The sequence below is a fragment of the Dendrobates tinctorius genome, unplaced genomic scaffold (assembly GCF_039654945.1).
Source record: "Dendrobates tinctorius isolate UK_male_01 unplaced genomic scaffold, ASM3965494v1 ptg000014l, whole genome shotgun sequence".
Taxonomy (NCBI): Eukaryota; Metazoa; Chordata; class Amphibia; order Anura; family Dendrobatidae; genus Dendrobates; species Dendrobates tinctorius.
In genome coordinates this window covers 27,480,228-27,624,406 of record NW_027361682.1, presented here as the reverse complement: position 1 = coordinate 27,624,406, position 144,179 = coordinate 27,480,228, and the positions used below count along the sequence as shown (strand labels likewise).

The following is a 144,179-nucleotide window of genomic DNA, read 5'->3' as shown; positions in this document are numbered from 1 at the left end:
CAATTAATTACGGTAACTCACCCTTAATGTGATGGCTGGAGCTGCTTCTCCATCACTGGGGGCTATATATATCACAGGTGGTAGAATATACAGTACTCGGGGGATATACAGCACTTTCGGGGTAAATGCGGCAGCTGTGGGGGGATATATAGCATCGGGGGGGACAGGGATCGTCGGGGAGGCTTATAGATCACCGGGGGGACAGATCACTGAGGCGTGACACAAAGATCACAGGGGTGCACATAGCTTTGGGTGACAGATCACAGGGGGCACATGGGAACACAAACATCACTGGGGTACATAGCAGGTCGGCACATACAGTAGATAACATTGGGTAGAAAGCCGGGAGCCACAGATATCACAGGGGTGCACATAGCTGGGGGCACAGAGATCACGGGGGGCACATAGCTGGAAGGCACAGATCCCCAGGGAGGCACAGAGCTGCGGGCACGCACTCACAGAGATCGCTGACTCTCTGGCAGCATCTCCTCTTCCGGGACATGTGGACGGGAGAGCATTGGGCGCTAGTCCCGCCCACACAGACGCTAACCCCGCCCACCCAGACGACATCATCATCATCATGTGCAGGGCAGGCAGCGTTTTGTAATGAACGCTGCGTGCCCGTGCACTTGGGGGTTAAAGGGCCGGCAGCTGACAGGATACAGCAGCCGCCCGAGCATTGAGGACTCCAGGGACCTACCCGCGGGCCCCATGAAAAGCCAGAGGTTCCCCACCCCTGCTCTAGACCTCTGTGTTGTGTGCGCACCGAGCTGACATTTTTAATGATACCATTTTGGTGTAGATACAATCTTTTGATCGCCCGTTTTTGCATTGTAGTGGTGACCAAAAAAATGTAATTCTGACATTTGAATCTTTTTCTCGTTACGTTTTCTCGTCATGCCATGTGTCCGTGTGCTCCACAAATCGACAGGTACGTTTTTGTGCATCTGCACAGATCACACGGACCCATACAAGTCAATGGGTCCGTGTAAATGCGTACTGCACATGGATGGCGTCCGTGTGCCGTCCGTGTACATTTTTCAAGACATAGGGTTAAAATGGAAACAAATTGTTTTAATACTAGGCTCTGGCATGTATCTACACAGACAGCACACGGATCATAGAAGGATGGTACACCCGGACACATGTACATGGATATCTCCGTACCATTTTTCCCAGTACCGGAAATATCAGGACGTGTGAAACCGGCCTAACTGTGATTCTCAGGGTAGGAGACTAAGTAAGACATTATGGTTTAAACTTGGGAAATCACAAAAATACAAGGGTTTCCCATCCTTTTGTATCTGATTTTTTTTATTCAATAAAAACAGCAAAAACTGACGCCAAACATTTTTTTGCTGCTTTTTTTGCACTTACGCGTTACTTGGGTGAAAAAACACCGCAAAAACACTGAAAGAAGTGACAAGCTGCAGTTTTCCTATTCAGTCAGTAAAAAAACAACAACGTGTGTACATGAAATTTCTGAAAGCTCAGAGCTTTTGATGGTACTGTAAAAAGCAGCTTTTAATTTGCATTAAAAATAAATAAATAAATAAATAAAATGGAGCAAAAACACAACGTGTGAACATAGCCTTAAAGGGATTTTGCCAGCAGGTTTTTCCCAATATAACAAGTCGCCAACAATTATTAATGTATGCAGTTTATATTGTAAAATTCTGTACTAGATCAACACTAAGCAAAAAATAGACAAGGACGATAACTTCTAGGCCCATCCCTTGGCTTTCATGGCTGTCCTTGTATGTGGGCAGCACGGTGGCTCAGTGGTTAGCATTGCAGCGCTGGGGTCCCGGGGTTCAAATCCCACCAAGGACAACATCTGCAAGGAGTTTGTATGTTCTCCCCGTGTTTGCGTGGGTGTCCTCCGGGTTCTCCAGATATATCTCAATCTTATATTGCAATGTTATTTCTCCATCTTATATTAGAAGTGACTACACTAGTCCCTAGTGATTAAGGTTAGTGAATGGGTTGTCTACCTATGGCTAATAAAACATTTGCGCACATAAATGCATGTATTTTTGACAAAAAATAATGCTAGGAATTGAGTGTTAAAAATGTAGCATCCAATCCTGCTTGCGGAATGATTTAACTGAGAATCCGTCAGTGAACTCATTCTGAGAGTTTGTAAGTCTTATCTGTCTTTTTTGTTAGCTCCTCTCAGCTGATGTATGACTTCAGACCACATCAAAGGGCAACAAAGAGCTGGTAAAAGCAAATCGGTGCAAAATTTGTAATGACACCAAATTGCAAAAATGATTTTAGCTCTAAATATATGCATCTAAGTAAGGAAAAAAAATGGACAAACTCGACATTCGCTGGAGATCTAGCAAATACAGATGTGCCATTCCTTACCTTTACTTATCTTAAGAATCATAGAATCATAGAATCGTAGAGTTGGAAGGGACCTCCTGGGCCATCTGGTCCAACCCCCTGCTCAAAGCAGGATTCGCTAAATCATCCCAGTCAGATGTCTGTCCAGCCTCTGTTTGAAGACTTCCATTGAAGGAGAACTCACCACTTCTCGTGGCAGCCTGTTCCACTCATTGATCACTCTAACTGTCAAAAAGTTTTTTCTAATATCTAATCTGTGTCTCCTCCCATTCAGTTTCATCCCATTGCTTCTAGTCTTTCCTTGTGCAAATGAGAATAAAGTTGATCCTTCTACAATGTGACAGCCCTTTAGATATTTGTAGACAGCTATTAAGTCTCCTCTCAGTCTTCTCTTTTGCAAACTGAACATTCCCAAATCCTGCAACCTTTCCTCATAAGACAGGGTTTGCAGACCGGTCACCATTCTGGTCGCTCTTTTCTGAACTTGCTCCAGTTTGTTGATGTCTTTTTTAAAATGTGGTGCCCAAAACTGGACACAGTATTCCAGATTAAGATCTAGGTGAGACATCACAAAAAACGTAATTTTTCGATAATCTGCCGGGAAATGTTTTTCATATATGTTTCTATACAATAGCTGTGATGTGAATTGGGGTTCTGCTATTATGTGATGACAGTGTATTGAATTTTTATTGTGAGAAAGATAAGGGTGGAGACTTTCTTGAAAATATTTCAGGACTTCTGTCCTTAGGGGGGGCTAGGAAAATGGGACTTTCTTGTTATTTCGCATTAGGCTTGGGCTCCACCATTGTGATTCCTGCTGAGCTGACTGCCCGGTGATGTGACACAGTCATCATAGATCAATAGCCGTTACTGAGCATTACTTGGAAGCCTGAGGATTTTCTCTTCCATTCATGGGATATTATAGGTTAGGAGACTCGTGACACGAATCGATCATTTGAGCATATAATGCTATTGTGGAAGAAGACCTGAGCCTGTCTGGGCTCAAATGGAATTATTGTTCACACATTCGAGGATTGCTCTCCTGTCCTTACCGAAATATGAAAGGTATTATTGACATTATGCCATGGATAAATGAGACTGGAATATGGTTTATTACTTTAGAGCGGCAACCAAATGGTTAATATTAGGGTAGGACTCAGACATATGTTTGCATAGTGTATAGTAGTGTTATGAGCAATATAACTAATGTATAATTTAGGATGTGATAGTGTAAGGTATATTGTATAGGATAGGTAGTACAGAGATGTAGATAGTTGACTGTAGCATAGGTAGTGACGTTAGTAAGGCATAGTCAATGTTTGGGACTAGACCATAGTGGATGGGGTAAGTGTTAGGGTAAGTGACTGCTTCCAGGTAGTGAGTTCAATGTTGTAGTGCAAAGTGAGCAGAGCTGCTTAATGAGTGATCCATAGTGAGAGGAGACTAAATACGAGGGATAATGTGATCCAGAAGAAAAGTGACTGACGAGATAGAGTGGACTTCCGGAGATTGGTCCTAGGAGAGGATACCGAGTAAAGAACCCTTGAGTTATTAACGCAGAAGGTAATGGGCCTATACAGGACTGAGTACGCAAGACTGGTGCGTATCACGAGTGGAAGCGTTCTAGGGCACCAGTAGTGGAAGAAAAAGGCGCGGAACCGTAGCGCAAGTAAGGAGACTTTCTGATCAGGACTGTAGTGTTACAGCTGGATTGTGACGAAGTAGAGAGAAACAGTGTGCCTCACTAGCCCTGGAGTAGACTACAGTGGAAAAATACTGTGTGGACAATGCTGTATGTTCTAAAGGAAACGTCTATAAGACTTTGTACCCGCTATCCCTTGTATATAACCCTTACCAAATTACCCTTCAGTAAAGACTCCATTTTTGAATGGTGGTGTCCCGATTGAACTGAGCAACATCTTGCCCTGGTAAACCTGCAACAATGGTTACATGGGGCCTGCATGGGTGTAAGGCCTTCACAGCACAAGTCCACAGAGCCAGTCCGGACCCACACTTTCATGTAATGCGGCGGGGCGCTGGAGAGGAGTGCCTCGCCCATGGCTACCGCCCATCGCCTCTTTACAGAGGGGTTGGGTAAGAGAAGGAGCACTTTGCTGAGAGTCCATGGATTTAAGTTGAGCTGGACACCTCAGTACTTAGCTCTCATGGTCCCCAATTGGCTTCTTGTAAAAGAAATTTGGATGAAGGCTCTTTATGGACAAGTAGATGTTATATCCTTATCTGTGCTCGCTCCCTATGCTTCAGCTTCTGTCACCAGCCATTGCCGCACCTTTGCTGTAACTGCGCCCCCAGCACTGACTGACAGCTCACTCAGCATAAGGCTGTCAGTCAGAGCCGGTTACAGCCACCGCTCTAGATACACTGAGTGGTAATGGATCCCCCGCCGACACCTCCCCCATGACTGGAACTCGAACACTACCAGGTGAAATAACGTTCATTTCCTCTTAGTAGCGGCCGTCTAAGTGCCGGCACCGGGCAGGATCATACTGCTATTAACCTGCAGATAAACCCAATAGCTACAGGTTATTAGTGTTTCTTTCAGGTGACAGGTTCCGTGTAAGCCTTAATCACTTTTGTGGTACCGACAGAAGCTGCGAGGACTGAAGATGTGGGATCAGAAGAATGAAGAAAGTTTCAGTCTCTTCTCCCTGCCTCCATCATCAATTGATTTGGGACGCCCTGTTTCAGGAGGGGTGATTGAAGCTCCCGGGAAGTGACTGCAGTCATCCTACAGTGGCACCTTATTTGGGACTTCCCTTAAGCAAAACATCACAGGAAGTAAAGTAAAAGAAAGATTACTAATGATTAGCTATATAGGGAGAACGGGAGGGAATTGTAAAAAAAACCCAACAAATTATAAAAGTGATTAGGGGTTAAAAATGAATCTTTAGGCTATGTGCACACGGTGCGGATCCTCCCGCGGATTTTTCCGTGTGGATTTTACTAAATCCGCAGTTCAAATGACCTGCATTTTTCCTGCGGATTTCTTCCTTTTTTTTGTGGTTTTACAGCAGTTTTCCACTTGCGGATTTGTAGAATGGAGCAGGTGGAAAACTGCAGCAAAACCGCACAAAAGAAGTGACATGCTGCTTTTTTTCTTCCGCACAAAAACCGCACTGAAAAATCTGCAGCATGTGCATAGCGGGATTTTTTTACATAGGCTATAATGGTACTGTACATCACCTGCAAATCCGCTGCGGATCTGCAGTAGAAACCGCACCGTGTGCACAGGGCCTTATAAAGGGCATTATATGTAGCAAACAAACCCCTTTAAGACCTCCTTACAGGACCTGACTATTTATGAGTCATTGCTGCCTTTCTTTACAGCGTTTTGTGTGATCTAATGATTGTTAAACAGTTTAGACTAATTATAGTTTTCATTTCCCTCAGGTTTTTAATTTAATTACTTGATTAATATAATTAAAGGAAATGTCTCTGGCTTTTAATTTTAGTTACATTCATTAGGTGTAAAGGCCCCGTCACACATAGCGATCTCGCTAGCGAGATCGCTGCTGAGTCACAATTTTTGTGACACAAGAGATCACTGTGTGTGACAGCGATCAGCGACCGGCCCCCCTGCCGGTATCACTGATCGCTACAGGAAAGCCCTGGCCTTTTTTTGGTCGCTGGTCTCCCGCTGGCCAGCACGCATCGCTGCGTGTGACAGGCGGGAGACCAGGGATCAGCTGGTAACTAACGTACACATCGGGTATCCAAGGGACGTGCGTCACTTAGATACCCAATGTGTACGTTAGTTACCAGCTTCCTGCATCAGCGCGCTGGTTACTAACGTGCACAGCGACGCCGGGCGCTCGGCATCGCTGTGCTGATCGCTGGTGAAGCTGTCTGTGTGACAGATCACCAGCGATCACATAGCGACTCACCATCGTTGTCAGGGTCGCTGGTGAGTCTCTATGTGTGACTCCAGCCTAAGGCAGAAAAATGATTATTACTATTTTCTTTCTATTTACTTTCCTGGGGGGTGACCATTTTGGAGTCGCACACTTCCTTCCTGTATTCTCTGTATTGGCAGTCAGGGCCGGATTAAGGTTGGTGGGGGCCCCTGGGCAGAAAATCTGGTGGGGGCCCCCATATCATTAACATTTTAGCCATAACAGTAGAGCGCGAACTGTAGCACTTAGATGTACAATCTAATCTTATCCTCTTGTTCTGCCACATTTCCACCACCACCATCATTGCATTCTCACCCACCACCCCATCATTGCCCTCTCGACCATCACCCCATCATTGTCTTCTCCCCATCACTGCCTTCTCCATCACCCCATCACTGCTTTCTCCCCATCACTCCCATCATTGCCTGCTCCATCACCCCATCACTCCCATCATTGTCTGCTCCATCACCCCCATCATTGCCTGCTCCATCACGCCATCACTCCCATCATTGCCTTCTCCATCACCCCATCACTGCATTCTCCATCACCCCATCACTGCCTTCCCCCATCACTCCCATCATTGCCTGCTCCATCACTCCCATCATTGCCTGCTCCATCACCCCATCATTGCCTGCTCCATCACCCCATCATTGCCTGCTCCATCACCCCCATCATTGTCTGCTCCATCACCCCATCATTGTCTGCTCCATCACCCCATAATTGCCTGCTCCATCACCCCATCACTCCCATCATTGCCTTCTCCATCACCCCATCACTGCATTCTCCATCACCCCATCACTGCCTTCCCCCATCACTCCCATCATTGCCTGCTCCATCACCCCCATCATTGTCTGCTCCATCACCCCATCACTGCCTGCTCCATCACCCCATCACTGCCTGCTCCATCACCCCCATCACTGCCTGCTCCATCACCCCCATCATTGCCTGCTCCATCACCCCATAACTCCCATCATTGTCTGCTCCATCACCCCATCACTGCCTGCTCCATCACTCCCATAATTGTCTGCTCCATCACCCCATCATTGCCTGCTCCATCACCCCCATCACTCCCCTCATTGCCTGCTCCATCACCCCATCACTGCCTTCTCCATCACCCCCATCATTGTCTGCTCCATCACCCCATCACTGCCTGCTCCATCACCCCCATCATTGCCTGCTCCATCACCCCATCACTGCCTTCTCCATCACCCCATCATTGTCTGCTCCATCACCCCATCACTGCCTGCTCCATCACCCCATCACTGCCTGCTCCATCACCCGGCCCCATCACTGCCTGCTCCATCACCCCCATCATTGCCTGCTCCTTCACCCCATCACTGCCTTCTAGACCATCACTCCCATGTCCCATCACTGCCTCTGCCTGCTCCATCATACACACAGATATACACACACACAGACACAGACATACATACATACATACATACACTGATACACACATACATACACACACAAGACACCACCTCTCTCCTCTCACCTGTCCTCCGCAGCATCGCCAGCGCTTCCTCCCTCACACAGCAGCGGCCGCTGAATGATGACGTGTGAAAACAGGAAGCGCGGCCTCCGGGCAGGAAGCAGGACGGACCCTTGCCGGCCGCTCCGTTCCTGCTATTCACTGACGGCGTCTAATATTTATCCTCGCGCTGCGTTGGCGGTCGCTGCCCAGTGGTGGGGGCCCCCTTAGAAGCTCTTGTGGTGGGGGCCCCGGGGCTGAAGCCCCGCCTGCCCCTCCTATAATCCGGCCCTGTTGGCAGTGATCCAGAATATACAGTATGTGCTTTATGGCAGCTGCAATTCTGAATGATCAGTGTTTGTACCGTCCCCAAAGACTATGGGGGGCTACATACAGAACATTATCAGTATACATAGTGTGACAAAATCTGCCTTATCAAGTCCTCCAACCAGAGGCGTATCTAGGCTTTCTGGCACCCGGGGCAAGAATTTGGTTCAGCGCCCCCCCCCCAAGTACATATGCGACTTGCACACTTAGCCATGTACCCACGAGCTGCTCCTCCTAATGCTCTCAATGTTCAGTAAAAAACTGAGAGAAGCAGGAAGAGAAGCTCGTTGTCACATGACCAAGTATGAAAATCGCATATGAGTGAAGTGTCCATGTGATGACTACTGGAACTTGCAGAGCTGAGTCCTGACATTGCAGCTTCTGAATTCTCACAACTAATGCACTGCACACTTTTAGGATTCTCACTTGCCGATGTACAGTCATGTCAGCACAAGTATGTGATTTATATACCTCTGGCCACATTCCGACTAGATGTGCCCGGCCTCGCTCTGTTCATTTTCATTGAGTGAGGCCACACATGTCTAGTCAGCATGTGACCACGTGTATGTAAATTACCGGCATGAGAGAATCCTGACAGCGTGCAGTGAGCACTGTGAGAATTCAGAAGTCTGCAGTCACATAGAATGACAGCAGACTCAGCACAAACCTGGACAACCCCTTTAATGTTCCTAATATAAATAAAACCATGAGAATAAGTCAGTGTCACAAATAACATTTACATCCAGGTACCTTATATATGACGTCGTCTCTGCAGTCATTCTTCTTTTCTTCTTCTTGTCCTGACCCCATGATGAGTTTTCTCATCCACATCTCGTCTCTGCAGACGTCCATCTTCTCCGGTCTTCTGCAGCAAATCTCCACACGACGCCCTTAAAAATAGAAGTGTCATTATAATGACCCGAATTAAAAATAACTGCAATATACTGTCGCCTCACACTATTCCCCTCCCTCCTCATACTGTCTCCTCTAACATCCCCTCTGTTCACCATACTGTCTCCTTATATATTTACCCCCTCACTCTCTATACTGCCTGCTCACACATACCCCCGACTCCCCATACTGTGTCTGCACACATCCCATCACCCTCACTCCCTATACTGTGTCCACTTACATTAACCCGTTCGCTCCCCATACTGTCTGCACCCATCATACTATTTCCTCATACATACTCTTCATTTTGTGTCCTCAAATCTCCCCACACATTAAATCACCCCCATCCCCACTCCAAATCCCCCCACACATTAACCCAATCCCCACTCATTAACCCCCATCACCACTCCAAATCCCCCCCACATTAACCCAATCCCCACTCATTAACCCCCATCACCACTCCAAATCCCCCCACACATTAACCCAATCCCCACTCATTAACCCCCATCACCACTCCAAATCCCCCCCCACATTAACCCAATCCCCACTCATTAACCCCCATCACCACTCCAAATCCCCCCCACATTAACCCAATCCCCACTCATTAACCCCCATCACCACTCCAAATCCCCCCCCACAGTAACCCAATCCCCACTCATTAACCCCCATCACCACTCCAAATCCCCCCACGCATTAAATCCCCCCATCCCCACTCCAAATACCCCCACACATTAACCCCATCCCCACACATTAACCCTTATTCCCACTCATTAACCCCCACACACATTAACCCCCATCCCCACTCATTGATGCCCCCACACATTAACCCCCATCCATTAACCCCCCACACATTAACCCTTATTCCCACTCATTAACCCCCACACACATTAACCCCCATCCCCACTCATTGATGCCCCCACAAATTAACCCCCATCCATTAACCCCCCACACATTAACCCTTATTCCCACTCATTAACCCCCACACACATTAACCCCCATCCCCACTCATTGATGCCCCCACACATTAACCCCCATCCCCATTCATTAACGCCCCCACACATTAACCCCCATCCCCTCTACAAATCCCCCCCATCTCCACTCATTAACTCCCCCTCATCTCCCATCTTCGGTGGTTCTTCAGCTCCACAGAGGAGCACACTTACCACCAGGATTCTCACATGACATGATCACGCTGCTGACGTCGCTCTGACCCGGCGGTCAGAGCTTCAATTGTACTGGCGTCTGTATAGACGCCAAGTACAATTGCTGCCTGGGAGCCGGCGCGGCCTCCTTCTCTGTGCCGGCTGTCACAGAGAACCGCCGACTCCCAGGCCAGGGGGGCGGCAGAACGCAGCCGCCAGGGAGGACACTGCGGACCGCTGCATTAGGCGGCCCGACTGCGCCCCCCTGCTGGCTGCGCCCGGGGCGAATGCCCCGGCTGCCCCCCCCCTAGATACGCCGCTGCCTCCAACAATAAAATAAATCTGCCATCTGTCATTACATCCCCCCACCCACTAATGAGGATAAGACGACTCTGATCATCTTGTCCCAGTCTACACACCAAAGCTGAAACGACACCTGATTTCATTTATATGGATTGGATAGTCAGTCACATATGAAATGAAAAAAAGAAAAACATTTTAAATGTGTAATTTAGGTAACTTTCAAGTTAATCAAATAAAAAAAAAATGTTTTTCATAATATTTTAATCTCTCACAAAAATACTACAAGGAGAAATGTGATATGCGCATACTGATTTTAATTTAGATGATTTAGGAATATCCACAGGAGGTTTCTAGTTATTAGGAAGTTGAATACATCATAGAAAAATAAAATGACACTTTGTTTTTATTAGCAAAATCTAATTCCTCTGAGAAAAGGACATAAAAATAAAAAATAACACTTTGGGAAGCCCTTATTCTTTAAAGTGTCCCCAACAATAAGATTGTGTAACACTGCTAGGATAATCGGTGATGGAGGAACCTGAGCTCCTCTCAGTTGATTGATGACCACGTTAAAGTTCAGCTTATTTCTAAAGGTGGTCTGTGGTCATAAATGAGGAACTCAGAAACAGGCAGGTAAAAGAGTTATGAGAATGAGCTCACTGATGGAATTTCAGTTAACTCATTCTACAGCCAGCAATCTACAGGGAAACCTGTAAAAGCCAAAGCACTGCAACATTTTAATGAAACCCATTTGCCCAGAATGTATGCATTTAGGTAATTGATGTGTCAATATTCCTCTATTATGGATGTGCCCTGTCCCTACTTCAGACTTTGCAGGAATCTTAAACAATTGAAACGTAGAAAGACTGTAATCCTGGACCACCCCATCTCTGAATGACTAAATCACAATGTCGTTTCCATGGAGACGGGTTGTTCTGCTACTCTTCTAATAAGGAAGGCAAGAATTTAAAGATATTTACAACTGCCTCAGGGGAAACAGAAATGAACATGGGGAGATGCAGGAGCAGCTTGTAAAACTTTAACATAAAAGCTTTAACACTTTAGGAGGTTCCCGAGGCCTCCATAGATTTGCAGGAGTGGTGGTCCATGTCCCAATATCTGGATCATATAATCCTAAGAACCCTAAAAATGAGTCATTGCACTACCTCCCAATATCCCTGCTTTCTTCTGGGGTCACATACACTATTGTCCCCGCTGGTTGCGAATCGACTTGTAGGACCCGGTCCATCAGCCACATCACCAATCTATAATTCACTGGATGGGAGCCTTGGAACCCACCTCCTTCCTCCAAGCATCTGTGGCTATGCTTTTGATTAGCCGGCCTGGCAAGATGTCTTCATCGCGCCATGATGCACATGTGACGTTGAGCGAAGCTGGATAATCAAAAAAAGAGCCATGGATGATCCATTCTCAGGACTCCCATCTGATGGCCGCAGATTACTAACGTGGCTGATGGACCTGGTCCTGTGAATCGATTCACACTCACTCTAGTTGGAACCCTCTTATCTCTACCTTTGTAATCACTATTGCCTTGCTATTGGATACAGGATTATTTTTCAGTAGCAAAGCCAGTCCCCTTCTCTGTCTATGCATGAGTCATGACAGAAAGTGGCTGGCTTTAGATTTCCATACGCATTTGCTTGGCCGATAGCCATCTCTACCGACTCATATTGGCAGAGTTCTTCTATATTCTCTGCCTCTAGGATAGCAATTTTATCTGCAGGCTGAAATCAGACATATCCAACCTATGTCTTCCCTGATTATTAGCCAGCCGGTACCCCAATACACATTAGAGTGTGGGCAGTCTGGGGTCAGTTGAAGGTCCTAGTCGCCACTATCTTGTGCTCCTCTGAAGCTCAACTATGTGTTGAGCTTAAAGGGGTATTTCAATTTCCAAGACCCTAACAAAATATGTAGTAGGTGTACTAATAATAATATTAGCAAATACATCCAATTAGAAATGTAGTTTAGTTCTTCTGATTCGCTATGTCGCTTACCTTATGTGCAGGACATTGCAGTAGCTCAAGTATCCATTGCTATAACCACTCATATAGTGACAGTTAATTAGCTGTTAGCAGTTGTATCAATGGATCCCTAATGCCCTGTAAATGGGGTAAGTGAGATAGCGAATCAGAAGAACTATAGTACATTTCTAATTGGAGGTATTTTCTAATATTATTATTACACCTACTACAGAATGAGATAGGAATCCCCCTTTAACCCCTTCATGACCCATGACGCCTACGTAGGCGTCATGAAAAGTCGTGCCCAAACGACCCATGACGCCCCCATAGGCGTCATGCTATAAATAGCGCTCCTGCGGGTCGGGTGACCGGGGTCACTGAAATGTCACCCGACCCGCAGATACAGGACAACATGCAGTTAAGCCCGGGGGGGTGGCTTTGCACCCACTTGGTTAGGATCGCTCTGATTGGCTGTTAAAAGTGAAACAGCCAATCAGAGCGATAGTAATATTTCATCAATGAAAATTGATGAAATATTACAATCCAGCCATGGGCCGCTGCCGTCACGATCTACTCCCCCTCCCCTTCCCTCCTGTCCCCCCCACTGTCCGATGTCCCCCTCACCCTCCCCGGTACCTCCTATGTCCCGCTTTCCCTCCTGCATGGGCGCCGCCATCTTGGAAAATGGCGGGCGCATGCGCAGTGCGCCCGCTGGAATATGCCGGCCGGGAGATTCATTCATTTATTTTGATCACTGTGATAAACTCTCACAGTGATCAAAATAAAAAAAGTAAATCACCGCCCCCTTATCACCCCCATAGGCAGGCACATGTAATAAAATAAAGAAAATATTTTTATTTTTCAATTAGGGCTAGGGTTAGGGCTAGGGTTAGGGATAGGGCTAGGGCTAGGGTTAGGGTTAGAAATAGGGTTAGGGTTGGTATTAGGGTTAGGGTTGGAATTAGGGTTAGGAATAGGTTTAGGGGTGGGTTGGGGTTGGGATTAGGGAAAGACTTGTGGTAAGGGTTAGGGGTGTATTGGGGTTAGGGTTGTGGTTAGGGTTATGATTAGGGTTAGGGGTGTGTTGGGGTTAGGATTGGAGCTAGAATTGAGGGGTTTCCACTGTTTAGGCACATCAGGGGTTCTCCAAACGCGACATGCAGCCACCATTTATTCCAGCCAATTTTGCGTTCAAAAAGTCAAACCGTGCTCCCTCCATTCCGAGCCCCGACGTGTGCCCAAACAGTGGTTTACCCCCACATATGGGGTATCAGCGTACTCAGGAAAAATTGCACAACAACTTTGCAGGTCTAATTTCTCCTGTTACCCTTGGGAAAATAAAAAATAGGGGGCTAAATAAATTATTTTTGTGGAAAAAAAAATGATTTTTTATTTTCACGCCTGGGCGTTATAAAATTCTGTGAAGCACTTGGGGGTTCAAAGTGCTCACCACACATCTAGATAAGTTCCTTGGGCGGTCTAATTTCCAAAATGGGGTTACTTGTGGGGGGTTTCCACTGTTTAGGCACATCAGGGGCTCTGCAAACGTAACATGACACCCACAGACCATTCCATCAAGTCGGCATTTCAAAACGTCACTACTTCCCTTCCGAGCCCTGACGTGTGCCCAAACAGTGGTTTACCCCCACATATGGGGTACCATCGTACTCAAGACAAACTGGACAACAACTTTTGGGGTCGAATTTTTCCTATTACCCTTGTTAAAATAAAATATTGTGGGCTAAATAATCATTTTTTGAGGAAAAAATATTTTTTATTTTCATGGCTCTGCGTTATAAACTGCTGTGAAGCACTTGGGGGTTCAAAATGCTCACCACACATCTAGATAAGTTCCTTGGGGGGTCTAGTTTCCAAAATGGGGTCATTTGTGAGGGAGCTCCAAAGCTTAGGGGTCACTTGTTGGGGGTTCCCCCCCACATATGGGGTACCAGCGTACTCAGGACAAACTGGACAACAACTTTTGGAGTCTATTTTATCCTGTTACCATTGTGAAAATAAAAATTAGCGGGCTAAAAAATCATGCTCACTATGCATCTAGATAAGTTCCTTAGGGGGTCTAGTTTCCAAAATGGGGTCATTTGTGGTGGAGCTCCAAAGCTTAGGCACACAGGGGCTCTCCAAACACGACATGGTGTCCGCTAACGATTGGAGCTAATTTTCCATTCAAAAAGTCAAATGGCGCTCCTTTCCTTCTGAGCCCTGCCTTGCGACCAAACAGTGGTTCCCCCCCCCACATATGGGGTACCAGCATACTCCGGACAAACTGGACAACAACTTTTGTGGTCCAAATTATCCTGTTTCCCTTGGGAAAATAAAAATGAGCTTGCTAAAATATAATTTTTGAGGAAAAAAATGATTTTTTATTTTCGCTGCTTTGTGTTATAATCTTCTGTGAAGCACTTGGGGGTTCAAAGTGCTCACCACACGTCTAGATAAGTTCCTTCGGGGGTCTAGTTTCCAAAATGGGGTCACTTGTGGAAGGAGCTCCAATGTTTAGGCACACAGGAACTCTCCAAACTCGACATGGCAACCGCTAAATATTCCAGCATATTTTCCATTCAAAAAGTCAAATGGTGCTCCTTCCATTCTGAGCCCTGCTGTGCGCCCAAACAGTGGTTTATGACCACATATGAGGTATCGATGTACTCAGGAGAAATTGCCCAACAAATTTTAGGTTTCATTTTACCCTGTGACCCACGTGAAAATGAAAAAAACTGAGGCTAAGGCTAAGTGCACACGTACCGGAACTCTCGCGGAAATTACCGTGAGAATTCCGGAATTCCAGTCCGCGGGAAAATCGCATTTTAAATTCCCGCTATTTTCCCGCGGAAAAACTAGCATTTTGCAAACGTATTTAGCTTGCAAAATGCTAGCGTTCTCCAAGCGATCTGGAGCATCGCTGGGAGAACTGATTGACAGATTGGTCACACTCGTCAAACATAGTGTTTGACGAGTGTGACCAACTTTTTACTACTGAGGCCGCCTATGCAGCATCAGTAGTAAAAGATAAAATGTAAAAAAAATAAAAAATGGTGTTATTCTTACCCTCCGACGTCCCGCGCAGCCGTTCCCAGTAATCCTTTGCGAAAATGCCCGCGATGGCGTCTGTTCTCGCGGGATCGCGATGTCTCGCGGTCATTCGCGATGACGTCGCGCGAATGACCGCGAGACTTCGCGATCCCGCGAGAACGGACGCCATCGCGGGCATTTTCGCAAAGGACTACTGGGAACGGGAGCATGAAGAGAAGCGGGAAGACTGCGCTGGACGTCGGAGCGTGAGAATAACAATATTTTTTATTTTTAAATTCTATTTTTTACAGGGGTATGGTACCCAAAGCCCGGAGGACAGTCTCCTCTCCTCCGGACCGTGGGTACCATCCGCAATTGTTCTGCTTACTTTTCGCATGTTGTGCACAGCCACATGCGGGAAGTAAGCGGAACAATGCATTCCTATGGGTGCGGGATCGCCGCGATTCCGCAAATTAATGAGCATGCTGCGGTTTTTACCGCGAAGCGATTCCGCCGCGGTAAAAACCGCAGCATTAGCACAGCATTGCGGAATCCCATAGGAATGCATGGAATGCTTATTTTTCGCGTTTTTGCGGCAAAATCGCGCGGTTAAAACAGCCGCGGAAACGCGAAAAAAACGCCACGTGTGAACTCAGCCTAAGGCTGTGTGCCCACGATGCGATTTTTAAGCGTTTTTGCCGCGATTTTCGGTGCGAAAATGTTTAAAAATCGTGTACAGAACGCCCCCCATGCATTCCTATGGCATTCCGCACATGCTGTGCTAATGCTGCGCTTTTTTCCGCGGCGGAAACGCATCGCGGAAAAAAAAATTGCAGCATGGTCATTCTTTTGTGCGGAATCGCAAAGAATTGCCGCGAATTCCGCACCCATAGGAATGCATGATAATCACTTACTTCCCACATGTGGCTATGCCCACCTTGCGGGAAGTTAAGCGTCTCATGTGCGGTTGGTACCCACAGTGTGGAGGAGAGGAGACTGTCCTCCAGGCCCTGGGTACCATACCCCTGTAAAAAAAAGAATAAAAAATAAAAAATAGGGGTATATTTACCTTCCGTCATCCCGAGCTGCCATCCCGGGCCACAGCGTTCCCAGTAATGCCTTGCGGCAAGGTCCTGTGATGATGTGGTCTCGCGAGATCGCTATAGTAACGCGAGACCAACGTCATCACAGGTCTCGCAAGGCATTACTGGGAATGCTGTGGCCCGGGATGGCAGCGTGAGACGTCGGAAGGTAAATATACCCCGATATTTTATTTTTTTATCATTTTTAACATTTTATCTTTTACTATTGATGCTGCATAGGCAGCCTCAATAGTAAAAAGCTGCTCACACTTGTCAAACACTATGTTTGACGAGTGTGACCAACCTGTCAATCACTTTCCAAGCGATGCTTCAAATCGCTTGGAAAGTGCTTGAGAAAATCGCGGCAAAATCGCGAACAGAATCGCGGTGAAATCGCGCGGAAAAAACTGCGCGATTTCTGGGAAGGAGTCCGGTTTTCAGTGTGCGTTTTAACACGCAACGTGGGCACATAGCCTAAAAGAAAATTTTTGTGAAAAAAGTACTTTTTTTTACGGATCAATTTATGAAGCACCTTGGAGTTCAAAGTGTTCACTATGCATCTAGATAAGTTCCTTGGAGGGTCTAGTTTCCAAAATGGGGTCACTTGTGGGGGAGCTCCAATGTTTAGGCACACAGGGACTCTCCAAACGCGACATGGTGTCCGCTAAATATTCCAGCATGTTTTCCATTAAAAAAGTCAAATGGTGCTCCTTCCATTCTGAGCTCTGTCGCGCGCCCAAACAGTGGTTTATGACCACATATGAGGTATCGGTGTACTCAGGAGAAATTGCCCAACAAATTTTAGGATCCATTTTATCCTGTTACCCATGTGAAAATGAAAATATTGATGCTATAAGAAAATTTTGTTGGAAAAATTAAAATGTCCATTTTTTTCCTTCCATGTTCCTTTAGACCATGGGTCCTCAAACTACGGCCCGCAGGCCACATGCGGCCCGCGAAGGACTTTTGTCTGGCCCCTGGCCAGGCCGACATTAAACGGCACTGATTACAGGGCCGACGGGCCCTGTAATCGCGGGCGGAACGAGGCGCCGAGGAAAGGCGTTGCGCAGCCCTCAGTATGCAGCAGAGACCACACAGGCGACGTGATTATCATCACGCCGCCTGCGCGGCCTGATGACGTCACGCCGCCTGTGCCTGTGCTGGAAGAAGACGGAGATGAGCGGGCACCTCTTCAGAGCAGCAGGGGACATAGGTGAATACTGTTTTTTTTTCTTTTTAACTCCGGGTCCTATTGGGGACCTGTGCTGCATAATGGGAACCTGTGCTGCCTTTTGGGGACCTGCGCTACGTATTGGGGACATGTTCCTGCCTATTTGGGACCTATGCTACCTTTTGGGGACCTGTGCTACGTATTGGGGACATGTTCCTGCCTATTTGGGACCTGTGCTACCTACTGGGGACCTGTGCTACCTTTTGGGGACCTGTGCTACATATTGGGGACATGTTCCTGCCTATTTGGGACCTGTGCTGCCTACTGGGGACCTGTGCTACCTTTTGGGGACCTGTGCTACATATTGGGGACATGTTCCTGCCTATTTGGGACCTGTGCTGCCTACTGGGGACCTGTGCTACCTTTTGGGGACCTGTGCTACGTATTGGGGGCATGTTCCTGCCTATTTGGGACCTGTGCTACCTACTGGGGACCTGTGCTACCTTTTGGGGACCTGTGCTACGTATTGGGGACATGTTCCTACCTATTTGGGACCTGTGCTACCTTTTGGGGACATGTTACAATACGTATTGGGGACATGTTCCTGCCTATTTGGGACCTGTGCTGCCTACTGGGGACCTGTGCTACGTATTGGGGACATGTTCCTGCCTATTTGGGACCTGTGCTGCCTACTGGGGACCTGTGCTACCTTTTGGGGACCTGTGCTACATATTGGGGACATGTTCCTGCCTATTTGGGACCTGTGCTGCCTACTGGGGACCTGTGCTACCTTTTGGGGACCTGTGCTACGTATTGGGGACATGTTCCTGCCTATTTGGGACCTGTGCTGCCTACTGGGGACCTGTGCCACCTTGTGGGGACCTGTGCTACCTATTGGGGATATGTTCCTGCCTATTTGGGACCTGTGCTGCCTACTGGGGACCTGTGCTACCTTTTGGGGACCTGTGCTATGTATTAAGGACATGTTCCTGCCTATTTGAGACCTGTGCTACCTACTGGGGACATTTACCTGCCTATTGGGGACCTGTGCTACCTGTTGGGGACATTTACCTGCCTATTAGGGACCTGTGCTACCTATTGGGGACCTGTACCTGCCTATTGGGGACCTGTGCTGCCTATTGGGTACCTCTACCTGCCTATTGGGGACCTGTACCTGCCTATTGGGGACCTGTGCTGCCTATTGGCGACCTGTGCTGCCTATTAGCGTCCTGTGCTGCCTATTGGCGACCTGTGCTGCCTATTGGGGAACTGTGCTGCCTTTTGGGGACCTGTGCTACATATTGAGCACATTTTCCTGCCTATTGGGGACCTGTGCTGCCTATTGGGGACCTGTGCTACCTATTGGGGACATTTACCTGCCTATTAGGGACCTGTGCTGCCTATTGAGGATCTGTGCTGCCTATTGGGGACTGTGTTGCCTATTGGGGACTGTGCTGCCTATTGGGGAACTGTGCTGCCTTTTGGGGAACTGTGCTAGATATTGAGCACATTTTCCAGCCTATTGGGGACCTGTGCTGCCTATTGGGGACATTTACCTGCCTATTAGGGACCTGTGCTGCTTATTGGGGACATTTTCATGCCTTTTAGGGACCAATGCTGCCTATTTGGGATTCTTGCGCCACACTAGTCTGAGCCTGTGGTAAAAGTGGAGTTCCACCAATATGGGCACTGGTGAGGCTGCATTGATGTGCACTGATCAGGCCACATCGATGGGCACTGATCAGGCCGCATTGATGGGCACTGATCAGGCTGCATTGCTGGGCGCTGATCAGGCCGCATTGCTGGGCACTGATCAGGCCGCATTGATGGGCTCTGATCAGGCTGCATTGCTGGGCGCTGATCAAGCCGCATTGATGGACAGTGATCAGGCCGCATTGATGGACCTATTTTGTTTTATTATTTCTAAATAAGATATGTGCTGTGTGCATATGAATTTGGTCCTAATTTTTTTTAAACTATATTCCGGCCCTCCAGTGGTCCGAGGGACCGTGATCTGGCCCCCTGTTTAAAAAGTTTGAGGACCCCTGCTTTAGACCCTGTGAAGCACCTGAAGGGTTAATAATCTTCTTGAATGTAGTTTTGAGCAGCTTGAGGGGTGCAGTTTTTAGAATGGTGTCACTTTTGGGTATTTTCTGCCATATAAACCCCTCAAAGTGACTTCAAATGTGTGGTGGTCCCTAAAAAAAAGGTTTTGTAAATTTTGTTGTAAAAATGAGAAATCGCTTTCAACTTTTAACCCTTATAACGTCCTAACAAAAAAAAATTTGTTTCCAAAATTGCGCTGATGTAAAGTAGACATGTGGGAAATGTTATTTATTAACTATTTTGTGTCACCTAACTCTCTGGTTTAACAGAATAAAAATTAAAAATTTGAAAATTGCGAAATTTTCAAAATTTTTGCCAAATTTCTGTTTTTTTCACAAATAAACACAAAAATTATTTACCTAAATTTACCACTATCATGAAGCCCAATATGTCACGAAAAAACAATATCAGAATCGCTAGGATGCGTTGAAGCGTTCCTGAGTTATTACCTCATAAAGGGACACTGGTCAGAAATGCAAAAAATGGCCAGGTCATTAAGGTCAAAATAGGCTGGGTCATGAAGGGGTTAAATGGAGATAGCAGTACAGTTGTGTGAAAAGGTGTTTGTCCCCTTCCTGATTTCCTATTCTTTTGCATGATTGCCACACTTAAATCTTTCAGATCATCAAACAAATTTAAACATTAGGCAAAGATAACACAAGTAAACACAAAATACAGTTTTTAAATGAAGGTCTTTATTATTAAGGGAAAAAGAAATCCAAACCTACAGGGCTCTGTGTGAAAAACATAAATAAACTGTAGTTTACCACATTTAAGGGAAGCTGAGTTCAAATTCCCTAGGCACAGCCAGGCCTGATTACTGCCTTACCTGTTCTCAATCAAGAAATCCCTTAACTAGGACCTGCCTGACAAAGTGAAGGAGACCAATAGTCCTCAAAAGCTAGGCATCATGCCGCTATCCAAAGAAATTCTGGAACAAATGACAAACTAAGTAATTGAGATCAGTCTGCAAAAGGTTATGAAGCCATATCTAAAGCTTTGGGACTCCAGCGAATCACAGTGAGAGCCATTATCCACAAATGGTGAAAACATGGAACAGTGGTGAACCATCCCAGGAGTGGCCGGCTGACCAAAATTATCCAAAGAGCGCAGCGAAGACTCATCCAAGAGGTTACAAAAGACGCCACAACAGCATCCAAAGAACTGCAGGCCTCACTTGCCTCAGTTAAGGTCAATGTTCATGACTCCACTATAAGAAAGAATCTGGGCAAAAATGGCCTGCGTGGCAGAGTTCCAAGACGAAAATCACTGCTGAACAATAAGAACATCAAAACTTGTCTTAGTTTTGCCAGAAAACATGTTGATGATCCCCAAGACTTTTGAGTTAAGACTCTGAGGACTGACGAGACAAAAGTTGAACTTTTTGGATGGTGTATGTCCCATTACATGTGGCGTAGAAATAATGCAGCATTTCAGACAAGGAACATCATACCAACAGTAAAAATAAAGAAAAAATTAGAGCCGTGTATCTAATCCTATCATGTGTGATACAGTCTGCTGAGCCCTGTCTCTAATCCTATCCTGTGTGATACTGTCTGCTGAGCCGTGTATCTAATCCTATCCTGTGTGTTATTGTTTGCTGAGCCGTGTATCTAATCCTATCCTGTGTGATACAGTCTGCTGAGCTCTGTATCTAATCCTATCCTGTGTGATACTGTCTGCTGAGCTGTGTATCTAATCCTATCCTGTGTGATACTCTCTGCTGAGCCGTGTATCTAATCCTATCCTGTGTGATACTGTCTGCTGAGCTGTGTATCTAATCCTCTCCTGTGTGATGCTGTCTGCTGAGCTGTGTATCTAATCCTATCCTGTGTGTTATTGTCTGCTGAGCTGTGTATCTAATCCTATCCTATGTGATACTGTCTGCTGAGCTCTGTATCTAATACTATCCTGTGTGATACTGTCTGCTGAGCTGTGTATCTAATCCTATCCTGTGTGTTATTGTCTGCTGAGCTGTGTATCTAATCCTATCCTGTGTGATACTGTCTGCTGATCTCTGTATCTAATACTATCCTGTGTGATACTGTCTGCTGACCTGTGTATCTAATCCTATCCTGTGTGATACAGTCTGCTGAGCCATATATCTAAACCTCTCCTGTGTGATACTGTCTGCTGAGCTGTGTATCTAATCCCATCCTGTGTGATAAAGTCTGCTGAGCCATATATCTAATCCTCTCCTGTGTGATAGTCTGCTGAGCCGTGTATCTAATCCTATCCTGTGTGATACTGTGTGCTCAGCTGTGTATCTAATCCTATCCTGTGTGATACTGTCTGCTGAGCCGTGTACCTAATCCTATCCTGTGTGAGGCGTTAAAAATCAAAAGGCAAATCAGATGGAATGAGTGGAATTCTTGGAATGAAAATGTCCTCTTCTTCGACACATCCTGTTGCTGAGCCATATATCTAATCCTATCCTGTGTGATACTGTCTGCTGAGTCACAATCCTATCCTGTGTTACTGACTGCTGAGCTGTGTATCTAATCCTATCCTGTGTGATACTGGGCTGTGTATCTAATCCTATCCTGTGTGATACAGTCTGCTGAGCCGTGTAATCTACCCCCTTGGACGAAGCTGTGGCGAAACGCGCGTCGGGGATAACACTATACAAGGTTGTATGTTTCCTCAAATGCACTCTGTACTTTCATGTACCTGCTTATCAGTGTGGGGTTTACAAGGTGACTGTTTTTACAACATGCCCAATCTTTAGTGAGGATAGCCATTGCTCACATTAGTCAGACTGAGACTAATTACTGACTACTAACATGTGAAATAGCTGCTTTTTTACCTTTGGGAACGCCTGTGTCTACATATCATGTATCTTGCCAACTTTGTGGCTTAACTGCTTTTGACTAGCACATGGTAGATGGTGAGTTAGCTACAATGGTTTGGGTAAAATGTTAAGTTAGGACAGTCACACATTAAGTATTATATATAGTGTATGTATTATTACTATTACTTTCATCCTGATTATTGCATACTGAGGACTTAATATGTACTTTGCAGGATATGCTGTAGGGGTAGTCACCATTTAGGCATTTATGGTTTTGATCTCCCTGCTGTGTACATTTTTCCATATAAGGATTAATATTTGCATACTTCCTTGTTTGGTGTATGGATTGGCATCTTCTTTTATATGCTTTTTATTGGTTTGTTCCCAATGGTTTAATAAAATTGTAATTTTATGGCTGAACTTCTTTGTCTGGTCTGATGCATTTGAGTTTGAAGTGCCATTATCAGTAGGCCTTCTTTTTTGGATGTATTATAAGAATGGCTGCTGGCAGGAAGAGAAGCCCTGAACCTTGACCCGGATGTGAAAGGCATGTACAAGAATTAATTAGCTGCAGGCTGCCATACAGAAAAAAGGACAGCAGGTGGCAGCAGAGCAAATGCAGGACTAGATTATACACAGCATGGAAAATAACACAATCTATGAAACCATATAAGCATAACTTTAGATAGAACAGAACACTCTCTGTCTGAAATTCCATAAGGGATTTCACTGTATTAATGGTTTTTAAAAAAAAATAAAGTTCAATAACCTAGAAAACAAACACAAATATGCATGCAATGCAATAATAACTTCAAAACGAGGTAGATGACAGACAGTTCCTGAGTCAATCCAAAGATACCCATCTTCGGATCGGAGGAGCCACACTAGGCCAAACTACCTCTGACCCAACGGTAATCCAATGGACGAAGTACTAGGGCAGTATTCTGTTCATGGTTCATCCTACCGGAATGTCCTCAATTGGTAGTGATTTATAGCAGACGTGCCAACCGTGACAACCTTTGTCTCCAGGAGAGTTGTGATAAGATCTCACAATGTGGACTAACCTTGCTATAGTCTTGACAAGTTTCATCCAATTGGAGAAGCGTTCGAAGCACTGGCAACTGAGGCTGGAGGTTGGTTTAGTGTTTGTGGCCAAAGCACTGACCTCGGAGCGGACTTCTGGATCGCCATCCGGATCCTGAAGACTTCCTGGACACGTTCACCTCCTTTCTGATCCAACAGCAACTTAGGACCTGAAAGCCAAGAAGAGTTAGCAAAGGACCTTATAGACATAGGTCTAGTGGCATGGTCAGCTGGATTAAGTTCAGATGGGATATAGTGCCATTGTTCAGGCTTGGAAGACCTCCTTATTCTCTCGATGCGGTTACTGACATACACGTAGAAGCGCCTTGTTTGGTTGTAGATGTAACCTAAGACAACCTTACTGTCACTGTAGTACCTATGTTCGTGTCCAGCTCATGCTGTATAAAGTCTGCGAGTTCTACTGCAAGCACGGTCGCACGGAGTTCAAGCCTGGGAATAGTGTGGTCAGGCTTGGGAGACAATTTAGCTTTGCCGAAAACGAACCCAACGTGATCTTGATTGTCGGGTCCCGTCACCTTCAAGTAGGCAACAGCTGCAATGGCTTCTGTGGATGCGTCTGAGAACACATGGAGTTCCTTCCTAGTGCTAGCAGCAAGTGAGGTTCTGGCGTAGTATCTCGGTATGTGGATCTCAACCAAGGCACACAGACTGCTTTCAGGTTTCCCAGTTTGGTTCTTTATCAGGAGGGAGTGGGGCATCCCAGTCCTTGACGGTTTCGTAAAGCTGTCTTAGAAGGGATTTACCTTGTATGGTAATTGGTGCAATGAATCCCAGTGGGTCATGTAAGCATAAGCTATTCACCACTGACAGGACACCATGTTTAGTGAATGGTTTGTCTGCACAGTTGATTTGGAAACTGAAGGTGTCGAATGACAGGTTCCACCTCAAGCCGAAGCTTCTCTGCACAGGTGGACAGTCTGGTCCCAGGTCTATGTCCTTGAATCCTGGTGCGTGGTCACTTGACTCAAAGGCTCTCATGACAGCTGGGCTGTTTGAAGTAATTTTGTGCAATCTAAGCTTGGCTCGGTACAGCATTCCTTGGGTCCTGTTGAGTAGGTCGATCGCTGCTTCTTCTGTGGGTAGAGATTTTAGTCCATCATCTACATAGAAGTCTTTCTCTACAAAGTCTCTGGCGTCTTTTCCATATTCGGACTCTCCTTCTTGAGCGGTTCTCTGCAGGCCATAGGTTGCCACTGCGGGGGAAGGGCTGTTCCCGAATACGTACACCCTCACGCGATACTCCACCATCTCTTTGCTGGGGTCATTGTCCTTATACCACAGGAACCTGAGGAAATTCCTATGGTCCTCTCTGACTATGAAACAGTGGAACATCTGTTCAATGTCGGCAGTGATGGCAATGGGCTCTTTCCGGAACCTCATCAACACTCCTACTAGGTTGTTTGTAAGATTAAGACCCGTGAGGAGGACATCGTTGAGAGATACGCCTTGATGTTTGGCGCTTAAATCAAAGGCAACGCTAATTTGCTTAGGTTTCCATGGGTGATATACTCTGAATGAGGGTAGGTACCAGCACTCCTCATTTTCCTTTAAGGGAGGCGCTGGCTCCGCATGGTTATTCCGGAATATCTTGCTCATAAAGGTGACAATGTGTTCTTTCATCTCTGGTTTGTTGCTAAGTGTACGCTGGAGGGACTTGAATCTGGACAAGGCTTGTTCACGATTGTTCGGGAGTCTTACCCTGGTAGCTCAGAAGGGTAGGGGAAAAACCCAGTGATTAGTCTTGTCCTTAAGGAACTCATTGTCCATTATCCTGACAAATTCCTTGTCTTCCATTGACGGGGATACTGTGTTGTCATCCTTAGTTGTATGAAACACCGATCTTCCCAAGTCGACTGCATAGGGAGAAGGAATGACATCAGGCGGCTGTACGGGATCTGGAGGCTTCTCTTTCACCTCATAGTGATGAGGGCATGGTTTGCAGAAAGTAGTTTGTCCATCTCGGCGTATGTAGGTCTTAAAGGATTCGACTCTTGTTCGGTCCAAGCACACATTTCCTATGATTACCCACCCCAAGTCTAGTCTCTGTGCGTAGGGGGCATAGTTAGGACCATTGCACTGTTGGCAGACCTTATGTATCCTTAAATTGTCTCTGCCGAGCAGAAGTAGGATTTCAGCATCTGTGTCCATAGGTGGGATAACGCTGACTAGGTGCCTTAGGTGTGGTTGGTGGAACGCAGCTTCTGGGGTAGGAATCTCATCCCTTTGGCTGGGTATTTGATCGCATTCGATTAGTGTAGGTAGTGGTATTTCTACACCTCCATTGACAGGAGAAGCAATGAAACCTTTTGCCCTCCTGCCGCTAGTCTCTATGCGACCTGAGCAAGTATTCAGAGTATAGGGCATTGCTGGTCTCTTGATTCCAAAGGCTTCAAAGAACTTAGGTCCAGCTAGGGATCGAATGCTCTGATCGTCAATGATGGCATACATTTTTACTGCCTTCTCTGTTTGCCCTTCTGGATAAACTCTGATTAGGCATATCCTGGCACAGCATTTATCACTTTGGCTCTCCCCACATACCTCTGAGCATGAGCAGGAGACAGCCGTGGTAGACTTGGCGTTATTCTGTGGCTCCCCGCCATGGCTTGTAGCTGGACTAGAGGTAACTGTGACTGCTGGTTGGCTGGTGGCTGAGGTTGGATGCAAAGCTGATGGGTGTTTGTCACTATGACACTCTTCACACTTAATGGCAGATTTGCAGTCCTTGGCCATGTGTTCTAATGAGGCGCAGCACTTGAAACACACCCCAAGTTCACTGAGGATCTTCTTGCGCTTCTGGATGGTTTTGGACCTGAAACCTGTACATTTGTTCAATGAGTGTGGTTTTTTGTGAATGGGACACTCACGATTGAAAGACTTATCTCTCGACGGAATAGTGTACTGCTTATCGGCAGTTACTGCAGGTGGTGGCAGGTTAGTCTTTCAGACACTTACACTATTTCTCAAGTCCTTGTGTGGCGCCCCTGAGGCTCAGTCGCCACAGAGGTACTGCACCTTCTCCTAAGGTGTGGTGCCCCACCATCCAGGTAAGTTGGAGGCTCCTGACCACGCTCCAACACTCGCACCCCACACAATAGAGTAGTTCAGCAAAACCACATTGCGGCTCCTTGCTTAGAGAGAGGCAGAGCACCTTTGGTGGTTCCCTGCTTGGAACACTAGACATGCTGGGAGGTGGGTGGAGTTCAGAATATATATATATATATATATATATATATACACTCACTGGCCACTTTATTAGGTACACCTGTCCAACTGTGTGTTAAGACTTAATTTCTAATCAGCCAATCACATGGCGGCAACTCAGTGCATTTAGGCATGTAGACATGGTCAAGACAATCTCCTGCAGTTCAAACCGAGCATCAGTATGGGGAAGAAAGGTGATTTGAGTGCCTTTGAACGTGGCATGATTGTTGGTGCCAGAAGGGCTGGTCTGAGAATTTCAGAAACTGCTGATCTACTGGGATTTTCACGCACAACCATCTCTAGGGTTTACAGAGAATGGTCCGAAAAAGAAAAAAAATCCAGTGAGCGGCAGTTCTGTGGCCGGAAATGCCATGTTGATGCCAGAGGTCAGAGGAGAATGGGCAGACTGGTTCGAGCTGATAGAAAGGCAACAGTGACTCAAATTGCCACCCGTTACAACCAAGGTAGGCAGAAGAGCATCTCTGAACGCACAGTGCGTCGAACTTTGAGGCAGATGGGCTACAGCAGCAGAAGACCACACTGGGTACCACTTCTCTCAGCTAAGAACAGGAAACTGAGGCTACAATTTGCACAAGCTCATCGAAATTGGACAGTAGAAGATTGGAAAAACGTTGCCTGGTCTGATGAGTCTCGATTTCTGCTGCGACATTCGGATGGTAGGGTCAGAATTTGGCGTAAACAACATGAAAGCATGGATCCATCCTGCCTTGTATCAACGGTTCAGGCTGGTGGTGGTGGTGTCATGGTGTGGGGAATTTTTTCTGGGCACTCTTTGGGCCCCTTGGTACCAATTGAGCATCGTTGCAACGCCACAGCCTACCTGAGTATTGTTGCTGACCATGTCCATCCCTTTATGACCACAATGTACCCAACATCTGATGGCTACTTTCAGCAGGATAATGCGCCATGTCATAAAGCACGAATCATCTCAGATTGGTTTCTTGAACATGACAATGAGTTTACTGTACTCAAATGGCCTCCTCAGTCACCAGATCTCAATCCAATAGAGCATCTTTGGGATGTGGTGGAACGGGAGATTCGCATCAGGGATGTGCAGCCGACAAATCTGCGCCAACTGTGTGATGCCATCATGTCAATATGGTCCAAAATCTCTGAGGAATGCTTCCAGCACCTTGTTGAATCTCTGCCACGAAGAATTGAGGCAGTTCTGAAGGCAAAAGGGGGTCCAACCCCTTACTAGCATGGTGTACCTAATAAAGTGGCCAGTGAGTGTATATATATATATAAGCGCAGTGGCGGATTATAATGAGGTCAATTTGGGCAGTTGCCCCGGGCCCAGTGGGGTTAAGGGGCCCACAGCCCAGGCCAGTAAATTGCCCCATTATAATCCGCCACCGCGCAGGGCCGGATTATAGGCAGGGCAGGCGGGGCTTCAGCCCCGGGGCCCCCACCACATTCCTGCTGGCTGCTGCAATGGCACTCCATCTTCTCCCCACCTAAAAGTGAGTGACCGTGGGGGCGGCATTATGTGCTCTGCTACCAGCAGCATCTACAAGTAGCGTGAACGCTGATGCTGCTGGTAGCGTGCAAAGGCTTGTGATGAGATCACAGGAGGGAAGGTGTCAGGGCCCCCGATCATGTGACCCCTGTCTCCTCCCCTCCTGTGACCTCATCACAGGTCCTGTGCGCACAGCACAGAGCACTGAGAGCAGCCATGTATGTGGAGTGCGGCTCTGCGGGTGGAGGTAGGTGCTGGAGCTGGAGGCCCCATTATTCTCTATGTGGAGTGCGGCTCTGCGGCTGGAGGTCAGTGCTGGAGGCTCCATTATTCTCTATGTGGAGTGCGGGTGGAGGTCGGTGCTGGAGGCCCCATTATTCTCTATGTGGAGTGCGGCTCTGCGGGTGGAGGTCAGTGCTGGAGGCTCCATTATTCTCTATGTGGAGTGCGGGTAGAGGTCGGTGCTGGAGGCCCCATTATTCTCTATGTGGAGTGTGGCTCTGCGGGTGGAGGTCGGTGCTGGAGGCCCCATTATTCTCTATGTGGAGTGCGGGTGGAGGTCAGTGCTGGAGGCTCCATTATTCTCTATGTGGAGTGCGGGTGGAGGTCGGTGCTGGAGGCCCCATTATTCTCTATGTGGAGTGCGGCTCTGCGGGTGGAGGTAGGTGCTGGAGGCCCCATTATTCTCTATGTGGAGTGCGGGTGGAGGTCGGTGCTGGAGGCTCCATTATTCTCTATGTGGAGTGTGGCTCTGCGGGTGGAGGTCGGTGCTGGAGGCTCCATTATTCTCTATGTGGAGTGCGGGTGGAGGTCGGTGCTGGAGGCTCCATTATTCTCTATGTGGAGTGCGGCTCTGCGGCTGGAGGTCGGTGCTGGAGGCTCCATTATTCTCTATGTGGAGTGCGGGTGGAGGTCGGTGCTGGAGGCCCCATTATTCTCTATGTGGAGTGCGGCTCTGCGGGTGGAGGTCAGTGCTGGAGGCTCCATTATTCTCTATGTGGAGTGCGGGTAGAGGTCGGTGCTGGAGGCCCCATTATTCTCTATGTGGAGTGTGGCTCTGCGGGTGGAGGTCGGTGCTGGAGGCCCCATTATTCTCTATGTGGAGTGCGGGTGGAGGTCAGTGCTGGAGGCTCCATTATTCTCTATGTGGAGTGCGGGTGGAGGTCGGTGCTGGAGGCCCCATTATTCTCTATGTGGAGTGCGGCTCTGCGGGTGGAGGTAGGTGCTGGAGGCCCCATTATTCTCTATGTGGAGTGCGGGTGGAGGTCGGTGCTGGAGGCTCCATTATTCTCTATGTGGAGTGTGGCTCTGCGGGTGGAGGTCGGTGCTGGAGGCTCCATTATTCTCTATGTGGAGTGCGGCTCTGCGGGTGGAGGTCGGTGCTGGAGGCCCCATTATTCTCTATGTGGAGTGCGGCTCTGCGGGTGGAGGTCGGTGCTGGAGGCTCCATTATTCTCTATGTGGAGTGCGGCTCTGCGGGTGGAGGTCGGTGCTGGAGGCTCCATTATTCTCTATGTGGAGTGCGGCTCTGCGGGTGGAGGTCGGTGCTGGAGGCTCCATTATTCTCTATGTGGAGTCGGCTCTGCGGGTGGAGGTCGGTGCTGGAGGCTCCATTATTCTCTATGTGGAGTGCGGCTCTGCGGGTGGAGGTCGGTGCTGGAGGCTCCATTATTCTCTATGTGGAGTGCGGCTCTGCGGGTGGAGGTCGGTGCTGGAGGCCCCATTATTCTCTATGTAGAGTGTGGCTCTGCAGGTGGAGGTCAGTGCTGGAGGCCCCATTATTCTCTATGTGGAGTGTGGCTCTGCGGGTGGAGGTCAGTGCTGGAGGCTCCATTATTCTCTATGTGGAGTGCGGGTGGAGGTCGGTGCTGGAGGCCCCATTATTCTCTATGTGGAGTGCGGCTCTGCGGGTGGAGGTCGGTGCTGGAGGCCCCATTATTCTCTATGTGGAGTGTGGCTCTGTGGGTGGAGGTCAGTGCTGGAGGCTCCATTATTCTCTATGTGGAGTGTGGCTCTGCGGGTGGAGGTCGGTGCTGGAGGCTCCATTATTCTCTATGTGGAGTGCGGCTCTGCGGGTGGAGGTCAGTGCTGGAGGCTCCATTATTCTCTATGTGGAGTGCGGGTGGAGGTCAGTGCTGGAGGCCCCATTATTCTCTATGTGGAGTGTGGCTCTGCGGGTGGAGGTCAGTGCTGGAGGCTCCATTATTCTCTATGTGGAGTGCGGGTGGAGGTCGGTGCTGGAGGCCCCATTATTCTCTATGTGGAGTGTGGCTCTGCGGGTGGAGGTCGGTGCTGGAGGCTCCATTATTCTCTATGTGGAGTGCGGCTCTGCGGGTGGAGGTCAGTGCTGGAGGCTCCATTATTCTCTATGTGGAGTGCGGGTGGAGGTCGGTGCTGGAGGCTCCATTATTCTCTATGTGGAGTGCGGGTCAGTGCTGGAGGCTCCATTATTCTCTATGTGGAGTGCGGGTGGAGGTCAGTGCTGGAGGCCCCATTATTCTCTATGTGGAGTGTGGCTCTGCGGGTGGAGGTCAGTGCTGGAGGCTCCATTATTCTCTATGTGGAGTGCGGGTGGAGGTCGGTGCTGGAGGCCCCATTATTCTCTATGTGGAGTGCGGCTCTGCGGGTGGAGGTCGGTGCTGGAGGCTCCATTATTCTCTATGTGGAGTGCGGCTCTGCGGGTGGAGGTCGGTGCTGGAGGCTCCATTATTCTCTATGTGGAGTGTGGCTCTGCGGGTGGAGGTCGGTGCTGGAGGCTCCATTATTCTCTATGTGGAGTGCGGCTCTGCGGGTGGAGGTTGGTGCTGGAGGCTCCATTATTCTCTATGTGGAGTGCGGCTCTGCGGGTGGAGGTAGGTGCTGGAGGCCCCATTATTCTCTATGTGGAGTGCGGGTGGAGGTCGGTGCTGGAGGCTCCATTATTCTCTATGTGGAGTGCGGGTGGAGGTCAGTGCTGGAGGCCCCATTATTCTCTATGTGGAGTGCGGGTGGAGGTCGGTGCTGGAGGCCCCATTATTCTCTATGTGGAGTGCGGGTGGAGGTCGGTGCTGGAGGCTCCATTATTCTCTATGTGGAGTGCGGGTGGAGGTCGGTGCTGGAGGCCCCATTATTCTCTATGTGGAGTGTGGCTCTGCGGGTGGAGGTCGGTGCTGGAGGCTCCATTATTCTCTATGTGGAGTGCGGCTCTGCGGGTGGAGGTCAGTGCTGGAGGCTCCATTATTCTCTATGTGGAGTGCGGGTGGAGGTCAGTGCTGGAGGCTCCATTATTCTCTATGTGGAGTGCGGGTGGAGGTCAGTGCTGGAGGCCCCATTATTCTCTATGTGGAGTGTGGCTCTGCGGGTGGAGGTCAGTGCTGGAGGCTCCATTATTCTCTATGTGGAGTGCGGGTGGAGGTCGGTGCTGGAGGCCCCATTATTCTCTATGTGGAGTGCGGCTCTGCGGGTGGAGGTCGGTGCTGGAGGCTCCATTATTCTCTATGTGGAGTGCGGCTCTGCGGGTGGAGGTCGGTGCTGGAGGCTCCATTATTCTCTATGTGGAGTGTGGCTCTGCGGGTGGAGGTCGGTGCTGGAGGCTCCATTATTCTCTATGTGGAGTGCGGCTCTGCGGGTGGAGGTCGGTGCTGGAGGCTCCATTATTCTCTATGTGGAGTGCGGCTCTGCGGGTGGAGGTAGGTGCTGGAGGCCCCATTATTCTCTATGTGGAGTGCGGGTGGAGGTCGGTGCTGGAGGCTCCATTATTCTCTATGTGGAGTGCGGGTGGAGGTCAGTGCTGGAGGCCCCATTATTCTCTATGTGGAGTGCGGGTGGAGGTCGGTGCTGGAGGCCCCATTATTCTCTATGTGGAGTGCGGGTGGAGGTCGGTGCTGGAGGCTCCATTATTCTCTATGTGGAGTGCGGGTGGAGGTCGGTGCTGGAGGCCCCATTATTCTCTATGTGGAGTGCGGGTGGAGGTCAGTGCTGGAGGCTCCATTATTCTCTATGTGGAGTGCGGGTGGAGGTCGGTGCTGGAGGCTCCATTATTCTCTATGTGGAGTGCGGCTCTGCGGGTGGAGGTCGGTGCTGGAGGCTCCATTATTCTCTATGTGGAGTGCAGCTCTGCGGGTGGAGGCTCCATTATTCTCTATGTGGAGTGCGGCTCTGCGGGTGGAGGTCGGTGCTGGAGGCCCCATTCTCTATGTAGAGTGTGGCTCTGCAGGTGGAGGTCGGTGCTGGAGGCCCCATTATTCTCTATGTAGAGTGTGGCTCTACGATTCGTGACCCCCGTCACGTGACGAGGGGGGCCCACAGAGTCTGAACTGCCCCGGGCCCTGGCTACCCTTAATCCACCCCTGTATAAGCGGGATGGTTTAGGATTACAGGTCAGTCTGACAAGAGGTCAGTGAGAGAGAAAGCCACTCGGGAGGAGTGGGGATCCCTGGAAGAGGGATGGAGGAAGGAGTGCTGCAGTTGCCTCAGTGATCTGAGCCAGCTGGCACGGGAAAGGAAAGAAGGCGAAAGACATTGAACTGAAGCCTGAGCTTCCATAGAAGGGAAAAGACAGTACGGAACATAGGAGTAAAAGGGAACATAAAGCATGTGGGTTAGAGGAAGAACCCTGCCTAGAAGTTCTAAGCGCAAGGCCGGGGCCCTGTCCCCGAGGTTGTATGGACATTAATGGTTCTGCAGCAGACACCGGTGGAGTAGTGGGCTGTAAATGCACTACTCCCATCTAAGACTTGAGGGCACAACAGCAACATGGATAGAGAGCCGGGACTTAGGAGTAGAGAGTCCCCAAAGCAGGCTACACCTGTCTGTTGTGCAAGTAGAGTTCTTGGGAACATCTGTCAGGAGGAACTCCAGTGTAACACAGCACTAGGAGATCTTCACACTTAAAGGCGCTATAGCGGAAACGTTCAGGAAAGGCACATAAGTTGGCGGAATGTGGAAGGGAGCATTCCATCTTGCCTGGAGGTTGACTGAGTCCCTGACCAGGAGGACACGGCACAGAAGCGGGCACTACAGACTGTGAGTAAAGCTTTGGAACTACATGCCCTGGTTTTTTCCATTCCTTCCTGCGTCCGTCCGCCTGGCACTGCTACATCCCCTGCGCCGGACACTACATCATCTAAGTGTCTCCACATCTACACTGCCCTGGGACAACAGCCCCGCCTGCGGAGGGCTATACCATCCTCGCTGCACCACACCATCTGTCCCAGAGGATCTGTCTGCAGCGTCGGCTTAACACCTCCCTTGCCGAACACCACAGGTGGCGTCACAAACTATTCATTTAACAACATTCAAACCATTCACATCTTCCTATTACTTGGGCGCCCAGGCCACGGTCCAGGTTACTGCCACTGTGACACATCCCACTGATACCGGCCCGGTACCGAGTACCCCCGCAGCCCTGGGAGGGCGACCCAACTTGGCGTCACGAACAGGATGACGAGACCCGATGCCATCGGGTTCTGTGCGCCTAGGATATGTTGGAGTTAAAACTTTTGAGAATGTGCAGAAGACCCAATTTAATAGACTGTGAAATGAACCTTAAAAATGGCCGTTGGCGTGGAGAAGAAGGGCGTGACGAGATGGGAGGTCCTAGGAAAAGACCGCGAACAGTCTTGGGCCTTCCCTGCCTGAATTACTATGTGACAGCAACATGGCCCACCCCCCGCGGGGTTCGTATACTGGCTTGGTATGGAGGCGCTGGAAGAAGACGCCGCCCCAAGAAGGAGGGGCAGAAGCCAGTGGCGGGAAAGGGGCCGAGAGAGGAGGAAGAACGCCAGAACGCCATCTTGGAGAGAGAGGGAAGGAGGCCAGCAGAATGCGGGGAAGTGGATCTCTCCGGCGCCATGGCTGAAGGCTCCAACCCCGTAGCGGAGATGAACCATCAGCAGCTGGAGGACGAGATCGCTCGGCTGACCCAATGTTTGCGGCTGAGGCAGGAGGCCTTGTGGAGGCTGAACTGGCAGCACACCCAGGAGGGGCCTACATCTGCGGTGACTGCCGCCGCTACACCGGAGCTTCCCCAGGCAGATTCAGTGGAGCCTGCCGCCGCCGTCGCTTCGCCGGCAGCATCTGAAGCCCCTTTGCTGCCGCCACAAGAAGAATTATATGAAGCCCCGGGAGCTGAAGCGGAGGAGAAGGAGCTCCCGCCTGGACCTGACGCAGCCACGCAGGTCCCACCAGAGGCCTCTGCGGACCCGGAGCCACCACCCGATGCCGCCGGCCCACTTTCACCGGAGCAGAGACCATGCCGCCAGGAGGCCCCAGGTACATCTGATGTCCCGACACCTGGGAAGGCCCTGGGGTGCACCACGGTCACAGCGGCTGGCCAGGTCGTGCTAGATCTGGTCTGGGACCGGGATACCAGTCCCCGGAGGGAACACCGGAACCCCTGAAGGTGGCGCCGCAGTACCAAACCAGTCTGGATCAGTCCCGGGAGGAGCGGGAGGATGATGAGAACTGGGCTAGTTGTCAAGCCACCATCCGGCAACTGGCAGCTGAACACTGGGAGAGGGAACAGCACCGGCAAGCGGTACTAGACCCAGATCTGGACCGGAAAGAGCGAGTCCGTGCCGGTCATTATGGTCCCAAAGATGCGGCAGGTTGGGGCCACGTCCTAAACGTGAACCATGAGAGTGGTTTTGGCTTTATTCATGACCCTAGCCGAATCTCCGATCTGTTTTTCAATCGGAGAAACGTGGAACCTCACTTAAGGAAAGGACACCCTGCCAGGAACCTGAGCCCGGGAGACCATGTGACCTTCACCAGACATGAAGGTCTTCGAGGCTGGTATGTCATGAATATCAGGCGAATCCCCGAGGATCTCATCCAGACCTGCAGGCATAGACCACCTACTGCCCCCATGTGCCAAGACGTACCAAAGGTACAGAAAGCCACAGGTGTCACCCCACTGGAAGAAGAGTACCTAAAGACTGCCCGTGCGCTCCTTTCATCTGGTAGCAGTTCCCAATCAGCAGCTTCCAGAACCCCAGGAGGGGATCAGCACTAGTAACCTACACTAACTCTCATTACCCAGGAGGGTTTATTTGCACCGTTGTGGCTTTTGTTCTATTTTTGACCATCATGGTTTTGTTTTGTTTTTCAGAGTTGTCCTGTTTATTGGCAGCCTTTACATTTGAACTGAGCGATCATGAACTTGGAGTGATCCAAAAACTGTGTTTGTAAATAGTTGCACCTCTTTAGGTGCCCTCTCTTGGTTTTACATATAGATACTTTGTGAAGTTTACATTTACTTCATTTGTAGCATGACTCCAATCAAAGGACACTGCAAGAGATCCCGGCTGGGAGCGGTATCCAGCACTTACAAGAATTATTGAAAAGCTTTAATGTGAAGTATTTGATGATGTGTTTTATAAGAGTATTGGTAACTAGGAAATGGCTTTTATATAGAATTAGAAAAGTTTTGATACAGAGATGAGAGATTCGAATAAAGAATTGAAAATGTATATGGTGCATCACGGTTATCACTCAGAGTTGAGAGAAAGTAGAAAATGTGCACTAGAGAGAGAAAAGAATTGTGTTGATGAAGAATACTGAAGTGATAGAGAGTAACAGATAATAGCACTTTGAATGAAATATTATATGGAAAAATTGCACTTTGACTTAGAATTTTAGATAGTTAATTAATAACTGTTTGCAACGTTCAAGAATGAGTGCCTCTCACATTGGAAAGTTTAGTATAAGAAATGTTTATTCAGCATTGCAAAAATTTGTATCTTCCTGTACTGTCATCTTTGTTTACCTTGCAGCCCGCGGACGTGCTGTGTTTAACAGGGGGGGTATGTGGCGCCCCTGAGGCTCAGTCGCCACAGAGGTACTGCACATTCTCCTAAGGTGTGGTGTCCCACCATCCAGGTAAGTTGGAGGCTCCTGACCACGCTCCAACACTCGCACCCCACACAATAGAGTAGTTCAGCAAAACCACCTTGCGGCTCCTTGCTTAGAAAGAGGCAGAGCACCTTTGGTGGTTCCCTGCCTGGAACACTAGATGTGATGGGAGGTGGGTGGAGTTTAGAATATATATATGAGCGGGATGGTTTAGGATTACAGGTCAGTCTGACAGGAGGTCAGTGAGAGAGGAAGCTACTCAGGAGGAGTGGGGATCCCTGGAAGAGGGATGGAGGAAGGAGTGCTGCAGCTGCCTCAGTGATCTGAGCCAGCTGGCACGGGAAAGGAAAGAAGGAGAAAGACATTGAACTGAAGCCTGAGCTTCCATAGAAGGGAAAAGACAAGTACGGAACGTAGGAGTAAATGGGAACATAGAGGACGTGGGTTAGAGGAAGAACCCTGCCTAGAAGTTCTAAGCGCAAGGCCGGGGCCCGGTCCCCGAGGTTGTAAGGACACTAATGGTTCTGCAGCAGACACCGGTGGAGTAGTGGGCGGTAAATGCACTACTCCCATCTAAGACTTGAGGGCACAACAGCAACATGGATAGAGAGCCGGGACTTAGGAGTAGAGAGTCCCCGAAGCAGGCTACAGCTGTCTACCGTGCAAGTAGAGTTCTTGGGAACATCTGTCAGGAGGAACTCCAGTGTAACACAGTACTAGGAGATCTTCACACTTAAAGGCGCTATAGAGGAGACATTCAGGAAAGGCACATAAGTTGGCGGAGTGTGGAAGGGAGCATTCCATCTTGCCTGGAGGTTGACTGAGTCCCTGACCCGGAGGACACGGCACAGAAGCGAGCACTACAGACTGTGAGTAAAGCTTTGGAACTACATGCCCTGGTGCCTTCCATTCCTTCCTGTGTCCGTCCGCCTGGCACTGCTACATCCCCTGCGCCGGACACTACACCATCTAAGTGTCTCCACATCTACACTGCCCTGGGACAACAGCCCTGCCTGCAGAGGGCTATACCATCCTCGCTGTACCACACCATCTGTCCCAGAGGATCTGTCTGCAGCATCGGCTTAACACCTCCCTTGCCGAACACCACAGGTGGCGTCACAAACTATTCATTTAACAACATTCAAACCATTCACATCTTCCTATTACTTGGGCATCCAGGGCCACGGTCCGGTTCACTGCCACTGTGACACATCCCACTGATATCGGCCCGGTACCGAGTACCCCCGCAGCCCTGGGAGGGTGACCCACTTGTGTCTATGTGTGACGCTTTCATACCTTGATGACTGTGTTGCTGGAGCTGTAGTGTAAGACTCCAGGAAGTCTAGGCTAGGGTCATTCCTCATTTGGGCCTGTTCATCGACAAACTTGCAAAACTGATTGAACGGAGGAAAGGTGACATCATGTGACCTTTTGTACCTGGAGACGCACACTGCCCACTTCTCTTGCAGACTATGCGTCAGCTTTGAGACGATTAGGTTCACCCCATGGGCAGTGTCCAGGTAGCATAATCCAGACAGACGAGGGTCTCTTTTTGCGAGTTCCAGCTCCATAAGCAGATCGCTTAAGTCCAGAAGCTTGTGGGCTTCCTTAAGGTTGATCCTTGGAACGTTCTGCAGTCTCTTGAATAGGGACTTTTCTATGGCTTCAGCGCTGCCATAGGTTCTTTCGAGTCTCAGCCAGGCAGCAGCGAGACCTGCTTCAGCTTGCCCCACGTAGACGGTCCGAAGACTTTTGATGCGGTTTGTGGAGTCAGGACCCAACCATTTAACCATGAGGTCGAGCTCCTGTCCTGCAGATAGGTTGATGTCAGCAATGGCGGCCTTGAAGGTTGCTTTCCAGGCTCGGTGGTTCTCTGCACAGTCATCAAACTTTGAGAGGCTGGTGCTGATTAGATCTTTTTCACCATAAACCTGGCAATCTCGGACATGTCTGATCCTTCACTCCTTGTTAACGTGTTAGCTTGTGGTTCCCCTTGGGCGTATAAGCTGTGTGGCGTGCAATGGTGAATTGTTCCTGGGTAGAATGATATTGCTGCAGGGTTGAGCTGTGGTTTAACCTCTGGAGATTTCGATGACTGCGGCTTGAACTGTGGAGATGGACTGGAGTGCGTCTTGTGGTCATCTTGTGATGATTGCTGCTCCTTAGGGGACACATTATAGCATTGGTCTTGGGTCTCTGCAGATGCTGTGGGTAACACTGGCACCGTAAGTTGGGCTGACTTGGACGTTTCCACATTGTTGGGTTGAACGTCGCTGGAGAAGGTGTGTGCTGCAGATATCTGTTTCTGCAAGTAATCACTGGTACGGACGGCTGGGTCCGCTTCTTCCAGTGGTGGTAGGCAAATCGGGTCGAGGTTTTGATTCAATGCTTGCTCGAGTATTTTCACTTCGGCTAGCGTGATTTCTTCTTTGCTTGAGCCTCTGCTTTCTTGGCTTCTGCCTGTGCTTCAGCTTTCTTGGCTTCTGCCTCCGCTTCTACTTTCCTGGCTTCTGCCTCTGCTTTCTTTTCTGTGTAGGAATGTCTAAGTTTGGATCGCTCTGCGTTTAAACAGGCCTCTAGGATTCTGTCGCTGAGGGCTGAAGTTCTTGAGCAGGATGATTTGTATGACCGAGAAGAGTGTCTGGATGAGCCTGACCTGTGAGATCTTGATTCTTGCAGATGAGCAATACGGAGCTCCGCTTTATCTATGGCATCTTGCACAGCGGCGTTCCTTTCTCTGTCTGTGGAATCTGCTTTGCTTAACTCTGATGAGGCTTCATCAATATTAGAGTCTTTTAGGAAGGCAACGTACCTTGCGGACAGTCTCTTGTATCTTCCGTGGGCCATGTCTAGCCATTTCATAGTGTCCTGTAGACTCGCTGCATCATTTTTGTGGCGTTGGATGCTTGACATGAGGGAGGTAACTCATTCCCATATGTCGTCCAGGTTGTCATTGAACTCATCCTTCATATTGTGATAGTTTTCGACAGCCTTTATGGTTGGTTTGACAGAGCGTTTTGGTCTGTTTGTAAAGCTGGCTCTGTTTCCCCCTCTTCGTAACAGACAGTATCGGGTTGTATTTGCTCTGTTTCAGCAGTGGGAGACAATGCAGAGTCTTTTTCGGCCATTTTGATTTAAGGTGCACTGTCTCTTTAAGAAACTGAACTTTTGAATTGGGGGCTGGAAATCGTAGCGGAGCTTAGTTAATACATCTTGACGAGATTCCCAAGGTGTTTTTGGAGAATTGTGGGGTTTTGCAGTCCGGCAATCTGCAGCGATGTTATATAATATACAGAGAGTCTCTATGCACAATGCGGTCTGGGGTGATGCTGCAGACAGTTTCTAAGCAGTCAAGCAAAAAAGGAAGCACGCTGTAGCGCCAAACCATGCAAACATGAAAAATGAATAATGAATTGCATTACTGCATTAGAAGTGTGAAAAATTGAGAAGGTTTAGCGCATAAAATGGCCAAGTTATGTGTACCTGGAAGCCACATTAAGGCATTTCTTGTTTTCCAGGTCCCTATTCTATGCCAATCCTCACTAAGACTGTAGTCACCATCTGAATGGGAACCTATGAAAAATGTGGCTTCCAGGTACACATAACTTGGCCATTTTATGCGCTAAACTTTCTCAATTTTTCATACTTCTAATGCAGTAATGCAATTCATTATTCATTTTTCATGTTTGCATGGTTTGGCGCTACAGCGTGCTTCCTTTTTTGCTTGAATGTATATGAGTTGGTGACTCTAGGTTAAGCACCTGTTCACACTATGCTTATGCTTGGATGTGACGGTCAGTTTTTGAAATTAGTTTCTTAGCAGGGCAGGGCTGCAGTATGTAGATAGGGAAATAAGGGTAATTCTGGCTGGGCTTCAAGGCAGTTCTTCGACTGTTCTGTCCCCACATGAGGTGAATGGAGGTGTAGTTGATTGGGAGAGATTCCTACCTTCCGTTTCCTCAATGCAGAGCAAAACAGGACCATTATTGCTGTTCAGCGTCCGGAGAGATGATACACACCAGGGAATGTGAAGTCCAGACTTGTTTATTTGGAAATCTGGACATACAGCATATGATTGGTAATGCAGTAGGTTCTCCAGATGTGCAGAATGTTAACAACAAGATGTGAGCAACGAAGTGTGAGCAAAGTGTGCAGCAAGGTGGTCGAAAAACTGATGCCTTTCACAGCTCGGTACAAGCGCGTCTCTCCCACAGAAAATGAAACTAAGAATGGCTGCTAGCAGAAAGAGAAGCCCTGAACCTTGACCCGGATGTGAAAGGCATGTACAAGAATTAATTAGCTGCTGGCTGCCATTCAGAAAAAAGGACAGCAGGTGGCAGCAGAGCAAATGCAGGACTAGATTATACACAGCATGGAAAATAACAAGCTATGAAACCACATAAGCGTAACTTTAGACGGAACAGCACATATACACTGCTCAAAAAATTAAAGGGAACACTTAAGCAACAGAATATAACTCCAAGTAAATCTAACCGTTTGTGCAGACACATACACATTTGTGGCCTGCTGGAGGTCATTTTGCAGGGCTCTGGCAGTGCTCCTCCTGTTCATCCTTGCACAAAGGCGGAGGTAGCGCTCCTGCTGCTGGGTTGTTGCTCTCCTACGACCCCCCTCCACATCTCCTGGTGTACTGGCCTCTGGACACTACGCTGACAGACACAGCAAACCTTCTTGCCACGGTTCGCATTGATGTGCCATCCTGGATGAGCTGCACTACCTGAGCCACTTGTGTGGGTTGTAGAGTCCGTCTCATGCTACCACGAGTGTGAAAGCACAACCAACATTCAAAAGTGACCAAAACATCAGCCAGAAAGCATTGGTACTGAGATGTGGTCCCCACCTGCAGAACCACTCCTTTATTGAGGGTGCCTTGATAGTTGCCAATAATTTCCATCTGTTGTCTATTCTATTCCATTTGCACAACAGCATGTGAAATTGATTGTCAATCAGTGTTGCATTCTAAGTGGACAGTTTGATTTCACAAAGGTTTGATTTACTTGGAGTTATATTCTGTCGTTTAAGTGTTCCCTTTATTTTTTTGAGCAGTGTGTGTATATACAGTATATAGAACAGTGACAGCAGCTCTGGGTGTAACAGGAGTATAATACACTAGATGGTGGCCTGATTCTATCGCATCGGGTATTTTAGAGTCTCTGGTAAAATAAAAAATAGTTATATACTCACCTTCCGACGGCCCCCAGACTCTGTCCCTCCTCTCACCACGCGCCCGGCATCTTCCGGTTCCAGTATTGCTTAGCGAGAAGGGCTGAAGATGACGTCACTCTTGCGAGAGCGCGACGTCATCAGCGGTGTTTCGCGTAAAGTATTACTGGGACCGGAAGATGCCGGGAGCGTGGAGAGGAGAGAAAGAGTCCAGGGGCCATCGGAAAGTGAGTAAATAACTATTTTTTATTTTAACAGAGACTCTAGAATACCCAATGCGATAGAATCGAGCCACCATCTAGTATATATATATATATATATATATATATATATTTATTTATTTATTTAAATTTCTGAATTTATTTTCTTAAATCCATACCACTTTGGTATCACTGTAATGTTAATGACCTAGAGAATCATGATTCAGAGTAACTTTTACCACAGAATGTACACCATAAAAACAAAGCACAAGAAAAATTGAAAAACTACATTTTTTCCCAATTTTACCACATTTAGAATTTTTCCTGTTTTTCAGTACACTGAATGGTAAAATGCATGGTGTCATTCACATGTACATTATGTGCTACCAAACAACAAGCCCTCATACAGCTAAATGGACAGAAAAAAATCAAGAAAGTTATTGCTCTTGGTAAATGGGGAAGGAAATAAAAGCGCAATTACAAAAATTGTCTGCGAAGGGAAGGGGTTAAAATATAATTAGGATATAAGTAAAACCTGAATAAGTTTGCTATCACCGTAATCGTACTGACCTGGAGAATCATGATGCCAGGAAATTTTTGCCACACAATGAACGCCATATAAGTAAAATAATTAAAAAAACAATGGCAGAATTGTGTTTCATTTTTTATTTTTTTTCAGTACATTATATGGTTAAGTGAATGGTGTCATTTAAAACTACAACTAATCCTGCTAATAACAAGCCCTCGTATATAGTGTGTCGATAGAGGGATGAACGAATTGATATGCTGCAAATTTGAATAACACTATATGAGGCAGTGACCCCTGTTGCAGCTAGGGGGCGCTGTGTGTGCGCATGGAGGCGTGTTGGGGCCATGGGATGGCATGGCAGTCACAGGCATATCTGTGATTATGATGGTGAGACAGTGACCGGCAAGATTGTAAATGGCCGGTATGTGTCGCAGAGGTCCTCTGCGCTGTAATCCCGAAATGTTGTTGTTGTGCTGGGACTTGTAGTTCCATGAGTTTTGCTTAGTCTATAATAGGGGGGCTTATAGAGTTAGTTGGAGAGCTGGACAGGAATAACTAACCACACATACACCGCCCACCTATGGGGGTGGCTTCAACCATATAATGCAACAGAGGTCTGGTCACATAGTCCGAGTGTATGCACCTGAATGGAGAGTGTCTAAGGTTCTGGAAGGTCTATGTGTTGGAAGGTCCCAAGTGGGGACAGACTTCCTAAAAAGTGTGTTGAATGATCCCGGGGGGATAGACATCCTGAATAGCGCATGGAGAGGCCATGTATGCAGAGTCTGTGACGGCACTGCATTGGGGGAGCTACCGTCCGTCTGAGGATCTGGAACTGTCAGGTGGCCTGGTGAGCGAGTCATTGGCCGGGATGGTGATCCCAGTTCAGCAGCTTCCCTGGGAGAGAGAGTACTGACATCGTGTGGAGAAGGAGCTCCTGGAGGGTAACTCAGAGTATGGGGAACTGTGTGCACTGACAGGGGGTCAGTTAAGGAACTGTGCGGTCACCCATGGTAAGTGAACGGAGTAAGGTCCAGCATGTTTAGAGACTGCAACCTAATGTGTGTTGGTGCCTGTTGTGTGCATACTAAAGCCGTGTACTAAGAAATGTTATGGACTATGTGTTAAGCCTGTGAAGTGTAACATGGCCTATGGTGCGGTTTATGATGCTTAAATAAACCGGATAGACTGTTGGTGTGAGAAAACCAGTCCTGTGTGCTTTAATCCTGTTGCCAAGCGAGTGTCCCCCAACACAAGCATTAAGCGCTATCTTACAACACTGATGGAAAAAACAACACAGCATTTCATTTTGGAAATTACACTCAGTATACTGAGAATGTAATGCCACGTTCACACATAGTTAGTCAGTATTTTTACATCAAAACTCGCAGGACCGGTCAGAAGGCACCGCTGTGAGCTGATATCAATATAGCCTGGGAAGCTCCATGGGTATTACACCCTTCCCAGGCTATAAACATTGGCCCCCCAGCTGTCAGCTTTCCCTCTGCTGGTTACGTAAATTGCGCTGGAGCCCAAGCCATTTTTTTCCTTAAAAATATCTTATTAATTAAATACATGCACACTAAGCTGCACACACACTGTACTAATTGTATTTGTCACAGACATCTGTATATCTGTCTATTCTATATGTGTTTACTGTATGTATCTCTTCTATTCTGTATATATATGTATACTAGCTTAAGAGCTCGGCGCTGCCCGGGCATAGTAACTAACTACGGTTAGTTATAACAAATTATAATGATTATATCTATATATATATATAGATATAATGCTGATTGAATAGCCCTGCCCACTCTGCATAGCCACATTCACTATAATATCCCACATCATCCCATCAGCCAGAGCCACCGGACTACCAATATCCCACATCATCCCGTCAAAGCCACTGGACTACTACCCCTAATATCCCACATAATCCCGTCTGCCAGAGCCACCGGAGTACTACCCCTAATATCCCACATCATCCCGTCAGCCAGAGCCACCGGACTACCAATATCCCACATCATCCCGTCAAAGCCACTGGACTACTACCCCTAATATCCCACATAATCCCGTCTGCCAGAGCCACCGGAGTACTACCCCTAATATCCCACATCATCCCGTCAGCCTGGGGTCAGAACCAGAGCGCTGAGTGGATTTGCCCTGACTTACATACCAATGATCCCTTTAATAGAAGCCTGGGGTGAGAATCAGAGCGCTGAGGGATTTACCCTAACTTCCATACCAGGGATCCCTTTAAGATGGGCCTGGGATCAGAATCAGAGCACAGAGTGGATTTGCCCTCACTTCCATACCAATGATCCCTTTAATAGAGACCTGGGGTCAGTACCAGATCATTTGAAGGCAATAGCCCTGACTTCCATACCGGGGTTCCCTTTAAAAGAGCCTGCGGTCAGAACCAGAGTGCTGAGTGGAATTGCCCTAACTTCCATACCGGTGATCCCTTTAAGAGAGGCCTGGGGTCAGAACCAAAGCGCTGGATCGATTTGCCTTGACTTCCATACCAATGATCCCTTTAAGAGAGATCTGGGGGTCAGAATCAGAGTGCTGAGGCATTTGCCCTAACTTCCATACCGGAGATCCCTTTATGAGAGGCCTGGGGTCAGTACCAAGCGCAGAGTGGATTTGCCCTCACTTCCGTACTGGGAATCCCTTTAAGAGGGGTCTGGGGTCAGAACCAGAGTGCTTAGTGGAATTGCACTGACTTACATACTAATGATCCCTTTAAGATACCCTGGGGTCAGAACCACAGAGCTGAGTGGAATGGTCCTAACTTCCATACCGGGGATCCCTTTAAGAGGGGCCTGGGGTCAAACTAAAGCGCTGGATGGATTTGCCCTGACTTCCATACCAATAATCCCTTTAAGAGGGAAGATGTGCCTATGGGATGGAGGAGGGATTCTTTTCTGTCATGTGCGCTGTGCTCCTTTCTGGGGCCAGACAATGGCTGGGAGCTTATGTTTCCAGGGATGTTAGATTTCTCCCACCATGGCAGTGTCTGCTGAAGTGTTGTGAAGTGAGAAAACTGTTGCTCATAGCAACCAATCACAGCTCAGCTTCTTTTAAACAGCTATGGTGAAATGAAAGATGCTTAGTTATTAGTTGCAAGGAAAACTGTTGCTCATAGCAACCAATCACAGCTCAGCTTCTTTTAATCAGCTCTGGTGAAATGAAAGATGCTTCCTGATTGGTTGGTGATACACACACACACATACATACATACACTGACTTTTCTATATAAAGATATACACACATCTATTCTATGTGTTTATATCTATACAGATGAATTGCTAGCTTTTCTTCTATGTAATATAAATAGATATACAGTGGGGAAAAAAAGTATTTAGTCAGTCAGCAATAGTGCAAGTTCCACCACTTAAAAAGATGAGAGGCGTCTGTAATTTACATCATAGGTAGACCTCAACTATGGGAGACAAACTGAGAAAAAAAAATCCAGAAAATCACATTGTCTGTTTTTTTTTTCCATTTTATTTGCATATTATGGTGGAAAATAAGTATTTGGTCAGAAACAAAATTTCATCTCAATACTTTGTGATATATCCTTTGTTGGCAATGACAGAGGTCAAACGTTTTCTGTAAGTCTTCACAAGGTTGCCACACACTGTTGTTGGTATGTTGGCCCATTCCTCCATGCAGATCTCCTCTAGAGCAGTGATGTTTTTGGCTTTTCGCTTGGTAACACGGACTTTCAACTCCCTCCAAAGGTTTTCTATAGGGTTGAGATCTGGAGACTGGCTAGGCCACTCCAGGACCTTGAAATGCTTCTTACGAAGCCACTCCTTCGTTGCCCTGGCGGTGTGCTTTGGATCATTGTCATGTTGAAAGACCCAGCCACGTTTCATCTTCAATGCCCTTGCTGATGGAAGGAGGTTTGCACTCAAAATCTCACGATACATGGCCCCATTCATTCTTTCATGTACCCGGATCAGTCGTCCTGGCCCCTTTGCAGAGAAACAGCCCCAAAGCATGATGTTTCCACCACCATGCTTTACAGTAGGTATGGTGTTTGATGGATGCAACTCAGTATTCTTTTTCCTCCAAACACGACAAGTTGTGTTTCTACCAAACAGTTCCAGTTTGGTTTCATCAGACCATAGGACATTCTCCCAAAACTCCTCTGGATCATCCAAATGCTCTCTAGCAAACTTCAGACGGGCCCCAACATATACAGGCTTAAGCAGTGGGACACGTCTGGCACTGCAGGATCTGAGTCCATGGTGGCGTAGTGTGTTACTTATGGTAGGCCTTGTTACATTGGTCCCAGCTCTCTGCAGTTCATTCACTAGGTCCCCCCGCGTGGTTCTGGGATTTTTGCTCACCGTTCTTGTGATCATTCTGACCCCACGGGGTGGGATTTTGCGTGGAGCACCAGATCGAGGGAGATTATCAGTGGTCTTGTATGTCTTCCATTTTCTAATTATTGCTCCCACAGTTGATTTCTTCACTCCAAGCTGGTTGGCTATTGCAGATTCAGTCTTCCCAGCCTGGTGCAGGGCTACAATTTTGTTTCTGGTGTCCTTTGACAGCTCTTTGGTCTTCACCATAGTGGAGTTTGGAGTCAGACTGTTTGAGGGTGTGCACAGGTGTCTTTTCATACTGATGACAAGTTTAAACAGGTGCCATTACTACAGGTAATGAGTGGAGGAAAGAAGAGACTCTTAAAGAAGAAGTTACAGGTCTGTGAGAGCCAGAAATCGTGATTGCTTGTTTCTGACCAAATACTTATTTTCCTCCATAATATGCAAATAAAATGAAAAAAAAACAGACAATGTTATTTTCTGGATTTTTTTTTCTCAGTTTGTCTCCCATAGTTGAGGTCTACCTATGATGTAAATTACAGACGCCTCTCATCTTTTTAAGTGGTGGAACTTGCACTATTGCTGACTGACTAAATACTTTTTTTCCCCACTGTATATGTGTGTGTCGCTGACATCTATATATCTATGTATTCTATGTGTATATATCTACTCTATCTATTCTAATTTGCCACTCTGTGGTATTACTGTATGCGACACATGAATTTTCAAAGGACACTGGTGCGTAAAATTCGGACAGCACTCGAATGGTCTGAGCTCTGTGAAATTTTGTTTCTTGCACCCATAGGCTTGCATTGGCGAGTCTCGGTGACAATCGCAGCATGCTGAGATTTTAAGCACCCACACTGAATACGCCTGAGAAAATAAACGGTGATGGGAGCTGCCCCATAGATTAACACTGGGCCGAGTGCTGAGCGATGTTTTCTTTCATAGCATTCGGTCGTATTCAACGGCAGTGTGACACCAGCCTAAACGTAGGGATCGTCAAGGAGGGATAGATAGTAATGCTGGGAACACACAGTATTAAGGAAACAATAAATACTAAGAGTATTCCCAATACTGTTTGTTACAACCTGATAAACTTGAATTGTCCACTAAATTTTTGTGTGATGAAACAAACTGGGTGTCCCCTGAGTTATGTGCGGTGGCTTCAGAAGATGGAGGCCTAGTGACAGTGGAGGCCTGCGGTCTACAAGTGAGTGTGATGCACCCCACACCTGACAGCACATTGGGAATGGGACACAATTTTCCTGTAGGCTGCTGGGGCGTTATGGAGCAGCAGCTCGTCCACAGCTACCGCCCTTTGGCACCTTACATTTGGAATACTTGGCAGGATCGAATCATGCATCAAGGAAATTTGACCGATGTGGGGAAGGTTCCTGTGAAAATAAAGATGACAACAGCAACTTGGTCCAAGATGGAGGACAATGGCGCATGAGGAAGTTCCGAGCCGCTCGTGGGCGGTGGCGGATCAGAGAAGCACGAAAATCCATCCGGCCTGGGAAAGGCCCTGTCACATTGGGACTGGGACATGATTTTCCTGTAGGGTGCCAGGGCGTTATGGAGCAGCAGCTTATCTATGGCTATTGTCCTCTGGCATGGAAAAAAGTTATAAACACTCAACGTGTGAATAATCCAACTTTTGCCATCTCACAGCTACCTACTAGACTTAAAGGCTTTATCTCCTGGTAGCATATCTAAGAAAAGTCCTTGGTAATTTGATGGCTCACTTCTGTACCTATCCACCAGTAAGGCCGAGGTCACAGGACCATAGATTCTCTCATCTGAGTGGAGCGGGTTGTTTAATTAAATGAGATTCTGATCAGAGATCGATCAGAGTATGATCATAGAGTGGTCCCATTCACTTGGATGAGGAGAAAATGTAAAGCAAAATTTTTCCATCTTCTCTACTCTAAGGCTAGTTTCACACTAGCGTTTATTCGACGCAGCGCACGGCGCCGCTAAGCCCCACCCCCTGCCGACTCCCTGCCCGCCCAATCCGGTCATCGCCGCCTACTATCGCACATGGACGCTTGCGATCTGCGCACCCTATCTTTAGCATAGGGTGCGCAGATCATGCGCTAGTAGGATTTTGGCATGTGCTGCGCACTTTTGAAGGTGCACCTGTGCGTGCCGAACGCAGCATGTTGCATTTCGGCGCGCACCTTCAAAAGTGCGCAGCGCACGGCCAGCGCATGATCTGCGCACCCTATGCTAAAGATAGGGTGCGCAGATCGCAAGCGTCCATGTGCATTAGTAGGCGGCGATGACCGGATGGGGCGGGCAGGGGGCGGGGCTTAGCGGCGTCGAATAAACGCTAGTGTGAAACTAGCCTTAGTGCGATAAAATTGGACTGCACTCAGATGTAATCCAAGTGCTATCCAATGATTTCCACGCATTCAATGACTTACTTAAGTGAGTGCGATCAGAAGCATGCCGTTTTTTTTTTCCTCGAAATGGCTTGTTCAGAGAAAAAAATTGGACGTGTGCGCTGCCCAATAGAATAACAGCGCTTATTGTGAGACAAGAATAGGAGAGTGTCTCCCCATACATGTGATTTTATAAAGGCACCAAGTTTTTTGCTTGTTTTGTTTTTGAGTGGGGGTTGGGTGGATTGTAAACTAGACCTTGTTTATCTGCACAGGTTGCACATACTGTATGTCCACTCTGAAAAGTCCCCTTGTTCATGATCCCAGGGCCTGGTATGAACAGTCATCATTATTTTTTCACAGCAATCTATTAAAATAGACTTCAATGTGGGAGCTGAAGTGCCACTTGGAGAATGCAGAAGCCAATCATCGCGATATCACTTACCGCCACCACAAAATAGCAAACTGCATTCTCCTATTCAGATGAAATGTGTTCATTATGAAGCACAAAGTGCCTTTGCTGATATTCAACTAGTTAATAACTGTGCAAAGCAGAAAGCAGAAGTGCTGTGTCCTAGTTTTGTCTAATTTTGCCCATGTCTGGTATCCCCTAATGTGCCCACCTCATTTTCTAGGTTGGTGCTACATCTTACCGGCTATTCTTTCTTGCGTATTTACCTCTGATTGTTCTCTTTCCCATCCTTCCCTACACACTCGCATCTGCCAGATCACCATTACTGAGCCCATGGCACATCTTAGAACTATCTATTCTATTATTTCTAAACACTGTTTTTCGGTGATTCCTTTGTATTCCCGTTCATACTGCACCCACACGCACAAATTATACACCATTTGAAAGGTAAACTTTTTCCCTTTTTCTTTTTCAAAAGAAAATATAGTGTGCACAAAAGAAAATTTTCATGGTCGACACGACCCAGTCAACGCGTTTCGACTGCACAAAGCTGTCGTAGTCATGACTCATGAGAAAAGCTTTACCTTTGTTACCACACCTTTGGCTCTACCGGCTTACATAGCGCCCTGTTCTTGACAACAGGGTTGCTTGACCTGACTTCACTTCTGTTCTTCGTCTCTTGCCCTTGAGAACCGCACCTTTTACTACCTCCTTTACCCGCAAGGGTGGTTTGCACGTTCATGACCGGGCCAATTTTTACAATTCTGACCACTGTCCCTTTATGAGGTAATAACTCTGAAACTCTGAAACGCTTCCTTGGATCCCGGTGATTCTGGTACTGTTTTCTCATGACATACTGTACTTCATGTTACTGGTAAAATTTCATTGATATAACTTGTGTTTATTTGTGAAAAAAAATGGAAATTTGCAATTTTCCAACTTTTAATTTTTATGCCCTTAAATCACAGACATACGGCACACAAAAAACTTAATAAGTAACATTTCCCACATGTTTACATCAGCACATTTTGGGAACCAACATTTTTTTTTGTTAGGAAGTTATAAGGGTTAAAAGTTGACCAGCGATTTCTCATTTTTACAACACCATTTTATTTTTAGGGACCATATCACATTTGAAGTCACTTTGAGGGGTCTATATGATAGAAAATACACTGCACACCTCAAGGTGCTCAAAACCAGATTCAAGAAGTTTATTAACCATTCAGGTGCTTCACAGGAATTTTTGAATGTTTAAAAAAAAATGAACATTTAACTTTTTTCACAAAAAAATACTTCAGGTTCAATTTTTTTATTTTACCAAGGGTAACAGGAGAAATTGGACTGCAAAAGTTATTGTGCAATTTGTCCTGATTACGCTGATACCTGATATGTGGGGGGAACCACTGTTTCGGCGCATGGCAGAGCTCAGAAGGGAAGGAGCGCCGTTTGACTTTTTCACACTGATATCAAATATGTGGGAGGAAACTACTGTATGGGCACACATCAGGGCTTGGAAGGGAAGTAGTGATGTTTTGGAAAGCAGACTTTGATGAAATGGTCTGCGGGTGTCATGTTGCCTTTGGAGAGCCCCTGATGTGCCAAAACAGTGGAAACCCCCCACAAATGACACCATTTTGGAAATTAGACCCCCCAAGGAACTTATCTAGATGTGTGGTGAGCACTTTGAACCCCCCAAGGGCTTCACAGAAGTTTATAACGTACAGCCATAAAATTAAAAAATCATATTTTTTCCACAAAAAATGATCTTTTCACCCCCAATTTTTATTTTCCCAAGGATAACATGACCACAAAAGTTATTGTGCAATTTGTCCTGAGTACGCTGATACCCCACATGTGGGGGTAAACCACTATTTGGGCGCATGGCAGAGCTCGGAAGGGAAGCAGTGCCATTTGACTTTTTTGGCTGGAATTGAGATCGGACGCTATGTCGCGTTTGGAAAACCCTGATGTGCCAAAACAGTGGAAACCCCCCACAAATGACACCATTTTGGAAGCTAGACCCCCCAAGGAACTTATCTAGATGTGTGGTGAGCACTTTGAACCCCCAAGTGCTTCACAGAACTTTATAACGCCCGGGCGTGAAAATAAAAAAATGTTATTTTTTCCACAAACATGATCTTTTAGTCCCCAATTTTTTTATTTTCCCAAGGGTAATAGGAGAAATTGGACCCCAAAAGTTGTTGTCCAATTTGTTCTGAGTACACTGATACCCCATATGTGGGAGAAAACTACTGTATGGGCACACGTCGGGGCTCGGAAGGGAAGTAGTGACGTTTTGGAATGCAGACTTTGATGGAATAGTCTGCATGTGTTATGTTGCCTTTGGAGTGCCACTGATGTGCCCAAACTGTGGAAACCCCCACAAGTGACCCCATTTTGGAAACTAGACACCCCAAAGAACATCTATATGTGTGGTGAGCACTTTGAACCCCCAAGTGCTTCACAGAAGTTTATAACATAGAGCCATAAAAATAAAAAATCATATTTTTTTTGCACAAAAATGATATTTTTGCCCCCAATTTTTTCTTTTCCCAATGGTAACAGAAGAAATTGGACCCCAAAAGTTGTTGTAAAATTTGTTCTGAGTAGGCTTATAACCCATATGTGGGGGTAAACCACTGTTTGGGCGCATGGCAGAGCTTGGAAGGGAAAGAGCACCATTTGACTTTTTCAACGCAGAATTGGCTGAAATTGAGATCAGCCGCCATGTTGCATAACAACCAAATGTTACGAACAAGACCAATTTAGTTGGCAATGAATCATCCAAGAGATGCAGAAACTCTCGCCCGTGGAATGGCGAGCTAAAGGAGAAGGGCGAGTGTAAGGAGGAGAACCGGGGCGTGGGCACCTGTCTTTTTCCGGGTCTGGAGCTGTTGGGGATGTCTCCTCTGTTGTCCGGGGAAAAGAGTAAGAAGCAGTCTTTGCACTCTGAAGCAGGGGGCATGACTAAGCGGACACAGCCACAGCGCACGCGGAAACAGTCAGTCTTGGCGGGAGCAGGCAGTGCGCAGCACAGAGAAAGGTGTGCTCCGTCCCTTGAGCTTCAGGACTGCGCTGGCCTGTGTTCTGGAACTCCTGCCGACAGCAGCGGGGACTACAGAGGGATAAGCGCAGTATACCCGGTAGTTAGCAGAGAGCGGGGTGCCGTGGGTGCCGCAACTGTGAGTATAGTGTTCCCTTTATTTTTTTGAGCAGTATATATCTAATATATAAAGCTCAAGTGTGTGTATGTATGTGTGTATGTCCGGCATTGGCATCCACACCGTCACAGCTACAGCCACAAAATTTGGCACAGTCACACGTCTGGACCCCGAGAGTGTCCTAGGCTATGTTGTGAGGCGAAATTTTAATCCTGCGTGTTCCAATTCACCAAACAATTTTGCCCCTATCTACATAATGGGGAAAAAGTGTGTGTGTATCAAGCCCCGCCTCTCATTATGATGTCATAATGGTTGCCATGGCGATGCTGATGTCATCATAGGTTGCGAGCCCCGCCACTCATTATGATGTCATAATGGTTGACTATGGGATGGAGGATGTGTGATGGGTATATGGTCACTGGACTATGGGATGGAGGATATGTATGACGGGTATATGGGCACGGGACTATGGGATGGAGGATATGTGATGGGTATATGGGCATGGGACTATGAGATGAAGGATGTGTGATGGGTATATGGGCACTCGACTATGGGATGACAAATATGTATGATGGGTATATGGGCATGGGACTATGGGATGGAGGATGTGTGATGTGATGTGTGATGGGTATATGGGCACTCGACTATGGGATGGAGGATATGTATGATGGGTATATGGGCACGGGCCTATGGGATCATGGATATGTATGATGGGTATATGGGCACGGGACTATGGGATGGAGGATATGTATGATGGGTATATGGGCACTCGACTATGGGATGGAGAATATGTATGATGGGTATATGGGCACGGGCCTATGGGATCATGGATATGTATGATGGGTATATGGGCACGGGACTATGGGATGGAGGATAATTATAATTTGCTATAACTAACCACAGTTAGTTACTATGCCCGGGTAGCGCCGGGCTCTTCAGCTAGTGTATATATATATATATATATATATTTATTTCATAGGCACATCTTCTTTTTACTGTTGTATTGCACTGTGCTATGTATTATTGTGCTGTGTTTGCAGTATTCCCACATATGTTAACGTCATGTGTAATATCTCTTTTATTCTGTACTGTCTTAACCTGTATAGTATGACTGTGTTTAGCTTAGGGAAAGTAAGGAGTTAAAGAAAGGGGCGGGACTTGCAGCCTCCAGGGAGCAGGAAGCTCCTGGTTCCTGGTCAGAGCCCAGGCATGTTTGCCCAGGGCAGATGCTTAGCTGCTGGGAGCCTTTCCAAACCCCAAGAGGGGAAAGGGTGCTGCCCTGGACCTTTGGGCAGCACAACGGGCACTAGGACTAAGTGCTCCGCCGAAGGGCCTTCAAGCGTCCAGATACCGGCAGATGGACGATCTCTTTTGGCCGCCGTGGCTGCTGTGGCTATGGCCGTGGATGTCATTAGGGAGAGAGCAGGAAGTTAATGTTGTGTAAGGAGGAAGACCAGGCTGCAGGTACCTGCATCATGCTGGGTCCAGAACTGCTGAGGCTGCGTCCCAAGTTGCCCGGGGGAAAGAATAGGGGACAGGCCCCGACCCAGGAAGAGGGGGCGTGACTAAGCCAGGCAGTGAGGAGAAAGCATGCGAAGAAACAGAGAGTTTCCCGCTGGCAGCAAGGGCAGAGGCAGGCGTGCGGTGCGGGGCAGAACTGCGGCAGAGCTTTTGCTTACGGGCCACTGAGCCAATGAAAGCGCTGAGCGCCCAGCTAAGCAGAGTGCAGCGCTCGCGCGGAGGAGCAAGGTCCCGATGCAGAACCCTGAGGTGCATCCCCCATTGCTGACAGACGCACAGAAGCACCCGTGTGGGACAGAGACTACTGCAGCGATCCTCACTTCAGCTGGCACATAGAGGAGCGCGTGCCAAGCATAGCCGTGCAGAGCAGCCATTCAGGTGACAGCAGCTGCTCAGAGAGACACGTGATATGAGGAACCTTGCGGAGAGCTTTACTCTTTTGCTCCGCAGCTTTTCCTGCTTTGATTACGCGGGCTTATGGACTCATCGGGCAAAACCGGTGACTGCCCGTTGCTGCCAGAAGACGGATTGTTAACTTTGTACTCCATCTGAGAACGTTACATTGGCCGTTGTCAGTACTACTACTCCCATCGGACTGAGGACTAAGGACCCCACCAGAAGCAACGATAAGTGTTGTTTAAAACTTAGACTGTCGCACTCGTTTTGCTTATTTCATTTAACCCTTGTTGTTCCAATAGCTCTTTGCTACTGCCTTTTAACTCCCTGCGAGATTACTTTAAGTATTACTGTTAAAAGAATAAATAGTATTGTTATACAGTACTGCTCTGCAATCTCTGCGTACTGCATCCATTTAACCTGCTTACAGTTGCACTTTATTCATTCCTTTTATTAAACTGTTTCTCTATTGGACTGCAGCTATGCCTGGGATCGTGTCTGTCCTGTTTATTTCTGTACGAGGTGCAGGGGTGTACACTGACTGTGGGTTAGTTGACTGGGCTGGGACCACCACCCCGGTGTTGGGACACCACTACTTGGTGTTGTCGGCAGGATGGACCTCCGCAGCCTCGCAATTGCAAGACCGCAGACAAGGACTTTTGGAAATTATGGATAAGTGACTATGGAAAAGGGAACAAAGATGGCGCTGATCGCTGCTGAAAAGATGGCGGCCATTGGTGCAAAAATCGAAGACGGGGCTGCCTGTCGTAGGCGTCAAAGAGGCATCTTGGCGCCGAAGGGAGGAGAGCCACTTCCCTTTGTGAAGAATGCCCACCCTAAATGGGTGCGGGCGAAGAAGGAGTTGTTGCCATCCCAGTCTGACCAGGAGAAACGGGAGGAGCAGCAGGAAGTGATCCCACCCACCAATGGGTGGAAACCAGATGGAGAGACGCCAATATCGGAGACCATGCAATAAGGAAGCATGTCGTTTCACGGCGGCATCGGCCGCCAAGACTGGAGGCGATCCATGGCCCGTGCTTTGGGGCCTGGTGGTCATAGGAGCTGGAGGAGCGACCCCTGTTCCGGCGGTCGAAACAACAACCCGAGGAGCACGAGGAATTGGCAATGCCCCAACGGCAGTCCGATGGAGTCCGGAAGACCCTGGAGGTGGCTCTGCAGGGGATCATGGCAGTTGCGGTCACCATCACTGGCAAGCCACACTTGAGGACTTTCACAGAGTGCGGTGGTGAGTAAAGAGTCCTTGCCCGGCCATCCCGCTACCTCATCCGCTGACCCCCTGCTTCCTGTGGCCCACCATCATCACCAGGGATGTCCCGTCTTCCAACTCCACCATCGTCCCCGGCGGCGAGGGCACCTGCATTCCTACAGGCCGCACCCACTCCTACTGAACCCCGCAGCACGTATGTGGAGTAGTCCCGGGTGCCCAAGGCTTCAGAGGCCCGATGGATCCTAGGAGTAATACTGGAGAAAAAGCGACGGGAGCGCCACATTGTCAAGGAATTGCAGCGCCCCGGCGGGGGAGCTGTGGCTAGCTGGATGTGGTCCGGTATCTCGACCAAACGCACGGATATGGGTTCATTGAGGAGCTGAAGACTGGAATGAAAGTATATGTGAATGCCAGGTACCTGACTTTAAATGGTCTTCTGCGGATTGAGGACCATGTGGCCTTTGTTAAGGAACAGGGGCCCCGAGGGCCCTATGCCGTGGCCGTGTGAATGGCCTCAGATTGGGAGACAAACCCACCGCAGGGGGCTCCGTGTGTGAAGAGGCTGGTTGCTGCGGCCGCAGTTGCTGCAGAGGTGCAAGAGAGAGTGGTGCCTCAGCGCAGTGAGGCGGCCGGAAATGTGACAGCAGAGCCGGAAGCTTCCGGAGCTGTGGGGCCGCTGCTGGAGAGGATGCGGAGTCGGATAAACAGTGGGGACTCCTCCTCTAGCAGGTCCTCGTCCCACACCTATATAGTCATGCAAGGTCCCCATGTAGCCCACTATACAAACCAGTGGCTGTGTGTCGACTGAAGCGACTCCTTTAAATTTTGTTTGGTGCCGGTTGCACCCATAAAACAACCCGGGGACAGTTCCGCGTTCCCGAGAGGTCAGAGAGCCATGTATGGGCCAAAGGACTGAGGCATGGCCCCCATGGTCAAAAAGTAAGGACTGTGTTTATTTGTTTTCCCCTCCTCCCAGTTTGTTTGCAGCCATTGGTGCATCCCTTGCTGGATCACTGGACCGGAACCACATGGGGGACTTTGTGTGCGGCTGCTACAGAAATGAATTATGTTGCCCATGGACTGAGCCCCATCCTTATCCTTGGACTAGCCCAGCTCGCCGCCATTTAAGGGCCCGTGGTCCACTGAAAGGAGGGAGGCGGAAGCTGCTGGGTTTGAACGAAACCCAACAGTGTTAAAGTACTGCGTTCATGCTATGGACTGGAAGCTCTTAAGGGGTTTGTGTTTTTAAGCCCTGAAGGATGACCGTGTTTAAGGAGGAGGGAGTGTAAGGATGGGAAGGGGGTGGAGACCTTAATTTGCCCCTCCCCCACACGGGACTTATGTGACCCTTTTTGTATGATAAGTATGTTCCTTTGTGTTAATGCATGTACTGTGAAAGATGGTACTGTTGTATTGCATTGTTCTATGTATATTTGTGCTGTGTTTTCAATGTTCCTATATGTGTTAACGTCATGTATAATATCCCTTTTATTCTATACTGTCTTAACCTGTATTATATGACTGTGTGTTTAGCTTAGGGAAAGTAAGCGATTAAAGAACGGGGTGGGACTTGCAGCCTCCAGGAAGCAGAAAGCTCCTGCTTCCTGGTCAAAGCCTGAGCAGGTTTGCCCAGGGAAGATGCTCAGCTACGGCTGGGAAACTGGCCAGACCCCAGGAGGGGAAAGGGTGCTGCCCCGGACCTTTGGGCAGCAAAACAGGCACTAGGACTATGTGAGTACCTCGCCGAAGGGACTTCAAGCATCCAGATTCCGGCATTCCGACGATCTCCTCTTTCGGCCGCCATAGTTGCTGTGGGTACAGCTGTGGACATCGTTAGGGAGAGAGCAGGAAGTTAATGTTGCAATTTATTCATCCTTTTTATTAGACTGTTTCCCTTTTGGACTGCAGCTGTGCCTGGGATTGTGTCTGTCCTGTCTATTTATGTACGAGGTGCCGGGGTTTACACTGACTGTTGCTTAGTTGACTCAGCTGGGACTACCACCCCGGGCCACCTCGTTACAGCTACATTGGCATAAATATCTCCAAAATAGCGTATTGCATGGGATCATAAATGAGTGCAACAGAAAAAGAAGCTACCTGTGTATCAAGGCCATACACACCATTGAGAGAATCATGCAGTTGCTATGGGACCCATGGAAATGGGGGCCTAGTTTTGTTATGCAAGACCTGTGCAGAAATCCACCATAAATGGGGAATTATTTGTATTTTTTGTAATTGCCACCTCTCTGTTTTTCACGTACGCCTCCCCCTCCCCATTTCCTGGTTAACATCACATAAAACAGATATGGCGACATGCAGCTTGTTATGTCTCACTACTGTAATAAACCATGTCTTTGCACTAAGCAGATGGTCTCAAAGACGTAATGGCCGGATAATCTGTAGTGCACATCTATCTGGGATAGAATCATACACTGTACTATGTCCTTTGTGGTCATTGGCACATATAGAAGAATGGGGGTCCCAGAAGAATGGGGTCCCAGAGCAAAGATGAAAACATGCCTCTTATTATGGAGCCAAGTTTTGCCATCAGGATACAAGTATTTTTTATGACCTTTTGGCCAATTTCTCACCCCATGATTACTAGCAATGCCATACATAATTAACATTAACTCCTGCACGGGTTCTGATAATGGGATAGACTAAGACTGGGACCCCATACTCCAGGGGCCCCATAGCTCTGTATGGTCAGCTTCGATTGTATGTACACCCTGGTCATGCCTTCAGTAGGTGAGAAAAAAGATTCAAGTGCAATTCTTTATAATAAACTAAATTTTAGCACTCAATGTTAGTCCGCTGCACCGAAAGCCAGCAATATACTATAATTCATTAAGAAAGGCATGGCTTCAAGAATTTTTTTATATATTCCACCATAATAATGGACTACTATAGTGCAACTGCACCTTGAGATTGTAGCTCAGTTTTGAGCTCCAGTCCTCAAAAAGAGAGCAGAAGATGGTACAAAAAAGGACATCCTGATTAGTACGAGGTTCGGTTAATTAATTCACCCTAGTAGAGAGGTATGTGATAGCTTTATCCACATATACAAATGGTCCCTAAAAATTTGAGGCAATAAATGATTCTTTTCAAGAAACCACATAGAGAACATTTAGTCACTGTGTAAGGGGATATATTATGTCCTTGCTTTTTTACTCGTTCCGGGAACGTATGCTCTGTTTGACGTAATGTTTTATTGCTGATTTGTGATGCTGTAAAATGTCCCATGTTTTATGTATTTACTGTTGCTGCTATGTACATATTTATTATTGTAAGTGTTTAGTAAGTAGGGACAGTGTAGTACACGTTTATGGCCACAAGATGGGGAACATTATAATTCTAGGTATAGCATTGTACATAGTATGGTAGGAAATTAGCATAGGAATTCACAGAGTAAATAGTTAATGTAGGAGGGGTCAGCTGCAGCTAAGAGGGAGAACTTCTTCATAGGAGTTAGACGGGCCACGGTGCCCAAACCGCCTGAACGGGCTTAAGTGCCCAGAATTATAGCACAGACTTAAGTGTCCAGAAACATAGCAGTGACCATGCAACGTTTAAGGGAGAAGCCCAGGAATCCTTGGTTACTGGACAGAATGGTGGGGAATCACAGCAGGCTTGGAACAGAAGCTTAAAGCAGAAACAGTGGCAACACGGGGCCGCAGGTGGCTCCATTATGTGGCAACTTATAGCTTGGGCATTTGCCCTCAGAACAGGGGTGAAACGACTGAGGGAACTTCCAAATGCAGTAAGTGTGGACCGAGAAAACGCTGTGTCACCACAGGAGACAGTACAGAAGGGCAGGTCTCTCACCATGTGGCAACTGACTTCGGAAACAGATGATCTTGCTTCTGGGGTGAAACAGGCAGGAGAGTGTCTATCCATGGCAGAGCTATACAGGGAGGACCCTGAGGAACCGTATGAGGCGGTCCGTCCCGGGAACGTGCTGTGTGAGTGAAAGAAGTACAGGGAAAGAGGAAGAGATGTGCAATGTGGAACATGTGATTAATGCTGTGAAATACTTGGATGTGCTGAGAAGTGAATACAGTAAAGTTGTCCTTTTGAAAGTTGAAATAGACTGTGACGCAATTCATACAAAACCGTTTGCAGATAGCCTTCAGTGGCGCAGAAGGGATCCGAATGATGCTGGACCTGAAGTCACAGGTATTCTGACTAATGGATATTGTTTTCATGTGATGGGAAGCCAGGGCCCAGATGCCCCGGTTTCCTCAGCCATGACTATGGCCCTGGCCCTCCCTCACAACTGCTTATGTGGCGCCCCTGAGGATTCAGTTGCCACAGAGGTACTGCACCTCCTCCTGAGGTGTGCTGCCCACCATCCAGGTGAGTTGGAGGCTCCTAACCACGCTCCAACACTCGCATCCCACACAAAAGAGTAGTTCAGCAAAGCCACATTGCGGCTCCCTTCTTGGAGTGTAGCAGAGCACCTTTGGTGGCTCCCTACTTGGAACACGAAACGTGCTGGGAGGTGGGTGGAGTTTAGAATACATAAAGAGCGGGAAGAGTCAGTCGGTCAGTCAGTGAGGGAGAGAGAGAGAGTCACTCGGAGAGGAGTGAAGATCCCTGGAAGAGGGATGGAGGAAGGAGTGCTGCAGCTGCCTCAGTGATCTGAGCCAGCTGGCACAGGAAAGGAAAGAAAAAGACATTAGAATGAAACCTGACCTTCCATGAGAGAGAGGGATTAGTACGGAACGAAGGAGTAAAAGGGAACACAGAGGACGTGGGTTAGAGGAAGAACCCTGCCTAGAAGCTCTAAGCGCATGGCCGGGGCCCGATCCCCGAGGTTGTATGGATACTGAAGGTCCTGCAGCAGACACCGGTGGAGTAGTGGGCTGTAAATGCACTACTCCCATCTAAAACTTGGGGGCACAACAGCAACTTGGATAGTGAGCCGGGACTCAGGAGTAAGGAGTCCCCGAAGCAGGCTACAGCTGTCTGCCGTACAAGTAGAGTTCTTGGGAACATCTGTGAGGAGGAACTCCAGTGTAACTCAGTACTTGGAGTACTTCACTTAAAGGTGCTATAGAGGAGACGTTCAGAAAGGTACATGTTGGCGGAGTGTTAGAAGGGAGCATCCTATCTTGCCTGGAGGTTGACTGAGCCCAGGACCCGGAGGACACAGCACGGAGGCAGGCATCTGTGTGAATTGCAGACTGTGAGTAAAGCTTTGGAACTACATGCCCTGGTGTCCTCCACTTATTCCCGCATCACTACACCCCGCACTACTACATCTGGGCACCGGCCTCTACACCGCCTGTGCCTCTCCTCCATTGCTACATCTACACTGCCCTGGGACTACAGCTCCACCTGTGGGGAGCTTCACAATCTTGGCTGCAACCCACCACCAGTCCCAGAGGATCTGCATGCAGCGTCGGCTTAACACCTCACTTGCCGAACACCACAGGTGGCGTCACGAACTATTCATAAACTTTATTTCATTGTTCATTCATCCCCTTTTTGCCATGGAGCCCCAAGGCCACAGGTCGGGTCACAGCTTCTGTGACAACTCCCACTGAGATCAACGGGCCTGGTACCGAGTACCCCACTAGGCCCTGGTGGGGCGCTCCATTCTGGCGTCACGAACAGGATGACGAGACCCGATGCCATCGGGTTCTGTGTGCATAGGATTTGTCAAACTTAAAACTTTTGAGAATGTGCAGAAGACCCAATTTGATAGACTGTGTAATGAATACAAAAAATGGCCGACAGCCTGGAGAAGAAGGGCGTGATCATATGGGTGGTCCTAAGAAAAGAGCGCGGACTGTCCTGGGCCTTCCCTGTCTAAACTTCTATGCCACAGCAACATGGCCCACCGCCTGAGGGGTTCATATACTGGCTTGGTATGGAGGCGCTGTTAGAAGACACCGCCCCAAGAAGGAGGGGCAGAAGCCAGTGGCAGGAAAGGGGACAAGGCAGGAAGAAGAACGCCAGAATGCCATGATGGGAGAAGAGGGAAGGAGGCCTGCGGAGCGCGGGGAGGCTGAGCTGGATCTCCCCGGCGCCAAGGCTGAAGGCTCGGACCCTGCTTCTAGGCTGAATCGCCGGCAGCTAGAGGAAGAGGTTGCCTGGATGACCCAACGTTTGCAGCTGAGGCTGGAGGCCTTGTGGAGGTTGAACTGGCAGCATGCCCAGGAGGGGCCTGCGCCAGCGGTAACGCTGTCACCGGTACCCGTTGCTGCAATACCAGAGCTTCCCCGGGCAGACGCCATGGAGCCTGCCGCCGCTGCCACACCACCGACAGCATCCGGAGTCCCTTCTCTGCCGACACCACCGGAGGAATTGTATGAGGCCCCGGGAGCCGAAGAGGAAGAAGAGGAGCTCCTGCTCCGACCTGATGCGGCCGTGCAGGTCCCACCAGAGACCCCTGCGGACCCGGAGCCGCCATTAGCTCCACCGTCGTCCCCGGTGTCCCACCGGACAGCGTCCACCACCACTATGCCTGCACCGGAGCAGAGACCGCACCGCCAGGAGGCACTAGGTATATACCCCGGCCCTCCTAATGGGTTACCCCCGAGTTCATGTTGTCAGAGGCTGGCTTGCGGGAACTCGAAATGGGGCAGTTGGAAGAGTCCGCTGGGGCACTAGACTGTCGGAAATGGGGAGGTGGAAGAGGTCCTTACTGAGAAGGGTACGGCTGGAACAGGTGCGCACGATTCGGCGTCTTCGGGGAGTGGAGGAGTCTAGGTCGCTTCGGGATAGTGACCTCGGGATCCCTTGGCTGCCGAGTCCCCATGTAGTCGCCTATCAGCGCCAGCAAGCTGCGGCATCCCTCGGTGCTAGGCCACGCACCAGAGCAACAGAGCCACCTACCCATGAGGAACAGTTTATGGGTATCGATATACATCATGGGTTCCCTTTACCACAGCTTCAAGGCCCTAGGCGGCAATCGCACCAGTTACCACCACCATGCCCTTTGGCAAGCAACCAGCAACAAGATGAAGACACCCAAAGCTTCACCCCTGGTAGCAGTTCCAGTCCAGAAACCCCAGGAAGGGACCACAATTAGTCAAAATGCTACTTTAAAATAAATCTCATTGCCCAGGAGGGTATATGCACAGTTGTGCCATTGTTCTCTATTTTTGCACCAGTTTCCTATTTTTGGTTATCATGTCCTAGTTTATTTTCCTAGAGTTGCCCTGTTTTGTTGGCAGCCTTCACACTTGAACTGTGGAGATCATGAACGTTGAATGGTCCAGAACTGTTATTGTATATAGTTTGCACCTCTTTAGGTGCTCTCTCTTCGTTTTACGTAGGACTCTCTTTTGGGACATTTCCAGACGCGATTGCCGGACCAGTGTCTATCTTTGCACTTGATAATAAAGCTCAATGTTATTCTCTGAATAAGAAGCTAGAACGTAATAGTGTATAATGAAAGTATTAATGACAGATTTTATAGAAGTATATTGAGAAAGAGACATAGTGAATGTTTTATAGAGTTTTTGAATAAAGATGTTGAGAATGTGAATGCAGAATTGAAAATTAAAGGTGACGCACCAGGTATCTACGGTTGTCGTCCTAAGTCTAGAAGAGACAGTGAAAAGTAGAAAATGTGAAAGATAATGGAAAGAGATGTGTTGCTAGAAAATGAGAATTGATATTGAGTTTGCTTATATAGCACTTTACATTAGGTAGCGTGATTTAAAAAGTTTAGACAGTTAATTTGTTTGTAACATTCAAGAAACCGTGCCTCCTATAGTAGGAAGTTTAGTATAAGAAATGTTTATTCAGCATTACCAAAATTTTGTATGTTCCTGTATTGTTAACTCTGTTTGATTTGCAGCCTGCGGACGTGCTGTGTTTAACGGGGGGGTAATGTGGCGCCCCTGAGGATTCAGTTGCCACAGAGGTACTGCACCTCCTCCTGAGGTGTGGTGCCCCACCATCCATGTGAGTTGGAGGCTCCTAACCACGCTCCAACACTCGCATCCCACACAACAGAGTAGTTCAGCAAAGCCACATTGCGGCTCCCTGCTTGGAGTGTAGCAGAGCACCTTTGGTGGCTCCTTGCTTGGAACACGAAATGTGCTGGGAGGCGGGTGGAGTTTAGAATACATAAAGAGCGGGAAGAGTCAGTCGGTCAGTCAGTGAGGGAGAGAGAGAGAGTCACTCAGAGAGGAGTGAGGATCCCTGGAAAAGGGATGGAGGAAGGAGTGCTGCAGCTGCCTCAGTGATCTGAGCCAGCTGGCACAGGAAAGGAAAGAAGGAGAAAGACATTAGACTGAAACCTGACCTTCTATGAGAGAGAGGGATTAGTACGGAACGAAGGAGTAAAAGGGAACACAGAGGACATGGGTTAGAGGAAGAACCCTGCCTAGAAGTTCTAAGCGCAAGGCCGGGGCCCGATCCTCGAGGTTGTATGGATACTGAAGGTCCTGCACCAGACACCGGTGGAGTAGTGGGCTGTAAATGCACTACTCCCATCTAAGACTTGGGGGCACAACAGCAACTTGGATAGTGAGCCAGGTCTCAGGAGTAAGGAGTCCCCGAAGCAGGCTACAGCTGTCTGCCGTACAAGTAGAGTCCTTGGGAACATCTGTCAGGAGGCACTCCAGTGTAACTCAGTACTAGGAGTACATCACTTAAAGGCGCTATAGAGGAGACGTTTAGAAAGGTACATGTTGGCGGAGTGATGGAAGGGAGCATCTTATCTTGCCTGGAGGTTGACTGAGCCCAGTACCCAGAGGACACAGCATGGAGGCAGGCATCTGTGTGAATTGCAGACTGTGAGTAAAGCTTTGGAACTACATGCCCTGGTGTCCTCCACTTATTCCTGCATCACTACACCCCGCACTACTACATCTGGGCACCGGCCTCTACACCGCCTGTGCCTCTCCTCCATTTCTACAGCTACACTGCCCTGGAACTACAGCTCCACCTGTGGGGAGCTTCACCATCTTGGCTGCAACCCACCACCAGTCCCAGAGGATCTGCATGCAGCGTCGGCCTAACACCTCACTTGCCGAACACCACAGGTGGCGTCACGAACTATTCATAAAATGTATTTAATTGTTCATTCATCCCCTTTTTGCCATGGAGCCCCAGGGCCATGGGCCGGGTCACAGTTTCCGTGACAACTCCCATTGAGATCAACGGGCCCGGTACCGAGTACCCCACTAGGCCCTGGTGGGGCGCTCCACTTACACCTGGGCCAGCAAAAAGAGCAGGATTCTTTGCCATCTGTCTGAAGGATCATTGGCATTCGTTGCAATGAATCAGAAGTTATTGATTTTATTCGGCTTCATATATTGCTTCCATTAAACAAGCATTTATCTTGTGGTTTCTCCAGCAGGAAATTGCAATTATGGAAAAGAGAGATGGAGGAGAAGACATCCATCAATCATCTGAAAAGAGATTTCCTGTTTAGACGTAAAGCATCTTTATTATAAAAAGGGCAATTTGAAGGGTGTCTTTGTGATATACTACGTTCAACGAAAATCGGCAATGTATCCTGTGGATCCAGAGATGAGTTTGGTGCAGGGGGGTAGCTATGGGGGTAAAGAGGTAGCAGTCTTAACTTATTGCTTCTCGGCCTTTTGGCTAAGATCAAGTGTAGTATCTTTCAAAAAGGCGGCTTTGGCCTCGGCGGCCCTAGTAGACCGATACAATGCACACTGGGGTTTGGCACTTGTTAGTACACTAGGTGGCTCATATAGTCATCTGGTGGAAAGCATAGCCCCAGGATCAATGCCATTGGGCCAGGGAAGATTGAAAGCCTGAAGTGTGAAGTGCCCCTGGAGTGGTAACCCTGGGGTGCCTTAACTTCCTGGGATTGGGAAAACCACTTGAGTTTCACTTTTACACAGGCACATTTTCTTTCTTCATGCACACACCCTTATTCCGGGCCTTTTGGCCTTAGGATGGGGAGTTTTTAAAGCTTCAAAATTAAGCCTCTACGTTAAAGGTGACAATTTCTTGTCTCCTTTGCATCGCCAGAGCAGAAAGCTTGATTAAAATATAAAATGCAACATTAAAAGAACCCAGAGAGAGATGCATTATTATTATCGACGGTGTTATCAGTATTTGTGATAGAGCTACAATGCAATTTTTGTCCTTTACAGAGAGTCATGTGCCTTTCCTGCTTTTCCTTATCTCTTATTGCACCTTTCAGTATTTGATTTTATGCTTGGCTTCAAAACGCAAAGTAAAGGGCTGTGTCAATATTTGCCTCACTCCTTAAAAAGCACGATTGGGAGTCGGACTGCTCAGGCGGAGTAGAGCAGGTGTTTGATGTGGAGATTGGGTTTACGCTCCCACGTGGACATCATGACAGTTTTATTAAGGCACTTTACAACATGTAGGGAAAAATTCCACCTATTTATGTCAGGACACTACTCTATAATGTTAATACACACATAGCAGAGTTGAGTTTGTATTTCGGTAGTTTAACTACTTTTATAGGATAATCAATTGGTGGTGTATAACAAATTGTCCCACTATGGGGAATTTAAAGTAGTTCTCTAGGAATCGAAAACAATAACTGAAGGAAATGTCATTAGAAATAAAATCCTAAATATATTTTATTATAAAATCACAATTGTTTTGTCTAGAGAGGTAATCACTATAGAATTATAAGGGTCATCATCTTTTTACACTGGAATGTTAGGAAAGAAGCCTGTGAGCATGTGCAGTAGCAAGGTCCACTGCTGTGACCTGGAGATATAGTGATATTGAGAAAAACAGTGTACACAGAATATTGACCAGCCTCTTCTTACCTCAGCTCCTTTGGTATCTCCAGTATTAGATCAGATAGACAGGGTGGACAGGAGTGTGAGCAGACTCTTCTTACATCAGCTCCTATGGTATCTCCAGTATTAGATCAGATAGACAGGATGGACGGCAGTGTGAGCAGTATCTTCTTACCTCAGCTTCTCTGGTATCTCCAGTATTAGATCAGACAGACATGGTGGACAACAGTGTGAGCAGTCTCTCCTTACCTCAACACATCTGGTATCTTCAGTATTAAATCAGGGTGGAAAGCAGTGAGAGCAGACTCTTCTTACCTCAGCGCTTCTTTTATCTCCAGTATTAGATCAAATAGACAGGGTGGACAGCAGAGTGAGCGGGCTCTTCTTACCTCAGCACCCCTGGTATCTCCAGTCTTGCCAACTATAAAGAAGAGTGATGAGCTTCTACCCATAGCCATTGAGGAAGTGCACTGTCAATGATGAGCTGGCAAGAGAGAGCTCTTTTGATGGTTTGTCACATTTCTTAAGAGCTGAGGGAGCTCACTGTCAGTTCACAATGAAAATGACACACTTCAGAGAGCAGGGACAACATGCTGAGCATACACCAGTACAGTGACAATTGACAAAAGGTCAGTATAGCAGAGACTAGCCCAGCCCCTTAAAAGGTAGTCCCTGATAACGACCTTTTTCAGGGTGGGGACAGCAGCTGATGGCTTCTCGTTTAAGAATCCACAGTTCACGCTCGCAGACAGAAACAAACATTGTCGTATGTAAGCAAAAAATAACACAGATAGGAAGCTAGAGTAGAAGGGGAAGGGTGGTGAAATTTTAAGTGAAGTATATTGGAAAAGTCTGTATAGATAAATGAATTACTACTGCGCTTAGAGTCACTGGTATCTATTGTCTTACTCAAATGGATTTGAAGAAAAAAAAAAAATCAAAGTCCAGATAAGCACAATAAAAGAACCAGGTTTGGACAGAAAACAACAATAAGTAACACTAAAAAAGTCATATATATCCCTTTCCCTTTGACATCTATGGTGACTGGTGTCTTTCTACTTTTGCTGCTGGAGTCCCTATATATACTTGAGCACCACTGAGGTTTTTATATTATATTGGAAAAGTGTTTAGTTTTATTTTACATTGCATAGTTAATAAATTCACTTACGTGACGGACAACTTATTTAATGATGTGAATTAAAAGGGCTGTCCACTTTGGGAATATTTTCTTTCCTACTTAAAGAGGTTGTCCACTACTTTTACATTAATAAAACTACCTTACCACTGGTCATCAATGACTTATTGGCTGGGATCCCACACCGCCACAGCTGTTGATCAGGTGTAATCGGTGTTGGCAGCTGCCGACTGGATGTACTCACTTGGAGGTGATGTACAGTAGGAGGTGGATATTCAGTACGAAGCCTCGGCCACTACCAGAAGATGGAACAGCTCTGCAAGTGAGTACGGCGACCCTTAACACCAATAACAACTGATCGGCCGGGGTGTCGGGTGTCCGAGTAGGATAAGTCATCAATGTAAAAGTAGTGGACAACTTCTTTACATGCATGCATTTGGGGATAAAAATCAGTTTTGCAATTGGTCTTCATTAAGAATTTTGCACCAATCGCCTTCTATAGCCCCTGTATTACACTGTCTATTGCTGACTGCAGAATGAGGTAACGGGGTTGATCACATTATCTTTACTTTATCAGATGTGTTCGGGACATGATTTTATGGCACTTACTATTATACATATGACAGGTTCTCCAACCGTCCAACGATGTCAGATTGCGACTTGCTTGTCATCGTACCTCTGAAGTTGCACTGCAGCCCCTTTCACTTATGCAGCGATGTAGCAGCGACACCTAGCGAGCTCTTGTCACATAATAGGTGTCATGGCCAAAGTTGCCACGTAGCCTGAGCCTAAACCTTTTCAGCACACCATGTTGTTGCTTAACCCCTTCCTGACATCCGACATACTATCCCGTCCATGGGACCCGGGCCCCTATGCCCATGGACGGGACAGTACGTCTAGCGCGATCAGCGGCGCCCACGTGGTGAGCGCCGCTGATCGCGGCCGGGTGTCAGCTGATTATCACAGCTGACACCCGTCACAATGTGTCAGGGGTGTACCGGGAGTTAAAGGGAAGCATCGGCAGGGAGGGGGCTCCCTCCATGCTTCCCTGAGCCCCCCACGGCAGCGCAATGTGCAGCGCTGCTGCGGGGGCCTCCTTTCCTCCAGGCCCCCGAATCCAAGATGGCGACTGGGGCCTTCGGGGGCCTGGAGGAAGCTGGCTTCCTCAGTGCCTGCAAAGCGCAGGCAAGAGGAAGTCTTCTTCAATGCCTGTGACAGATTGCTGATCCTGTCACAGGACAGTGATGTCCCACCTGGGACTATGTAATAAAGTAAAAAAAAAATTAAAAAAAAGTGTAAAAATAATTTAAAATAAATCGCCAAATAAATTAGTAAAAAAAAAAATATATATTCCCCAATAAATTCATTTTTTGAAAATAAAAAAAACCCAAAACAATAAAAGTACACATATTAGGTATCGCCGCGTCCGTAACGACCCACCCTATAAAACTGTCCCATTAGTTAACCCCTTTAGCGAACCCCTTAAAAAATAAAAATAAAAAACGAAGCAAAAAATAATGATTTATTATCATACCGCCAAACAAAAAGTGTAATAACGCGCGATCAAAAAGACACATATAAATATCCATGGTACCACTGAAAACGTCATCTTGTCCTGCAAAAAACGAGCCACCACACAGCATCATCAGCGAAAAATAAAAAAGATATAGCTCGCAGAATAAAGCGATGCAAAAATAATTATTTTTTAACTAAAATAGTTTTCATTGCAAAAAACCGACAAAACATAAAAAAACGACCTAAATGAGGTATCGTTGTAACCATACTGACCTGAAGAATAAAACCGCTTTATCAATTTTACCGCACGCGGAACGGTGTAAACGCACTCCCCCAAAAGAAATTCATGAAACGCTGGTTTTTGTTCATTCTGCGTCCCAAAAATCGGAATAAAAAGCGATCAAAAAATGTCACATGCCCGAAAATGGTACCAATAAAAACGTCAACTCGTCCCGCAAAAAATAAGACGTCACATGACTCGGTGGGTCAAAATACCGAAAAATTATAGCTCTCAATATGTGGTGATGCAAAAACTATTTTTACAATAAAAAGCGTCTTTTAGCGTGCGACAGCTGCCAAAAATAAAAACCACCATAAACAGTAAATCAAACCCCCCGTTATCACCCCCTTAGTTAGGGAAAAATAATAAAATTAAAAAAATGTATTTATTTCCATTTTTCCATTAGGGTTAGGGTTAGGGCTAGGGTTAGGGCTAGGGTTAGGGTTAGGGCTAGGGTTAGGGTTAGGGATAGGGCTGAGATTAGGGTTAGGGGTGTGCTGGGGTTCGGGTTGGAGTTAGAATTGGGGGTTTCCACTGTTTGGGCACATCAGGGGCTCTCCAAATGCAACATTGCGTCTGATCTCAATTCCAGCCAATTCTGAGTTGAAAAAGTCATATGGTGCTCCATCCCTTCCAAGCTCTGCCATGCGCCCAAACAGTGTTTTACCCCCACATGTAGGATATCAGCCTACTCAGGACAAATTGCAAAACAATTTTTGGGGTCCAATTTCTCCTGTTACCCTTAGGAAAATAAAAAATTGGGGGCAAAACTATCATTTTTGTGGAAAAAAATGATTTTTTTATTTTCACGTCCGAGCGTCCACACATCTAGATAAGTTCCGTGGGGGGGTCTAGTGTCCAAAATGGGGTCACTTGTGGGGAGTTTCAATAGGTTAGGTACATCAGGGGCTCTCCAAACGCACATGACACCCGCAGACCATTCCATCAAAGTCTGCATTCCAAAACGTCACTGCTTCCCTTCCGAGCCCCGACGTGTGTCCATACAGTAGTTTTCTCCCACATATGGGGTGTCAGCATACTCATGACAAATTGGACAACAACTTTTGCGGTCCAATTTCTCCTGTTACCCTTGGGAAAATGAAAAAATTGGGGACTAATTGATCATGTTTGTGGAAAAAATACGATTTTTTTATTTTCATGCCCGGGCATTATAAACTTCTGTGAAGCCCTTGGGGGTTCAAAGTGCTCACCTCACATCTAGATAAGTTGCTTAGGGGGTCTAGTTTTCAAAATGGGGTCATTTGTGGGGGGTTTCCACTGTTTAGGTACATTAGGGGCTCTCCAAAGGCAACATGACACCCGCAGACCATTCCATCAATGTCTGCATTCCAAAACGTCACTACTTCCCTTCCGAGCCCTGACGTGTGTCCATACAGTAGTTTTCTCCCACATATGGGGTGTCAGCTTACTCAGGACAAATTGGACAACAACTTTTGGGGTTCAATTTCTCCTGTTACCCTTGGGAAAATAAAAAAATTGGGGAATAATTGATCATGTTTGTGGAAAAAATACGATTTTTTTATTTTCATGCCCTGGCATTATAAACTTCTGTGAAGCCCTTGGGGGTTCAAAGTGCTCACCTCACATCTAGATAAGTTCCTTAGGGGGTCTAGTTTTCAAAATGGGGTCATTTGTGGGGGGTTTCCACTGTTTAGGTACATTAGGGGCTCTCCAAAGGCAACATGACACCCGCAGACCATTCCATCAATGTCTGCATTCCAAAACGTCACTACTTCCCTTCCGATCCCCGACGTGTGCCCATACAGTAGTTTTCTCCCACATATGGGGTATCAGCATACTCAGGACAAATTGGACAACAACTTTTGGGGTCCAATTTCTCCTGTTACCCTTGGGAAAATAAAAAAATGGTGACTAAAAGATCATGTTTGTGGAAAAAATACGAATTTTTTATTTTCACGCCCGAGCGTTATAAACTTCTGCGAAGCACTGGGGGGTTCAAAGTGCTCACCACAATAACTTTTAGGGTCCTGTTACCCTTGGAAAAATAAGAATTGAGGGTGAAAAGATCTTTTTTGTGGAAAAAATATGATTTTTTAATTGTACGGCTTTATGTTATAAACTTCTGTGAAGCCCTTGGGGGTTCAAAGTTCTCACCACACATCTAGATAAGTTCCTTAGGGGGTCTAGTTTCCAAAATGGTGTCATTTGTGGGGGGTTTCCACTGTTTTGGTACATCAGGGGTTTTCCAATCGCGACATGATGTCCGATCTCAATTCCAGCCAAAAACGTCAAATGACGCTGCTTCCCTTCCGAGCTCTGCCATGCGCCCAAATAGTGGCTTACCCCCATATGTGGGGTATCAGCATACTCAGGACAAATTGCACAATAACATTTAGGGTGCTGATACCCTTGGAAAAATAAGAATTGAGGGTGAAAAGATCATTTTTGTGGAAAAAATATGATTTTTTAATTGTACGGCTTTATGTTATAAACTTCTGTGAAGCCCTTTGGGGTTCAAAGTTCTCACCACACATCTAGACAAGTTCCTTAGGGGGTCTAGTTTCCAAAATGGTGTCATTTGTGGGGGGTTTCCACTGTTTTGGTACATCAGGGGTTTTCCAATCGCGACATGATGTCCGATCTCAATTCCAGCCAAAAACGTCAAATGACGCTGCTTCCCTTCCGAGCTCTGCCATGCGCCCAAATAGTGGCTTACCCCCATATGTGGGGTATCAGCATACTCAGGACAAATTGCACAATAACATTTAGGGTCCTGTTACCCTTGGGAAAATAAAAATTGGGGTGAAAAGATCATTTTTGTGGAAAAAATATGATTTTTTAATTGTACCGCTGTACGTTATAAACTTCTGTAAAGCCCTTGTGGGTTCAAAGTTCTCACCACATATCTAGATAAGTTCCTTGGGGGGTCTAGTTTCCAAAATGGGGTCACTTGTAGGGGGTTTCCACTGTTTAGGTACATCAGGGACTCTCCAAACATGACATGGCGTCCGATCTGAATTCCAGCCAATTTTGCATTGAAAAAGTCAAACGGCGCTCCTTCCATTCTGAGCTCTGCCATGCGCCGAAACAGTCGTTCCCCCCCACAAATCAGGTATCAGCGTACTCAGGACAAATTGCACAATAACTTTTGCAGTCCAATTTCTCCTGTTACCCTTGGTAAAATAAAAAAAACTGAACCTGAAGTATTTTTTTTGTGAAAAAAAATTAGATGTTCATTTTTTTTTAAATATTCAAAAAAATTCCTGTGACGCACCTAAAGGGTTAATAAACTTCTTGAATGTGGTTTTGAGCACCTTAAGGGGTGCAGTTTTTAGAATGGTGTCACTTTTGGGTATTTTCTATCATATAGACCCCTCAAAGTGGCTTCAAATGTGATGTGGTCCTAAAAATAAAATGGTGTTGTAAAAATGAGAAATCGCTGGTCAACTTTTAACCCTTATAACTTCCTAACAAAAAAAAATTTTGGTTCCAAAATTGTGCTGATGTAAAGTAAACATGTGGGAAATGTTAGTTATCAAGTTTTTTGTGTGCCGTATCTCTGTGATTTAAGGGCATAAAAATTCAAAGTTGGAAAATTGCGAAATTTTCAAAATTTTTGCCAAATTTCCATTTTTTTCACAAATAAACACAAGTTATTTGAATGAAATTTTACCACTAACATGAAGTACAATATGTCACGAGAAAACAATGTCAGAATCACCGGGATCCATAGAAGCGTTCCAGAGTTATGACCTCATAAAGGTACAGTGGTCAGAATTGTAAAAATTGGCCCGGTCATGAACGTGCAAACCACCCTTGGGGGTGAAGGGGTTAAGAAAGGCTCAATGTTTTGAGCCAAAACATTGCACTTTATAAGATAAATAAATGTCTTTATTGGAATGCTGAAGTGCTGACTTCCTTTCTTTTGCTGTTAACCCTATATTGCTGCAAGTTCTGAAACAACAGTTACAGCTCTTCATAGAACTTTATAAGCACCGATTGTCATCTATCTCAGTAATGAGAAAATCTGTATACACTGAAGACAAATTTTAACCGTGAATTGAGAATTTTGAGAATGAAGGATCAGTCTAAAGGGAGAGAAGCAGATTTCTCTATTAAGTCATATTACAAAGTCTCTTATTTCATGTGTACTATTGAGTTATGGAAAAAGAACATTTAAAACAACAGTTACAGTTTTAAGAATTGTCATTTCCAAAGTAAAAGAGCCAAAAAGAAGAATACATCTGTTTTTTTTAATGTTTCCACAAGCAATTTTATAATTTAAGCACTTTCTGAAAATATATAACAAAATTTAAATATGACAAATAGAGATCATTTGGAAAGTTGTATGACACATTTCTGTTAAAGTATATTTATAGTAGGCTGTGGTTTACTCCCAAAAAATTACTTAAAGGAGAGGGGAACCCAAGATCAAATATCAGGATCCATTCCTGGACAGGGGGAGTTGTTTGCCCTATATCCATTGCAAACACTGTGGTGCCTGAAGACACCGATTCATCAATTGCTCACGCCGGCCTTGATGAGGGGTCTTACTAGAGTCTGAGATCCCAGATTCATTAAGACACCTTTTAATGAATCACACACGTCTGAAAAGTGGCATGCGCTTCACCACAAATGTTACTCCGGTCAATCACTAGAGTAAAATTTCTGGTCTAACGAAAGGTAAAGCTCATCAAGAATTAGATGAGCCATGGGGTTAAGCCCTAGTTCCGCCTCCTTCTTGCCCCACCTCTGTCCACTTTGCCAGAGCTAGGCAAAACTGTTGTGAAAACGCCAAAAGTTGCACATTTTTGCTCAACACAAGGTTATGCAAAAATCTTGCTTCTCAAAATGTTGTACGACAGATTTCTGGCAAAAAGTCCAGCACAGGTTTACAGAGTCTATTCTGAAGTGTAGTGATCCAATCTCTCTATTGACCACATAGGAGACATGGGTGCTCCTTGGTTCCACCTTATTTATGGGCAACAATGCCCTATAGGTTGAATGTATAGATGTGTCCACCTTTTCCTTTTCCTATTGGCTTGACATGTATCGAGATCGGTGGCCTGAGATTTCTGGCATTGGAAAATAACATGATTTTGTGATACTCTGTTGGGAGATGTATATAAAATACATATCTATGCGTGGTCTGGGTTGTGATGCTACTTGAAGGGTTTTTCTAGCATGTCACAGATCCCTTTTTAAAATTTGGAAAGGTAAGTGTGGACACATCTGTACAAGATACCAAAAAAGTAGGATTAGATTATTTTTACAGGAATCCAATAAGTATTGTTTCTCCTTGTGGAGATTGACATGCTAAACATGCCGAGATGAGGAGACTTAAAGCCGCAATGCTCCTCCTGGAAATATGCAAATTGTCTCTTCAGAGAGGAAGAGGACTAGAACTCTAGTGCCACCTATTGGAAGTAGCAATTCTAACCGTCAATGTCAACCCTTTAACGAGTCTTGTCACATGACTTAGATTGTGGTTTGGCTTTTATCCTAAGTCATGTGATAAGGCTCAACATTGACGGTTAGAATTGCTACTTCCAATAGATGGCACTAGAATTCTAGTCCTCTTCCTCTCTGAAGAAACAATTTGCATTATTTTTACCGAATAGCGTGAAGTTTAACACCAGGATTTGTAAATGTGAGCTAGGACTCCATGCTTGCCCCAGAGATCTGTGTGTTAGCTGAAATCAATAAACAAAATTAAATTAGGTTCATTTGGTTCCTCTGAAGGTGCCAGTATCAGTAACAAAGTTGGCAAAACTGTAGAAATTCTAGGTACTCTATTAGTACTATTTATATATGTAGGCACAATATTACTTTACCCTGCAAAGGTTAATACTAGTCTTGGGTTTCGTCTTTGAATTAGGGACCAGCAGTACTGATATGTCCAGGTTACATGCCAATCCTTATGTGGGTAGAACAATCAGCAGCTCCAATCATGCTGCAAATAGCAGCCTTTTTGGTTCCCAAGACTTTCTAGTAGGGTCAGGGTAGACCACGTGGTGTGTGAAGATATGTCCAGGTACTGTGCTATGGTGGGTTATTTGTTCCACTCTGGCCTTGATAGACACTTTGGAAAATGTAAGAGATTCTTCTTTTTTATATTGTTGTCTCTTGTTTTATGAATTTTTTTTCTATTTATTATGCCAGATTTAGTCCAAAAAAATCAACTTTTTATGCTTTGCGCTTTACTCCAGAAGAAGGGCAAAGTTATTGTGCCTGAATGTAAAGTGCAGTGTGTTACTTCGTGACTATAAAGTGATTTACTACAATAAAGTAAATATTTTATGCCAAGCTAAGAGAATAAAAAAAATAATAAATAAAACCACTAATCTTCTGGTAATTGGTAGAAATGAAAATAAGCCATTAAATAAGTTGTGTTTTGTGTGTATGAGTATGTTTTATATAGATATATACAGTATACTAAGAGCTAGGCAAACATATCTGAGATAACCCGACACAACACTTTAGGCTGGTGCCTCACCTCTTTGATAAAAAAAAACGTAATAGAGTCAATGTAGAATGTTGTACAGGAAGCAGTACGGTTCATGAAAGTGCTTAATATGATTTTTCAAAAAGCTTTGTGAATACTATATGATGGTATGATGACCTGTAGTCTTGCAAAACGCTGGCAATGGGGCAGTTGTTATTGAAAATGGGACCATAACACAGCAACATTGACTGTGATAAGATATTTTTCTCTGAGTGATCAAAATCTTTAGCTGGATGTTTTCATTTTTCAAAGCAATTAGCAAATTCCTTATGTTGGTCTGGATAACTGCAGTTTTGTAAAACGTTGGCAGTTGATACTGAAAATGCAGCCATAACTTAGCAATATTGTCTTCACTTCCTTGAGATACTTTCAGCTGTTGAGCAAGATCTACAATTTCTAAAAAAGCTTAGTGAATCCCAGGTGACAACATGGTGATCCATAGTCTCACAAAACATTGGCAATGGGGCCGTTGTTATTGTAAGTGTGACGATAACCCAGAAACATTGACGTTAATGTAGGTTTGACCTCTTAAAGATACAGTTCACTATTGGGCAAGGCGGATCCTTTAATTTTTCAAAGCAAGTTATTGAATCCCATTTGGTGGTCTGTTGACCTGTAGTCTTATAAAATGTTGTCAGTTGGGAAGTTTATACTGAAGATGAAAATGCTTCCTTAACCCAGCAATATTGACATTGATGTAGGTCTTCACTTCCTAGAGGTACTTTCAATTGTGTACAAGGTCTTTAATTTTTAAAAAAAGTTAATGAATCTCATATAATGGCATGGTGACCTGTAGTCTTGTAAAATATTGGCAATTGAGTATTTTATAATGAAAATGCAACCCTAATCCACCACTATTGATGTAGATGTGGATCTTCTAGGTCTTCTCACCTCCAGGAGATATGTTCTGCTGTTGAGCAAGGTCTTAGCCAAAAATTTCAAGAGAAAGATTTTTAAGTTTGGGTTCACCAACTAAAGTCTATATCATCACACAGAAGGAATTGTTCCTCCGTATCCTACAGTACATTCATTATGTACTATAAGTTATTTAGTAACTTTGGACTCTACACACAAGATCTGGCAATGAAGTGTTTGGAGAAAGGCCATGGACTCTGGAACTGTACTGAGTGCAAACATTTACAAATTCGTCAAGTTCAAAATAAACTTGTAAACTAAGGAGCCTTCAAAGAACTTTCATCCATAAGCTGGTTCCTACACTTTCATAACCTATATATTTTTTTAGGTGAATTTGCTCATATATACAGCTTTATTTTATACTTTCACATATCCCTAGATGCTGGTTTGAAGATCACCATTAAGCAATGTGCGTTGCGTTTCAGTTGTTTCATTTAACCTGGACTTGTCTTGTTTGCTATCACTTCTGTCTGCTTCATCCATGCCACTTACCCTGGATAAGCAAAGGACGTTCTGAAAACTCTTTTTAAAGTTGTCAGATAGAAAGGCATAAAGTATGGGATTGGCACAACTGTTGGCATAACTGAGAACCACGACAAAGTCCCACATTGCTTTTAAGCCTGGAGTTGGCACTATTAAAAGAGATACCGAGGAGACGTTAAAGATGTAGAATGGAAGCCAGCAAAAGATAAAAACAGCTACCACTATAGACACCATCCTCGTAACTTTCTTTTCTGATCGTTTTCTTTTGGAGGAGCCAACTCTTATCCCAGAGGACTTCACTTTGATAATGATAAACAGATAGCAAAGGCAGATAATACTGAGAGGAATGAGAAATCCTAGGATGAAGGCATAAATTATAAAACCAGTGTACCAGGTGGTTGAATCATCTGGCCAAATAATGGTGCAGCTGCCTCTTCTTTCACTGGAAAGTTGTACCCCAGCATAATTCATGATGGGCATGATGACTAAAAGAGAGATGGTCCATACTGCAGCATTAACCATCTTAGCAGTCCTTGGTCTCCTCCATTTTGCTGACTTGATTGGGTGAACCACTGCAAGGTACCGGTCTATGCTCATAACTGTAAGGCAGAAGATACTGGTGAATTGGTTAATGCCATCCACTGTCATGACAATTCTGCAAATAACTTTGCCAAAGGGCCAATAGACCAAAGCCACCTGCATGGCCAAAAAGGGCAAGCCAAGCATAAAGAGTTCATCAGCTATAGCTAAGTTTAGGATGTAGATATTGGTGATGGTCTTCATCTTGGCATATCGGAGTATGACATAAATGACCAGTGTATTTCCACAAAGTCCTACGATGCACACCACAAAGTAAATGAAGGTAAGGATGGCATTGCTTGTCATGTCAAAGTATTGTGATGTTTCGTTTATGGATGCATTGCTTATGGTCTCCATAATGTACCCCTGAGAAACAGGAGAAAAGTACAACTCTGTGATGTTGGGTAAATCTGAATTATCCTGCTCCATTTTCTCGTTTTGTCGTTTCACAGAAAATGATGTCTGTCTATTACATACTTATGGCAGACTCTTCCGTTCTTTGTAGTCTGGTGAGCACTAAAACAAAACACATAAAAGCAAAAAAAAAATCATTAAAAGCTAGCAACTGCAAGTAGCAACGAATTGACAAATCTATTAACTACGCAAAAGCCCATGCTTCTATGACTGTATATTATTGATCTTGAACTTAAATGTATACCAGAGTTTTGCTCTATTCATATCCATAAAATGCACTAATTTCTGAGCCTCCAGCTGTCAGACTTGTGATGATATAGCTTAGTTCTAAGGGAATAAATTAAAGCTGAGTAGATCGCTTTTCTGCAACCAGGGCCATGGACCAGGTCAGTGCTCTCTGACTGTGAAGAGGAGCTGTGCGAATTTCCTTACCCCACGGGATCCCAGGCTCAGGTTATAGTTTGATTAGCTGGGCTGGCAAGAAATCATCTGCACAGGTGACGTTACACGGGGCCAGCTAATCATACATTGCATTGGAGAACCTAGACATTCAGGAAATTCACATAGCTCTTGTCCATGACCAGAGGGCGATGACCTGGATCGTTGTCTGGGGTTGTGTGAAGCGATCAACTCATCTCTAGAATAAATATAATTTTTCTTCAATTAACTGCTTTGTAAAAGCCAACAAAATTCTTCAAAGATCACCATTGATCTTGTTTCTCGAACCTTCAGTACTCACTTGGGGAAACTATAGCCAGCCATAGATTTTAGCATCACATGCTGTCCCTCGAAATGACAGAGCAGAAGATTTTAATAAGTGGCTGTCAATAAGAACATGGAAATAGGCTTTCTCCACAAGGAAAAATTCTGTGTCTTTAATGTAACCAATATTGCAGCTACCTTCTCAAAAAATGGCCCATCTGTTAAAAAGTCTGAAAATTAGCTTTCTCACAAAATAAAAGTTTCTTGCAAGTACCGTCTAGGAGAGGTGGCTACCCTACAAGTCAATGTCTGAACATTTAACAAGTCTTGCAACTTGACCAAGGAAAAAAGCTTAGGCCTCTTTCACACATCAGGTTTTCGCCGTCAGGCGTGATCCGGCGCTTTTGACAGAAACCGGATCCGGCGAAATGCAATGCCGGATCCGGTTTCCCCCCCATTGACTTGCATTTGCGCCGGATCGCGCCGGATGGCCATGCGTTTCATCCGGTTTTCGCCGGATCCGGCAATGTGTCGCGATCCGGCGTCTGGAAAAAACGGCTACTGTAACGTTTTTTGTCTCCGGCGAAAAAGCCGGACCCGCCGGATCCGGCGCGTCCGGCTTTTTCACACAATGAAAGCCTATGAGCGCCGCAATGCGCCTGATCCGGCGAAAGCCGGATCCGGTGGCCGGATCCGGTTTTTTTGGTCTGAGCATGCTCAGTAGCTCTGCCCACAAGACATATATAAAAGCAAGACAGTGGGACCCACAGCCACACCCAACATGCCACCCAAGAAAGCAACCAAGCGCAGCAGGAGAAGGCAGGAGACCACTGCAGCACCATCAGCACCACCACCACCCCAAATGGAGCAGCAAATGGAACAGCAAATGGAACATGATGAGGAGGGGAGTCCAGCAGCAGATGAGAGACGGTAATTATCAAATCCCCCATTCCTCCAAACTAGGGCCATGGAATATCAAGATATTCATTGGCCCTTTGTTTCTCTTTATTCAACAGCCGCCCAAGAGATGCAGCAGCAGCAGCAGCAGAAATGGCATCACTGGCAGCAGCAACAGCAGCAGCAATACCCACAGCCATGGAGTCTGGCCATCAAGAGGACAGCACATCTTCTTCTGGGAGCCCTCCCTCACATCGTCAGCGTTTGACGGTAAGTTTTTATTTCCAAAATCCATCATCTCTGTAATATATGTCATATTCATTGCCTTTTATTTCAAAACAGGAATCACAAGATGAAGAGGAGCTCCCAGAAGAAGAAGGAAGGGGTGGACAGACACCTGGAGTGGGCTCACAATTGGTAAGTTTTTTGCATCAAACGCAGAAACACAACATCACACTACACACAACACATAGAAAACAATGTTCTGCAGACCACACACAGCAAACAAATGCCTACATCCAAAGACATAACATTTTTTGTTTTCTTCTCTAGTCTTCCCAATCTGGTGCTCGGCCAAGAGGTCCTCGCAGTGCCTCCCAGGGTCGTCGGCGACAGCAACGCGGCGGTCACCAGCGTGTAAGTATAAATATTTTTGCTTTGTTTTTTTGCACTTTTTATTTCATTTCTTTTGTGGAGGCTAATTATGTTATTTTTGTCTTTTTCTTTAACAGCCTTCACAGCGTGCTCCCGACTCTGACGGTGAGGATGGAGGGATTGATGTGGACCGCCTCATCGATCTCGTCAGAGAAAGGGAGCCGCTCTGGAATATGGCTGACCGCCGCCACGCTGACCTTATCGTTACCCGACGACTCTGGGAGGAAATCTGTTCGCTCCTTGTGGGCCGCTGGGAGGACCTCGATGTTCGGGCCCAGTTTAAAGTGCGTAAGTATATACAGTACCGGTTGCTTGATGTAAACCAGTGTTTCCCGAACTCCAGTCCTCGTGGTCCCCACGGATCATGTGTTCAGGATTTCTATTTACTATGGAAATCCTGACAACATGACCCCTGGGGACCATGAGGACTGGAGTTTGTGAAACACTGATGTTGTATACTAACCACTCCTTTCTCGTTTCAGGGAACAGAATTGTGAATCGGTGGCGGTCTGTGAGGGATCGTTTCAAGAAGGAGTTCAATAAAGAGATGCGGGCCCCGAGTGGATCTGGAGGACGCAGGAGCAAGTACAAGTACGCACAAGCCCTGTCGTTCCTCCGGGAAACAATGCTCACCAGAAGGTAAATATTACACACCACATGTGAAAAAAAATGTTAGATGTAACTTTTTTTTTTCAGCCAGGGCCATACCATGTCAGTATTTTAATTGTTTTTTTTTCTCTTTATTCCACAGCACGGTGAGCAGCACTCGGGAGCCTGCACGATTGGACCCTTCTGAGGCGATCCCTGAGGAGACCGGCACCGAGGGACACTTCGACCGCCCCGGTACATCTGCACCTTCCCAGCCTTCCCACACATTCGACCCATCTGTCCCATCCACCAGCACAGGAGCATCGTGGCCGCCTACATTACATGAAGCTGCTGGTGAGGAGATCGCTTTCCCTTTACCCCACCCTTCTGCCCCTGCCACCTCTAGTACACCTGCGGGTACTGGGCGGCAGCGGCAGAGGGGTCAGGAAAAGAGTTATGCGCAAGAGTTCTTGCATCTGAATGCATCTTTACAGAACTGTCTAAAAGTCTTGTCAGAGCAAATCTCCGCAGGCTTTCAGCAGATCAACTCCAGCATTCTGGAGGTGAAGACACTTCTGCAAACCATGCATTCAGAAGCAAGATCTTCGCCAAACCTCACCTTTTTCAGGTCTGTTGTGGAGCGCATGGCAACACTATCTCCTACCCAGCAGATGCATGTAATGCATTCGTGCCACGGTGCTCTACAGCAGGTTACCTCCCAACCTCCACCTCCCACCACTGTAGTTCCTCCACCTGCACCCCCTCCAGCCACTTTCCATCCTCCCCCTCCTATTACATCTGCACCCCCTCCAGCCACTTTCCATCCTCCCCCTCCTATTACATACCAGCAACCTCACCAGTACCAGCAACCTCCCCAGTACCAGACATCTCCCCACTTCCAGCAACCTGCCCCGTACCAAACTCCTTCCCCATACCAAACTCCTTCCCCGTACCAAACTCCTTCCCCACACAACTTTCCATCAACATCATCTGCTCCTACAGTCCCTACCCAACCCTCCACTCCACCGCCCACCACCTCTTCTGCCTCCCACATGTCCACCCATTCTGTAGTTTTTTCCACACCTTCACCTCTAACTGTTCCTTCCCCACCACGATCCCAGTCCTCTCTCCACACACCCAGTGTCGAAGTGTCCCGCAGCCCCTCCAGCAGTATTTCCACCCCACACTACACAGATTTGTAATGTGTGTTTTTTAATAAAAATGCCCATTGGGTTTAAAACCTTTATTAAAAAAGTTTTTTGCACTTTAAAAACATTTTACAAAAAAAAAAAAAATTTTAAATAAAAGTTAAATTATCGTTTCACAATGGTTGTCTGTCATTTCATTCTGCGGCGAACTATGTTTAAAAAAAAGGTTAAATACAGGGTATTTCAAAGGTAAAAAGGTATTCAAAACCAGGTATATAACTGTGGGTAAATTTTAGCTTTTTGCCACAGTTGTGTTCCTGGTTGTGTTTGAAGCAAAGTATTTCACCTAAAAAGTTGTGTTTATTGTTGGTGATTTCCTAACAATGTACACAACTTTTGTTAAAAGGTGAAATACTTTGCATAAAACACAACCAGGTACACACCTTTGGCCTAAAGCTAAAAATAGTAAGACCATGACAAGATAGCCAACTTTGGTTGGCAAAGGTATATACTGTTGGTCCAGAAGGTACACAAGTTTGGTTAGGGAACAAATCTTTCACACTCTGTCATCCTGCCAGTGTACTCTGCCTTGAGGTGACATAAAGTATAGTGCAAAATTGTCCCTCATTACTGAAACCGTCACAGAACTTCTAGTGGTAATATTTCCAATGACAACATCCATCTTCGCCAGTAACTTGCTCTTCTCTCCAACCTGCACTTTCTTCTCTACAACCTGTCAAAGAAGGGCTGTAGGAACATGCTATATATAGTTTTCCAGTAGCCAATCCCGTTCGGAAGGCCACAAGGGTCAATTTTAAAAACCGGATCCGGCGTAATCCGTCGAAAAACGGATAGAAAAACGGATGAACCGGATGAGACGGATCCGGTTTTGTCTGTCAAGAACAAGACGGATCCGGCAGAAAACCGGATCCGGCACATCAGGTTTTACAAAACATTTGCCGGATCCGGCATTCCGGCACGACGCCGGATCGCGCCTGACGCCGAAAACCTGATGTGTGAAAGTAGCCTTAAAGGGAACCTGTCACCCCCAGGGCCTTTTTCAGTAAATGGCATGTCACACTAAGAGATATCGCTAGCAATATTGCTATAACTTGTGACGTTATAGCGATATTGCTAGCGATATCGCTACATGTGATACTTACCTACAACCCGCTCCCCCGCTGGTTATCGCTGATCGCGCGAGAACAGGCTGGACTGTTTCACGTCGTTTGCTTCCTGCGGCGCTTCCTGCTGTGACGACGAGCGACGCGTGGAGGACGCAGGATCGCCTGGTGTGACAGGTAAGTAGCGACCCCCATCCCCAGCGATGTCGCTAGTGAGATCTGCCTGTGTGGCAGCTCAGTAGCGACCACTTAGCGATGCACCAGCGATCCTGACCACGTCATATTGCTGGTCGGGATCGCTAGTACATTGCTAAGTGTGACAGTACCTCAAAAGAGCCACCTTCAGCAGCACTAAGGTTGCATTCTGTGAAGGTGGTTCTTATGGTTCTTATCCCTAGGAATGCTGAAATACTGACTAAATTGCCCGCCATACCTCTATTGTGTCCCGGAGGTATGTTTTCTCCCCCCTGTGTCAACCGCCTCAGAGCCATCAATCATCTCCCTCTTGCATCTGTGCGCCGCCTCCTGTCACACGCCTGGCGTTTGCACTCTGCCAACATTTCTCGGACATGCGCCGTGTGCGCTGCCTGGGAACTTACATCAGGAGATGATGTAAGGATATCGCGCCTGCGTGTAGCGGAGGCCACAGATCCCGCCCCGCAGTGTGTTATGATGTATTCACACTGCGGGGCTGGGAATCTGGTGTCTGCGCAATGAGGATCTATCTCTGCGCCTGAAAAGCTGATGATCTATCTATTCAGCCTGTCACCATCTCCCTCCTCCTCTTTCCTCCACCGTAATACGTTGGCACTTCAGCTCACTAAGATGCTGACGAGTGCCGACGTACTACGGTGGAGGAAAGAGGAGGAGGGAGATGGTGACAGGCTGAATAGAGAGATCATCAGCTTTTCAGTGTGAATACATCATAACACACTGTGGGGCGGAATCTGTGGCTTGATGTAAGTTCCCGGGCAGCGCGCATCGTGCATGCCCGAGTACTGTTGGCAAAGCGCAGGTGCTGGGCATGTAACAGGTTCACAGGAGGCGGCACACAGATGCAAGAGGGAGATGATTGACAGCTCTGAGGCAGTTGACACAGGGGGAGAAAACATACCTCCGGGACACAATAGAGGTATGGCGGGAAATTTATAAAAGTCAGTATTTCAGCGCTCCTAGGGATAAGAAACATAAGAGTTACCTTCACAGAATGCAACCTTAGTGCTGCTGATGGTGGCTCTTTTACTTAAAAAGGCCCTGGGAGGGTGACAAGTTCCCTTTAAACCAGAAGCTCGTCTAAAGACAGATTGTATTTTCCCCTCCAAACAGGCTGTCTTTGGATGAGTTTCTTACTTGACATTTATCCCTGATTAAATGGCTCATTAAGGCGAGGGCATTAGACTAATGTCGGACGAAACCGGCCCATATTGACGGGTTGGCTGACTGTCTCTTTAAGGAGAACCAATAATTTCCCCACTGATAAGGAACCTTGAGTCATCACTAGGGATTGTTTCCAAACCAAAGCCTCCCCCAAATATAAAAGGAAGAATCCCAAAAATCATCTCTTCTAAGTACTTTATAGAAAAGAATGCTGGTTGGCAGAATGATACCCGGATGAGAGGCCAGTAACTTTGAGGGGTTCTGTTTCTCCTTGTGGAAACCATCAGCTGTCATATGCAATTTAGCTCTCCAGAAGGAAGATAACCGTCTTTATAGTGCCGCCTATAGGTAGCTACCATGTAAGTCATTGTTTGACCCACCACAGAGCCTTGATAGGCAGTGTTCTTTCTTCTAGAGGAGAGCTAATTTGCAAATCAAGAAGAAGCATTACTGGGCCTATAAGATTCACTATTCCGGCTGGTGATCTGAATAATAAAAAACGGTACCCCCTGAGAACTAATAGACCATGCACAGCGGTTGTCATCATAAGACAACCAGTTTAATATTAGCTATGAATGCAAATGTAGAAGACATATGTTCACAAACATGCATAATAAAAGAGGTGGTGCCCTTTACAGGATTTCAGTGACTTGTTTGAGCTTTGGCAGCCTCTGTATTTATCTGATACACGTAGACATTGCAATCCAATAGTCTGATAGCTTCAGTGTAGTTATGGTATACAGAACAGAATTACAGTTTCTGACTGTTGTAAATGTGAGGGCATCACCAAAAAATGTGTCAGAACCTGGCAAGTCAAAGCATTACTCGATAGGGTAATTGACTTCAATGAGCACCAAGTAACGCTTGAATTCACCAGTGTTGACGCTGCTTTGGAATTAAATACTTTGAAAAATGTCCTCAAGGCTTAAATTTGATCACTGGTGGTCCCAGCATTTGACTTTCTGTTAAGCTCACACATTGGGTTAGCGAATTGAGAGAAAATGTCAACTTCTTGGAACTGGACCTTTAGCTAGGCAAACCAGCTGTGTATTATTTTTGTGCTACAGGTGCTTCTCCCAAAATTAGAATATCATCAAAAAGTTAATTTATTTCAGTTCTTCACTTCAAAAAGTGAAACTCATTATATACATTAGAGTCATTACAAACAGAGTGATCTCTTCCATGTGTTTATTTCTGTTAATGTTGATGATTATGGCTTACAGACAATGAAAACCCAAAAGCCATTATGTCAGCTGGCTGTTCACAGAGTGCTGTATGTATCCAAGCATATTAATGGAAAGTTGACTGGAAGGAAAAAGTGTGGTAGAAAAAGGCGCACAACCAATCGGGATAACCGCAGCCTTGAAAGGATTGTTAAGAAAAGGCCATTCAAAAATGTGGGGGAGATTTACAAGGAGAGGACTGCTGCTGGAGTCATTGCTTCATGAGCCACCACACACAGACGTATCCAGAACATGGGCTACAAGTGTCGCATTCCTTGTGTCAAGCCACTCATGACCAATAGACAACGCCAGAAGCGTCTTACCTGGGCCAAGGAGAAAAAGAACTGGACTGTTGCTCAGTGGTCCAAGGTGTTGTTGTCAGATTAAAGTAAATTTTGCATTTCATTTGGAAATCAAGGTCCCAGAGTCTGGAGGAAGAGTGGAGAGGCCACAATCCAAGCTGCTTGAGGTCTAGTGTGAAGTTTCCACAATCAGTGATGGTTTGGGGAGCCATGTCATCTGCTGGTGTAGGTCCACTGTGTTTTATCAAGATCAAAGTCAGCACAGCCGTCTACCAGGAAATTTTAGAGCACTTCATACTTCCCTGTGCCGACAAGCTTTTGGAGATGGAAATATCATTCTCCAGCAGGACTTGGCACCTGTCCACACTCCCAAAAGTACCAATACCTGGTTTATAAACAACAGTATCACCGTGCTTGATTTGCAACACAAATTAACTAAACGATTACCCAAGTATCCTCTCCTGTGTGATACTTTCTGCTGAGCTGTGTATCCAATCCTAGCGTGTGTTACTGACTGCTCAGCCGTGTATCTAATCCTATCCTGTGTGATACTGACTGCTGAGCCGTGTATCTAATCCTATTCTGTGTGATACCATCTGCTGAGCTGTGTATCTAAGCCTATTCTGTGTGATACTGTCTGTTGAGCCATATATCTAATAGACGATAACACCATAGAAATGATAAGAATAATAGGCCTTAGTTACCACAACTGTCTACAAAGAAAACTGTTGCTGATAGCAACCAATCACAGCTCATTTTTCATCGTTTAAACAGCTCTGGGACAGCGTGGCGAGTTTTGAGTGGCGACTTTTGTGTTTCGACTTTTATGTGACGAGGGTGGTGTATGTGTGGTGAGGGTGGTATATGTGTTGAAGCACGTGGTAGTGTGTGGCGCATTTTGTGTGTGTGTTCATATCCCCGTGTGTGGTGAGTATCCCATGTCAGGGCCCCACCTTAGCAACTGTATGGTATATACTCTTTGGCGCCATCGCTCTCATTCTGTAAGTCCCCCTTGTTCACATCTGGCAGCTGTCAATTTGCCTCCAACACTTTTCCTTTCACTTTTTCCCCATTATGTAGATAGAGGCAAAATTGTTTGGTGAATTGGAAAACGCGGGGCTAAAATTTTGCCTCACAACATAGCCTATGACGCTCTCGGGGTCCAGTGACTGTGCAAAATTTTGTGGCTGTAGCTATGACGGTGCAGATGACAATACACACATACACCTTTTCCCCATTATGTAGATAGGGGCAAAATTGTTTGGTGAATTGGAACGCGCGGGGTTAAAATTTCACCTCACAACATAACCTATGATGCTCTCGGGGTCCAGACGTGTGACTGTGCAAAATTTTGTGGCTGTAGTTGTGACGGTGCAGATGCCAATCCCGGACATACACACATACATACATACATACATACATACACACATTGAGCTTTATATATTAGATTGAGAGTCCTCAATGGTTGATACCTTTTAATGGCTAACTGAAAAGATAGTAACACATTGCAAGCTTTCGAGACTACGCAGGTCACTTCATCAGGCTAGACACCTGGTCTAGCCTGATGAAGAGACCTGAGTAGTCTCTAAAGCTTGCAATGTGTTACTATCTTTTCAGTTAGCCATTAAAAGGTATCAACCACTGAGGACTCTCAATTCTAAATATTATTCTATATAATATATGAGTTTCACTTTTTACATTGAAGAACTGAAATAAATATACTTTTTGATAATATTCTACTTTTGTGAGAAGCCCCTGTATGTAACCTTTTTATTGCAGGGAACATAAAATATTAGGATGCATTACACAAGCAGTGTGCTTCTATCCTGCATTGTGAGAGCTGGGCACAAATACCTGTTGAGATCACAGCTCACATCTAAGGACTCACAGGCACATGTACCCCTCAGGCTCTGCTCTAAGGATCAGCTGGATTTTTTATAAAAAGGCAGCGACTGCACTGTTGTGAGTAGGAAGTAATTATAGCATGTGAGGCAGTGCACTCACCAAACCAGACCACCCAATGGGAGTTACAACTGAGAGATCCTAAGGATGAAGTCAGGCCTGGCCGAGAAGCAAAGAATCAGAATACTGCAATGAGACTGAGTCTAGAGTGCCAAATTAGGTTGGCCTGCTGGGGGAAGAACCCCAGAAAGAAGTGGCCCTGGAGGAAACATAGATACAGATCACTCCTTAATGGCCACCAAACTGCTGTGGATTGCATCATGAAGTTCTGCTGTCACCTGCATCTGTGAGTGAAATTGCAGACTGCCTTGCTTTTGAAAAATAAAATGTGGACTCTTCTGATTGTTATAAATTGTAAGATGTATTATGTTAATTACCCTAAACATCAAGTGTAGCCACCAAGAATTATATAATCACTAGCTGAAGAGCCCGGCGCTGCCCGGGCATAGTAACTAACTGTGGTTAGTTATAGCAAATTATAATTATCCTCCTTCCCATAGTTCCGTGCCCATATACCCATCATACATATCCACCATCCCATAGGCCCGTGCCCATATACCCATCATACATATCCTCCATCCCATAGTCGAGTGCCCATATACCCATCATACATATTCTCCATCCCATAGTCCCATGCCCATATACCCATCATACATATTCGCCATCCCATAGTCGAGTGCCCATATACCCATCATACATATTCTCCATCCCATAGTCCTATGCCCATATACCCATCATACATATTCTCCATCCCATAGTCCCATGCCCATATACCCATCATACATATTCTCCATCCCATAGTCCCATGCCCATATACCCATCATACATATTCTCCATCCCATAGTCCCATGCCCATATACCCATCATACATATCCTCCATCCCATAGTCCCGTGCCCATATACCCATCATACATATTCTCCATCCCATAGTCCCATGCCCATATACCCATCATACATATTCTCCATCCCATAGTCCCGTGCCCATATACCCATCATTCATATTCTCCATCCCATAGTCCCATGCCCATATACCCATCATACATATTCTCCATCCCATGGTCCCATGCCCATATACCCATCACACATCCTTCATCTCATAGTACATATACCCATCATACATATCATCCATCCCATAGTCCCGTGCCCATATACCCGTCATACATATCCTCCATCCCATAGTCCAGTGCCCATATACCCATCACACATCATCCATCCCATAGTCCCGTGCCCATATACCTGTCATACATATCCTCCATCCCATAGTCCAGTGCCCATATACCCATCACACATCCTCCATCCCATAGTCTCGTGCCCATATACCCATCATACATATTCGCCATCCCATAGTCGAGTGCCCATATACCCATCATACATATTCTCCATCCCATAGTCCCATGCCCATATACCCATCATACATATTCTCCATCCCATAGACCCATGCCCATATACCCATCATACATATTCTCCATCCCATAGTCCCATGCCCATATACCCATCATACATATCCTCCATCCCATAGTCCCATGCCCATATACCCATCATACATATTCTCCATCCCATAGTCCCATACCCATAATACATATTCTCTATCCCATAGTCCCATGCCCATATACCCATCATACATATCCTCCATCCCATAGTCCCGTGCCCATATACCCATCATACATATCCGCCATCCCATAGTCCCGTGCCCATATACCCGTCATACATATCCTCCATCCCATAGTCCAGTGCCCATATACCCATCACACATCATCCATCCCATAGTCCCGTGCCCATATACCTGTCATACATATCCTCCATCCCATAGTCCAGTGCCCATATACCCATCACACATCCTCCATCCCATAGTCCCGTGCCCATATACCCATCATACATATTCGCCATCCCATAGTCGAGTGCCCATATACCCATCATACATATTCTCCATCCCATAGTCCCATGCCCATATACCCATCATACATATTCTCCATCCCATAGACCCATGCCCATATACCCATCATACATATTCTCCATCCCATAGTCCCATGCCCATATACCCATCATACATATCCTCCATCCCATAGTCCCATGCCCATATACCCATCATACATATTCTCCATCCCATAGTCCCATACCCATAATACATATTCTCTATCCCATAGTCCCATGCCCATATACCCATCATACATATCCTCCATCCCATAGTCCCGTGCCCATATACCCATCATACATATCCGCCATCCCATAGTCCCGTGCCCATATACCCATCATACATATCCTCCATCCCATACTCCAGTGCCCATATACCCACAATACATATCCTCCATCCCATAGTCCAGTGCCCATATACCCGTCATACATATCCGCCATCCCATAGTCCCGTGCCCATATACCCGTCATACATATCCTCCATCCCAAACTCCAGTGCCCATATACCCATCATACATATCCTCCATCCCATAGTCCAGTGCCCATATACCCATCACACATCCTCCATCCCATAGTCCCGTGCCCATATACATATCTGCCATCCCATAGTCCCGTGCCCATATACCCGTCATACATATCCTCCATCCCACAGTCCAGTGCCCATATACCCATCACACATCCTCCATCCCATAGTCAACCATTATGACATCAAAATGAGCGGCGGGGCTTGCAACCTATGATGACATCAGCGTCACCATGGCAACCATTGTGACATCATAATGAGGGGCGGGGCTTGATATGCACATACTGTTTCCCCATTATGTAGATAGGGGCATTATGACATCATAATGAGGGGCGGGGCTTGACGCGCACACACTTTTCCCCCATTATGTAGATAGGGGCAAAATTGTTTGGTGAATTGGAACGCACAGGGTTAAAATTTCGCCTCACAACATAGCTTAGGATGCTCTCGGGGTCCAGACGTGTGACTTTGCCAAATTATGTGGCTGTAGCTGCGACGGTGCGGATGCCTATGCCGGACATACACACATACACACATACATACATACATACATACACACTTTGAGCTTTATATATTAGATTGTTGTATAACCACTGTGAAAAAGTCACTGGCAAGGTTATGAAGGGGAGATATGTTTCACTGAGGCTAATGGTTTCAGGGATTTAAAACCCAGAAGTTTTCCTCCAGCACATTAATTGTTATGAGGCATTAATTAGCCATTTCGTTGAAGGTCTGGATTTTTTTGTGGACAACAATAGAGCTGGTGGGAGGTTGTCCACCTTATCTGGTCGAGGCTTAAACAGTCAGCCTCCAGAGGCAGTCAATGTTCAGTGGGGCTGGAGAGAGGAACTTCAGCATTTTTTTGTCCTGAGGAGGGAAAACTGAAACTGTGGATGTTACAGTTAGGTCCATATACAGTGGGGAAAAAAAGTATTTAGTCAGTCAGCAATAGTGCAAGTTCCACCACTTAAAAAGATGAGAGGCGTCTGTAATTTACATCATAGGTAGACCTCAACTATGGGAGACAAACTGAGAAAAAAAAATCCAGAAAATCACATTGTCTGTTTTTTTTTCCTTTTATTTGCATATTATGGTGGAAAATAAGTATTTGGTCAGAAACAAGCAATCAAGATTTCTGGCTCTCACAGACCTGTAACTTCTTCTTTAAGAGTCTCCTCTTTCCTCCACTCATTACCTGTAGTAATGGCACCTGTTTAAACTTGTTATCAGTATAAAAAGACACCTGTGCACACCCTCAAACAGTCTGACTCCAAACTCCACTATGGTGAAGACCAAAGAGCTGTCAAAGGACACCAGAAACAAAATTGTAGCCCTGCACCAGGCTGGGAAGACTGAATCTGCAATAGCCAACCAGCTTGGAGTGAAGAAATCAACTGTGGGAGCAATAATTAGAAAATGGAAGACATACAAGACCACTGATAATCTCCCTCGATCTGGTGCTCCACGCAAAATCCCACCCCGTGGGGTCAGAATGATCACAAGAACGGTGATCAAAAATCCCAGAACCATGCGGGGGGACCTAGTGAATGAACTGCAGAGAGCTGGGACCAATGTAACAAGGCCTACCATAAGTAACACACTACGCCACCATGGACTCAGATCCTGCAGTGCCAGACGTGTCCCACTGCTTAAGCCTGTACATGTCCGGGCCCGTCTGAAGTTTGCTAGAGAGCATTTGGATGATCCAGAGGAGTTTTGGGAGAATGTCCTATGGTCTGATGAAACCAAACTGGAACTGTTTGGTAGAAACACAACTTGTCGTGTTTGGAGGAAAAAGAATACTGAGTTGCATCCATCAAACACCATACCTACTGTAAAGCATAGTGGTGGGAACATCATGCTTTGGGGCTGTTTCTCTGCAAAGGGGCCAGGACGACTGATCCGGGTACATGAAAGAATGAATGGGGCCATGTATCGTGAGATTTTGAGTGCAAACCTCCTTCCATCAGCAAGGGCATTGAAGATGAAACGTGGCTGGGTCTTTCAACATGACAATGATCCAAAGCACACTGCCAGGGCAACGAAGGAGTGGCTTCGTAAGAAGCATTTCAAGGTCCTGGAGTGGCCTAGCCAGTCTCCAGATCTCAACCCTATAGAAAACCTTTGGAGGGAGTTGAAAGTCCGTGTTGCCAAGCGAAAAGCCAAAAACATCACTGCTCTAGAGGAGATCTGCATGGAGGAATGGGCCAACATACCAACAACAGTGTGTGGCAACCTTGTGAAGACTTACAGAAAACGTTTGACCTCTGTCATTGCCAACAAAGGATATATCACAAAGTATTGAGATGAAATTTTGTTTCTGACCAAATACTTATTTTCCACCATAATATGCAAATAAAATGAAAAAAAAACAGACAATGTGATTTTCTGGATTTTTTTTTCTCAGTTTGTCTCCCATAGTTGAGGTCTACCTATGATGTAAATTACAGACGCCTCTCATCTTTTTAAGTGGTGGAACTTGCACTATTGCTGACTGACTAAATACTTTTTTTCCCCACTGTATATTTGGACAGAGACAACATTTTTCTAATTTTGGTTCTAGACATTACCACAATGAATTTTAAACAAAACAATTCAGATGCAGTTGAAGTTCAGACTTTCAGCTTTCATTTGAGGGTATCCACTTTAAAATTGGATGAAGGGTTTAGGAGTTTCAGCTCCTTAACATGTGCCACCCTGTTTTTAAAAGGACCAAAAGTAATTGGCCAGATTAAATAATTGTAAATAAAATGTTCATTTCTAGTACTTGGTTGAAAACCCTTTGTTGGCAATGACTGCCTGAAGTCTTGAACTCATGGACATCACCAGACGCTGTGTTTCCTCCTTTTTGATGCTCTGCCAGGCCATCACTGTGGTGGTTTTCAGCTGCTGTTTGTTTGTGGGCCTTTCTGTCTGAAGTTTAGTCTTTAACAAGTGAAATGCATGCTCAATTGGGTTGAGATCAGGTGACTGACTTTGCCATTCAAGATTATTCCACTTCTTTGCTTTAATAAACTCCTGGGTTGCTTTGGCTTTATGTTTTGGGTCATTGTCCATCTGTAGTATGAAACGACGACCAATCAGTTTGGCTGCATTTGGCTGGATCTGAGCACACAGTATGGCTCTGAATACCTCAGAATTCATTCGGCTGCTTCTGTCCTGTGTCACATCATCAATAAACACTAGTGACCCAGTGCCACTGGCAGAAATGCATGCCCAAGCCATCACACTGCCTCCGCCGTGTTTTACAGATGATGTGGTATGCTTTGGATCATGAGCTGTACCACGCCTTCGCCATACTTTTCTTTTTCCATCATTCTGGTAGAGGTTGATCTTGGTTTCATCTGTCCAAAGAATGTTCTTCCAGAACTGTGCTGGCTTTTTAGATGTTTTTTAGCAAAGTTCAGTCTAGCCTTTTGATTCTTGATGCATATGAGTGGCTTGCACCGTGCAGTGAACCCTCTGTATTTACTTTCATGCAGTCTTCTCTTTATGGTAGATTTGGATATTGATACGCCTACCTCCTGGAGAGTGTTGCTCACTTGGTTGGCTGTTGTGAAGGGGTTTCTCTTTACCATGGAGACTATTCTGCGATCATCCACCACTGTTGTCTACCATGGGCGCCCAGGTCTTTTTGCATTGATGAGTTCACCAGTGCTTTCTTTCTTTCTCAGGATGTACCAAACTGTAGATTTTGCCACTCCTAATGTTGTAGCAATTTGTCGGATGGTTTTTTCTGTTTTTGCAGCTTAAGGATGGCTTGTTTCACCTGCATGGAGAGCTCCTTTGACCGCATGTTTCCTTCACAGCAAAACCTTCCAAATGCAAGCACCACACCTCAAATCAACTCCAGGCCTTTTATCTGCTTAATTGAGAGTGACATAACGAAGGGATTGCCCACACCTGTCCATGAAATAGCCTTGGAGTCAATTGCCCAATTACTTTTGGTCCCTTTAAAAACAGGGTGGCACATGGTAAGGAGCTGAAACTCCTAAACCCTTCATCCAATTTTAATGTGGATACCCTCAAATGAAAGCTGAAAGTCTGAACTTCAACTGCATCTGAATTGTTTTGTTTAAAATTCATTGTGGTAATGTCTAGAACCAAAATTAGAAAAATGTTGTCTCTGTCCAAATATATATGGACCAAACTGTAAGTTCTTCGGAGCGGGCAGATCCCTGCAGATGTAGAAACTGTTTACCACTTTGTCTTGTTGATCCTTCTGTTCAAAGGACTGTGTTTATTTTCACTTCATTTTGGTTTATGCTGCCTGTATAATATAGCAACGGAAGATTTAAAGAGACAGTGTTCCTGTTTCTACCTCCGTGTACCGCTGAGTGAATTGATCTACCACACCACCTAGCTCAGTGTCTCGGTATTGAAACATAACCACCAAGCATTGTATGATTATGTAACCACCAAGCTTAGTGCCTCATTATTATGGTTTAACCATCAAGCTTTATGCTTCCACCAATTATAATGATAAAGAATTATATAATCATTGTTGTATACCAAGCTCTGTGCCTCAGTATTAAGATGTAACCACCAAGAGTTGCATAATTGCTGTGTTACCACCAAGCTAGGTGCCTCCACCAAGTGTAACCTTCAAGCATTGTTTAACTGCTGTGTAACCACCAAGCTCAGTGCCTCATTATTGAAGTATAACCACCAAGAATTTTATAATTGCTATGTAACAACCAAGCTTTGTGCCTCCACCAACTGTAATGAAGAAGAGTTACTATATAATCATTGTATATACCTACCAAGCTATGTGTTTCAATATTAAGATTTAATCAGCAAGCATTGTATAATCATTGTGTTACCACCAAGCTAGGTGCCTTCACCAAGTGAAACCTCCAAACATTGTATAATTGTTGTTGTGTAACCACAAAGCTCAGTGCCTCATTATTATGGAGTAACCACCAAGTGTTGTGCAATTGTTGTTGTGTAACCACCAAGCTCAGTGTTTCAGCAGTAAAGTGTGACCACCAAGTGTTGTATTATTGTTGTTCTGTTACCACCAAACTAGATATCTCCACCAATTGTGTGCTTGGTGCCTCGGTAGTAATGTGTAACCACCAAGCTCCTTGCCAACATCTAGTGTGTAACCAACAAGTTTGCGCCTTCATTGAGAAACTGTAATCATTCTGATGATATGTTTCAAGTTGAGTATGATCCAGTTCCAGTTGAACCCTGTCTTATCAACTCTGCCCCATCCTCGTGTGGGGAGCCATGTTTGAAGTCAAGTACCGACTTACTTGCACCCCTCCAATAAAAAGGGATTATCCAAAACTTTCAACTCCTTTAAGAAGGTATTCTACCTGGCACAATTGTGTTACCAATTTTCCTTATAATAAGCTGTCATCAAAAGTTAAATCTAATCATAGAGACTTCCTCCTACTTAAGTTGATACACACCTTTGGCATTGGTTTCCATCCACCATGCCCTACTGAGGTGTCTAGATTATAAACTACAGCCACCATATAAGATATTGATATTTTTTACAATCTTTTTAATAGCGTGTCTTCACTAATATCTCTCTGACTGTCCTTGCATAACTCCATATAACATGCCACTATAATTCCTCCAGCCCCTGAGCTGCATGGAACCAGCATGACGGTAATAATGACATTGTACTCAGTAAGCAGGGGAGCAATGCATTAGTTTCACAATTCTCACGCTCGTCTGTACATTAACTAGATACCGATATTAGTCCATTTTACTACGTTATAATAACCCAGACCTGATTCGTGTCTCTCGCTACAGAGGTCTGGCAGACGCAGAAAGCAGTTGTTTCCAGCCAGCTGAAAAGACTATTGATTTTGTCTCACTCTCTCGCTCTAATAGGAAACATTTCAAACACTTCAATAAATCCTGATTGTGGTATGGATGGATCTCCGGCCACTAGTCTGCACCGTACTGGCACTTATCTTACGTATTTATTTATCAATCAAAAAATATTAAAGTGGAAACCCATGGTCCATCTTTGTGTAGATAGTTTGCGCCATTATTTATGTACAACCGTTAATACAGACGCATTAACTACAGCACATCCCGCCATATGCTGCATGTTGCCCCTTTTGGTACCTTGGCATCTCCCTGTATCAGCTCTACACTGAATGATCCATGTACATTGCTTTCTATTACCACTTCCCTACATAAGACATATGTTTAGACAATGTACAAAAAAAACTACTGTATAGTGCCCAGTTATCTAGACCGTGCAGTAAGGTTCCCAATTACCAGCACCATATGTTGGCCAAATAACATTTCCTAAATCATGCTCTACAGTACCGGCGGCATCATTATACACTACAAAAATAATATACAGCACCACAAAGAGTGTAGCTCTATATCACCACATAGTGGTAAAATAATACCACCATATGGTAACCAAATAAAAGATGTGGTCACATGCCAGATTTTCTCCGCACAACCAGGAAGTACTCTGTGTCGAACCGTTCACACAGTAAATAATCAGGAGAGGCAGTTTACCTCTCTTTCATTGGCCAGTGACTAGTTAAATCGACCACTCACCAGCTGCCCATCACCCCTGGACGAAGCTTTCCACAAGCGAAACGCGCGTCAGGTGAGGTGGGTTCCTGGTCCTGTGCACTACTGGTAATCACATTCTCTATTACTACTGTCTGCTTAGTTGTGCTTGCATGTTCTGGCTAAATTACATCTTTATTCCTTTCTGGGTATTATATATAGGCATCCAATGTGATCAATAGTGTCCACTCTGATGCTCCTGTGTACACATATATTTTTTCATATATATTTACATTTATATAATTGTGTTGTCATCATACAGATCCACAATGGAGTTTTGGAGTCCTGTGACAGTCCTTTGTTTACTATGACCCTATCTGAATGTGTTTTATATGCTAGCTCTGTGGCACTGCCATATAAACCTTAATGATTATTATTTATATATTATAGATCGTAGCCGTGTACTGTACGCCAATTACTGCCAGGCTGACCCACCCTTGTCTTTTTCTGCATTTGTCTATACAAGTAATATCAAGATTGATTCTCACAAGCTTAATACCGTCATATTGTCCTAAACACAGATACCAAATAGCCCATATATAAATTAACCTGTTATATGACATATAAATAATGTCACTATACAATTAATTTTAAAATCATTGTTCACAAGCTTTTTAAGTAAATACCGCCATATAGTGCTTAAATAATATCACTGTACACTGACAAAATCATAGCACCATATATAACCTCCATACAGTGACCAAATAATAACCATATATATAAACTAATGTAATGACAGTGATTTAAAATGTCTAAATAATACCACTATACCATTATAATTAAGATTGCTGGTGGTCACAAACTTGCTAAGTAAATGCCACCATATAGCGGTCAAATAATACCACCATACAGTGTCCAAATAACACATCCATATATAAGTTAATCTAATATCAATGATATAAAATGTCTAAATAATTGTTCTATATAATACAATTGGTGCTGGTCACAAACTTGCTAAGTAAATGCTGTCATATTGTGCTCAGATAACACCACCATAGAGGGACCAAATAACACATCCATATATAAGGTAATCTAATAAAAGTGATATAAATAATGACCCCATGCAATTCATATTAAGATTGGTTCTGGTCACAAACTTGCTAAGTTACCATAATACCGTGATATAGTGGTCAAATAATGCCACAATACAGTGACAAAATAACAGATCCATATATTAAGTAATTTTATTAATTGTGTAAGGGTATTAGTTAGATATTTTATATAACAGTTATCAGATTGGTGGGGGTGACAAACGTCTGGCGTCCTTTTTATAAGAGATGGATTAACTTTTTGGGTTGTGTAGTCGTAAACTAGAGTAAGACTATGGCAGGAAAGGAGAAAGAATGGTCAGAAACTCGACCAAGTTAAACTCAACCTTCTCCTTGAAAGGACAAGAACTGATTTTGATTTTATTGGGGACATATTATGGCAAGACCCACCTCAAGTAAGGAGGAAAGAGGGGGACGTTTGCAAAAATTACCATGAGTACGTCTTCAAGAAGACTGATGAAGACCCAAGTAGTGGGATAGAGAGGACATTCTGGAGAAGTCATGGCCATCAAGGCTTGGAACTGACCAGACGAGAAGCTGGTAATAACAATAGGCAAGTTTTTATAGTACCATGGCTAAAGACCTGGCCTGGACAAGGGGGATTATTTACCAGCAGTAATTCTCTATGTGCTGCTCTCTGCTTAGGTCTGGATCATGTCATTGGATGAAGAGCAGGACACCAGATTCACCAGCTCATCTTTCCCTGAATAATGGGACAGATCATAGGACAGAACTCTTCCTCTGTTCCTACACCTGTATTTAGTAGTCTTAGGTGATACGTAGATCTGAGGAGGGTAGTTCTTAACCCTTCACACTTTACCTAGTTTGGCATTTTCTTTCCCTGGCGTTGACCCTTTACTCAGGACCAGCAGTGGACACTGCGTCCGCACATTCCACTGAGGCACGGTGCACTTAACCCTATATGTGCACAGGTCTGACAACACTTGCCCTACTTTTTCATGACACAGAATATTTAATGATCTAGTGATCTTCAACCAAGATTATTGGTCCACCTGACCTAATAAACTTACATCAGACCTTCATCAGTTACAGAATAAAGTAAGACCAAAACGTTTTGCTTACTACTAGTGTGGACAACATTAAATTATCTGATCACTTAAGTTGAATGTTGAGTCTCTTAATATATGTTGAGTCGACCCTTTATTGTCTAACAACTTGAATATGCAGTATGTTGGCCAAATGTTCATTTGGTCCTCGGCTATTCCTCAACCTAATGTGTGTGGGCTTCTTAACTCTGCTGAAAACCTTGTTCTTTTTATTTATGGTACATGTCCAAGAAGCCGAGATATGGGAAGTTGTTTGCCAGGATCCCAATCTTCACATTAGTTGCCACCGGTGTTTTGGGTTTTTTGTGCCCTGGCAAAGATGTGGCTCCCAAAAGGCAAAAAGGCCAGGGTTCCCCAACTTCTGTCCTCAAAAGCCACCGACAGATCCTGTTTGCAGGATTTCCTTACTACTGCCTAGGTATTAATTCCGTCACTTGTTAGGAGATCCTAAAAACATGATCTGTTGGTGGCTCTTGAGGACTTGCATTGAGGAACCCTTAAAATATAAAAGAAAATCTGTGTTTTTTGTTTTTTCTCTACTTCTTAAACCTACACAATGAACATTTTGTGAGTCATGTAAGGAAATGAAGTTTCTACTGATTTTAATATCCAGCAAATTCCTAGATTTTACCTTTCTGTCCCTAATATTTGGGGCGTAACTAGAGGAAATTCCCAACTAGCTTGGTACCTGAGAAGGGATCTGTGATGTCATACCAGCTTTTCACCTACTCTTGACTTTCTCTCCATTCTTTTATTAATATTTTTTGGAATATTAGAAATGACCAATACACTCTTTCTCCAAGCCATGCTGGGACATGGTGAGATGCCAGCTGATGAGACTGGTAGAGGACAAATGAAATTCCCTTATGACAGTCTGCAAACACTTGTTGCAATCACATTGTAAGCTCTCCGCAACAAAGCATCCAAAATGTAAATCTCTGCTACAAAATATCATGACAGACTACACAGTGCCATTCTTACGGGGGATTGTTGGGGGGCAGCCAGAGGAGGGGATTCGCTGGTAAATGTTGTGTCTCGCTGACATTACTCATTGCATGCTAAAGCTAAATGCTGAAATGACCAATCCATTCTGCGCCCTGCGGTGTGCCAACTAGTCTCATTTATACAAGGGGCAAAGCAGCTCCTCGTCATTAAAGCCACTGATAAGATTAGTACTAGAAGTTGCAATTTAAGCAAACATATTGGGGAAAAAACTCACAGACCCGTAGAGCCAGGAGAGAGGTAGCACCTACTGGGTGCTGGGTGCCATGGATGAAGGGAGATGCCAACTAGTCACTGTGCCATAGCCAGGGTGCTCAGACACAGGGCTAGGGTACCCAGCGTGTGGGAAAGTCTAGTAGTTTGAAATCTGAATAAATGTTATATATACACACACACACACAGAATATATATATATATATATATATATATATGTTATATATCTTATTGCAAAATGGACATTACAAGTGTATAGGGTTATTTTGCTGAAAGTGAGCAGTCAGTAGGTCACTTACCTCTATAGGGTCATCTATGGGTTCAAGAAGCCAACACAAGGGGATTGGCTTTGTGTTAGTCCATTATCCTGAAGTTTTCCACCTGCGCTAGATCCTTGCAGAATTTTTCGGGATCTTGCACGGAATCCTCCAATGCATTTATGGGATCTGATGGAAGAACAGCTCTCGCCTGTGACTTCCCTCCAGCTGGTCACAGCTCTCCCAGTGCGTGTGCGCTCGGTCTGAAGCTCCCTCTACATCTGAGGTTGTATCCAGGAGTTAGAGGAGGACTCGCAGAATTCCTCCTGTTCACACACAGATGGTGCTCAAGCCATACAATAGCACTCAAGTCTATGGCAAGCCAGGAAGATGGAGACAGCAGCCTGTCTCTCCGCGAACACCGAACCCCCCAGTTCTGCGTCACCACTGACAGCAGTCAATCATTGTGTATCAGAAATGTATGCCATCATCTCATTCCTCTACAAGGGACTTGCAGAAAACTGCAGAAATGCTGCAGAAACGACCCAATTCACATGTATGGACAACGGCCATCGATTAAGTGTAAGGTTGTGTCTAACCTATAGATGTTTGTCATTTGTACAGTTATTATTTATTCTACTCATTTATATAGCGCCATTAATTGCACAGCGCTCTACAGACATTATCAGCACTGTCCCCATTGGGCTCACAGTATGTTTTTGGTGTTTGGGAGGAAACCGGAGGACCCGGAGGGAACCCACGCAAACGTGGGGAGAACATACAAACTCCTTGCAGATGTTGTCCTTGGTGGGAATTGAACCCAGGACTCCAGCGCTGCAAAGTGCCACTGCTTACCACTGAGCCACTATACAGTGCTAACCACTGAGCCACCATATAGTGATAACCATTGAGCCACTGTACAGTGCTATCCACTGAGCCACCATACAGTGCTTACCACTGAGCCACCATGCAGTGCTAACCACTGAGCCACTGTACAGTGCTAACTACTGAGCCACCATACAGTGCTATCCACTGAGCCACCATACCGTGCTAACCACTGAGCCACCATACAGTGCTTACCACTGAGCCACCATGCAGTGCTAACCACTGAGCCACTGTACAGTGCTAACTACTGAGCCACCATACCGTGCTAACCACTGAGCCACCATACAGTGCTAACCACTGAGCCACCGTACAGTGCTAACCACTGAGCCACCGTACAGTGCTAACCACTGAGCCACTTTACAGTGCTAACCACTGAGCCACCATATAGTGATAACCACTGAGCCACCATATAGTGATAACCATTGAGCCACTGTACAGTGCTAACCACTGAGGCACCATACAGTGCTAACCACTGAGCCATCGTGTTGACCATTTTATGCTATATGTTCTAATATCCCTGTGTTATTATGATCACAAAAGGGCACATCAGCATATCTGCATTCAAAACGGTGAAAAGACAAAATCAGCTCTGCTACATCTATACATGTTCCAGCAATCTATGGAAGCTTATTATTTCTCCGCTGCCAATTTGCATCTATTTTCCTTCAAGGGATATTCCGAACATTACATTTTTTGTTTTCCAGATAGGTGATGAGTTACAGCAGTGGCAGAGCGTGAGTTGCCAGCACCCGGGACAAGGCAAGTATTTTGTAACCCCCTAACTCGGGGACCATTATCGCTTCATGGGTCTCTTTCGCTTGTCCAGTATTGAACTATTTATCCCCCAAACACATGTATTATATTTTAATAAATTAATAGTATTTTTACAATTTTTGTTGAAATCTGACATACCGTAAATGTTGAAAATGATAAAGTGTTGTAAAAAAATATATATAATATATTTACTTGTTTTTATTATTAAACTTTATTACCCTAGTCCTTACCCTAACCCTAGTGAGTCAACAATGTCACTGCTTGATTATATTGGAACAGCAGCACACAGCCTAGTAAGTAACACATCACTGGAATCAAGCTTTCAGACCCTACATTATGCTGCTCTCAGATTATTTAACCCCTGAGATATAGCTATAACAACCTCTTCTTTTAGTAGTAAGTTAGAAGTTTTTTTTTTTTTATTCACTGACAGCAAGCAGATATTTCAATAATGGAGTAGAAGTAAAGTATAAAGCTATTTATAACTAAATACAGTACTAGATACAGGAGATTGGAGAGAGGGCAGAGGCACGTCTCTCTATATTGGGAACTAATTGAATGCCAAGCAAAAGCTTCTACATAGACCCAAATGTATCAGAGCTGACTTTGTCATGTGGCACAAGTGAAATTCTTACCAGTTAGGCCGGTTTCACATTTGCGCTTTATAGCGCTGCGACGGCCTGCACATGGCTGCCGCTAAGCCCCGCCCCCTGCCGGCTCCCTGCCCGCCCCATCCGGTCATCGCCGCCTACTAGCGCACATGGGCGCTTGCGATCTGCGCACCCTATCTTTAGCATATGGTGCGCAGATCGTGCGCTGGCCGTGCGCTAGCAGGATTTTGCCGTGCGCTGCGCACTTTTGAAGGTGCGCCTGTGTGCGCCGAACACAGCATGTTGCATTTCGGCGCGCACGGCGCACCTTCAAAAGTGCGCAGCGCACGGCAAAATCCTGCTAGTGCACGGCCAGCGCACGATCTGCGCACCCTATGCTAAAGTGCTAAAGATAGGGTGCGCAGATCGCAAGCGCCCATGTGCGCTAGTAGGCGGCGATGACCGGATGGGGCGGGCAGGGAGCTGGCAGGGGGCGGGGCTTAGCGGCGGCTGTGCGCAGGCCGTCGCAGCGCTATAAAGCGCAAATGTGAAACCGGCCTTAGTCCAACTTTTGACTTAGTAAAATGAATTCCAATGAGGCCACAACCTAAACGAAAAAGTTTTCTCCGTTTCATTCATGTAGCTAGATGGTCATCAAAATGCTCACAGCAGCACAGAGTATTTTAGGGTTAGTTGATAATTTACCTGTAAACAGCTGAGGACAGGTCTGAATGAGGTCATTGTAACAATGGCAAGTAATTATAGGGGAAGTTGCAGGGTGTCTGGCTGGCACAGGTCTCACCCCGCAGGGCGCAGGGTCTCTGGCTGGCACAGGTCTCATCCCGCAGGGCGCAGGGTCTCTGGCTGGCACAGGTCTCATCCCGCAGGGCGCAGGGTCTCTGGCTGGCACAGGTCTCACCCCGCAGGGCACAGGGTCTGTGGCTGGCACAGGTCTCACCCCGCAGAGCGCAGGGTGTCTGGCTGGCACAGGTCTCACCCCACAGAGCGCAGGGTCTCTGGCTGGCACAGGTCTCACCCCACAGGGCGCAGGGTCTCTGGCTGGCATAGGTCTCACCCCGCAGGGCGCAGGGTCTCTGGCTGGCATAGGTCTCACCCCGCAGGGCGCAGGGTCTCTGGCTGGCACAGGTCTCACCCCACAGAGCGTAGGGTCTCTGGCTGGCACAGGTCTCACCCCACAGGGCGCAGGGTCTCTGGCTGGCACAGGTCTCACCCCACAGGGCGCAGGGTCTCTGGCTGGCACAGATCTCACCCCACAAGGCGCAGGGTCTCTGGCTGGCACAGGTCTCACCCCACAGGGCACAGGGTCTCTGGCTGGCACAGGTCTCACCCCACAGGGCGCAGGGTCTCTGGCTGGCATAGGTCTCACCCCGCAGGGCATTCTTACTGAAGTCTGAAGGATCAGTGCACCGAGCGGAAGGAACTGAATGAATGACGCACATTCCCCACTCTATGATCCTGACATTCCTATTCTTTGATCTGATAAGGAAATGTCAGCAACAAATGGAAGTTTCATTTCTCCAGATGAGTGTGTTATAAACTGTACAGATCTGATGGGCAGATCCATAATCCATTATTCTATAGGAAGTGATAGAGTAAAGAGACCGGAGCATGGAAGAAAGCTAGAATGGTGGTCAATGCCGCAAATACACTGATCACAGGGTGTCCTCCTGCTGTATCCCCCAACAATCAGATATAAACTGCAGGGAGATGCCAAAACCTACATGGTAAACCCTATAATCAGCCTCATCCCAGCCAGAACAGGCAGATAACAGAGAACAGAAAACTGTACTTTGCTACAAAGGAAACACGGATAGTATTTTAAGTGTGGTCAATCTTTATCTATCTATCTATCTATCTATCTATCTATCTATCTATCCCATATCTATTTATCTATCTATAGAGAAAAATCCTGGCCAGCGCCTCCTAAGTGTGATCAGGTGCAATCTGCGATAGCTGCACTGTACAGAAAAAGAAAACTCAGCAGCGCTCTAGATAAGCCAAGATGTATGCAAACACTGGACATTGAATCTAAACTGTGTTATTACTCAGTAAGACGGACTTACAATAATGAAGGTTCTAAGCACATAAATTGGCCAATTCCATGTATGCCCGATCAACCATCGAAAGTGTTTTCTTTTTCTTTATAATGCAGCTATCGCAGCTTGCACTTGTTCACACTTACTAGATGCTTTTCAGGTTTTCCTCTATATTTTACTATTGGATGTGCCTCCAGCCTGACTCTGCACTATTCCCATTGACCAGCAGGTGATGTTCATCAGTTCTACTTACCCATTAGAATTGTAGGGTCATAGCCTGGGAGAGACATGTTTGTCCATTTAACTGTAGGCTGAGAGCTCAATAGAGGTATCTACAGTAGAATAGGACCCATCAGAGGGAGGTCACCTTGCCGTGGTTGATGGGCATACATGAATTAGCCATTTTAGGCGATAAGAATCTTCTGTGTTTGCCTATATCTTGGCTCCAATAAAGTGCTGCTGTGCTTTCTTTATCTATCTAACTATCTAGCTACAAGAAAAAATAAAGGCAGTACTCCTTTTAAAGTGGAAAAATGTGGCTTTAATTCAGACCCATATGGCAACCGACGTTTCGGCTCATACTGAGCCTTTCTCAAGCAGTGAATCAATTACAACAGTGAGTATACTGTATATAAGGATACAACAATTGCTCCAAATTATTCCATAAAGTGCAAATAACATGTTATAAAACAACTCCGCATGATTTCATTGAATATGCAGTGACTTCATGACTCTCGGCTAATCATATTCCTTGTGTGACATTTCCATATTATAGTGCGCATGCGCACTTCATCTTTCCAGATACCTCAGCGCCATATTGGAAGAGGCATACTTAACTTGAGCTCCCTGTGTGACGCTCACCATTCATCACTTCCCTTATTCCTTCCTGCGCTTGCGCGCATCACAATCATGTGTATTCCAGCACCATGTTTAATAAGGTATATTATGAGCCTCATAAATTCCGTTCTTAATTCATTAAAATAAAGCTTGATCTTAGATACCCATGCCAGTCACAAAAGACTCTCTTTATTATGGAGCCTAAGGGCTGTAACACCCTCTAACCATCCTGGTGTACCTGACGATCCCTTACTCAGGTGACCTCCTGTCACCAATGGTATCTTCGGGTGACTCCTCAGTCCGCTAAGACTAAGGTGTCTCCACCAGAGTCCATATAGATGGATGTGTGTGGGTCACCCTCCCAGGGCTGTGGGGTACTCGGTACCGGGCCGGTGTCAGTGGGATGTGTCACAGCAGCGGTGACCCGGTCCGTGGCCCTGGGCGCCCACGTAATGGTGGGATGTGATGTAGTTTAAGTGGAATGGAATAGTTCGTGACGCCACCTGTGGTGCTCGGCAAGGGATGTGTTAAGCCGACGCTGCATGCAGATCATCTGGGACTGATGGTATGGTGCAGCAAAGGTGTAAAAGCTCCCCACAGGTGAAGCTATAGTCCCAGGGCAGTGTAGCGGTGGTTGGCACGGGGATGTAGCAGTGCCGTAAGGGTAGGAAGCAGACAAGACACAGCGGGGTGCAATTTCTGTACCTTTACTGGATAACTGCAGTCCAGGGTCCTGATTACAGATGGTAACGGAGCAGGCTAGCCTGGAAGCAACTCAGGGGGCTGTGCAGTCTCCTTCCTAGCGCTTGTTTGAATGAAGTACTCCAGTACTAAGTTACTCTGAAGTTCCTCCTGTCAGATTTTCCCAACAATTCTTCTCGTACGGCAGACAGCTGTTGCTTCTCTCGGGGACTCCCTTCTCAGGAGTCCTGGCTCTCTATTCAGTTGCTGTTGTGCCCCAAGTCTTAGATGGGAGTAGGGCATTTACAGCCTCCTACTCCTCTGGTATCTGCTGTAGGACCGTTAGTATCCGTACAGCCGTGGAGACCAGGCTCCAGTTTTTGCGCTCTCACTGCGAGGGAGTTCTCCTTTCCTAGCTCAACCTTCAGCAGCTCTCTACACGTCTGCACACTTCACCCTCCGCAGACTAACTGACTACTCCTTCCTCTTGGCCCTCAGAGAGCACTCCTCTACTTAATCTTGGTTCAGAGTTCCCCCTGCTGGCCTGGAGTGGAACTGTGTTGCATGTATGGATTGACTGCGAGAGAGACCCATCATTGCCTTCAAGCCTGGCATTACCCTCCCCTGGAGGAAGGCAAAGCCACTGTGGCGACCATACTCCTGGAGGCGCCACATGTGTACAATCAAGCTCCTGTATTTTAACCCCTTCATTAACAAATATTGGCCGATGTTTGCCAAAAATACAGCACTTATCCTCCATATGTCCTTGTATCCCTTTCAGGATAGTGAAAGTGAAAGTGAAAGTGTGCACTGTGTATCTAAAAAAGAAGGATAAAGAAATTATTATACCATGTATACTGTATATAAAAGGGTTTTTTATATACAAAAACCACTTATGCCATAAAATTAACCTTCATGTAAAAAGACACTGTAATATTCCTTCAACACTGCTAGAATGAATCCAATCAACCTATAGGGTATATCCAGCTTCAGATATCCAGCTTCTTGAAATCAACATTCAACCCCATAGGCTTTAATGTGTTCAACTCATTTATCCATTTTAATTCTTTTTGTTTCAAGCTACGTTCCCTGTCTCCCCCTCTTCTCTGTACTGGCACCATGTCTATTATTCTAAAGCTCAGAGCTTTCTCTGTATGCTTCAGTTCAGCAAAATGCTCAGGGACCGGGAGATCCATCCTCTTTTTTCTAATGGTATATCGGTGGTGATTAATGCGTGTTTTAAAATCACATGTTGTTTCCCCGATATACCATAGATTACACGGGCACTGCAGCAAATATAATACATGTTAAATAGAGATAACATCCCTTTCTCTCACTTCCTGTAAAAAGGTCTGTTGTGATCTCTTTATAATGCCTACATCTGATTTAATTAGAACATCTTTTATATTTCTATTTTTTCTATAACTATCTATCATATATCTCTCTGTCTGTCTATCTATATACGAATCTATCTATCCCATATCTATCTATCTATCTATCCCATATCTATCTGTCTATCTATCTATCTATCCCATATCTATCTATCTATCTATCCCATATCTATCTATCTATCTATCTGTTACACCGCTCCGTCATACTCACCCGAGCTCCGCTCCCATGCCGCAGCCGGCCTCCGCTCCCATGCTGCAGCCTCTCTCCACCCGATGGCCACGGCAGTCACCTCTGATGGGCTCGCGGCCGACACCATCCCTGCATGCAATGCGCATGCACCATAGGCCGTGGCCGCGCCTCCCTGCTGCTTCTTGTGCTCCAGCTGTGCCCTGACCCGGAAGCACCTTCGGACCAATGGCAGACCAGACGGGGCTATATCAGGCCTCTTGCCCCTGAGGGAGGCCCCTGACCGTTGTGTTACCTTGCACACTGGGCCCTGCTTCCTCCTGTGCGCTCTGCAGCCTCTCGGTGCCGTCCTCAGTGTTTCCTGCAGCAGCCTCGCAGCCTGTCTTCCGTGTTCGCTAACAGTTATTCTCAGTCCTGCTCCAGTGTCCTGTTTCCTCCGTCTCCTGCCTCCGGTGTTCCTGTTCCATCCTGTTCCAGTCCTGCCGTCCTACACTTCAGTCCCACTGTCCTACTCCAGTCATCCTGAGCCGCCCCTCTCGGAACCGGCTACCGTGGTACTCGAACCCCTGGGCCTGCTCCTAACGGTCCCTGTATAGGGGTCAGTTCCACCTGGCAGCTCGCCCGGGGCCCCTCAGTGCCACAGTCCAGAGGGTCCACTCCTGGAGATTCCGGCTCCTGACCACCCACGCTAACACTATCGCATATCTATCTATCCCATATCTATCTATCTATCCCATATCTATCTATCTAATCCATATCTATCTATCTCATATGTATCTATCTATCTATCCCATATCTATCTCATATCTATCTATCTATCTCATATCTATCTATCTATCTCATATCTATCTATCTATCTATCCTCATATCTATCTATCTATCTATCCTCATATCTATCTATCCCATATCAATCTCATATCTATCTATCCCATATCTATCTATCTATCTACGGTATCTCATAGCTATCTATCTATCCTGATATCTATCTATCTATCCCATATCTATCTATCATCATATCTATCTATCGATCTATCTAGCTATCCAATATCTATCTATCATCATATCTATCTATCTATCATCATATCTATCTATCTATCATCATATCTATCTATCCCATATCTATCTATCTATCCCATATCTATCTATCTATCCCATATCTATGTATCTGTCATCTATCTATCCTCATATCTATCTATCTCATATCTATCTGTCCTCATATCAATCTATCCATCTCTCTATCTCTCTATCCCATATCTATCTATCATCATATCTATCTATCTATCTATCCAATATCTATCTATCTACAGTATCTATCCAATATCTTTCTATCATCATATCTATCTATCCCATATCTATCTATCTATCACATATCTATCTATCTATCTCATATCTGTCCTCATATCTATCTATCCTCATATCTATCTATCCTCATATCTATCCCATATCTATCTATCTATCCCATATCTATCTATCTATCCCATATCTATCTATCTATCTATCTATCCTCATATCTGTCTATCCCATATCTATCTATCTACCTGTCTATCTATCTATCCAATATCTATCTATTCCATATCTATCCCATATCTATGTATCTATTTTTCTATCTATCTATCCCATATGTACAGTATCTGTCTATCTCATATACAGCTCTGGCAAAAATTAAGAGACCACTTTCAAATGTTCATTGTGTCTGATTTTGCTCTTTATAGGTATATTTTTGAGTAAAATATAAATTGTTCTTTTAGTCTAGAAACTTCTGACAACATGTCTTTCGAATTTCCAAGCAATACATTTTGTATTTTTTTCTGACAATGAAAAATGGTCAAAATAAAAAAAACAGTACTTTCAGACCTCAAATAATACAAGAACGGTGTCGAGTGCTGTTCATGCGACCTTACCACTGTAACCAAAACACTGGGACCGCAGCACCGCAAAGAGCTGGTGCTGATTGATTTACTTGTTGAGCTTGTAATATAAACAATTTGCAGTCGACTTTCCTGAAAGCGGACAACCCTTTAAAATGCTAACTGAGGCCTTTAGGGTCTGAGCAGTAACTCTTGGGTGTCCGTGTTTTCTGCAATTTCTCTGAGTATTGTTCGGTCTGACCTTGTAGTGAATTTTACAGAATATTCATTCCTGGGAAGTTTATCAGCTTTCTTAAATATTTTCCACTTTAGAGTAATTTTAACGTTAAAATGATGGACTTCTGCTTTTATAGAGGTGGTCACACTTTCTGATGAACAATTAATCAAGGACATTTGATTAGCTGTTCCTGTCTGCTAGGTATCCTCTTAATTCCTATTGCTTCCATGTCCTTTGTATGTATTTATTAATGTCCAGATAGATACTTTTGAACTCACATTTCCATATCTACAGATGAAGAGGCTAAACTATGTAGTTTAATTACCCAGAGGATATTATTTTTCTACAGAGGGATTTAGAGAAATTGGAAGGATAGTACAAGAAACGGCAAATGAAATTCAGCGTGATTTAGTACTTAGAATGTGATAACAAATGTCCTAATTACATTTTAAGTGGGTGAAACTGATACAGTAATTGACTCAAGAGATATTAGTAAAAAGTAAAGTGAATTGTAGCAACTAGTGTTAGGCAGCCACTGTAAAAGGGACATGTATCATATACTCATCATTGCAAATGCACAAAATTGCATGTGTCAGGTCTCTAGCTTATAAAAAAAACATAAAAGTTAAAAGAGGGGGCTAACAATTATAAATTGCAAAATGTCTTGATATATATATACTGTATATATATATATATATATATATATATATATATCACCAAACACAATCCTATAATAGAGCACGTATTTCAGTGTCTTTATCCTGATCTAGGAGAATGAAAGTGACAACTGCTTGAAGCGCATTTCCAATCCAGAAATATGGTTGTCGCTTTTCAAGCTCATTCTTTCTCTTGCCTATCAAAAAAGCTAATCATACTATATAACACATTAGTATAATAGGATTGAAATTTTTAGAAGTGACAATTACACTCAGTGCACATTTTAGGCTCCCAGAAAATTAATTACTCCAGTTCAAGCCTATATTGTTCTTATGTACAAGAATGTAGTAACTAAATTAATGCCCTCATGTAAAAAAATATATACAAGAAAATACAGTAACTATTATAATACTGCCTCTACATACAAGAATATACCTACTATAATACTGCCCTCTATGTACAAGAATATAACTACTATAATACTGTCCCTATATACAAGAATATAACTACTATAATACTGCCCCTATATACAAGAATATAACTACTATAATGATCTTTTTATTTAAAAACTGGCAACCATATATTACAAAAATGTTACATTAAAATCTCAAAGCAATAAATAGTAAAGGAGATAAATACTGTGTTGTTACATCACTTAAACAATAGCATTAGCAAACATTGACAAATTCCGATACATGGATGTTTCTCCAGTTCACATTACCTGGGTTCCCCTTTATATCCTTATTATATACGGCCTTGAGACTTTCTAGGATCTTATACCTGACAGTATCACAGGACAGGACTTCCTTATTGATGAGCAGGCAGCACCGCTCACACCACAGATGGTAGATGGTCACCACATTTATTATATACAGAGAGCTTCTGTCATACGCCCTGAGATCAGGTTGGAATTCTCCGTACAGCAGCTGACCATACGACTGTCCCACCAGGTGCGGCAACTTTAGAGACAAGGACACAGACTCCCATACCTGCTTACTGAAGGGGCACTCTAACAGCAGATGGTCCATCGTCTCCAGTATATGGGGGCACTCTTCTCTGGGACAGGATCTGTCTGATACATTCCTGCACTTTAGATTATCTCTAACGTACATCTTACCATGGAGTGCCAGCCACGCTACGTCTCTCATATGAGGGGGAACTCTGGGATCTAGCACGTTTTTTACAGCCCATTTTACATCCAGACTCGGAGCGCCCCTCAGTTGTACCTGGACACTGAAGTGAGATGACAGGACATTCTTATACAGCTCCTTCCTACTAAGCTGCTTGACGTCATCATACAAGATCCTCCATCTGACGACCTTACTTATTATGTGGACACCATACCAAGAAACATTATTCTTTAGTCGTCCTGAGATTCTCTTGATGGGGTCCCCTACCGACCACACAGACACAAACTGCTGGATCTGGCTCTTAAACAAGACCATGGCACCTTCTCTGAATTCTTACAAAACAAAAAATTCTTCATGAGAAACAAAAGATTAAAGAAGAGCTCCGGACAAGGCATGGCGAGACCACCATCCTTATGAGGGAGATAAACAATGTTTCTCCTGACCACATTCACCCTGTTGCCCCACAAGAAGTGAAAGAAGACATTGGTAAGTCTGGGGAGCAACATATCTGGCAGCGGGAACACCACACTGATATAGAGGAACAGCGGGAGCAGGAAGGTCTTCAGCAGGCGGATCTTCTCCAGATATGTCAGCTTCCAGTGTCTCCAGCTCTGCACCTTCCGCTCACACACCACCAGCTTCTCCTCCCAGTTCACCTTCCCATCATCTACAGCACCAAACACAACTCCCAAAATCTTTATCTGATTCTGAACTGTTCTGAAGGGCAGAGAGAAGACATCACGGTCACTCCCCAGCCACAACGCCTCGCTCTTCTCCATGTTCACAGAGGAGTTAGATACTTGGGAGAAGGCTGTGATCTCCTGCTGTAGAGCCACACAGTCACCTCTAGAAGACACCACAACCGACACATCATCCGCATAGGCACAGAACTTTACCTCCTATACCATACTTTGGAGGTGGCACCTCAGCCCTGTAAAATCTCTATGATCCTGCAGTTTTCTGAGGAAAGGATCCAGACTGAAAACATACAAATATGGGCTGAGAGGACAGCCCTGCCTCACCCCTGACATGATCGCAAAGGGCTCGGCCAAGTGACCATTAATCAGCGGCAGGCTTATAGCTTCCTCATACAGAAATCGCAGCCACTGCACAAACCGCATCGGGAGGCCATACTGTAACAATACCTGATACAGGTAATCATGATAGACTCTATCAAAGGCTTTACTCTGGTCTAAGCCCACAATATACGCCCCCACATGGTGCTGCTTCATGTACGTCACGGCTTCTCTCACCAACAACGAGTCCTCTATCGTCCGACCCTTCACACCACACGTCTGGTTGGCAATGATAAGCTCACCCGCCACCTCACTCAGCCGATAATACAAGATCTTGGCCAGAATTTTATAATCCGTGTTCAGCAGAGACAATGGACGCCAGTTCTTTATATCTTTTAGATTTTCTTTTTTTGCCAAAAGGACCAGAACAGATTTATACTGGGACGGTAGAAGCTTCCCTGCAGAGAGGCAATCATTATAGACCTGCACCAGGTCTGGAGCTAATAAGTCCCTGAACTCTCTATAAAACTCGCTGGTCAGGCCGTCCAGCCCCGGGCTCTTGTTGGCCTTTAAGGAGTCAATGCTCTTCTTCACCTCCTCCTCAGTTATGGGACCGGCCATACTATCTGCCTGTGTGGGGTCTAATGTTGGTAGGGACACCCCCTTCAGATAGGCATTAATGGCTTCCTTATCAATATTAGCCCCTTTATAGAGATCTCTATAATAATCAGCAATGATGTTGTGGACTTTCTCCGGCTCTGACTGCTCCACCCCATTCTCATCCAACAAACCAGTGATTAGCTTCTTACTGACCCTGTTTTTACAGGCAATGAAAGGATCTGGGTTATGGACGCCCCAATTATCAAACTGTCCCTCCGCCTTGAGAGACTTGAGGCGATCATACTGCAGCTCCCTCATTCGCTGCTTTATATGGCTGACGCTCCGTCCATCCACCTCCTCACCACCATTCATCCTGCTATATAGCCGGCTCAGTTGCAGTCTCAGGGCAGAGTATCTCATATAATCCATATTACTATGTCTCCTGGCTGCTCGTATAATAAACTGCTTGATGTCACTTTTCATGGTCTCCCACCACTCAGCTGTGTCATCACACATACATTGGGTGGTCCTACGATCATTATAAAAAGTGGTGAAGGCCTCTCTGAACAGTGGATCTTGGATCACGGAGCTATTCACCTTCCAGTACCCCTTTCCACAGACCACAGCTTGGGCCAGATCCAGCGTCACGCTCACCATGCAATGGTCAGAGAACTCCAGAGGGCTGATCCTGTACTGAGAGCATCTCGCCTCTCTCTTTATATACACCCGGTCTATTCTGCTGCCATTACCACCCTTATGGTATGTGTATGTCTTACTGGTATGGTGGGAACCATAGGAGTCTACTAGGTGGGCCTGTTGGACTATATTATTAAGAAATGTCTCATCATATCTCAGTTTCTTGTGACTACTGGATCTATCCACATTACAAGACACATTATTAAAATCCCCACACAATATAAACACTTTAGAGGTAAAGCAATATGGCTTCATATGGTCAAACAGTTCCCTCCGCTCTTTTCTTGTCTGCGGAGCATAAATGTTTATTGCTCTATAATGGATGGAGTCCAGTACAAAGTCCAGCATCAGACAGCGGCCTGGACAGATCTCCAGGACTCTGTCCACCTGGACATCCATGGTATTAAAGAGGATTCCCACACCGTCATTCCTCTCCAGCCCGAAGGACCAGAATGATGGACCTAGTCTCCAGTCTCTCTTGGCTGCATACACATGGGCATTACATTTCAGATACGTCTCCTGTAAGAAGAAGACGTCAGATCTCTCATCAGACAATTGCTGGTAGATCGCCTGCCGCCGGCTACCAGTCCTCACACTGTTCACATTAATAGAGCTTAGTCTCAGCCGCATCCTGATCACTTAAACTTTCTGGTCTTCTTTCTCCTTCCACTGCTGTCACCTGCAGTGCCCCATCTCTTTGTGGACACGGGAGAGTCAGGATCCACCTCATCAGAGTCATTTTCTATGATGTATGAAGAACCTTGCTCCATTTGTGCCTCTTCTTCGTCTTCTTCTCCCAGTACATTGTAACGTCCTGGACTTATCACCAGCACTGGAGGCTCAGAGGTTTTCTGGACTGTTGTGATTTTCCTGGAGGAATCCACAAAGGCTTTTTTCTGGTCACAAAACCTTCGTCATCCACACTGGACACTGCGGACAATTTATCTACTTCTACAGATGTACTGGGCTGAAGCTTGGATGGTTTGGTGACAGGTTTTCTAGACACCTTAGTGACTAGTATTTTAGGTCTTAATTTAGTGGCTGAACATTGCTTAGATCTCACTTTACTGGCTGATGATGGCTTAGCTCTAGCTGGTGGTACTTTAGGTGTTTCTTCAGTGGCTGGTGGTCCTAATAGTGCAGCATCCATCGATATTATATCAGACTCTGGAGCAGGCTCGCTGTTACTGTGACTTATCACCTCATCAGTGCTGGCTTCTTGGACAACATCTGCACCTCTTGTGGTTTCTTTTCCCATAATTTCTAAGGAGGTCAGGCCATTATATTTATTATGCTCTGCATGAGGGCAATCACGAAACGTATGCCCGGGTCCTGAGCACAGGTTACAGATGACGGTTCCTGTGCATTTGTCCTTTGCATGCCCGAACTGTCCACACAATGAGCACGTGATGCGAGAGCAGTTCATGGCGAGGTGCCTGCCCCCACATCTATGGCACAGACGTGGCTGACCAGGGTAATAGCATATCCCCCTCTCTGAGCCCAGGTAGAAGGAGTGCGGCAGATGTCTGGTTACACCATTCTCCTGTAGTAGCTGGATTTTCACAGAGTATCCTCCATTCCATATTTGCTCCTCATCATAGATCTTCTGGGGATGACTTCTCACCATGCACTGCCGGCTCAACCAGTGCTGCAGATCCGCCAGAGCCACCACCTCAGACTGGAACAGGACAGTGGCCGTTATTTCCTGCGGCTTAGACAGCTGGATACAATGGAGATGATCCCAGATCTCCATCTCTAGTGTCATTATAGATGTTCCAGAACATATCCAGATCACACTGAAGCTTAAAGCTGATGTCATAGATCCTGCTGGATGGAACATGGATCAGTGCGTAGACCTCAGTTGCCTTAAACCTCAAAGTCTTTCAGAAGAACTTTTCCAATATAAATTCTGGATGGGATGTTCTCCTCTGGTCCAGTGTACTTTATCCTGACTGCATTCCTCCTCTGAGATGGAGGGTTCACTAGTCTTGTTACATTGGAGAACAGTCTCCTGAACTGATGTTGGTCAGCAGGAGGATCAGTGCTGGAGCTCTCCCCAGCCGCAGGTGGAGCAGTGCTGGAGCTCTCCCCAGCCGCAGGTGGAGCAGTGCTGGAGCTCTCCCCAGCCGCAGGTGGAGCAGTGCTGGAGCTCTCCCCAGCCGCAGGTGGAGCAGTGCTGGAGCTCTCCCCAGCCGTAGGTGGAGCAGTGCTGGAGCTCTCCCCAGCCGCAGGTGGAGCAGCGCCGGAGCTCTCCCCAGCTGCAGGTGGAGCAGCGCCGGAGCTCTCCCCAGCCGCAGGTGTAGCAGCGCCGGAGCTCTCCCCAGCCGCAGGTGGAGCAGCGCCGGAGCTCTCCCCAGCCGCAGGTGGAGCAGCGCCGGAGCTCTCAACAGCCCCATGATCACTGACACGTGTTTGTGCTGAAAAAATGCCCAGATCCACTTCTGATTGTTGCACAATGTGATCTTCATTCATTGACATGGAGGGTTCAGAGTCCATTACCACTGACGGTTCAGAGTCCATTATTATTGCAGTGTGGTCTCCATTCACTGACATGGAGGGTTCAGAGTCCATTATAATGTTTGTATCTGTTGCAGACATACATTCACTAGCACCAGTGAGCGGGGTCTCACTCACAGCACCAAGTGGAGTCTCACTCACAGCACTGAGCGGGGTCTCGCACACAGTAAAAGTACAGGGGACACTTACTTCATCACTTACAGGAGCTGAGCTCCCTTCATTGCTGTACACAGAGTCCACTGCGGTTAACCACTTGGTTGCTGACACACTTTCCTCTGCAGCGCTCCCAGCATTGTCTGCTGCCTCAGACCCCTCACATTGTGCAGCTGATATAAGTGCTGCATTTCTTACCAGACATCCTTGCCCCACACTGTGCACAATTTCAGATTTAATGTCCTTACTAATGGAGTGTTTTCTATTCTCCTTCTGGGCTCTGGCTCCTCTCTTTTTCTCCAAAGCCCAAGTTTCCTTTCTGGGCACAGAGTTCACATCTTTGTCCAGGTTTCCTTTCCGAATGTCCAGCTCTCGTCTGCAAACATCCAAGCTCTCACATTTCATCAGTTTTATCTTTGGATCAGTCTCATTCTTAATTTCATCTTGTAATTTGCTGATTTGCATTTCCAGCTTAAAAATGCTTTGCCTTGTAACTTTACCACTCAATCCAGCAACATAACAAGCAGGTTTAGAAGACTCACCAGCCACCATTTCCAGTTTTCCATTACCATCAAGTCCATGCGGCAGGCTAGGGGCTTTCCCTGGATCATCAGCCCAGCTTCCCTCCCCTCCACCTGGGTCAGAAGCCATGCCTCCGCCCTGCTGGGAGCTCACAAACACACATCTATCCTCTCCTACGTACAAGAGTAGAACTACTATAAGACTGCCCTCTATATACAAGAATATAACTTCTATAATACTGCCCTTATGGACAAGAATATAACTACTATAATACTGCTCCTATGTACAAGAATATAACTACTATAATACTGACTCATATATACAAGAATATAACTACTATAATACTGCCCCTATGTACAAGAATATCACTACTATAATACTGCCCCTATGTACAAGAATATAACTACTGTAATACTGCCCCTATATACAAGAATATAACTAGTATAATACTGCTCCCTATGTACAAGAATATAACTACTGTAATACTGCTCCTATGTACAAGAATATAATTACTATAATGCTGCCCTCTATGTACAAGAATATAACTACTATAACACTGCCCCTATATACAAGAATATAACTACTATAACGCTGCCCCTATATACAAGAATATAACTACTATAATACTGCCTCTATGTGCAAGAATATAGCTACTATAATACTGCCCCCTATGTACAAGAATATAACTACTATAATACTGCCCCTATGTACAAGAATATAACTAGTATAATACTGCACCTATGTACAAGAATATAACTACTATAATACTACTCCCTATGTACAAGAATATAACAATTATAATACTGCTCCTATGTACAAGAATATAACTACTATAATACTGCCCCCTATGTACAAGAATATAACTACTATAATACTGCCCCTATATACAAGAATATAACTAATAAACTGTAAAGCGCTGCAGAATATGTTAGCGCTATATAAAATAAAGATTATTATTTATTTATTATTACTATAATACTGCTCCCTATGTACAAGAATATAACTACTATAATACTTCTCCTATGTACACGAATATAACTACTATAATACTGACCTCCATGTACAAGAATATAACTACTATAATACTGCTCCAATATACAAGAATATAACTACTATAATACTTCTCCTATGTACAAGAATATAACTACTATAATACTGACCTCCAAGTACAAGAATATAACTACTATAATACTGCTCCTATGTACAAGAATATAACTACTATAATACTTCTCCTATGTACAAGAATATAACTACTATAATACCGACCTCCATGTACAAGAATGTAACTACTATAATACTGCTCCTATGTGCAAGAATATAACTACTATAATACTGACCCCTATGTACAAGAATATCACTACTACAATACAGCTTCTATGTACAAGAATATAACTACTATAACACTGCCTCTATGTGCAAGAATATAACTACTATAATACTGCCCCCCATATACAAGAATATAACTACTATAATACTGCCCCTATGTACAATAATATAACTACTATAATACTGCACCTATGTACAAGAATATAACTACTATAATACTGCTCCCTATGTACAAGAATATAACAATTATAATACTGCTCCTATGTACAAGAATATAACTACTATAACACTGCCCCTATATACAAGAATATAACTACTATAATACTGCTCCTATGTACAAGAATATAACTACTGTAATACTGCCCCTATATACAAGAATATAACTACTAAACTGTAAAGCACTGAGGAATATGTTAGCGCTATATAAAAATAAAGATTATTATTTATTTATTATTACTATAATACTGCTCCCTATGTACAAGAATATAACTACTATAATACTTCTCCTATGTACAAGAATATAACTACTATAATACTTCTCCTATGTACAAGAATATAACTGCTATAATACTGCTCCCATGTACAAGAATATAACTGCTATAATACTGTCCCCTAAGTACAAGAATATAACTACTATAATACTGCTCCTATGTACAAGAATATAACTACTACAATACTTCTCCTATGTACAAGAATATAACTGCTATAATACTGCTCCCTAAACACAAAAATACAAAACTAAAATGGTGTGAAAATTCTCCTGTCACAATAAAAGTGACTTCTATAGATTGTACTTTTTACTTACAGCTGATATTCATATCTATAGAAATAAGTATATTATTTGTGTAAGAGTAAAGATACCTCTCATGCAATCGTACAAGTACATATGGAAAAAGTTTCTTGTCTACATGAATATACAGTAGTATTTTGCAGGATACAGTAGTTTCATGCAGTGCTATTCAACATATAACTCAAACCACTTAACATGTATGGTAAGAAATAAATAATTAGCCACATAAAAGGTTGTACAAAATTACAGTGAGTGCAATAGTGAAATGCCATTGCAAATGCACAAATAATTGCTAGAGGGAGCAGGCATACTTGTTCTTTACATCACGTGCTCAGCGCTTACAAAGACTCTATAATAAGAGAAGCCTGGAAAAGGATACAAGTGCATAGAAAAGAAAAACAGAAACGAAATTACCCTCCATGGTTTTTTCATGCACCTCGAGATAGGCACCAACCATGAGTGTTTGCATTCCAATTACAAAGAAGAAAGCCTAGGATACAAATGTGTTTTGCACAGTAACCCTACATTGTCCCTCACTGGGCCTGCCATACGTGTAGCTGCACTGGGACTTTTCGGTCTCTAATTCAAGTTCTAAGTAAGGCCGGTTTAACATTTGCGGGTGTGCCCGCAGCGTTTCTGATGCATACATCCGCATGCGCAATGTTTCCTATCTTTTACCTTGTGGACGCAGGTACATGCGTTTGCATGCGTTCGTCTGTGTTCGCTTACGCATGCGAGTCTTCGGGGTGTGCGGCGGGGTGCAGCTAACGCAACATGTTGCAATTTTGGAGGCATCAAATTGCCGCCGCCATACGCATGTGGAAGCTTGCAAAAGGAGTGCGTCTAAACAACGCATTACAGTCTATGGGAACGCATTTGTTTGCGTGCGCAAGTATTTTTCTGAGTAAACATGTCAAGGAACTGGTTTTAGCCACCCCCCACACAAAGCTGTATAAAAAGAGGGCGTGGGCACTCGAAGTCCACGACTCTCCAGACTGTGGAAGAGATTGGAAGACTCCAGACTGTGGAAGAGATCTGTGAAGACACAGAATTTACCAAAATGTGAGTATACAAGCTAATATCTGTGTCTGTTTTTCTCCCTGCAGTCTGTAATCATTTCTGTCTCTCTCTTGCAGCATTCATCACGATCACCATCTGGCCTCAAGCCCAGAGCACATTGAACACACCGGACAGGAGTCTGAAGTGAGTACATTTGCAAGTGATTGGTAAGCATTCACTGTCACTTTACATATGTGGCAAAATCATGTATTTTCTTTTACAGAACACTTCAACAAGTGCAGAGGAGCAGGAGCAGTAGACTCAGGCCCAAGTTCCAGGGGCAAGACGGCGTGTAAGTTTTTTTTTTGTTTGTTTGTTTTTTTGACTGTTTTTTCTTTCTTTCTCTTTTTTTAATTGTTTTATCTCTCCAACATTAATGTCTTTCTTTCATTTCTAGGTTCCACAACGGGAGGAGGACTACCTGGACAACAACCTCCTGATCACATTAGTGCAGGATCGAGTTGTGTTGTGGGACACCAGGGAGCAGCAGCACTCGGACGCTGGGGTGATTCGGCGGCTGTGGAATGAGGTGGCCCGATCAATGATGGATGACTGGGACAACTCCACGCCATTTATCACAGTCTTCTACTAGGCACTGCTCCTACTAGCCAGTTTCCTACTCCACACTGATGAGGGGCAAATACCCCGAAACAGCTGTCTGTGGATGGATACCATGTTTTGGCATAGGTGGTTTCCTTCATTGGAGACTGCCCTTCCCGTGGTTGTTCCTTCCCGGTGAAAGACCTGGCTAGTCATTGCTTGCGTTGAGAAACATGTGATGGTGTCTCCGCGGCTTCTGTTTTGCATGTTTTACATATTTCCCATAAGGGATGGGGGCAGTGCTCTAGAATCACTGCGTTGAGAAACACGTGATGGTGTCTCCGCAGTGTTGGATGATGATCTCCATGAGGTCAATCATCGTCATTTATCACAGTCTTCTACTAGGCACTGCTCCTACTAGCCAGTTTCCTACTCCACACTGATGAGGGGCAAATACCCCGAAACAGCTGTCTGTGGATGGATACCATGTTTTGGCATAGGTGGTTTCCTTCATTGGAGACTGCCCTTCCCGTGGTTGTTCCTTCCCGGTGAAAGACCTGGCTAGTCATTGCTTGCGTTGAGAAACATGTGATGGTGTCTCTGCGGCTTCTGTTTTGCATGTTTTACATATTTCCCATAAGGGATGGGGCAGTGCTCTAGAATCACTGCGTTGAGAAACACGTGATGGTGTCTCCGCAGTGTTGGATGATGATCTCCATGAGGTCAATCATCGTCATTTATCACAGTCTTCTACTAGGCACTGCTCCTACTAGCCAGTTTCCTACTCCACACTGATGAGGGGCAAATACCCCGAAACAGCTGTCTGTGGATGGATACCATGTTTTGGCATAGGTGGTTTCCTTCATTGGAGACTGCCCTTCCCGTGGTTGTTCCTTCCCGGTGAAAGACCTGGCTAGTCATTGCTTGCGTTGAGAAACAAGTGATGGTGTCTCCGCGGCTTCTGTTTTGCATGTTTTACATATTTCCCATAAGGGATGGGGGCAGTGCTCTAGAATCACTGCGTTGAGAAACATGTGATGGTGTCTCCGCAGTGTTGGATGATGATCTCCATGAGGTCAATCATCGTCATTTATCACAGTCTTCTACTAGGCACTGCTCCTACTAGCCAGTTTCCTACTCCACACTGATGAGGGGCAAATACCCCGAAACAGCTGCCTGTGGATGGATACCATGTTTTAGTATAGGTGGTTTCCTTCATTGGAGACTGCCCTTCCTGTGGTTGTTCCTTCCCGGTGAAAGACCTGGCTAGTCATTGCTTGCGTTGAGAAACAAGTGATGGTGTCTCCGCGGCTTCTGTTTTGCATGTTTTACATATTTCCCATAAGGGATGGGGGCAGTGCTCTAGAATCACTGCGTTGAGAAACACGTGATGGTGTCTCCGCAGTGTTGGATGATGATCTCCATGAGGTCAATCATCGTCATTTATCAAACTCCACGCCATGAGTCTGAAAGGAATTTCATAAGAATTTCATGAGAGTTTCTCGCATCACACACAGTTGTGTGATCCCAATTCCTGGCCTAAAGTGCATTGTTTTCTCATTTTTTTCCCCCTTCACATTGTACAAAATCAGAACCCATGGCGTTCGATGAAGGATCGCTTCAACAAGGACCTGAGACAGGAGATCCAAGTTCGTAATGGTGCTGCAGCTAGGATAAGAAAATACAAGTACCACAGGATGCTGTCTCTCCTGAGGCCTGTCCTTGCTCAGAGAATGTAAGTATTTTGTGTTGTATTCCATTGTGTTATATTCCCTAATCTGAATTTTTCTATTCCACAGGAGTTGGCGCTTGTACAATTGTTATTTTTTTGGTAGTCATGTTTTTCTTTTCTTTTCACAGAAACTAAAGCAGCACCCTAGAACCTGGATTGTCCTCTGGAGCGGTCCTTCAGCGAACAGCCTCGGAGCAGTCGCAGTCATCCGCCAGCGAAGCAGCAAGTAGGCCAGCATCACAGGCTGGAGAATAGGCAGCTGGTCCATCCAGTGTTCCCCTGTCCCAGGCCTCTGCCTCTTTTTTTGTTTGGTCTTCCCGCCAGCGGCAGAAGGCCTCGAACAGGACACTCATGCCCGAGTTTATTCACTTGAGCTTGGTCTTCCAGAATAGCCTGAAGGCAGTGGGAGATAGACTGGAAAGTGGTTTGACCCATATTATTGACACACTTTTCCCAGGCAATGCCTTGACCGTCTGGAAGCCGACCTCCAGAGACCAGGACACCATTTTTTTAAAGCGATCGAGAGGGGCATGTTGGAACACCTTACGCCTGATCTCCAGCTGAATGTGATGCAGGCCTGCAATGCTGATTACATTCAGTCTATGCAGACTCGGTACTTCCAGCAGCCACAGGTGGTTAATGCAAGGATGGTGGATGTGAATGAATGCAGCAGCCAGGATATACACTCACTGGCCACTTTATTAGGTACACCATGCTAGTAACGGGTTGGACCCCCTTTTGCCTTCAGAACTGCCTCAATTCTTCGTGGCAGAGATTCAACAAGGTGCTGGAAGCATTCCTCAGAGATTTTGGACCATATTGACATGATGGCATCACACAGTTGGCGCAGATTTGTCGGCTGCACATCCCTGATGCGAATCTCCCGTTCCACCACATCCCAAAGATGCTCTATTGGATTGAGATCTGGTGACTGAGGAGGCCATTTGAGTACAGTGAACTCATTGTCATGTTCAAGAAACCAATCTGAGATGATTCGAGCTTTATGACATGGCGCATTATCCTGCTGAAAGTAGCCATCAGATGTTGGGTACATTGTGGTCATAAAGGGATGGACATGGTCAGCAACAATACTCAGGTAGGCTGTGGCGTTGCAACGATGCTCAATTGGTACCAAGGGGCCCAAAGAGTGCCAAGAAAAAATTCCCCACACCATGACACCACCACCACCAGCCTGAACCGTTGATACAAGGCAGGATGGATCCATGCTTTCATGTTGTTTACGCCAAATTCTGACCCTACCATCCGAATGTCGCAGCAGAAATCGAGACTCATCAGACCAGGCAACGTTTTTCCAATCTTCTACTGTCCAATTTCGATGAGCTTGTGCAAATTGTAGCCTCAGTTTCCTGTTCTTAGCTGAGAGGAGTGGTACCCGGTGTGGTCTTCTGCTGCTGTAGCCCATCTGCCTCAAAGTTCGACGCACTGTGCGTTCAGAGATGCTCTTCTGCCTACCTTGGTTGTAACGGGTGGCAATTTGAGTCACTGTTGCCTTTCTATCAGCTCGAACCAGTCTGCCCATTCTCCTCTGACCTCTTGCATCAACAAGGCATTTCCGGCCACAGAACTGCCGCTCACTGGATTTTTTTTCTTTTTCGGACCATTCTCTGTAAACCCTAGAGATGGTTGTGCGTGAAAATCCCAGTAGATCAGCAGTTTCTGAAATACTCAGACCAGCCCTTCTGGCACCAACAATCATGCCACGTTCAAAGGCACTCAAATCACCTTTCTTCCCCATACTGATGCTCGGTTTGAACTGCAGGAGATTGTCTTGACCATGTCTACATGCCTAAATGCACTGAGTTGCCGCCATGTGATTGGCTGATTAGAAATTAAGTCTTAACACACAGTTGGACAGGTGTACCTAATAAAGTGGCCAGTGAGTGTATATTATACAAATGCATATGGTAAATATTTGTTGTAGTCCAAATGTACTGGGAATAGATTTGTTTAATTGTCTTACCTGTCTCTTGCCCTGTCTAAATGCCATAAAATAACTACCAGGTACTTTGATAAATGTACTTAAATTAAATGTACATAAATGCTACCCATGCATAAATGCTTCCCCAGGCTATGTCTCAATATATAGGAGGCTAGCTGTAAGATCTCTCACTATTTTACCTCACTCATTAGCAATCAATCTACTAAGTTAAGACAGCAGAAGGTAATAAATGAACAAACAAATAAACAAGTATGCAGGCGTACATGATCATAAGCCTCTTTGAAAAGTGTACTTGACCTCACAGCATAAAGGGACAAGCAGAGTAAGTTGAATTAGCTATATACCATTACATATGCTTGCAAAGATGAATAGGAATGACTGGACACATGCAGGATCAATGCAGGAAATTGAATGAGCTAAATATCCCTGCATAAATGCTTCCCCAGGCTATGTCTCAATATATCTCAATGGTATATATTTTCAGATGCAACCTTCTCCATTTACCAATAACAGGAAAAAGGTTCTTTTCATCATTAATCTCCTGACTGATGAGGCTCTTGCATGACCCTCACCTTATGTGGAAAAGAATTCTGACCTCTTTAACGACTTAATTTCCTTCATCTATGGATCAAGTGTTTGATGAGCCGCATCATTGTGCTACAGCTGAAACCAAGTTGCATAATCTACGGGCGTCGATCTGTAGCTGAATATACCTACAAATTCCTCAGCTTGGTGGCAGACACCACATGGAATTTAGCTGCCCAGAGGAGTCAATTTTGATGAAGATTATAAGAGCTAGTTAAGGATGAACTTGCAAGGGTCGAGACCCCTCATAATTTAGAGGACGCTATTCATCTATGTATCCGAATTGATCAGCGACTCACTGAACAAAGTAAGGAAAGACTGCGAGTATATGGAAACACCCCTAACTACTCCTTTACTCAATCAGCCTTAAAATACCAACAGGAAATGGAAAGTGTGCCTGAACCTATGCAAATTGTTGTAATCCATAAACCTCTCTGTGCAGTAGAGAAGGAGAGGTGATGTACAGAAAATGTATGCCTCTGGACATTTTGCTATTAACTGTCCTAATAAAAAGACCATAGCTTTCACAAAAATCAAGACTGAAAGCGATTTAGACATTTTTGAACTGCCAGATCCGGTCATGCAGACCATCTTTTTAACATATTTATTAATGACCTTGTAGGGGGCATAGAGAGTAGAATTTCAATATTTGCAGATGACACTAAACTCTGCAGGGTAATTAATACAGAGGAGGACAATTTTATATTACAGGAGGATTTATGTAAACTAGAAGCTTGGGCTGATAAATGGCAAATGAGCTTTAATGGGGATAAATGTAAGGTCATGCACTTGGGTAGAACGAACAAGTTGTATAATTATGTGCTTAATTGTAAAACACTGGGCAAAACAGTCACTGAAAAAGACCTGGGTGTATGGGTGGACGACAAACTCACATTTAGTGGCCAGAGTCAAGCAGCTGCTGCAAAGGCAAATAAAATAATGGGATGCATTAAAAGAGGCATAGATGCTCATGAGGAGAACATAATTTTACCTCTATATAAGTCACTAGTGCGACCACACTTAGAATACTGTGTACAGTTCTGGTCTCCGGTGTATAAGAAAGACATAGCTGAACTGGAGCGGGTGCAGAGAAGAGCGACCAAGGTTATTAGGGAACTAGGGGGTCTGCAATACCAAGACAGGTTATTACACTTGGGGTTATTTAGTTTGGAGAATCGAAGGCTTAGGGGTGATCTTATTACAATGTATAAATATATGTGGGGACAATACAAAGACCTTTCTAATGATCTTTTTACTCTTAGACCTGTGACGGGGACAAGGGGGCATCCTCTACGTCTGGAGGAAAGAAGGTTTAAGCATACTCACAGACGCGGATTCTTTACTGTAAGAGCAGTGAGACTATGGAACTCTCTGCCATGTGATGTTGTAATGAGTAATTCACTATTAAAATTTAAGAAGGGACTGGATGCCTTTCTTGAAAAGTATAATATTACAGGGTATATACACTAGTCTCCTTAATATTGCGTTGATCCAGGGAGCTAGTCTGATTGCCGTATGTGGAGTCGGGAAGGAATTTTTTTCCCCAATGTGAAGCTTACTGTTGCCACATGGGGTTTTTTTGCCTTCCTCTGGATCAACATGTTAGGGCAAGTTAGGATAGGATATGGGTTGAACTAGATGGACTTAAAGTCTCCCTTCAACCTTAATTACTATGTTACTATGTTACTATGTATCTCATCTGTAATGTAGGATAAAGACAGAGCAATCACTATCATCTTATTTTGTCATTCCCATACAGGTCATAATTGGGAGCCAAAAAATACAATGCTCTGCCATGTTAGATTCTGGAGCAGGAGGAAATTTTATGGACTTACAATATATGCTTGATGATAGCATAGTAAGTAGGACTAAATCCATTCCAATTGATATGGAAACTGTGGATTTATCACCTTTATAATCTGGACCTGTTACTCAGGAGACAATTGAAGTTGAAATCTGTATGGAGCCGAATCATCATGAAGCTGTTAGTTTCCATCTTATTTCCTCTCCAAAATTTCCAGTTATTCTAGAAATTCCCTTGTTTTCAATCCATAATGTATCTGTCAACTGGGTATCAAGGACCATTTCCTTTCCTTCTAAGTACTGTAAGAGCCAATTGCCATGCTAATTTATCTGTTTACGAACAAATTCAAGTATCCGAGATTTCTCATCGGAATTATGATAAACTACCACCTCAGCACCAACAGTTCAATGAGGTCTGCAGTAAGAAGAAAGCTGATCAACTGCCTCCTTATCGTTCTTACGACTGTCCTATTGAATTGTTTCCTGGGGCATCCGTTCCGTTTGGGTGAATTTATAATCTTTCTAAACCGGAATTGAAAGTACTAAAGGAATAACTAGATGAAAATTTAGAGAAAAGCTTTATTCAACTTTCTTCTTCACCAGATGCTGCACCCTTGTTTTTTTGTAGAAAAGAAGAACTCAACCCTGCGGCCATGTATTGATTACAGCGAAATAAATAAGATTGTGGTTAAAAATCGCTACCCACACCCCTTAATTCCTGAGTTGCTGGAGAGACTGTGTTCTGCCAAGAATGTTACCAAACTCGATCTAAGAGGGGCTTACAATCTCATACGCATTCGCCCGGGAGATGAGTGGAAAACCGCCTTTAGAACTAGATATGGATCTTTTGAAAACCTGGATATATGTTTCGGCCTTAGCAACGCCCCTGCCACCTTTCAGCACTTAGTTATTGATGTTTTTCGAGGTTTCTTGGATTGATTTGTTGTTGTTTATCTCGATAACATACTTATATTTTCAGATACCTTGGAGGAGCATCACATGCATGCCCAGTTAGTCCTGAAACATCTACAGGAGAATCAGCTCTATATCAAACTACAAAAACGTGAATTTGAACAAACCAGGACTCAATTCCTGGGATATATAATTTCCCCAGGAGGCCTGAGCATGGATCCCAGTAAAATCAGAGCGGTAGTTGACTGACCTACTCCAATAAATCTAAAGGACGTCCAGCGCTATATAGGATTTGCAAATTTCTACTGAAAATTCATTAAAAACTTTTCAAAAATTATTTTACCAATTACCTCACTCTCAAAGAAAGCCAAAGTGTTTTACTGGTCCCCAAAGGAACAAGTAGCTCTCGACAACCCAAAGGCACTTTTTACTTTTGCACCATTACTAGTCCATCCAAACCCTGAACTGCCATTTGTTGTCGTAGTAGATGCCTCAGACTCTGCGGTGGGAGCCATTTTATCACAGCAAGTTGAAGACAAGATGCAGCTTCATCCATGTGCATTCTTTCTCATATCATGTCATCTGCGGAAAAGAATTATGACATTGGAAATAAGGAACTTTTAGCTATTAAACTCACCATCTTTGAATGGAGACATCTTTTGGAGGGGGCCAGTCATCTGGTGACTTTCCTTACTGACCTCAAAAATGTAGAATTCATCCGCACTGCTAAGAGTAACTCATACAAACCAGCGAATCCCCGCAAAGCACTGTACATGCGCTAGGGGGGATTCAGAAGTCTGCAGTCACACAGCAACTGCTGACTTAGGCCTGTTTCACACTTCCGTTTTTGACCATCAGTCAAAATCCGCCGTTTTGCAAAAAAAAAAGGATCCACCATTTTTTTTGGCAGATCCGTTTTTTTCCCCATTGATTTGCATTACCGGCGGATCTTGACAGATGGCCATCCGTTGGATCCATTTTATTGCGGATCCGTCAATTTTTTTGCGTCCGCCGACATGCCTGGACGGACCATGCAACTTTTTTTTGCTGCAGGATCCGCATTTTATAGTGCGCATGCCCGGAGGAATGAAGTCAGCTGGAACTTTAACCCTGAAATCATTTCTGGCGGACAGAAAAGATTCTCTCTCTCTCTCTCCTTCCCGGGCTGCGGTTCCTTTAAAATTCTTCATTCATCAGATCCGTCAAAAAAACGGTCCGGTGGCACCCGTTCACATCAGTTAGCAACGGATCCGCTTTCCGCCATTTTGGCGGATTTTAACTGACACAAAAAAACTGAAGTGTGAAACAGGCCTTATCGATTAAGGGAAGTAATGGAATAAACTTACAAAGCAACACATTTTTATATTGGTTTTATCCATAAACTACAAATTGATGCTCAATAGCAGACGTCTCCTTTAATTATAACTAGGATAACTTTACTAAAATGTGTTGCCATATTTGTATTTGTCTGTATCAGTAACATTAGGAAAGTGATGCTTGGCAGAGAAATGGCTCACTCCTCTCTGCACTGTGTTCGCTTGAAGAGATAATCCCCCTGAAGCGCAGATGTTAAATCGTATCTGGCACTTGGGATTTTTAGCAGGCGAACTGCTTTTCACTGATCTCTGACTGTTTCAATTTTCCATTGTGCTGGAGGATTACACACTTAGCCTGTGATATATGTTCTTGTAGGAATGGAGGGGAGCAGCAGGTTGTGTCCACAGGTCAGGATAATTCAAGCCCTGGAAAACGATTTGTATCCAGGGTCATTTTCAAGCAGATTAAACTGCTGTATTTTTTAGGTTTTAATTTTTATGGAAGTCTACTACATGGCACTGTTCAAGGAAATCACATCAAGTTTGCTCAGGAAACAACATAAAAACATAGCCAGTTCCATTGAATTACCACTTTAAAGAGGATTTGTCACCAGGTACAAAGTGGCCAGTTTTACCTCTTATTTTATTCCCATTTTTCCCCTGAATATTCTGTTTTTTATTTTTTCTAAAACTTCCATACGGTTCCAGAGATATGAGCATTTTTATTCAGTACTAATTTTTATGGTTTTTCCCAAGGAGGCGTGTCACACATAAGAATTCCATAGACACGCCCCAAGATAATGCTGTGAGCCACGCCCCTGTCATAAAGACCTTAAAAATTAGCACTCAATAAAAAGGCCCGTTTCTCTGCAACCGTATAGCGGGTTTACTAAAAACAAAAAAATGAATTCCAAGGAGAGCAGTGGTAACAAAATAAGTGTAAAACAGACCACTTTTGATCTGGTGACAGATCCTCCTTAAAGGGACAATTCATTGAAACTAGCTATGTTTTGTTGCTGATTCCTGTGCAAACCTTGTACAGTGTCCTCAAAAAGTGTAATTTAGTAGCACTCCATAAAAATGAAAACTTTCTGAAAAATAACAATTACAAATATTGTGACTAACACAAGAACATTCAGGGATCATAATTCAGAAAGGATTGTAAGACAGGCCAGGGATAAAGAATTGTAATTAAGCAGCAAATATATGTGGGAAACAGCAAAAGAATGAATCAAATAGAGTTTTACTGAAGACTATGGGGTCCCATACACAATGGTTTGGTTGATCATTCGGACAGTGGCTATGTCTCCCGACTCTCCCATACAGAGGAGAAATCTGCTGAGAACTCCTGTATTTCATGCAAAAGGCCATTCCAAGACTATTCTGGCGGCGGTTTACCTTGTTGAGAACAAAGGAAGTCTGAAATTAGAAATGCCTGATTGTTATATTCCCCAACATCATTTATTGGGATCCTCCAGACTGACAGCCAACCCCTGTCGATATTGGTGGATTCACCCGATGATAGTGTAATGTGTATGGGTCCTTAAGATTGCCAGGCAAACTTCATTTACATAGCATGACTTCCAGGGCCGCCATCAGGGCATTACAGCCCTTACACCTGTATGGGGCCCGGTGATTAGGGGGGCCCGAGCATGCTGGCAGCCCGGTCCACGCTCGGGCCCCCCTACATTTTGTTCAGACTTCTCCAGCGCTTCTTAACCCAGCCTGCCCCCTCCCCCCCGATGCAACATGGTCCAGTGCCGCCGTCACGTGACATCACACGCTGCTCTCTCTGCTCCACTTCCTCATTCCGGAGCAGAGCAGTGTGTGGTGTGCGCGCGGCTGCGCGCCATGTGGCAGGATCGGACTGGGAGCAGAAGATGGTGACTGACCGTGGACGGCGAAGTCCTGCAGCACAAGATATTGTAGAAGTAAGCAATGCTGTATCGGGTGATCCAGGCTCTAACCTGGGAGCAGCCTACAGCAGCAGCCATGCACTATGGCAGCTATGGAAGTCACAGGGAGCAGCAGCTGCAGCGGGAGAGGCGACACCTCCAGCACTGGTGAGGAGGAGAGGATGAGGCGCCTCTTCCAGACCTGTGATGGGGACGGCGACAGCTATATCTGGTATGGTGGGGTGCAAGTTTCCCACACACTTCTGAATAGTTGGCTGCAGGGGGCACTTATCCCCCTGTGAGTGCAGGAGGCTGAGAGCCCTTGTGCCCACTGCTGATACCACTCTCCAGGCCCTGGGGGCACATGGGGCTCCACTCATTCTGCCCTGGTACAGCACATGTCTCTCCTGTGCCTATGTGCTGCACACCTTTCCTGGGTACAGCAGGGGGAATCTGCTGGTAGGTTCAGTCCTCAGGGTGCTGCTCCCATTGCCCTGAGAAGTGGAGTTATTTCTAGCAATTCCTGACATTTGTGCCCATGTACTTAGAACAGTTTATGAAGGGCAGCGCTGGCACTTGAGAAATCCCGGGATGTGACATTCGGGCTCAGTCTTACAGGATTTATGGCAGATGTGACACATCTTAGTTTACCTAAGGCCATGTTCACACTGAGGTGTAAGTGCACCAGAATCTGAAGCAAAAAAAAAATCTATGGTTGACCCTGTGCTCGCTGTGGGGTCTGCGTGTGGAATACCCCATCCCAATGTGTACGGCCACCCACTGCGGTGTCCAGGAAGATTGTTCACTAGGTGACATGTCACAGGTTGAAAAAAATCGAGCGAATGACCAGCAGCGCAGATTACCCGCTGGAGATTATGGGGGCAAGTTGTGGGTAGTTCATATGGAAATCTGCTCTGTGGAGACTTAAGGCCCCGTCTCACTAAGCGACTCACCAGCGATCCCGACACCGATATCAAGGTGTCAGGATCGCTGGTAAGTCGCTATGTGATCACTGGTGAGCTGTCACACAGACAGCTTCACCAGCGATCAGCACAGCGATGCCGAGCGCCCGGCATCGCTGGCTATCGCTGTAGAAAATAGTATCAAAATAAAAAATATAGTTATTCTCACCTTCCGACGTCCCGTTCAGCCATCCTGCCTCTCTCCACGCTCCGGTCCCAGTGATCCTTTGCACGAATGACCGCGAGATGTCACGGTCTCGCAGGATAACAAAGTCTCGCTGTCATTCATGCAAAGGATCACTGGGACCGGAGCGTGGAGAGAGGCAGGATGGCTGAACGGGACATCGGAAGGTGAGAATAACTATATTTTTTATTTTTTTAATTATTTTTTTACACCTGATCGCTGGTCTCCCGCTGTCACACACAGTGATGCGTGCTGGCCAGCGGGAGACCAGCGACCAAAGAAATGTCCAGAGATTTCTTCCAGCGATACCGGCAGGGGGGCCGCTCGCTGATCGCTGTCACACATAGCGATCTCGCTGGTGAGATCGCTGTTACGTCACAAAAGTTGTGACTCAGCAGCGATCTCGCTACCGAGATTGCTTAGTGAGACGGGGCCTTAACTCTAAGGTTGGTTTATACTGAGGTGTTTTTTGCAGAAGAAAATCTTTAAAAAAACACCAGTTTTAGAGTTTGTGTTGTAAAACACTGCCAAGAACTCTCTGTGTGAACATGTCCTACGAGAGGAAAAACAATCTTTTTTTCAAGAAGAAAACTCTTCAGGAATCATTGCTTTTCGCTTGGGTTTTGTAAACCTGAAACCTCCTTTATATTAGTTTCTGCACTTAACCTGAGCTCTTTTTCAACACTTTATTCTTGCTGGTGTTTTTTCTTTTGGAGGGGGGGAGCGTCTTACTGACATTCTTTTTTTTTTTTTAAACGAAAGCGCTGACAGGCGCTTGAAAAGATTTCTTGATCTTGACGCCCTTTTAGCTTTCCCATTGACTTATCCCCAAATAACATTAATCTGTAGATATGGGGTTAATCTGCTGGTTGATATAATTCTAGCTGCCCAGTCGCTGTTCTGAATGCCCAGCTGCTGCGAGGAAATGAACTTTATTCTCCCAGGAGCTGCTGGATTTCAGTCATAGAGGGCCGTCTCTATCAGTGCTGAGACGGCTGTTCGTCAGTGTCGTGACGTGGTTACAGCTGTCGCTCAGTAATAGTATGTCCAAAGTGCTGTGCTCTATATTACAAGAAATCCCATGCCGACTGTGCTTCTGTTTGCCGCTGTGTAAACTCAGAATGTCGGTTATCTGCAGCAGAGATGCTAGTCTGTGCTGTGTAGTCTCACACATAGCCATTCATTTGATGTGGTAAATCCGCATGGTTCACTGGACACATGCGGATTTACCTGCATGATTAGAACACAGCATTTTGGATGCAGCAAAAATACTCTGCGTACAAAACGCTGCTATATCCTGATCATGGGCACATAGCCTAACCTGTGGATTAACCCCATATCTACCGACTGTTAGCATTTGGGGACATGACAGGTTCCCGCTATTGAGTATTTTCTTAGTGTAAACCATCAGAAGAATGGACAGATCTCTTATTTTAAAGGCACGGTATTTTTGAAAGCATTTAAAAGATGTTCAGAAGCCTGAATATATCTTCAGCAAGTCATTATCCCCAACATATTCATAGGACCAATGTTTTGATTGTTTTATAAGTTTTTTTTTCTGCCATTTTTGATTGAATCCCTGAAAAAGAGGTTGGACAAAGACGACATTTGTACACACCTGAATGGTTCTTTAACCCCTTAGTGACCGAGCCAATTTTTACAATTCTGACCACTGTCAATTTGTGAGACAATAACTGTTAGGCCAGGAACACACTTGTGAGTGCAATGCGAGTCTCTCGCATCAATACCCAGCACTGCCGCCGGCACTCGGGACCGGAGAGTACAGCTGCATGTATTTCTATGCAGCTGAACGCTTCGGTCCGAACCGCTGGCGGCAGTGCTGGGTATTGATGCGAGAGACTCACATTGCACTCACAAGTGTGACCCTGGCCTTAATGTGGGATGGTGAAAAGTGTAGTTTTTCCAAGAGATAGGGGTGGGGCTGTGGACAATTAGAGGGGTGGAGCGTGGGTGGAGTCTCAAGGGGGCCCCAAAAATTTTTCCAGTATGGGGCCCTGAAATTCCTGGTGGCAGCCCTGATGACTTCATATGCCCATGAGTGATATGATATGAACAGTCTTACAAATCTTTGTTTGTGACTGTTGCATTGACTTTAAAGATCACCTAATATGAATGGGTCAATTGTGAGTCAAATGATAGGAGGCTTCTTTATTGGGGGTTTTTTGGTTTAGCACTCTTATGTTCTTTCTTGTACTAGTTTCCATCTATGAATTCAGTATTTTTAGGAACCTATTTCACCTCCTTACTGTTGACTTGTTGGTAATGTTAATATTGGTAAGATGTTCCAAAAATTAGGACATTTTTACAAGATCTTCCCTCAAACATATGCTCTTTGATATCCATAGCGATCACTGAGGGACAGCAACCCTATCAGCTATGCATGTTTCATTTGGCTATCAAAATCCTGTAATAACTCAGAATATTTCCCCTAAGATCACTTGGCCAAGAGCTAGAAATTCTACTTTGGTGTCCATGTTTTTGATAGTCCTTAAAGTTTTTTTTAATTATTTCTCTGAAAATTTGCACTTCTCCAAGAGAGAGAAAAATGGCTTCCTAGGAGCAGCTATTGGAAGTAGCCACCCTATATCATGTCGACCAGTAATGATATTCGCCTGGATATTTATTCTATGCCATGTGGCAAGGTTCATTAAGGGGTCAATGTTGAGTTATAGGGTGATCCTTGAGATCTTTCTTTTTGTTGAAGGAGATCTAAATTGTTTATCTTGTTTCCAGGGAGCATTACCTGGCCTATAAGTCTCCTTACACCAACTCGGTGACTTCCACAAGTAGAAACAATACCACTTAAGTCCAACATACACCTTAGATGGCTATCGGTCAAATTATGCTTCAGCCAATCTGTTCCATCGGTGGCTATTTTGGCCATCTTTCCCATACACAGGAGCGCTCAATTATCTCAGCGCTCTAGTGTTCTCTATGAGAGAGGTGTCTACTTTTCTTTGGGAGAGCAAAATAATCAGCAGCCTGAAATCGTACATGCCAGATCTTTATCTCCTCCGACAATCATCTATCGGGGGAAGACCATACACATTAAACTATCAGCTGAACCCATCGATATCGATGTTAGTCCAATGTATATGGGGGCTTTTGACCTTAAAGGGAATCTGTCACCCCTTTTTTCAGATATCCTATAATGATATCATTCAATTGTGTGTCACATAAGGATTCTCTAAGTACTTTTGCTTCCCCCTGACCCCGCACCTTTCATGCATAAATACCTTTTTTATATCGGTTCAGATGTATGTAAACTGCCGCAGTCCAGTCCGATGGGCGGGGCTTATTCAACTGCTCCCCCCCTGTCTTGCTCTACACAAGAAGAAATGCGTAGAACAAGACGGGGGGGAGCAGGTGAATAAGTCCCGCCCAGCAGACCGGACAGCGGCAGTTTACATACATCTGAACCGATATAAAAAAGGTATTTATGCATGAAAGGTGCGGGGTCAGGGTGAAGCAAAAGTACTTAGAGAATCCTTATGTGACACACAATTGAATGATATCCTTATATGATATCTCAAAAAAGGGTGACAGATTCCCTTTAATCTATATTTTTTTGTTTTTTAGATGTTCATCATTTTGCATTGCAGCCTACAGACTTTGATCTACTCAATGATTAGGAAAAAGTTAGTCAAGTATCAATATATGTATATACTGACTTATAAAAAGCAAAAGCAATATTTTGAGTGACGACTGGCAGGCAGGGTATGAATAATTTGTAAGTCACGATTTAGACTCATGGCCCTTGGAGCTTTCTCCAGAAACTCAAAGTGGCAATCTGTTGTGAACATTTCCTTCATGTTACGTCTTGGCCGTCTGTGTAATTTATGTGGTATTATTTCAGACTCTCATAGATCACAGACTTACCCGGGCTCAGCTGTGTGCTAAACAGTCCATGAATTAGTCATAATGTTATTGTCAGGACCAGGGCAGATAAAAAAGAAGGAAATTAGCTTCTAGGGGGCTGTGGATGGGGTCATATTCAGAGACCGCCGAAAATTATTAGACATTGAATCACCATCAATCGTTGAAATCTAAGAGTCAAATGGGGTCACAGACAAAAATCACCTTGATGTGTGGGAAGATAAATCACAAAAAATTGCAAGACACCAAATTGCTTCTGCAAAAACATCAAAGCACATAGAAAATCCACCAAGAATCTGTAATTAATCGTCACTTAGCTGAAGTTGCTGAGAGTGGCTGGTGTACAGTTTACGGAGCTCCGAGACTCCGAACATTGTGTACTTCCAGCCTCTATAGGACCTATATCAGGTCAGAGTTAGTACCGGGTGTCGGACCCCCACTAATCTGATATTAAAGGGGTTGGTTGTCCAGTGAAAGTAAGTTATCTCCTATCCACAGGTGATAACTTATTGATCAGTGGGAGTATGAGAGCTCAGACTGGCACCAATCGGCAGAATCGGGAACTTTTATCCCCCTTAAAATAAAGCAGAAGTGCGTTTATGCAACCTGCGCTCTTTTCAGTCCACATGGGACTGCTGAGCGCTGCATTCTGCTTATTCCAGCAGCCCTATAGAAAATCAAAGGAGCAACAATCAGGGATCCGGCCTGCTGCTTTATTTTGTATTGGGGATAAAAGTGTCCTGTTGGGGATACAAGTTCCTCGATATGTGAGGCATACATTGATCAGAAAGTTATCACCTATCCAGTTGATAGATAACTTGTTTTCACTGGACAAAACCATTCATTACCTATTCTAATTATGAGTCATTAATATCTAAGTATGAACAAGCCCTTAAAATGAACACTACTTTAATCACCTGGTTTCCCAATCAATCAGCAATTGATGGCACATTCTAGTAATAATGTAACACTTGAAAACCCCTTTAAAGTGAAATTTGTAAGTTTGTTAGTGTACAACAAAGTGCCAGCAACATGTCCACAATGGTAAATGTCTGTGAAAATGAAATGACATATGGAGCGCCCTCACTAACCAGGGCTGTGGGGTACTCAGTACCGGGCCGGTTGATCTTCTCAACGGGGGGTTATCACGGCAGCAGTGACCCGGTCCGTGGCCCTGGGGCTCCATTGCAAAAGGGGTTGTTTCAGTGTGCTTATGGTGGTGAAAGTCTATAAGTGATGATTCGTGATGCCACCTTTGGTGTTCGGCAATGTAGATGTAAGCCGACGCTGCAGACAGATCCTCTGGGACAGATGGTGTGGTGCAGCAGTGATGTTATAGCCCTCACAGGCAGGGCTGTAGTCCCAGGGCAGTGTAGGTGAAGTGACACTTAGAGTCGTGCCGTGTCCTCCGGGTGAGGAGCTCAGCCAACTTCCAGGCAAGATGAAGTACTCCCTTCCAACGCTCCGCCAACATATGAGCCTTTTCTGAACATCTGTTCTTATAGCACCTTTGAGTGAAGTACTCACAGTACTGAGTTACACTGGAGTTCCTCCTGTCAGATGTTCCTATGAACTCTACTTGTACGGCAGACAGCTGTAGCCTGCTTCGGGGACTCCTTACTACCTAGTCCCCGCTCACTGTCGTTGCTGTTGTGCCCCCAAGTCTTGTGTGGGAATAAAGTGGTCACTACTTCTATTCCTCCGGTGTCTGCTGCAGGACCATTAGTATCCATACAACCTCGGGGACCGGACCCTGGCCTTGCGCTTAGAACTTGGGAAGGGTTCTCTCTTCCAACCCTGATCCTTAGTCCTCCTATTCTCCTTACGTTCCGTTCCATTCCTTCTTTCCAATGGATAATCAAGCTTCCTTTCTCTGTCTCTTTCCTGTGCCAGCAGACCCAGATCACTGTGGCCTGCTGCAGCACTTCCTTCTTCCATCCCCCTCCCGGGGATCTTCTCTTTCTCACTCTCTGTCCTTCTACATCCTCACTCACTGACTGAATGAAAGACTGACCGACTGACTCAACTCTTCCCGCTCTTTTATGTGAACTAAACTCCACCCACCTCCCAGCATGTTTCGTGTTCCAAGCAGGGAGCCACCAAGGGGTGCTATGCTACACTCCAAGCAGGGAGCAGGCGCTTGGCATCACTACTTTGTGGTGTGGGATGCAGGTGTTGGAGCGTGGTCAGGTGTCTCCACCTTACTTGGATAGTGGGGTACTACACCTCAGGAGGAGGTGCAGTACCTCTGTGGCGACTGAACCCTCAGGGGCGCCACACATATACATACAGTATATATATACATGTCAGAGGGGGCAAGGACGGTAGTCGCAGCCAAGGACACCGGGGCTCTGGTGTCCTGACCTCCTCCCACAGAAATACCATCAGTATCTACTGGTGTACCTGTTCTTGTTGCTGGTCCATGGTCAGAGATTCCACTGCGGTGTGATCCAGATCCTGCACACTTGTTTCGAGTGCATGAAGATGAAATAACGGACACAGATACCGGTTCTGATGCAAAATCAACGCTTTTACTTTCTTCTTCAACGGTCCCGTACACATCAGTTACATCACAGTCCACACAGCATTCCTCCTGCTCTTTCCTTTTCTTACGTTCTTTGCCCTCACATACATTACGGGGTCGTAGCGCACTTGGTGGTACCGCAGCTTCACTACTGTAGGACCTCAGTACATAGGGGATCCAGCTCATCCGCTTCACCCTGGACTTGCCAGCTTCAGCCCTATTGAGGATCTGCCACATGATGAACGTTCTGCGCCCTGCACGACTTTTGGACCAGGTTTCCTTCTCCTTTCCTGCTGCTGACGTGAGCTGTAACTTCCCCGTGTGCTTCCTGTGCTGAGATAATCTTATAAATGTGTTCCTACTGTGTAATGGCTGTGTCTCACCGTGCAGAGACATGGTCTGATCATGCCACAGCTCCTGGGCAGGGGAGGAAGCAAAATAGTATACTGGTATTACAGCAGGGGACCACAGCTGATTCTTTCCTTGAGGTAAAACGTTGTTTAAAAACAGGCAGGGAAATGTCTTACCTCCCAGAAAGAATCGGCTGTGATCCCATGCTGTAATATCTCTATATTTTTTTGCCCCACCCCCGTTCAGGAGCTGTGGTATGATCAGACCATGTCCCTGTACGGTCAGACACAGCCGTTACACAGGATACAGCAGGGGCATATTTATAAGATTATCTTAGCACAGGAACATTTTATTTAAACACATCCAATTGTGAAAATTATTATTATTCCAAGATCTATCGATTAAATGTTTTTTTGGGTGATGAGTTGTACTTTTGAACGACCCCATTGGCTTTAATATATCATGTACTGGAAAACAGGAAAAAAATTACCATGTTCACTAAATGTTAAAACTGACCTGCCATTATGATTCTCCAGGTCATTACAATTCCATAGACACCAAACATATCTAGGTTCTTTTTTATTAAAGTGGTGGAAAAAAAAATCCAAACTTTGGTAAAAAAAAAGAAAAAGTGTCATTTTCCGAGACCTGTAGTGTATCCATTTTTCGCGATCTCAGGTTGGGTGAGAGCTTATTTTTTGAGCACTGAGCTGACGTTTTTATTAATACCATTTTGGTGTAGATACGAACTTTTGACAGATCATTATTGCATTTTATTGCAATGTAGCGGCGACCAAAAGAACGTAATCGTTTAGTGATCGGATTAATTCTTTTTTTATATTGATAGACTAGCTGAAGAGCCCGGTGCTGCCCGGGCATAGTAACTAACTACGGTAAGTTATAACAAATTATAATGATTATATCTATATATATATATTGTGGTGTAGTGACCACTGTGTCTGCTGGGGGGGCGCTGTGTGGAGAGGATGAGTGGAGGATGAGAGGATGAGTGGCAGGATGCTCAATGATCGTTATGTATCCCAAGGTAGGTGTGTTGATCAGCAGAGGTACTGCTGAGCTTTTGCTACACTGTGTCAGGGAGAGCTTTCCAGGTAGCTGGTGAGACTGGCAGAACCAGCTACCTACAAATCCACCCAGGGTGTGTGTTTAAAAACGCTTATAGTAAAGACTATGTGAGTGTGCTTGTAGGACCTGTGATGAGGTCATAGCCATGTGATTCGGTGGGCGTGGCTATGGACCATATAAGGTGGCCAGGGTAGGTCACATGAGTGAATGCTTGGACTCGGTTGGTCCGTTTGGAAGGTCTTGCTGGAAGATGTGTCTGCCTTCCTGAAGTGCCTGTGTGTAATGGCTGCACATGTCTGAGAGTTCCCAGAGGAGGGAATGGACGTCTGCAGTGTGGTGAAGCAACCATGAGGTAACCCTGATGGGGTGAGATAACTGTGAGGCTAGAGAGCCTGCGTATTGGACATTGCATAAACCTGTATGACTACAGGGTTAACAGAGTGGAGCTCTGTCATGGACGCTATGCTGTTTGATATGAACTTTCTATTACTTTGAGTTTATGATGCCTGAATAAACCACATGGACTGTTATTGTTTTATGGAAAACCCGTGCCGGATCTGGTTATTTGGCTGCAAAGCGAGTATCCCCAACCTTAAAGACAAGCGCTACCTTACAATATATATATATATAAAGCTGAATGTAGAGCCCTGCCCACTCCACGTAGCCACATTCACTATAATATCCCATATCATCCCATCAGCTAGAGCTACCGGACAACAACCCCTAATATCCCACATCATCCCATCAGCCAGAGCCACCGGACTACTACCCCTAATATCCCACATCATCCCGTCAGCCAGAGCCACCGGACTATTACCCCTAATATCCCACATCATCCCGTCAGCCAGAGCCACTGGACAACTACCCCTAATATCCCACACCATCCCATCAGCCAGAGCCACTGAACTACTACCCCTAATATCCCACATCATTCCGTCACCCAGAGCTACCGGACAACTACCACTAATATCCCACATCATTCCATCATCCAGAGCCACCGGACTACTACCCCTAATATCCCACATCATCCCGTCAACCAGAGCGCTAAGTGGAACGTTCCTAACTTCCATACTGGGGATCCCTTTAAGAGAGGCCTGGTGTCAGAACCAGAGTGCTGAGTGGATTTGCCCTGACTTCTATACCAATGATCCCTTTAATAGAAGCCTGGGGTGAGAATCAGAGCGCTGAGGGATTTACCATAACTTCCATACCGGAGATCCCTTTAAGAGAGGCCTGGGGTCAGTACCAAAGCAAAGAGTGGATTTGCCCTCACTTCCATACCGGGGATCCCTTTAAGAGGGGCCTTGGGTCAGAACCAGAGCGCTGAGTGGATTTGCCCTGACTTGCATACCATTGATCAATTTAATGGAACCCTGGGGTCAGAATCAGAGCACTGAGGGACTTGCCCTAACTTCCATACAGGAGATCCCTTTAAGAGAGCCTTGGGTCAGTACCAGAGCATTTGAAGGCAATTGCCCTGACTTCCATACTGGAGATCCCTTTAAGAAAGGCCTGGGGTCAGTACCAAAGCGCAGAGTGGATTTGCCCTAAATTCCATACCAATGATCCCTTTAGGAGAAATTGGGGTCAGAACCACAGAGCTGAGTGGAACGGTCCTAACTTCCATACCGAGATCCCTTTAAGAGAGGCATGGGGTCAAAACCAAAGCGCTGGATGGATTTGCTCTGACTTCCATACCAATGATCCCTTTAAGAGGGAAGATGTGCCTATATGATGGAGGATGTGTGATGTGTATATGGGTACAGGAGGGGGGGGAATAATTTCTGTCATGTGCTCTGTGCTCCTTTTTGGGGGGCAGACAATGGCTGGGAGCTTATGTTCCCAGGGATGCTAGATTTCTCCCACCATGTCAGTGTCTGCTGAGGTGTTGTTAAGTGGGAAAACTTGCTCATAGCAACCAATAACAGCTCAGCTTCTTTTAACCAGCTCTGGTGAAATGAGAGATGCTTAGTGATTGGTTGCAAGGAAAACTGTTGCTCATAGCAACCAATCACAGCTCAGCTTCTTTTGAACAGCTCTGGTGAAATGAAAGATGCTTCGTGATTGGTTGGTGATACACACACACACACACACACACACACACACATTCAGTTTTATATATTATAGAGATTGGGCGATTCTGAATGCAGCGATACCAAATATGTGTATGTTTGAAATTTAATTTTTTTATTTTGAATGGGGCGAAAGAGGGGTGATATGAACTTTTATATTTTTTTATATTTTTAAAAACATTTTTTAAAAACTTTTTGCATGCTTCAATAGTCTCCATGGGAGACTAGAAGATGCAGTTGTCTGATCGCCTCTGCTACATACAGGCGATGATCAGATCGTTTGTGTGTAGTAGAAATGCTCACTTGCTCATAGCAATCCGACAATGACAACCATAAAGGTCTGCTGGAGCATGATCTTGGGTCACCGATGGGCGGGATTTCTGACGTGCTTTCGGCAAGTGCAAGTTAAATGCTGCTGTCAGAGATAGACAGTGGCATTTAACAGGTTAACAACTGCAGGTGGATCGCTATTCCACCTGTGGCTGCTAGAGGCACATGTCAGCTGTTCAAAACGGCTCTGACATGTGCCTTGAAAGATGTAGGCTCAGTGCTGGAGCCCACATCAAACGGAGGGATTCCAACGTCGGAAATGGGTTAAACCTGAAGCCTTGGACAACCACTTTAACTATAGTATACTATATGTTATGAAGTGTTCAATAAAATGTTTTCAATGGGCACAGCATGTACCAATAGGACACATCAAGTGCAAACTCACATGTATCAGCCACAACATGAATACGTTTGGCACAGATCTCGGTCGCTTTCAAATTGCTTGCTAAGTGCTAAAGGGATTTTGTTAACATCATAAATAGGTAAAATTTCAGATTAATCCTCAGGGCTCCTTCACACAATCGTTATATCGGACAAGTTCTATCCATGGTTTTCACGGATAGCACTCATACCCATATTTTTTATGGGGCTGTGCATGTTATTTTTTTTTTTTGGACAGAGTGGTCTGCGGAAAAAAAAATGGTGATATGTCTGATTTTGAACTGAGTGTTGGATCAAAATCAGCAATGCGAGTCTATGGATCAGGGAAAACATCTGACCGCACTCGAGGAACACTTCTCTCCACCTCCAAGAAAAATTGATCTCACTCTGATCTAAGTCTGATTAGCATAATCGGACCGTTTTTCTCGGATGGAGAGAACACGGTCGTGTGCAGCTACCCATAAACCAGCAACTTTGCAATTTACCTCTTGTGAAGAAAATTCTCTCCATGCTCATAGAATCATAGAGTTGGAAGGGACCTCCTGGGCCATCTGGTCCAACCCCCTGCTCAAAGCAGGATTCCAGTCAGATGTCTGTCCAGCCTTTGTTTGAAGACTTCCATTGAAGGAGAACTCACCACTTCTCGTGGCAGCCTGTTCCACTCATTGATCACTCTAACTGTCAAAAAGTTTTTTCTAATATCTAATCTGTGTCTCCTCCCATTCAGTTTCATCCCATTGCTTCTAGTCTTTCCTTGTGCAAATGAGAATAAAGTTGATCCTTCTACAATGTGACAGCCCTTTAGATATTTGTAGACAGCTATTAAGTCTCCTCTCAGTCTTCTCTTTTGCAAACTAAACATTCCCAAATCCTGCAACCTTTCCTTATAAGACAGGGTGTGCAGACCGGTCACCATTCTGGTTGCTCTTTTCTGAACTTGCTCCAGTTTGTTGATGTCTTTTTTAAAATGTGGTGCCCAAAACTGGACACAATATTCCAGATGAGGTCTGATCAAAGAGGAGTAGAGGGAAATAATGACTTCACGTGATCTAGACTGTATGCTTCTGTTAATACATCCTAG

The 144,179-nt window shown here is 45.4% G+C and overlaps 1 protein-coding gene and 1 pseudogene across 2 annotated transcripts; one reads left to right on the top strand and one right to left on the bottom strand.

The window, feature by feature from the left end:
* Positions 1-65,088: 65,088 nt before the first annotated feature.
* LOC141074330 (U2 spliceosomal RNA) lies at positions 65,089-65,173 on the top strand (annotated as a pseudogene).
* Positions 65,174-73,407: 8,234 nt separating this feature from the next.
* SSTR2 (somatostatin receptor 2) lies at positions 73,408-117,544 on the bottom strand. 2 transcript variants are annotated; one of them, XM_073560173.1, is made up of 2 exons: positions 117,414-117,544; positions 73,408-78,166 (listed from the first exon to the last, which is right to left on the bottom strand). In XM_073560173.1, exon 2 carries the CDS (start codon positions 78,077-78,079, stop codon positions 76,964-76,966), a length of 1,116 nt encoding a protein of 371 aa, XP_073416274.1. In that variant the 5' UTR covers positions 78,080-78,166; positions 117,414-117,544; the 3' UTR covers positions 73,408-76,963. The 2 variants fall into 2 exon arrangements, with proteins under 2 accessions (XP_073416274.1, XP_073416264.1); XM_073560163.1 differs by lacking the exon at positions 117,414-117,544 and adding an exon at positions 100,658-101,010.
* Between the last annotated feature and the right edge of the window lie 26,635 nt (positions 117,545-144,179).

Excerpts from the sequence above, each read along its gene's own strand:
- SSTR2 (XM_073560173.1), bottom strand. The coding sequence starts at position 78,079 with ATGGAGCAGGATAATTCAGATTTACCCAACATCACAGAGTTGTACTTT.